Here is a 144179-nt window from a genome sequence, read left to right on the forward strand (position 1 = left end):
CAGCAGGCTCTTTTCAGGGAAGATACACGAAATATACAAGTAAATAGTTACTAGAGGAGCTATTTTAGTTTGACTTGTGAAGGAAAGCCTTCTGAGGAGGAGACTTTGAATGACTTTCCAGGAGTCAGTTATGTGAGAATGTGGGAAAATGGCATTCCCAGCAGGGGAATAATTCACTTAAAGGCTGTTAGGCAGAAACAAGATTGGTGAGTTTGAAGAATAGAATAAAGGGCAGTGTAGTCAAGTTGAATGAGCAGCTGAGAGACTAGACTATCTTGAGGTTAGGTGGTAAGTCATGGACCATATTGTATCAGGCCTTTTAGGCCCTGGTTGGAATTTTGGATTTAATTTAGTTATAATGGGAAGGTCTTGGAGGATTATAATCAGTTAAGTTATATGATTTTAAATATATTTTAATATTTAAAATATTTAAATTTAAAAATATTTTAAAGTTATATGTTTTAAATATATCATTTTACTGCTCTGTGAATGACAGATTGTGTGGGAAGTAGGAAGATTGTGTAGGAAGTAGGAAGTGTATTGAAATGGTCCAGAATATAAATTATTGTAGTAAAAATAGTAAATGCTTATAAAATGCTTACAATATGCCAAGCACTATTCTGAGCATTTTAAATATGGTAACTCACTGAATTCTTTATCATGATTTCATATTATAGATGAAATAACTGAGGCACATGAAGCTTGAATGGCTTGTAGTTAAGTAGCAGAGCTGGAATTCAAGTACAGGCAGTCTAGCTGCAGAATCTGTGCTCTCAACCACTCCTGAGTTATGGCAGAAGCAGCGGAGATCAAGAAACATGAATGGTGTATCAGTGCTCTATTGCTGCGGTAACAAATTATCATAAACTTAGTGGCTTACATATGCAGGAATTACAAGGTGATCATCTTACAGTTCTGTAGGTCAGAAGTTTTGCTGGATTCAAATCAAGATCTTGGCAGTCATTTATTCCATCTGGAGGCTCTAAGGGGGAATTCATTTCTTTGCATTTTCCAGCTTTTAGAAATCAATCTCATTTCTTGGCTCATGGTGCTACATCACAGAGCCTTTTATCCTTCTTCTATCTTAATGTTTATCACACTTCTCTCTCTTTCTTTCTGTTTCTCTCTCTCTGATCTAACTCTGATTTTCCTGCCTCCCTCTTATGAGGACCTTTGTGATTACATCAGTCCTACTTGGGTAATCCAGAATGATCTTCCCATCTCCAGATCCTTAATTTTTATTTATTTTTTATTTTTTATTAAATAATAGCTGTGTACATTAATACAATCATGGGGTACCAGGTTCTGGTTTTATATACAATTTGAAATATTTTCATCACACTGGTTAACATAGCCTTTCTGGCTTTTTTTTTAGTTATTGTGTTAAAACATTTATATTCTACATTTATTAAGTTTCACATGTACCCTTGTAAGATGCACCATAGGTGTGATCCCACCAATTACCCTCCCTTCATCCACCATCCCCCCTCCCCTCATATGAAAGCTGGGTACATTGGATACTTTTCCTTCCATTCTTGAGATACTTTGCTAAGAAGAATATGTTCCAGCTCTATTGATGTAAACATGAAAGAGGTAAAGTCTCCATCTTTCTTTAAGGCTGCATAGTATTCCATGGTGTATATATACCACAATTTATTAATCCATTCGTGGGTCAATGGGCACTTGGGCTTCTTCCATGATTTAGCAATTATGAATTGGGTGGCAATAAACAATCTGGTACAAATATCTTTGTTATAATGTGATTTTTGGTGTTCTGGGTATATACATAGTAGAGAAATTATAGGATCAAATGGCAGGTCTATTTTAGGTCTCTACGTGTTCTCCAAACATCTTTCCAAAAGGAAAGTATTAGTTTGCATTCCTTTATATACCAACAGTGTTGAGGTGTTCCCTTTTCTCCACATCCATGCCAACATCTCTGGTCTTGGGATTTTATGATGTGGGCTAATCTTACTGGAGTTAGAAGATATCTCAAAGTAGTTTTACTTGCATTTTTCTGATGATTAAGGATGATGAGCATTTTTTCATATGTCTGTAGGCCGTGTGACTGTCTTCTTCAGAGAAGTTTCTATTCAAGTTCTTTGCCCAGCCTGAGATGGGATCACTTACTCTTTTCTTTGTAATACGTTTGGATTCTGGTTATTAAACCTTTGCAGAAGACATAACCTGCAAATATCTTCTCGGATTTCACTTTACTTACTGTGTTCTTGGCTGTGCAGAAGCTTTTTAGTTTGATCAGGTCCCAGCAGTGTACTTTTGATGCTGCTTCAATTGCCCAGGGGTCCTCCTCATAAAATATTCGCCCAGGCGATTTCTTTAAGAGTTTTCCCTGTACTTTCTTCTAGTATTTTTATAGTGTCATGTCTTAAGTTTAAATCTTTAATCCAGTGAGAGTCTATCTTAGTTAAAGGTGAAAGGTGCAGGTCTAGTTTCAGTTTTCTACAGGTCGCCAGCCAGTTTACCCAGCATGATTTGTTAAATAGGAAATCTTTTCCCCATTGAATGTTTTTAATTGGCTTGTGAAATATCAAATAATGGTAAGTAGCTGGATTCATTTGTTGGTTCTCTATTCTGTTCCATATATCTACCTCTCTGTTTTCGTGCCAGTACCATGCTGTTTTGTTCACTCTTGATTTATAGTATAGTCTGAAGTCTGGTAGCGTGATTCCTCCTGCTTTGTTTTTATTTCTGAGTAATGTCTTGGCTATTTGAGGTTTGTTCTGATTCCATATGAAATGAAGTATTATTTTTTCGAGACCTTTACAGTATGACAGTGGAGCTTGAATAGGGATTGCATTAAAATTGTATATTGCTTTGGGTAGTGTGGACATTTTAACTGTGTTGATTCTTTCCAGCTATGAGCATGATATGTGTTGGGCCCTGCCATGTGCCTGAGGCCTAGTGCAACTTCCTGATCTTGACTAGAAGTAGATCCATCGAGCTACTTCCGCATAGCAATGACTCAGCAAGGCCCAGCCTGAAACTGCCTCTACCTAGATACAGCCAATGTGGCATCATGCCATTGGTCCAACCCTGTTACCACCCATCACACCACCTCAGTCCCTACCTCCTTTCCCTGCCTCTTCCACACACCCTATATAAGCGGCTCCTTGACGCAATAAAGTTGAGTTCCTGCTTCGACAGACTCCTGGCTCTATGTGTTCCTGTTCGGGCTGTCAACGCTCACCATCCCGCTCAGCCCCTGGGATGAGATCGGGCTGGCCCCGATCTTCCCTCAACTATGACTGCCGAGGACCTGGCAGATTGGTGCCCCATGCGAGGAACTTGGCTCCCCACATGAAGATCGCTGATGGGCCAATCGGTCTGCAGGTGAGTGTACCCCCATAAATTATGAGGAAGTCCAATTCCAAATTTGACCCTGCTTTGGAATCCCTTAAAATCTTACTCAAAAGCAGAGGACTAGACCTCTCGGATAGTCAGACCCTTCAAGCCTGGGAATGTTTACTTAAGGTCGCACCCTGGCTTCCAGAGAGCAACCTCTTTGACTGGGACACCTGGGATAGGGTTGAAAGATTAATCAGAAGAGCACATATAAAAAGGGGGGAGATTCCCCTGCTTGGGACACTCTCTATTGTATCTGCCTTAAAGGGCTGTTTCTCCCCCCATCCCCCCAAGGAAACAGAGGGAGCATTGACCCTGAGAGAAGCAGAGAATAAAAGTCCCAAAGCAGAACCAAGCCCAGATCAGAGCCCTGAATCAGCGGACCTCACTGGCCCGCTGAGTCAACCCAAACCTCTCTATTCTTCCCTTGACCCTTTTGGGAATCCTCCAACTAATCCTTTCCGGGCCCCATCTGCACCTCCTCCATATGGTGGAGAAAGCGGTACTGAGGGCGGAGCTACCAACCTTTTTCGGGTTAATATTAATCCTGGAGGTAATCGCCCCATGGCCTGGTACCCCTGGGAGGCTCAAGATCTCAAAGATCTAAAAAGGCAGTTTCTGAAGATGGCCCTAACTCACCCTGGGCAGAAACTATACTTGAAGGGCTAGTGCACCGAGCATGCATAGCCCGAGACTGGAAAGAACTAGCCAAAGTGGTACTCCTGGGCTCCACATTCCTTAAGTGGATGGCCTGCTTCCAGGAGGAGTGCCGTGTTCAGGGAGAATGTAATCAGAGCGCCCAACCTCCCATACCCATAACTTATGGCATGCTTTATGGTATGGCTGATCAATTTTCCACTGGTCTCCAGCAGGCAGCTATTCCTGTTCCTTACCAAGGTCAGGTCAGGGCCAGTGGGCTAGCTGCATGGAAGAAATTAGACGAGGGCCTCACTGAATCCCCCATAGTGGGAATCAATCAGAAACACACAGAGGACCTCTCCACCTTTATAGACAGAGTCCAAAAAAGCCTAAAAAGAAAGTTCCCTGCCGGAGAGTTACTGGACCGATTTGCCCTTAGTCTGGGATGGCATGACCACTGATTGTAAGCTTGCCCGCACCGGGTTAAGAAACCAGGCGATGGAGAGGTAGATCATAGCTACTCGAGATGTTGGTTCCATGTCTCATCAAGCAAGGGCAATGGTTTTGGCACTTCAGGCAGACCTCCAGGAAGAACTCCAAACACTTATTAATGCCCTTCAATTAGCCCCTACTGCAGGCAAGTGGACATGTTTCGGGTGTGGTAAAGAGGGCCACTTCAAGCGGGAATGTCCTAACCAAACCAAATGCCCCCCTGACCCACCAGGGAGGAATGGCCCCCGCACCCCCTGCCCTCGCTGTAAAAAAGGCTTTCATTGGCCCCGCAATTGCAAATCCAAATTCAATCTCAAAGGTGAGCCTTTAAACTCCCTGTGGGGCTATCCCCAGCCCCATTAAAAAAGGGGAGCAGACCAGTAAAAACTCATTGGACCATTCCCCTAGTTGTGGGCGTGAGACCAAAAATAACCCTTACAATTGGAGATAAAGCCTTCAAATTCCTCATCGACACTGGGGCAGACCTCACAGTTATCAGGAAAGAGGAAGTACCCCAATCTTGGTGACTAATACTTGGACCACCCCTGTTAGGCGTGGGTGGCCGATCTACCTCCTGGGAAACTAGTGCCTGGCTCCCCTGGGTGGACCCTAGTGGAAACTATGGGGCGGTGTGCCCACTTGTGGTCCGGGCCTAACCACCAATCTCCTGGGTCAAGACATTTTAGGTGAGGCGGAGGCATTTATCCCCACCGACCATAACAACTCTCAGGATGATCACCCCTAAGATAAACTGGAAAAGCAACTTCAACAAAAACAGAGAGGGCAGTACTATTATCCAGATGACCCATACCTCGAACCACTCAATCAAGAACACTCCCGGGTTCACCCTCAATTCTAAAGGCCACTGCTCATCCCCCCATATTCCAAATTCGATGGACACCCGAGGACCCTGTATGGGTAGAGCAGTGGCCTCTCCCTTCAAATAAACTCCAACATCTACATTTGTTAGTCAACCAACAATTAGACCAAGGGCATTTAAGACCATCCACTAGCCCTTGGAACTCTCCAGTATTCATAATCAAGAAGCCCAATGGCTCTTGGAGACTCCTACAAGACCTCAGAAAAATATATGACAGGATGACCCCTCTCGGAACCCCCCAGAGAGGTCTCCCCTGGATTCCCGCAATTCCCACAGCTTACTACCTCACAGTCGTAGACATTAAAGATTGTTTTTTTTTTCTATTCCCCTCCATCCAAACGATATGGAAAGGTTTGCCTTTTCCATACCTTCAACCAATTTCTGAGGGCCAGATTTAAGATTTGAGTGGACAGTCCTACCCCAAGGAATGGCTAATAGCCCCCCTATCTGTCAATATTATTTGACACACATCTTCACTTCATTACTAACGTGACCGAACATACTATTCTACATTTATATGGATGATATAATCTTAGGAAGCCACAATTCAGATAACCTCCAAGAACTCACCACTGAATGCCTTGCTATCCTCTGCCAGAATAATTTTCGAATAGCTCCTGAAAAGATACAAACCATCCCCCCATTTAAAATCTTGGGGTCTGTCCTCTCCCTAGATACTGTTTCCCCTATTAAGCCCCAGCTGGTCCTTCAAGAAACTTATAGTTTGCCCCAGCTGCAGAAATTACTTGGGGAAATTAATTGGTTAAGACCTTGAATCCCTATTTCCACTGAGGAGATAATTCCCCTGTTTAATCTTCTAAAAGGCCTAGATTTAACCTCTCAAATAACATTACCACCTCATTGTCCACACATACTGACTAAAATTCAACAATCCATAAACCAAGCTTCTTTAAAAAGATTCAATCCCCACATACCCCTTATCCTCTACCTCTTTCCCAGAGAAACTTTATGTACCGCCCTCTTAGCCCAAAATGGGGAGCCTATCCAGTGGATTCATCTCTCGGTGGGAGGAGTCCCTAGAGTCTATTCCATAAACAATCAGATTGCCAACTGCATAGTTAAAGGAAGGGACATAGCAGTCAGATTGTTTGGCATTGAACGCTATTCCATCATCACCCCATATAAACTCTCAGATTTTTCCTGGCTTCAGAGAAATAATGATAGAATTGAAGGATTCAATTGGCGCTTGAAGGATTCTCAGGCCCAATTGATTGTCACTATGGTCCTTACAAATGGATGAACTCCTTTGCCAAACTAACTTGGAAACCACCACAACTTTTTCTCCTGCATCCTAATCCCACTTTCCTCACCTTCTTTACAGATGGAGGGTGCCCAGGGGCTTCCATTATTATTTATCCTCCCCCAGTGCAAGATCAAAAACCCACCCCCTTAAAATCCATCCTACATGAGCTTGAAGGATCGGCTCAATTCAAAGAACCTTTTGCTGTTGTCATGGCCCTTAATTCCATACCTGAACCCTTTAACCTATTTTCAGATAGCCTTTATGTAGTTAACCTACTACCCAATTTAATAGAGGCTCATATTAAATTAGATTCCAATCCCATATCCCTATTAATGATCCAGGTTAGAACTCTACTCAAACAAAGAACCAATCCAATTTACTTACAACACCTTAGAGGACATCAAAACATACCAGGATTTTTAGCTACAGGCAATAAATTAGCAGATCAGCTAGCCTCCATGCCACAATGCAATATAGTAACAGAAGCAACACAATTTCACCAACTAACTCATATCAATTGGAGAGGGCTTAAACACAAGTATCCCCACATACCTGTTAAGGATCTGAAAAAAATTGTTCGTACTTGTCAGTCATGCCAGCCTTTCCTTCAAGTTCCCCCTCTGCAGACCTCGGGCACCAATCCCCGAGGCCTTCGACCCAATCATCTATGGCAAATAGATGTTACTCACTATGCCCCTTTTGGGAAACTTAAATACATTTTCGTGTCCATTGACACCTTCTCCCATGCCTGTTGGGTGTCAGCAGGGATGGGAGAAAAAACTAAACATGCCATTAGCCATATGCTCCAATGTTTCGCTACCCTTGGTCAACCTGATCAAATTAAAACTGACAATGGCCCTTACTTTACAAGCAAATCCTTTACAAATTTCCTACAAACATGGAAAATTTCACACTCCACTGGCATACCACACAACCCCCAGGGTCAAGTTATCATTGAAAGATTCAATCAAACCCTTAAGGGTCAATTACAAAAACAAAAGGGGGAGTCTATACCCCCTCATGATCAATTGAAAAAGGCTCTATTCACATTAAATATCTTAAATTTTTCCAAAGAAGACCCACACTTATCTCCCTTTCAAAAGCATTGGTCTTCATCAGTGACCTATAGCTCCATCTGGGTCTGATGGCGAGATCCGCCTACGGGAGGGTGGAGAGGACAAGACCCACTCCTTACAGCAGGGAGAGGTTTCGGATGTGTTTTCCTTCAAAACAAGAAAAAAACCCATTTGGGTTCCAGCAAGAGACCTTAAATACTTGCCCCAACAAGAAGGGGATAACCTTAATTTATCCAGGGGGTCTATCCAGCCAGAAAGAACCCCCAATGAGGAAGCAACTGCTTCCACTGCTGATGATGCTAATGATGTTCATCCCCCCCAGTGACAAGGGAATGGACGACCCCAACACTATCCGGAGTCTCATAGCATCTAGGGAGGCATCTGTTTATTTTTGCAGGAGAAGTGCTGCTTTTATGCCAACAGATCTGGGATCATGCAAAACAAGATCAAAACACTCCAAGAAGATCTAGAAAAGAGAAGAAAAGAAAGGACGGGCCTACATGGTTTTTTACCCTACCTTCTTCCCCTGACCCTTACTTACCCTTATGTTAGTTATCACCTTTGGACCCTGTTAAAAAGGTTAGAGGCAATAAAAATCAGGTCAAGGTCCGATATCACCAGCTCATTAACCACGAATCTAACTATTATTCTTAACCACGCTCCATAGCACCGATGATGGGTAAGATCCCCAAAATGGGACAACCTAAGACAGGATATGGAGAGGCTGCATGGTGGATTACATTCATAGTACCCAAAGATGGGTAAGATCACTCTGTGTTCAGTCAACCTAAGACAGAGACCAAACCTTTGATGTTTGTATCCCCATGACGGGTAAGACTGAAACTGCAAGAGTAGGCAACCTAAGACAGGGACTATGTTTTTCCGCCATACAAAAAACAAAAGGAGGAATTGTTGGGCCCTGCCATGTGCCTGAGGCCTAGTGCAACTTCCCGATCTTGACTAGAAGTAGATCCATCGAGCTACTTCCACGTAGCAATGACTCAGCAAGACCCGGCCTGAAACTGCCTCTACCTAGATACAGCCAACGTGGCATCATGCCATTGGTCCAACCCTGTTACCACCCCTCACACCACCTCAGTCCCCGCCTCCTTTCCCTGCCCCTTCCACATGCCCTATATAAGCAGCTCCTTGATGCAATAAAGTTGAGTTCTTGCTTCGACAGACTCCCGACTCCATGTGTTCCTGTTGGGGCCATTGACGCTCACCATCCCGCTCAGCCCCTGGGACGAGATTTGGCTGGCCCCAATCTTCCCTCAACTGCAACTGCCGGAGGACCCGGCAAGTATGTTTTTCCATTTGTTAATATTTTTGGCTATTTCTTTTTTTAGAGTTTCATAGTTCTCTTTATAGAGACTTTCATGTCCTTCGTTAGATAAACTCCCAAATTTTCATCTTCTTTGGCACTCTGGTGAACGAAATAGAGTCCGTGACTATTTTTTCAGCTTGACTATTGTTGGTATATATAAAGGCTACCAATTCATGAATGTTGATTTTGTAACCTGGGACACAGTATTCCTTGATCACTTCTAAGAGTTTTACAGTAGAATCCCTGGTGTTTTCCAGATATACAATCCAGATATACAATCATACCACCTGTGAAGAGTGAAAGTTTGATCTCTTCTGACCTTATATAAATACCCTTGATCACCTTTTCTTCCCTAATTGCGGTGTCTAAAACTTCCATTACAATGTTAATGGAAGGGGAGCAGGAGAGACAATGGGCAACCTTGCCTGGTTCCTGATCTGAGTGGAAATGATTTCAATTTAACTCATTCAATAAGATATTGACTGTGGGTTTGTTGTAGATGGCCTCTATCAGTTTTAGAAATGTCCCTTCTATACCAATTTTATTAAGTGTTCTGATCATGAAGGGATGCTGGATATTATCAAAAGATTTTTCTGCATCTATTGAGAGAATCATATGGTCTTTGTTTTTTAATTTGTTTATGTGCTGGATTATACTTATAGATTTACGTATATTGAACCAGCCTTGAGACCCTGGGATGAAAACGACTTGGTCATGATGTATAATTTGTTTGATGTGTTGCTGGATTCTGTTTGTTAGGATCTTGTTGACTATTTTTTCATCAATATTCATTAGTGTTATTGGTCTATAATTTTCTTTTCTTGTTGGGTCTTTTCCTGGTTTGGGGATCAGGGTGATGTTTGTTTCATAGAATGTGTTGGGTAGTCTTCCTTCTTTTTCTATATTTTGGAACAGGTTGAGTAATATAGGTACTAGTTTCTCTTTAAAGGTTTGGTAGAATTCTGACATGAAGTCATCTGGTCCTGGGCTTTTCTTTTTAGGGAGATTTTGTATGGTTGATGCTATTTCAGAACTTGATATAGGCCTGTTCAACATTTCCACTTGATTCTGGCTAAGACTTGGAAGGTGACGTGCCTCCAAGTATTGGTCAATTACCTTCAGATTTTCATATTTCTGAGAATAAAGTTTCTTATAATATTTATTAATTTTTTTTGAATTTCTGAGGATCTGTTTTTATTTCGTCTTTGTCATCTACGATTGATAAAATTAGAGATTTTACTCTTTTTTCCTGATTAGGTTAGCCAAAGGTTTATCTATTTTATTGACCTTTTCAAAAAACCAACTTTTTGATTTATTGATCTGTTGTACAATTCTTTTGTTTTCAATTTTCATTTAATTCTGTTCTAATTTTGGTTATTTCTTTTCTTCTACTTGGTTTGGGGTTGGAATGTTCTTCCTTTTCCAGTTGCTGGAGATGTCCCATTAAGTTGTTAGCTTCTTCTCTTTTCGTTCTCTTGAGGAAGGCTTGCAGTGCTATAAATTTCCCTCTTAGGACTGCCTTTGCAGTATCCAAGAGGTTCTGATAATTCATGTCTTCATTGTCGTTTTGTTCCAAAAATTTGGTAATTTCCTTCTTAATCTTGTCTACGACCCAGCTATCATTCAGCATAAGGTTATTTAACTTCCATGTTTTTGTATGAGTATGCAGATTCCTATCGTTAGTGAGTTCAACTTTTATTCCATGGTGGTCCAAGAAGATGCAAGGAATAATTTCTAATCCTTTAAATTTACTGAGTTTAGACTTGTGACCTAAGATGTGATTGGTTTGGAGTATGTTCCATGGGCTGATGAGAGGAATGTGTATTCATTTTTGTTGGGATGAAATGTTCTTTGGATGTCTGTTATATCCAAATGTTGAATGGTTAAGTTTAAATCTAAAATTTCTTTGCTCAGCTTCTTATTGGAGGATCTATTAACACTGCCAAAGGAGTGTTAAAATCTCTGACTCCTATGGAGCTGGAGAAAATCAAGTTGCTCATGTGTGTTAAAGTTTCTCTTGTAAATTGAGGTGAATTCTGATTGGGTGCATAAATATTAATAATTGAAATCTCATCATATTGAGTTTTACCCTTAACAAATATGAAGTGAACATTCTTATCCTTTCTTACTTTTATTGGTTTAAAGCCTATTGTATCTGTAAATAGAATTGTAACACCTGCTTTTTTCCTGATTTCCATTTACCTGAAATATAGACAACCATCCCTTCACCCTGAGTCTATATTTATCTTTTAAGGTAATATGAGATTCTTTTATGCAGCAGATATCTTGTGTGAGTTTTTGTATCCAGTCAGCCAACCTGTAACTCTTTAGTGGACAATTTAAGCCATTCACATTAATGGAGAATATTGATAAGTCTGGTAAAATGTTGGGTATTGAGTTTTTTGAAAGTCGGTGACATTTTTAATCCTTTCACCACTGTATAAGTTGGAGTTTGATCAAAAGTTTCTGAGTGAGTTTACTTTTGTGGTAGAGGATTGGGCTGGTCATTATGGAGGATTATCTGATAATATCCTGAATAGCTGGTTTGGTTATGGCAAATTTCTTCAACATGTGAATGTCATTAAAGTATTTAATTTGTCCATCATAAATGAAACTCAGTTTAGCTGAATACAGGATCTGGAGTTGATAGTTATTTTGCTTTAGGAGATTAAAAGTCAATGACCACCCTCTTCTGGCTTGAAAATTTCAGCAGAGAGATCTGCAGTCATTCTAATATTCTTCCCTTTGTAGGTTATGGTTTTCTTACATCTGTCCACTTGCAGAATTTTCTCCTTCATACTAACTTTAGTGAAGTTAATTATGATGTGCCTGAGGGATGTTTTATTCAGGTTGCATCATGCTGGGGTTCTGAATTTCAGAATCTCTTGGCATGCCTGAAAAATTCTCTTTCATAATTTCATAGAGAAGAGCTTCTGTGCCTTGCAAAGCCACTTCATCACTTTCAGGGATTCCTATGAGGCAAATATTAGCTTTCTTTGAATTATCCCAGAGCTCTCTGAGAGAATGACCCATTTTTGCTCTCCATTTCTCTTCCTCTTTGAGAGTTTGGGAGTGTTCAATAGCTTTGTATTCAATGTCAGAAATCCTTTCTTCTGCTTGCTTCACTGTGTTACTGAGGGATTCTACTGTATTTTTCAGATCTTTGAGGGCTGCAAATTTTTGTCTCAATGTGTCAAAATCTTTGGTGTTTTTGTCTTTAAATTCGTTGAATTCATGAGACAATTTTTGAGTTGCTCCTCTAATTTCTAATTCCAACTTTTCCTCCATTCTATGAATCTTGTTTGGAATCCAAATTCTGAATTCGATTTCTGACATCTTGGCCACTTATTTATGAATGGGCTCTTCAGTGCATCTGCTGTATCTTTCCTTGGTGGGGGTTGATCTACTCTGGTTATTCATGTTACTGGAGTTTTTCCCGTAATTATTTTACACCATTTGACTAGATGAGTAGATAAAGAGAAGTTGGGTTGGGGGTTCCAGGAGTAGTGATTAACCAGCCTTTTGCCCAAAAGCTGGGACTGGTGTCTGTACCATTTTCCCTGGAGCTTTGCCAAGGAGCTATACAGTGCTACTGCCTGAGAAACTGGGAACTTACTTGGTGTCATGGGACTAAGTGGCCTGTTTTGTTTTCAGCTGGTCTCTGTCCTACCCTAGTGAATTAGTTATTCTGGGTTATAGTCTCAGTTGTGGAGAAATACCAGCAATTAAGTCATCCTGCCCACCACAGGCAACAATTGGAAAGGGAAAATCAAACCTTCTCACAACAACACACCCAGGTTACCACTTGGATAGTCCTCAGGCGATTGGCCTAGTTTAAGAGGTCCAAATCAATTGTCTCAGTCAGCACCTGTCTCAGGTGGGAGAGTTCAAAAGGTCTTTGGCAACTAGATCACAGGGTTTGCTGACAACTCAAATATGACTCGCTCTGGTGCTCTGAGAAGGCAGGAGCACCCACCCAACAAATAGATTAGTCTGGGATGGTTGATGCCTCCTTCCCCATCTTGCACCTCTGTCACATCCAGTCACTGATAACCACACAGGGCTGTGACCCAGTTGCCTCCAATGAACAGATACTCCAGCAGTTTGCACCTACCTGAATCACAGGGAGATCTATGTCTCCTCAGCCCAGCCGCTGCTCTCTGCCACTATCCAGCAGGGGGAGGTGAGGCCTGAGATCCTCAGGTGCTTAATGGAGGCTGGGGGTGTTCACTCAGTTCTAGCCCTGCCCCTGATTGATGTTACTGACAGAACAGAACAACTTTGCAGAACTTGTTTCTGTCCTGGCTATATTCCCGGGGCCTGTGTTTCCATCCCAGATCTGTTCCATGCCAACAAGACTTTGCTGGATAATTGCACGTGGGAATGAGAGAATGATTTGCAAATCATATTATTTTGGTTAGGCAACTGGATGGACAACATTATGATTTGTTGGGATGGACAAAGTACTGGGGAGAATCAGTTTTGTGGGGTTAAAATAGTTTAGTTTTGTTGATGACGAGTTTGAATTGCCAAGTTGTGATGTAAAATATTTTGTTGCATAATGGCCATTGTATGTCGAAATTTTGAATGTAGTGAAAGGGTTAAGGCTAGCAAAAGGAATTTATGAATTGGCATTTTTAAATTACTAAAAAACATAGATTAGGTTGAGATAATCAGGAAAGAAAGTGATGCTGGAGAACTCTAGAGAACAGGAATCAGCCTCATCCCTGCAGCACTGATCCCTAAAAAATATTTATAGGTTAAGTAGAAAGAAATGGTCAACAAGGTGAGAGGGAAACCAAATAGATAATCTAAGAGAATATGGTGGAGACTGAGTGTCCACTAAAGTCTATTCTGTCATTCTACCTTAAGTTAGGGTAATAGCCGGGGAAGTGGCCAGTCATTTAAAATTATATTTCTGAGCCTCCACTGTACCAAGATTTGAACATGTGACTAAATCCTTGAATTAATTGTAAATTCATTCTCCTAACAGAAGCAAACATACTTACTGTAGTACTGTACACTTCTGTTAGTCTTTACTCTTTCAGTGTCCAATCAAAATACTGTTTTCCAAAGTAGCTCAGATTGCTTCTTGTCTTCCCAACCCCTTTTAGCAGGTGTATGCTATTCATTTTTTATGAGTTAGGCTCATTGGTTAAGTTTGTGTTCTATTATGGGTTCCCCTCAACATCTTAGTCAGTTTATAAAAAATTCACATATGGTAAACTTTGTGCTTTGTGGTCTACAGCTGTTCAGGTCTAACAAATATGTAGTATGTAGTTGCATGTTCACTTCCATAATCATAATACAAAACAGTATCATTAACCCAAGAGTTATCCTTGCTGCTGCCTTCTAATCAACTCCTCTCCAGATCTCCTACCCTGAAAACCACTGACTTATTTTCTGTTCCTAGAGTTTTGCCTTATCCAGAAAGTTATATTAATAGAATCATATAGCATTTTCTATGTAGAATTTTCTATGTATAATCTGGCTTTCTTCACATAGAAATGCACATTTTAAGATTTATCTGTGAGGCTGTTGGTATCAATAGTTTGTTCCTCTTTGTTGATAAATAGTGTTCCATGGTATACGTGCACCATGATTTATCAACTCCTCATTTGAAGGATGTTAGGATTATTTGCAGTTTGGGGTAGTTATGAGTAAAGAAACTTAGACAGGTGCATAAATACAAGTATTTTCATTTCTTTTGAGTTATTTTTTTTGTCTATATGGCAAATGTATGCTAATTTTATAAGAAATTGCCAAAATGGTTCATTGAAAGTACTATTTTACCATATCAGCAATGTATGAAAATTTCAGTTGTTCCAAACTCTTGCCAGTATTGGGTATTGTCAGGTTTTTCTTTTTAATTAGTCATCTGACAGGCACATGGTTATATTTAGTATGTGGTTTTAATTTGCATTTTCATAATGATTAATAATACTTATTTGCTATCAATATCTCTTTTTTTATTAAATATATGTTAATATCTCTTGTCCACTTTTAATTGAGTTGTTTTCTTGTTGAGAAGTTCTTTGTATATTCTGGAAATAAATCCTTTGTCAGAAAAGTGACTTTCAAATATTTCTCTCATTCTGTGACTTATCTTTTCTTTCTCTTAACTTTGTGTCCATAATGTAAAAGTTTTTAATTTTGAAATAGCCAAATCATTGTTATTAATTTAATTTGTGCTTTTGATGTCATATATGAAAATGCATTGCAAGGTCAAAAAGATTTTCTCTTCCTTTGGTAATTTAATGTATTACATTTACTTCTATGATCCATTTTGAGTTAATTTTTGTATAAGGTTTATAGTATAGCTTGGGTTTCTTTCTTTCACACATAGATTATATGGAAAGCAGAATTCTACCATAGCTCCCTCAAAATTTTCTAACCTGATTCCTGGAACTAATAAATATACTGAAATAATGAACCTGGATTATGTTATTTTACAGGGTATAAAAAATTATGTATATGTCCTTATGGTTACAAATATGGTTTGTGCATGTATCTTTATGGTTTATGATTATGTTGGCTTTCAGGTTTATCAACAGAGAGGTTAGCTGGATGGAAATAATATAATTTACTAACCTGAGTAGAGTATTTGCATGCAGTTCTTTTCTTTTGCCTTATAGCATGCAGGAAAAAGTACTATTTTCCAAAGCCCTTTAAAAGTAGAGTATTTTCTCCGCTGGTAGCAAAAAAGGAAGTCCAAAACATTCAAAGAATGAAAAAAATTTGAAATGCTGTTGCTTGCTTAAAGATGAAGAAGCCCATGTGATAAGGATTGTACCTGGCCTGTAGAAGCCAGAAAGAAAAGGAAAACTCAGTTTTACAACAGTCAGGAGCTGTATTCTACCAGCAACCACATGAATTTGGAAGCACATTTTTCCTAGAATTTTTGGGTAGAATCCCACCTTGATTTCAACATTATGAGATGCTGTGCAGTGTGTATCTTAACCTATTTTATTTATTAGATGTTTAGCTTACATCCCTGGGATAAATACTAGTTGATTATGATATAGTAATGTTTTTTATATATTGCTAGGCTTGATTTCCTAATATTTTGTTGATAATTTTATGTCTATGCTCATATGAGGGATGTTGGCCTGTGATAAGTCATATAGCAAGACTTGAAATGGAGTAGAATCCATTAATTTTGTTCTTTTTCAAAAGTGTTTATTTTTGCTATTATAGGTTCTTTGCATTTCTGAATGCCTTTTAGAACAATAGCCAAAAAAAAAAAAAGGCTGTTAAAATTTTGCTGAATCAATAGATGAATTTGGAGAGAATTAGATAGCTTAGTAATATTAGAGTCTTCTAATTTCTCTCTCAACAAGGTAGAAGTTATGTCCCTCTATTTACTAAGATATGATTTGATTTCTATAATCAGTGTTTTGTACTTTTTAGATCTTGCTCATTTTTCATGGATTTATATCTAAAAATTTTGGGTTTTGGGTGCTGTTGTACATAGTATTTTTACTTTAAATTTTTACTGTTAGTAAATAGAAATACAATTGATTTTCATGTATTGACTTTGTTTTCTAAAACCTTGGTAAACTCATTTGCTAGTTCTGTTATCCTTTTTTTGGTTTGTGTAAATTCTTTGGGATTCTCTATGTTCACAATCATGCCTGTGAATAGAGATAGTTTTCCTATTTTCTAATCTGTATACATTTTATTCCTTTTCATTGCATGATTGCATTTATTAGGACATTCAGTATGATGGTAAATAGTTTTAGGGAGAGAGGACATCTGCATTCTCACCAGGAAGTTTGGTATAAGTGGTAAGGTTGTGTGTGCACACGTGTGCATGAGTGCTCGCTTTCGTGATTGCCCTTTATCCAGTTAAGAATGTTGGTTTTTTCCCTGGTTTGCTGAGATTTTAAAATCATTAATGTGTTTAATTTTGTAAAATACTTTTTTCTATATATATTAGGATGATTATATAATTTTCTTATTTAGTTTGTTAATGCACTGAGTTATACTGATTGATTTTTAAATGTTGGACCAGTCTTATATTCTTGCTGTAAACACATTCGGTCCTGGCACTTAACTGTTTTATATACTACTGGACTTTACTTGCTGGTGTTTTCTTGGGGTAGATCTTTGCCTATGTTTATGAGGGATGGTGGCCTATATTTTTTTCTTGTAATGTCTTTGTTTGCCTTTGGTATTAGGCTAATAATGGCCTCAGAAATGAGCTGGAAAGTGTTTCTTCCTATTCTATGTCCCAATATAGATAGTTTAGAATGGGTGGTATTTCTTCCTTATATGTTGAGTTAACCCATGTAATTGCCCTAGCGTGGAGCTTTTTGTTTTTCTGTAAAATTTTTTAACTGCAAATTCAATTTCTATAATAGAGAATTATTTGGGTTATTTATTTATTCTTGAATACAACTGAATACAAATTGTTGAATTCAGAGGCATAGAATTATAGTATTCTCTTATTATTCTCTTAATGTCCGAGTGGTGAGAAGGGATATCTATTCTTTTATTCCTTATGTTGGTACATTGTAATCACTATGTTAGTTGCATTCAACCAATTTTGTAACATTATATTTTAATTATTTTTCAGCTTAAAGTATTGTTAAATTTCCACAGGACCTCTTTGAATCATGGGTGGTTTAGAAGTGTGGTCTTTAATGTCAAAATATTTATGGGACTTTTCACATATTTTTCTGTTATTAATGTCTATCTTAATTTTTTATAATCAGAAAACATGCTTTGTATGATTTCCATTCTTTTGAAGAATTTTCTATTCTTTCAAATGTTTTGTCATGGCCCAGAATATAGTCTATCATGCTAATTGTTCTGTGTGCAATTGAAAAAAATGAATCTTTTACTGTTGTTGTGATAATTCTGTATAACTGAGTTTTACACAGTTTCAAATTGAAAGTCTGTCTACTGTATATGTGGCTCAGCATTTTGATATCAAAATCTATAAAGACAGAAATATATGCCTTTTGGTTAAGGTCACAGTTAGTGGAAGGCACAAGCACAGCTAATGAAGGAATACCATAATGTAGGGAAAAAGAAAAATGCTTCTCTCAAAACAGGGTTCTCTAGTAGTTTTAATGTGACTCTTATGATTTGCCTACTATTCTACCTCTGTTTTTTCCCATAACCAGGAATACTCAACCTCAACCTGACACTGAGTATTTATAGGGCTTTGGGACCAATTCTGACCTACGATGATGGCAGAATTTAAACAACTTTATCTGCCCCTGATTCCGAGTACCAGGTTTTCTTTCCTGTAGTCAGCCAGTGCTTCCAAGAACCTGAGTGTCTGGTAGAGGTCCGCTTTTCTGAGAGTCCATGATCACAGCATGCTGTAGGAGGACAAGTGAATCTGAATGAAGTATCTATTACAGAGGGTAGACTCTGCACCCAGAAATCATAGTTACTCAAGTCAGGTAATTAACTTGCCAAAGCCTCCTCTGCTGTAAATACTAGCAACATCTCTGAACAGCAGACTGCATCTTAAAGCAATACATCTGGAGAGTTCCAGGCACAAAAATATATCTGTTTTCATTGTTATAGAAAGATAAACAGGACCAGACTCAAGACACTGTGGGAAAAACGTACTTGAGTTAATCTGCTTACTGTTTACAGCCTTTCTGGAGGAAGAAATGTCACAGATGTGTCAAACAGTGAGGACAAACTGGTACACTGTGCAGTCATCTCAAATATTTCCTGTGCAGAATAAAAACGAGACTACATCCACATGACAGAAGAATACTCAGCTGATTATTTATTTTTTGTCCACATTATATCAAATTCGGAAACATCAAAAGAGTCATGTTTTTCTTTGCTTTCTGACTCTTTGAGCCATTTTGTACAAAATGTGGTAGTTTTTCTTCTTCTTTTTTTGCTGTTAGTCTGGTTATGGATGTTTTCAAGATATGCTGACTTTTCCATGCTAAAGTAACAACAGATTTATATAATGCTTTCTTAGAGGTTTTGATAGTTTTAACCCATACAATGGCTTGAAAATAATTTGCTGCTTTTTTAGAGAAGTAGTTACTTTTACTTCCCTGAAAACGATGGGCCTGACTGGTTTTTGACTGAATTAAGTGCAAGGTTTGGTATGTTGATAAAGTTGGAAGCAGCCAAACAATCTAGAAGAGCATCATTATTTTTTTCTTATGGGATCAAATTATGAGCTTCTAGTCTCCAAGTGATCTTTCAGATTTTTTCAGCAAGGAGTTGTTAGATAAATGGAGATCCTGGTCACATTGGACACTGTTGGAAGAGAGTGAATATTCCTCACTGTTAACTCTGCTGGCCGTACAGTGGCCAACTACAGACTGAAGACCTATTAGTCACGTCTGACAGCAAAGCACACACACCTCTATCGTTGGCCTTCAGGTAATGTCTGGGTATCTGATGTGCTATTTATTTCCCCTGACAATTCCCAGCACCTATTTTCCACCCAGTATCAAATAATCATGAATCTATGAATAGGGAAGGAAGGGCTGTGATTCAAGCTGTCGATTTATATTAAACCTGGAGATCAGTGGGACCTAATGAATCAGCCCCTGGAGGCATGTCTCAGTTAGAGACTGAGCTGCTGGTCACCAATAAAACCACGTACTTTCCCCCTTGCCTGAGGAGCAGGGTTTTGAGCAAATGCCTTATAAAACTCAGGGAAACTAGACCAGGAGACTTACGTGTGTGCTTAAAGGCCCTCTGGATTATTTTTCCCCCTTTTAAACTCTGTTCAGCATTTTGACCCCCTGCTTCTTCTGGCCATAGATTTAGAAGAGATGAAAGCCAGTATTTTTTTTTTTTTTCCCCAGCAGGGTAAATAAGAAAGGACTCAGTTTAGGTAAAGAACAATCTCTCTTAGGCTTTCCTGCATGGCTGCTGGGCATTCAGCATTAAATTGCAAGCGAGTACAAACCATCCAGAAAATGTGATCAAGGTCACCCTCGGCAAGCAGGGCTTCCTGGAAATGCATGGAAAGGTTTGCATGAAAGATTTCGCTCGGAGGGAAACACTTCTCAAATAGACTCAAATTGTCTGTCCTAGGTCCCTGAATCTTTTTTATGTACATCCATATGTTTATTTATTTGTGGGGAATGGTAAAACCACAGGATTCCTGTTTGCTCTATTTCTTAGGGATAAAGTTATTCTGTGGTCAGAGACACCTAAGACCATTAGGCACGCACACGGCAGATCTAAAGAAGGGCTATTAACCTGAGCTTCCAGGAAAAATATTGACAAGGCAGTAAAAATACTTTTCTTGATTACTCAGCCTAGTATTTTCAACCTAAAATTACAGGAACTTTTCTCTTTTAGTCATTTATTTTTAGCTTCCCTATTTTTCCACCTTTTTGGGTTTTTTGGGCTCACCTTTTAAAAAATGGTCTATTTATACTGACTGCAAATCGAGGAATAGCAAGGCCTTTAAAACATTGTCACTATTTCCCTCTCACTAGTTTTCAAGCTATGTGGGGGACAAATGAATCTCAGCTTCTGGGATAAATGAGAAAAGGAAAGCTTATTATAGGGATAAAAAGAACTTCAAAAAATTCTCTGGCACTGGTTTTCGGGAAAGTTACCACTTTAGCCATTTTTTACATATTTCCTTCCCTTTGACTAAAGGTCAGAATTAGTGACAAGTCTTAGTGAGAGAAGTTGAGTTTAACTTTATCAATTTCCTACAGACAGTTCTCACCTGACTCCATCTTGATCCAGATTTGGTCTCCCTGACCACCTGCTAACCTACAACAAGATCCCCCACCCCTTTCCCTCCACCCTGAATTCTGTTTCATTTTTATTCATTGCACAATCTGAAATTGGACTATACATTTGTTTGATTACTGATTTAGTATTTGTTTTTTTCCATTGGATTATAAACTGCAGGAAGCAGGCGACTTCTCACTGTGTCTGCCACGTGTAGAAGAGGGTGAACATAGAAGAAGTGGTCAAAGACGCTTTTGTCATTGAATGAATAAGTCAGACTTTTGTTAGTTGACTGGAATTTTTTATTAATCTACTTATTAGGTTCACAATAGTCAATACTTATTTCTTTTGAATTTCCTATTTACAAGGGCTCCTCTTCTTTCCATGAATGCAGGCAGTCAGATAGGAGTTGTCATAGTTTGAGAGACTTGCTCATGGAAACCGTAGATGATGCTGGGTCCTGCCTTTGAATCCATCTTGAAAATACCATTTGATTTTCAAAATGAATGCAGGAATCATGACTGTAGATCAAAAGGTCAGCTTTTGCTGAGTCCTCTCAAGGGTCAGATAATGTTTTTTAACACTTCTGCCCTGATTGTACTTTTGTTGTTTCAACCTTACAGTTTGCATTTCATATATTATGGCATCACGTTTTCCTACTTTACATCTTGCCATAAAAATACACACACTTCTGGCTAAGGAGCTATCCAGAACACGCAGAGGACTTAGACTAAGAGAAAAGAACATTTGGGTCAGCCAGCAATGAAACACAGTGGCCTGTATCTGGAATGGGCAACTGATGCTGAAGAGAGAAAGATGGTTAGCTGGGTTAGGAGGAAAAGTGTTGATACGGAGCTTTAGAAACCCCAAGGAAAAACTTGCATTAAATGAGTTAGAGTCTCATTAGATATTGGCAATTCAGGCATATTGTGGATTACTCACCTGAAACTTATTCCCTAAACCACAGATTCTTTTATTTGGAAAAGGTCAGAGATGCTGGACCACCTTCTTAACATTCAGGATATTGTTGGGTCTTTTCCCCTCACTGAGCTGGATATGCTTGGAAAGTGCCAAGCCTGGGCAACACTGTTAGGAAAGAAAATATGCTGCTCCAAGAATTGAATGAAAGCTTATAAATTCCTTCTGATGAGAGGTAGGTACCTGTGCCATAATCACGGCCGGGGATATGTATCCAGGTGCCTTATGCATAGTGAGCATGGTAAAGAGTTGACAATTGTTAAATAATGAGGAGGAACATTTATGATGCATTGACTATGTGACACATGATGTTCAAAATGCTCCAAAGACTCTTCTTCCTCCTTACCGCAGTCTCTGCTTATTTATAACAGAAGAAACACAAGTTCTGAGAAGTCAATTTTGCTGTGGTCACCAAGATTTGAAACCCAAGAGTTGACTTACTTCAGAGCTAGCCTAAGGATGTTTCCAGTCCTGACAATAACTGATAAGTTGTTTGTAAGGCCTGCAAAGTACCTTACCAACATGACTCATTCTCATTCAGCTTCTAAGATTTGGCCACTTCTCTATTTTAGAATCCACAAATGTTATAATTTCCACGAGAAACCTCAAAGGTCCCATTTATGGCTCAGTACAGGGTTAACACACCCCACCTAAGTCTCCCAGTACTGGGCTTCATTCATTTTCCAAAAAAATAGCATGTTCTGTTTATTAGTCTGCTCCACGTTGTTAGAGGACACCCACACACCAACAGTCAGCTGAACCCCAGCCAAGTGGTATTGCAGTGAGCTTGACCTCATTGCCCCCTGGAGATCTTGGACTTGATCAATTCCCAGAAACTAAAGTTCTGTAGTAGAGGCTTCTGACTAAAACAAATGCGGGTGTTTCAGTGACCTGCTTCCACAAGAAATCAAATGTTATCTTCTAATATGTCTCTTGACATCCATTCGCCAAGCATTGGAAAGAAGGAAGGAGGAAAAAAAGTTTCCAGAATAAAAATGAGTGGAGCTTTTTGAATAGTCAAATGTATTTGACATGCAGATAAAAACTGCATACATCCTGTGACTTGGAGAGTGCTGGGGCAGGCACGGAGGACTTTGCCTCAACCCAATGCCTCTCCCTTATGCCTCCACCTGCTGCCATGAAAGCTTCATCCCTTTAGGATCATTTGCTCCTGCCCTGAAAATCAAAATGCAAATGTATTTTGGAGACATAGCATGGAGGCTACTGTCAATTTCTAACATCTTTTTGTGATGAATGTGATTTAGTTGATACTCTGAGGAATTGGGTTACAGAATCAGTACAGTTTGGTCTGGAGAGAGAAGGGGAGAAAGAAAAGGTACATTCAGCTGCTGGTGGAAGAGACATAGCAAATTTGGCTGGTGGAGAGTCAGGACAGTTTGCATGTTCAAGGAGGACACTGCACACCTAATGAAGGGAGTCTTACTGCACTGGTTTTGGACGCTCCTTGGTGATAAGCCTTCTCCTCTCTCCTAGTACCAACTTTCTTCAGGGTTAAGACTATGTGACTTACGACTTCTGGCATATGACAATAGGATGGTGGGCCTGAAACTTTCTTAAACTTAAAGAGAAGGTAGATTTCAAGAAGGTGTTCCAGGTGGCACCTGTGGCTCAAAGGAGTATGGCACCGGCCCCATATGCCGGAGGTGGCAGGTTCAAGCCCAGCTCCAGCCAAAAACTGCCAAAAAAAAAAAAAAAAGTGTTCCCCTACACTGGGAATAGAAGTGCTTGTGATGTAGCAAATAGCAAGCACTTATTTTAATAACACAGATAGACGATCATAATGGAATGATTGATGGAATAAGAATGAACTCTGTTCCTCCCCCAAAGATCCTGCCTTCGTTTGCATGGACATCTGTTTGTCTATATTGATGCACTCTGTTTCTTAGTCTTCTTTGAAAAGATAAAAGATTAAAATCTAGCTGAGAGAATACAAGAAAGTCCCTCTTAGAGCCAGAAGAAAGGGCAGATGACCTCCAATTTTTCTAATATTCCTAAAATCTAGACAAATGGGAACTCTTCTCATATGACTTAATGATGGCATGGTTGACCTAGCTGAGCCTGCAGCTCCAGACAGCAGGCAGCTGCCTGAGCCTTGTGTTAGGGGATTTTTATTGGGCAAATCTAGCACACAACATGCCTGCACCGGGAAGATTTCTAATACTCGTTATTTGAATAAATGTGTAGCATGAACAGATAAATCCCTCATTTTGAAGTCTACATTTTTGGTGCTGACTGACTTTAAACTTAGTTATTTATAACAGATGGAACAAATGAATTGTGGAGTGCAGTAGATTATTGGTAAATAAGTGTACGTCCACCAAAAGTTCTTCCCGTCCTTCAGCATGAAGGGCTCGGTGCCCATCAAGAGGTGGAGTCTGACTTCCCACCTCTTGAACCAGGGCTTGGCTCATGACTTGCTCTGACCAAACAATGCAGTGGAAGTGATTTTCTGGCACTGCTGGGGCCATTCCTTGGGAAGACTTGCAACTTCTGTTTTCATCCTTTTGGTATCTAAATGTCACTGAAGGAAGCTTGGGATGGACTACTCCACGTGGGAAGAGAGGAGTCCAGCCAGCTCCCAGCCACTCCAGCTGATGTGCCAAATATGTGAGTGTACAATCTCATGTGTTCCGCCCCAGCTCAGCTCCTAGCTGAATGCAGCCACATGGGTGACCCCAGCTGACACCATGTAGAGAACTGTGTCCAGCCAACACACAGAATCCTGAGAAAGAAACAATAAGTTATTGCTGTCTTAAGCCCAGGGTTTTGAGGTAGTTTATTAAGTGGCAATAAATAACTGAAACATGTATACCAGTAAGCCAGACTTACCAAGCTCGGAAACAATTGCTTCCCCACAGGGGAAGGAGTCTTTAGCTGTATGTCTGCTGGTGTGTATACTTCATCTCTGTTGTGGTTTCTGTCTCCCTTGCAGATCAAATATCTGCAAGTGACACCAGGGGTTGGAAGAACTTTCACAGCCTTATCACTGAGGATTTTGATAACTGGATTCCTACAATGGGAGAAGCAGAGAGAGGACACGCCCAAAGGAACAGGAGTGATGTATAGCAGTACAGTCTGACTAGTGTTTAGCTATATTCATATCCTGACTTCACTAAGCAAACTAACACAAACACAATTAAATGGAATAGAAATCTTAGATCTTAGAAATCTTCCATGTATATAAATATGTAGAGGGTGGCAAAAAATGTATAGATACATTTTAAGAAAGGAAAAACCTGCATTAAATTTGTTTAAACTCTTTGTTTACAATGTGCTTTGATGTGCCCTGCATTGTTTGATGCTCACTTAAAACCTCTGAGAAAAATAAATTTTTTAAATAAATTCAACTTTTATCAAGGTATAATTTATATAAAATAAAATACTCATGTTTTAAGCATATGGATTAAGGACTTTTTTTTTTTTTGAGACAGAGTCTTACTTTGCCATCCTTGGTAGAGTGCTGTGGCATCTTAGCTCACAGCAATCTCAAACTCTTGGGCTCAAGTGATTCTCTTGTCTCAGTCTCTTAAGTAGCTAGGACTACTATGTACCTGTCACAACATCTGGCTATTTTTTTAGAGATGAGGACTCACTCTTGCTTAGGCTGGTCTTGAACTTGTGAGCTCAAGCAGTCCACCTGCCTCCACCTCCCAAAGTGCTAGGATTACAGGCGTGAGCCACTGTGCCCAGCCCTGGATCAAAGACTTTTGATAAATATATGCACACTCATGTAACCTCACCTGCATCAAAATATAGAACATTTTTATTTTCCCAGAAAGATAACTTATGCCTTTTTCATTCAACACTCTCTACCATGGAAACTCTAGGAAACCACTGATTGGGTTTCTATGACTATAAGTCAGTTTTGTCTATTTTAGAATTTTGTAACATGGAATGATACAATATGTCCTCTTTCTCTTCTAGTTTCTTTCATTCAGACTGTAAGATTCATGTGTGTGGTTACATCAGTTAGCATTTCTTTTGAGAAAGGATGTCTTTTTCCTGTTTTATAGAGGTGGGTGATTTAGCTAAAGATCTCAGGTCACAGATAGCCCAGCCCAGATTGATTTTATGCATCTTAGATTACTTACCATGATGGTGCTCTTGTGCTGAACTGAAAGGAAAAGAACACTCCCTCTTCTTTTGCCAAACATGAATGATATGATGAAGGTATAACAAGCACGAGGAAAGAACATACTCTGATAGTCTGATGCAAAGGTCACTTGTTGGCTTGCAAAATGAACATCTATTATAGTCAACCACAGAACTCTTTGCCTGGATTTTGGAACTAGGGATAAAGAATAGTGTAAAACTTTTTCTGTTATTAAAAGGTGTTCAATATGACCAGAGGCCATGCTTCCCGACTTGTGGAGGAAATTTAAAATAAGAGAGAAAGAAGTCAATATATAGAGAAAAACAAGGATGGCTGTTGCAAACTCTGGTACCACTTGTTTTTAAGAGATAGCCACATTTTTGTCCTTCTAGTGAATTGGTTATTTAACATTTTGTTCAATAACTTCAGATGCTTCTGTATCTATGAATAAATTTCCTCTAAGATAATTTGAGTTGGGTCTATCAAGAGAACCCTGAGTAACACATTTGACTTACAAGGATTTAACTGGAATGAATCATTTGCATGATGTTGCCACATTTTGTGAAAGATCCCCGTTTTCTTAGCAAATCTAGTTGGATATACTGCATCTGTATTGTACTGGAAGAATGACAGTACTGTATTTACCTTTTCAAACAATCTTTGTTTCCATTTGGCATATAAAGAGGTTGAGAATATTAACAGTGCATCCCAGGAGAAAACCTAGCTCCATAAGGTCTGTGGGTGATAAAACATATTATATAAATACTCCGTGTTCAAGATCAGCACATTCTATACATTTTTTTTCCCTGCTGGGAACTACTCATTTTTATGGAAAATGACCTGGCCCACTATAATAAATGTGAGTAAAACTGCTGGGGGATACTCCATTTAATTCTTCTCATATTGAATGCAGGGAATGAATAATGTCTTATGTATTTTAGGATCCCATTTTCAGAAGTAGAATACTCACATGTGGGAAACACAGGCGTTCACCTCCATTTAAGTAGAATGTATGCCACCAGCAGAAATAAGTCCTTATTCCATGCAAGTAAAGGCCCAGCTGTTGAGGACTAGTCCCTAGTCAGGCTATCGGGAGCCCCAGGAGAACGACGGGAGCCATAGAAATTGACCCTTGGATGAGTTTCTCTGGCTTGCCTTCCTGACTCTGCTCCTCTTCTGAGTTTTGGTCTATCATTTGTCTTTGCCATGCTGCTTTTTTCTTCTTCTGTTGTTTTCCTTTCTCTTCCTCCTCATGTCCCCAGGGCTACTAGGGTGAGTGTCAGATCCTCCTTTCCTCTTCAGCATGCCCATTTGTGAACCAGGGGCGTATCCTTGCTACTTATCTACAAACACAGCATGAATCTAATAGTTTCCATTTTGGATTCCCATGTTCCAGCATGTTGGGATGCTCTGAGTGTAAATGTATAAGAAACAGAGCATAATTAAATTACATGTTTCTATTGTGTTCAAGATGTTAGCTGTTGCACACATGTAGCAATTCTTGATTGCTTAAGAGGTCCCTGGTGTGTTTTGGCAAGTGAAGACCTTTACATGTGCCTGGCTATGGTCCAAGTGACATGCAAAGTTCTGGGATTGCTTAACTACTCATCTGCCTGTGTTCTTTTCCAATTCCTTAGAAAGAAAATTGAAAACAAAGATTAAGAAAGAACAAGGGTGTTAACCTTGGTGACCGAACTAATTCCTTTTAGATAAATTCCAAGATAAACTTCAAGATGGGAAACATAAGACACTCCTCAATGGAGTACTTGCAGAAAATAAGAACCAAAACATCCTTTCAATGATGAGATTAAAATGAAGGGGGGGGGGGAAGACTTAACCCTTGGAAACATGCATGTCTGTTTATGTAGATGTAAGCTTGATTTCATTTTATTGGCTTAATCCTGATCTTCAATGACATTCAAATCTGCTTAGGATGAGAAACTAAGCAAAAAATAATCCAGAATGAGGCTGCTTTAACTGTATTGTACACTGATCCAATTAAGAAGGTATTTGTGAGATAAGGGATGAAAAAACAGCTACTGAAAAAAATTTAAATCTTAAAAATCACTTAACAATTTTTATATGCAAATTTACCTTGCTGAGTTTTAATCACATACAGCCAAGACAAGAATTTGGAATTCCAAATGGAGAGAGGAAAGAAAGGAGAACAGAACATACCTGGAGGATCTGGGAAGTCACATGGATCTGTATCCTGGGGGACTGAGCTCTACTCTCTTTTTCAACAGAAATCATTCCTGCCTTTCATTTTCTGAGGGTCTCCAAGGCACAGGTGCATCTCCTCTTGGGTGCTGGAAAGCAGAACAGGTATTCTGCTCACCTGGCTTAGGGCATGCTGCTTAGTTTGCTCTATAGAAAGAGTGGTTCCCTCTCCCTGTGCCAGAGGATCACATATCAAACACAGCAACCTGCAGGCCAAACTCTAAATAGAAATGGGGCAATCCACTAATGGAAGTTGGTGGTGGTTGAAAAGGGGATAGAAGATGAGAAAAAAGACTCTTCTTTCCTCTCCCTAGCTGAGACCAGGTTACCCTATCATGTGGTGCATGCTCAGGGTATAGTCTTAGAATGAGAGAATATTTTCCCATAGATATTCCCATAGATGGTTAACAATCTAAAAAGTGCATAAAGAAGAAAGAGGGGGTGCAGAAGAGGAATCTGAAGTCACTTATCACTTTGTGTAAACTAGTTTAATTAATATATTTTTTCCTTTACACCTAGCTAATTGACAATGAAAAAATGGAAGCTTTTGCTCATGGAGCGTTTTGCTTATGGAACCCATCAAGAGTACATACTGTTAAGCATGTAGTGAAAGGTTCAGATAATGGCTTTGGCTCTCTGATAGATCAGGGAAGAGAAGAGGCCATAGAGGTTATAGAAAAAGTGTGTGTGTGTGTGTGTGTGTGTGTATAAACTTAAAGAAAGGCAAGCAGGGGAGAAGCACAGCCACAGAGGTAAATGAGTACTTATTAAAATCTTCTTGTGTAGCTCAAGGTTACTGTGAACTATAGATGGGGTGAGACCCTGTCTCTAAAAATAAATAAATAAAAGTAAAAAATAAAAAAATATTTTCATATGGCTCTCCTGCTAGGTACTATAGAATTGTTCTGTTTCTTCACATAGATTCATTTTTTGTTAAAAATCTGTGCTATGACGCTGAACACTTGAAGTTGGGTGTAGGCCTTTTGTGTTCTGTTATTACCTCTCTCAGTCCAGTGCCAGGAGCAAAATAAGTACCCAATAAATACCTATTTATTCAAGGCTTAACTAGAGATAGCTGGAGGACTAAGTAAGCTTTAAAGTAGGAAAAGCTGGGAAGTGCCAAAGTGATACAGTTTAGAGAAACCACTGTTTCTCCTTTACCCTATCTTTCAAGGGAATTTTTCTTTAGTGACAATTTGCTATTGAAGATGTTTAAAAAAGAGAGAAAAAGAGGTAAAAGTCATTCTTCCTAGTCCTCTGAGGCTCCAGAATTTATTGTCAGCACAGCAAAAAACCCATTAGCTCCTTAGGTAAAAAGATTTCTCAGAGCCACCTTGGCCCTCCCACTTGCTTTTGAACTCTGCTTGTTTCTTGAACCTTCGCCATTGACAAAGTCATAAGCTCACGACAGAACAAGGTGCCCATTGGACTGAGAATGAAACTCTGCCAAAAGGGACACATCAGGCATGGGGCACGTGGGGCCACTATTTACTCCACTCATGATGTTTAATAGGCCACATTATGCTGGTCTGAACTGTGGTGAAAAAGAAGGGCTCGTTCAATGCGATAAGGTTCTGAAAGCTTCACTTCTGACAAATGGTGAACATTAACTTTGACACTTGGAAGAATACTGAAGCACCAGATCTGGACAAATAAAGAACAGTGGAAGCTGACCCTCCACCTGATAGTTATGTGAGACTTTCTCATCAGCCACCGAGAAGTTTATGGAGCAGCCAACTTTCCTGGTGGTGGGGGCGACAGACTGGAGGGCACCACGGACAGGTTTATGGGAGCCATAGAGAAAAATGGTGTTGGAATTTTTTCTTTCTCCCTTTATTCTCTCCACCACCCCTTTTTGTTTAGCTTAGCTAGTTCTGAAGTCTTCTATGGAAAAGGCCTTGATTATCAAATGTAATATTCACGTAAGATTTTGCTGTTCAGCCTCACATTGGGGAGTATACAGGGCTTCAGTGTTCCTTAATAAATTACCTCTTCGTGTAGCAATTAACCCCCTTCTGTGAAGGTTCAGTGTTTCCTTGGTCCCATGCCAGTGCTAACAGCTATGGCTTAGCATTCTTTTTAATGGACCACATTTACTGCTGAGAGCAGGGAAACATAAAATATTAACACTTAAGCATCTTTTACACTTCTTTGAACGTGAGATTACGTTGAAAATATAACTGACTTTTCATTCTTAAACCTGATATTTGCTTAGAATTCCACTGGACCCATGAAAATGTTTCGGTAAGTGGTTTCTGTTGATTTATTAACTCCCATGAAAGCCTAATGGAAATCCCTTGCCACCAAATATTTAATATGTTTTATGCAGGCTTACAAAAGTCTTGTTTACTCTTTCAATGGCTTCCCCACATTTTAAAGATGATAAATGATTTGGAGCACAGCATGATGTGCTCCGATTTCTCTCTGTCTGTGTCATCTGTTGGGGAAGAAGAGGGCTCAGACCCTCTGATAGGCACAGGTAAAGCTGAATTGGTCTCTCCATAACAAATGTACTCATTTTTGTTTTCACTAAAGTTTTTTTCTTTGTATTGCCTTTTGAGATGAAGATTTAATGAGAGAAATGTTGTGGAAATGCTGGTCATCAACACATTACTTAATATCATATTCTCTATTCTGTATATATAGGCAAACATACAATATAGTCAACCCTCCATATCCGCAGATTCAACCAACTGCAGACAGAAAATAATGTGAAAAAAAAAGAGTATAACAAAAAAGGACCAATTAAAAATGTAACTATTTACATAGCACTTATACTGTATTAAGTATTATAGGAAATCTAAAGACTTAAGGTATACAGGAAGATGTTTGTTGGTTACGTGCAAATACTATGACATTTTATTTAAGAGATTGGAGCACCAGTGGATTTTGGCATCCACTGGAGTACTGGAACAGAGATGATTATATAAGTATATATAGGCATAAACTATATGTACCAGCATATATGTGTATATAAACCCTAAATATATTATATACAGTATGTCTGTGTATATAAACCCTACGTATATTATATAAGCACATGTGTACATGTGCATTACATATGTAGTGTATGTATACACAGAATATACACACTATTATACAGAGACTAACAAATAATAAATAACATACATATATGTATATGTGTCTGTGTATACATGCCTACACACACATACACACACATATAGAGTTATTTTGGTGTCTGCTTCACAAAACTGCAGTAATAGAAGTATAACTAAGTTAAAGAAGTTTACACGCATTCATTCTAAGATTTCAAATGCTTAAAAATCTTAATCAATGAAGATTTATCTATTTTCTTCTGGAAATGGCTACTGTATAGAAATAATTTAAATAATCACATGATAATTTCTCATAAACCAAGTAATTTAATTCTTGAATATTTGTTTCTTTTATTTCACTTTCTTTTTTTTTTTTTTGAAATAAATCTTTTTACTTTTACCTATCAGGGTAATAGGGTTTTTTCTCTTTTTTTTTATTAAGTCTTTTGTACATAGGTCATAAATACATTTATGCCAATATCAGTGTATTGATTATTTGTACAAATTGGAGTGCTTGCATCATACTAATCAACATAGCGTTTACCTCATTTACCCAATTATAGCATTAGGACATTTGTGTTCTACACATGATAGATCCAACTTGTACTTGCAATGTGCTTCATAGTTGTGGTCCCCCTGCTGTCCCCTACTATCCTCCTATCCCCTTCCCATCCCCCTCCCTTCCATTCCCTCCTTCATCCTAGGCTAAAGTTGTGTTTCATTTTTCATATGCAAGTGTGAGTTACTATAAATTGGTTTCACAGTAGTATTGAGTATATTTGATACATTTTTTTCCATTCCTGAGATACTTTACTAAGAAGAATATTTTCCAGCTCCATCCATGTAAACATAAAAGAGGTAAAGTCTCCATTTTTTTGCTGCTGCATAATATTCCATGGTATACATATACCACAATCCATTAATCCATTCATGGGTCGATGGGCACTTGGGCTTCTTCCATGACTTGGCTATTATGAATTGAGCTGCAGTGACCAATCTGGTGCAAATAGCTTTATTGTCAAATGATTTTTAGTCCTTTGGATATATACCTAGAAGATGAATGGCAGGATCAAACGGTAGGTCTACACTTAGATCCCTGAGTGTTCTCCAAACTTCCTTCCAAGAGGAATGTACTAGCTTGCATTCCCACAAGCAGTGCAGAAGTGTTCCTTTTCTCCACATCCACGCCAACATCTGTTGTTTTGGGATTTTGTGATGCGGGCTACTCTTACTGGAGTTAGATGGTATCTCAGAGTAGTTTTGGTTTGCATTTCTTTGATGATTAAAGATGATGAGCATTTTTTCATGTGTCTGTAGGCCATGTGCCTGTCTTCTTCAGAGAAGCTTCTGTTCATGTCTCTTACCCACAATGAAATGGGATCACTTGTTTTTTGCTTAGTAATAAGTTTGAGTTCTCTGAGTCTATGTTTATCCTTTAAGGTAAGGTGAGATTCTTGAATGCAGCAGATGTCTGGCCTGAGTTTTTGTATCTAGTCAGCCAACCTGTGTCTCTTTAGAGGGCAATTTAAGCCATTCACATTAATTGAGAGTAATGATAAGCCAGACAGAGTTTTTCAAAAGTCCACTGGAAATTTTTATCCTTTCACCACTATGGAATTTAGAATTTGATCAAAAGTTTCTGAGTGAGTTTATTTTGGTGGTGGAGGATTGTGTTGTTCATTAAGGAGGATAGGTCTGAGAATATCCTAAAGACTGGTTTGGTTATGGCAAATTTCTTCAACATGTGAATGTCATTAAAGTATTTAATTTCTCCATCATAAACGAAACTCAGTTTAGCTGGGTAGAGGATCCTGGGTTGAAAGTTATGTTGTTTAAGGAGATTAAAGGGTGATTACTACCCTCTTCTAGCTTGAACGGTTTCAGCAGAGAGATCTGCAGTCATTCTAATGTTCTTCCCCTTGTACATTATGGTTTTCTTACGTCTTACAGCTTTCAGAATTTTCTCCTTCATATTAACTTTAGTGAAGTTAATTATAATGTGTGTATGAGAATTTTTGTTTGGATCGAGTTGTGCCAGTGTTCTAAAACTTTCTGCTATCTGAATTTTAGAATCTCTGGGCATTTAAAAATCTCTGAATTTTAGAATGTCTGGAAAATTCTCTTTGATTATTTCATGAACCAAAGCATCTGGATCCTTTGCAGCAACCTCATCACTTTCAGGTATTCCTATAGGGCAAATATTGGACCTCTTCGAATTATCCCAGAGCTCTCTGAGAGAATGATCTGTTTTTGTTCTCCACTTTTTTCCTCATTGAGTGTTTAGAAGCATTCAAAAGTTTTGTCTTCAATATCAGAGATCCTTTCTTCTGCCTGCTCCATTCTGTTATTGAGGGATTCTACTGTATTTTGTAGATCTTTGAGGGATGCAAATTCTTGCTTCAATGTGTCAAAATCTTTAGTCATTTTTGTCTTTAAATTTGTTGAATTCTTGAGACATCTTTTGAATTTCTGCTTTGAATTCTAATGTCATCATTTCCTCCATTTTGTTTATCTTATTTGCTATCCAAACTCTGAACTTGATTTCTGACATCTCAGCCACTTGTTTTTGAATGGGATCTTGTGCTGTGTCTGCATTATTGTTTTTGGGGGAAGTTGATATGCTCTGATTTTTCATGTTGCCAGAGTTTTTCTGCTGATTCTGCCTCATGATTGTTTTTCACTGTTGGCTAGGTGGTCAGGTAAGGTGAGGTTGGATTGGGGTTTCCTGGAGTTGTGGTTAACCATCCCTTTGTTAAGGATCTGAGACTGATGACTGCAGCTTTTTCCCCTTTAGCTTTGCAAAGGACCTGTACAGTATTATAGTCTGAGGCTAGGGAAAACTGCTTGGTGTGGTGGGGTTAGGTGGCTCAGTCTGGTTCATTCAACTGGTGGTGGCTCATTCAACTGGTTCTTGTCTGATCCTGGTGGAGCATTGACTCTGGCTAAGTCTTAGCTGTGAAGAAATACAAGAAATTAAGAAACCCCACCTCCCCAGACAACAACTGGAATGGGAAAATTGACCCTTCCTATTACTACACAACCAGGGTATCACCCGAGAGCGTCCTTGGGTGGTAGTCCCAAGTTAGGGGTTCTGAACCAATTGACCCAGTCAGTATGGACTCTCAAGAGGAAGAGTTTGAAAGGTCTACTGGCTGCTCAGATTTGGCTCTCTCTGGTGCTCTACGGAGTCAGAAAGGCCTGCCTGGTAGCAAAGTAGGACCAGGGAGCTGAGTCTCTTTCTCCACTTTGTTCCTTTTTCACGCCCAATCACTGGTGATTTTGCAGGGCTGCAGTCCTGCTTCCACCAATAATGTGAAGTGCCAGGGCTTAGAGCCTGTCAGAGTCAAAGGAAGGTCAATGCCCCTGAGGCCCGGCCACTGCCCTCAGCCACCAGCCAGCTGGGGGAACTGAAGCCTGCCTGCCTCAGGTGTTCAATAGCCACTGGCGAGTATTCCACTTGGGCTCAGTCTAGTCCTGGGGGTACCAGGCCAGCAAATGCTTTTCTCCCTCAGCCACCGTGCCTTTGCCCCTGCCGCTTTGCAGCACTAGTATCCCTATAGAGTGAGTTCTGGTTTCCTCTTGCAGTGCACAAAGTTTGGGGGGTGTTTCTCTAAGATTAGACCCTGGTGTGATCACTCTATTGTTGCTGGATCTTTGTGGAAAGTGCCCCTATGCAGCTCCTCTGCCACTGCCAAAGCCAGAGAATTCTGACTGTTGGAGCAGCTCCAGGAGCATGCTGCACACTGATCTGGCAGCAGGGTGCTGAACACGATTCTGGCAGTGTCCAATGCCCGGTGACTTCAGCTGGGAGGACACTACTCCACTGGTGATTCTGGTCTGGCAAGGGCCTGGTGCGGAGGTGGGGTAGGTGCGGGCACGCGGCTTTAGCTGTCTCCGGCCGGGCTGCACATGGCACACAGCCTCAGTGATCTCTGGCTGGGTGGGGTGTGGCGCTCGGCCTCAGTGGTCTCTGGTTGGGCAGGTGTGGTGCAGAGGCAGGGAGGGCACGGGGGCAGGGCTTGGGACCCACAGGGTGGCTTGGAGACGGGGAGGGTATGGGGGACCAGCTGGGCAGGGGGTGGGGCACTCAGTCAGGTAGTCTGGTGGCAGCGCTGCTCATGAGCCTCCTCCCTTAGTCTCTGCAGGTGTAAGGAATCTGGTTTATCTGGTGAGGGGAGAAGGGGTGGACTGGAAGGAAGTTCAGAATGGCAGGGAAAATGTTAGTTCAATTTATCTGCCTGGTAAGAGAATGTTCAGAGTCACCACACAATTGCTCTGGAGGAAGTAGCCCCACTTCCTACTGCTCTCACCCGTGGGTTGAGACAAGAGACCCTCAGTTCACTACTTGCCTATAGAAAACCCACAGGAGAAAACAGAGTGAAGGGAAAAGGAAAAAAAGAACCTGCAGCTTTCTTGGGGAAGGGGTCGGGCACTTTTCCTTTCTGTTGAGTTTTGTACCTGCAGATTGTTGTCTTGGAATCACGGCTTGCCTCTGCAGCGGTGACCTGCAGTTATCTCACTTCTCTCTCAGCTGGGCTCCCTGTCCTCAGCTTAATTGGATACTTTCTGGATGTTATCTTTCTCTCTGGACAGGAGCTTCTGTTGGAGGCTGCTTCCAGTTGGCCATCTTGCCCTGATCTCCTCGCTTCCTTTTTTTTAATGCTTGTATTTATCCAATAGGACTTGTATCCTGGGTGGTCATTGAATATGTGTAGAATGATGTAGAATGACTTATACTGAGCTTTGCTCTGGGTCTTCTAAACAACAGTTAGTGTGCTAATCTTGCCTCTCAAGTGTCTCCTAATATAATCTGAAGTTTTAGACATTCTTCCTTACTTATTGCTTTTATCATTTAATGTAAGTTCCTTACCTCTTAATCACTATTTGTAGCAGTACAGCTGAAAGTGAAGATAAAAACTGTGTTCTCTCTCTTTATAAAAACAAGATTCAAGTATTGTTTAAAATTTATATATACTTATTTTTTCCTTGCTTGCAATAATAGTACTGTTTTAGAACTTTTCACTAAAATGGGATTATGTTTGTCCTTTAACACCAGGGAGTGCAAACTTTGGATCATGGTCCACGTTCATTGTTGCCTGTTTTATGAGTAAAATTTCACTGGAACACAACCATGCTCTGTCATGTGTGTACATACAAAAGCAGCCTGTAGTGGCGAGTGGAAAAATTGTGACAGAAGCTCTATGATCTACAAAGCTAAAATAGTTACTGTCTGCTCTTTACGGGAAAGGTCTGCATATAGATGGATGTTTAGAGCATTAATTATGTTGCTATGAAAACAAGCATTCATATACCGTATTGTTAGCTGTGTTCATCAATGCATCCAACAACACTCAACTTTTCAAGGTTCATTTGAATATTTCCTATCATGCATGTTTACATTTAAATAATTGCATATTTCCCAGGTAATTCTCTCTAGACTGGGACTCTGCCAACATTTTCTCAAAATCAGAGTTCTGTTGTCTTTTCTTTGGATTATAGAATTATAAAGTTTACATGATAGTTGAAAACATGATTTTGGGGGGGTCTGGGTAAGTCAGGCTTCAAAGCAAGACCTGCCATTTAATGGCTGTGAGTGACTGCTAAGCACCCAGAAAATAACATACATAAGCTCAGGCAGGTCACTTGAATGCACCAATCCTTATTTTATTCATTTATAAAGTAGAAGTAATAAGAGAGAGTAGCTCTCTCACAGGCATAATATGAGAATCAAATTTTTAAAAAGTCATATAAAATGTGTTCATAGATTATGGCCAGAGCACAAGGTTATACCTCATAAATAGTGTTTTTTTCTATGATAAACAAAGTAAATAGATAATAAAAAATAATCATAATAACATTGCAGTTACTTCAGTTCTTCACTTGATGTAGTGTGTGTTACGTATCTCCCTTATTCTTATTCCTACATCAGTGGCCTGGGCTGCTTCTTTGACTCATAATAAAGCTCAGCGCTTCATTCCGAGCCATAATGATATGATGTGAGGTAAAGCAGAACTCCAAGTTTATCTATGTTTCTTAATTAGTCTCCCTCATTGAGTTTCTGTGTCTCCAAGTGCAATTAATATGCTATGTGTTTCTCCAACACACTAAACAATTCTCTGTCCCCAACCACACTAGAATCCCAAACTGATGAAATGATGATGGGAGGGGGAATTCCCTGAGGTGCCCAATAGTGACTTCTAAGCCTAAGGGATTATCAAGAATGCTCACATTCATATGGTACATGGGGAATTTTTATTTTTATTTTTTTTTGAGACAGAGTCTCTGTGCCCTCGGTAAAGTTCTGTGGCGTCACAGCTCACAACAACCTCAAACTCTTGGGCTCAAGTGATCCTCTTGCCTCAGCCTCCCGAGTAGCTGGGACTATAGACACTCACCACAACACCTGGCTATTTTTAGAGATCCAGTCTTGCTCTAGCTCAGGCTGCTCTGGAACTCCTGAGCTCAGGCAATACACCCAACCTTGGGCTCTCAGAGTGCTAGGATTACAGGTGTGAGCTACCGTGCCCGGCCTACACGGGGAATTCTAATGCACCTATCCACATTCGGACAATGCTGCAAAACTTAAACAGGGCAGGTTTAGGTTTTTCTACTAAGCTGGGTCTTTTTGTTTCGTATATATAGTTGCCAAACTATCTGAAGCTTTACCATTGGAGAGCCATTTATTTGAGGATTCTCTTTCTACTCACTGCAAAATAGGCAAATACTTTTTTCTGTAGCAAAACTTTTTCTCTACTAAAAAAGTTTCTCCTTCCACTAAAGTTGTTACATTTTACTTGCTACGTGGTAGTATGTGTCACATGCTCCCTTATAGTTGTTTATTTGTTATTGTAAATCACTTCCTCCTCTGTTCTCTAAAGCCCTGGGCGTGTGCCGTACATTCCCAGCTTTCTGTACATCCCAGGCAGGTACCTGCACATGGGCATTTCTCAGTAACTGTTACCAGAACAAAAACTGTTTCTTTGCTTTCCAAAAGACTCCATCTTTGAAAAAAAAATGTATGCTTTAGACAAGTTCTATTACCAGTTAATAAATGCTGTAGTGTATTGATCAAATAATATCTTCTACTATGAATTGAATGTTGTTTCTCCTCCAAATTACCATCCATCAGTGTGCAAGTGTTTGGAGGGGGGCCTTGGGAGGTAATTAGGATTGGACAAAGTCATGAGAGTGGGGCTTTCACAGTAGAATTAATGATGTTATAAAAGAGGAAGAAAGGTGAGCTCTTTCTTTCTCTGCCAGGTGAGGACATAGCAAGAAGGCACCCCTGTGAAACGGGGAAGCAGACCCTCACCAGCAGCCAAATTGGTACCTTAATGTTGGACTTCTCAGTCTCCAGACAGTGAGAAATACATTTTTGTTGTGTAAGCCACCCCTTCTATGGTATTTTTGTTATAATATCCTAAGTAGACTAAATTGCCTTCTTCCCAATATATACTTTTTGCAGATATTTTTGGGTGTCTAACCCTATGCCCATTCGCAAACACCTTCTTCTTCATCTTCTTAGATTAATGAACCTGCCAAAATTATTGCTTGCTTTCATATCTTCCTTCACAGGTAGGCATAGCCATGCAACACAGATCTGGGCAGTAGACTACAGGAGAAGTCTTCTGGGACTTCTGAGAAAGGTTTCAATTTCCTAACAAAAAGGATAGATGTCACTGGCTCCAGCCTTTCACGATCCTTTCTACACCATCCTTTCTGATGCCTGGAGCTCTGGCAGATGGCACTGCTTCATGTTAAGAATGGAGGGGGGTGGGACCTTGGTGTGTGTCACATTTTATGGGAGCAAGACATGATTGCAAGAGGGAGTTTACCTAACAATTGCAATCAGTGTAACCTGGCTTATTGTACCCTCAATGAATCCCCAACAATAAAAATAAATAAATAAATTGCTTTGAAAAAAAAAAAAAAAAGAATGGTGGTGAATGGACAGAAAAAGCATGGCTCCTTGATAACATTATTGAGCTACTGAACCACTTCAGCAGACAGATACTCCAACTTTCATGTTATATCAGATAAAGAACCTCCCCCAATTTGTTTAGATCATTTACATTGTATTTAGTGATGCTTGAAACCAAACAGTCCTAACTATGAAATAGTTGATAATAAATTCACCAAAATCCTTTTAAAACATTTATATTAGGAGATATGAGTAGAAATTGTGCTGTCATTTAACCAGTATACATAAAGAGTAAGCAAAACAGGCAGATTGGTGTTTAGGAACAAGTGTTTAATTTTCAGCCTCAGCCCACCACCCACTAGTTCACTTAAACAAGTTATTGTCCCTTTATAAAGCTTGGTTTCTGTGTTTGTAAATTGGAGAGCATTATGTAATAAAAGACCATAAGAATCAAATGAGAAAAATGCATAGAAAGCACTTATTTGGCACATAGTAAGCACTCAATAAATATTTCTTTGTTATTTGTAATTTTACAGTATGAAGTCATGCTAAAGAACTTAATTTATGAAATCTGTTACCAATTCACAACAGTTAAAACTTTTGGATTTTTTACTGTCCTGCTTTGATTTGATGTCCATAAATAAATTCAATTCTATTTACTATTTCTTCCCAAAGGGATAGGAAAGCAGCACATCACACAAATGTTGGAAGACATTATTCCTGTGTCATTTATCATGCTCTTGTTATTGTACATCTAGCATAATTCCAATCTGTCACAATTCAATTAGCTCAAAACAAGAGATTTACTTGAGTGAGCTTTATTGGAATTAATTGCCATTATTATTAATGTCCATTGCCAATGTGAATTTGAATCTATTGTGAACTGTCCATTCAAAGAGTGTTGTTATTTCTCTTGCCTGTTGAGTGTTCTGAGTTTTTATTTATCTAGTTTTAGACTAAGAATGAACCTTTAACAAGATTGTTTTTTCTCCTCAGTTTGGGAGTGGTCTTCTGCCTGGTCCATCGCTAAAACAGGAGATACCAAATGGAAGAAACGTATGATTTATATGAGAAAGAATGAAAATAAAAATCACACCCCACTTAGAGGAAGAGACTGGGACCTAGTCAAAATAGCCAAAGATGAAAGCTTAGCAACTTTATACATTTTAAGCACTGCCTGGAATTCTGACTGATGGGAGATTCTGGAAGAAGGCTTAAGCAAATAAGTATGCTAAGAGAAACACTGGAGTTGTTTCATTCTGTGGCTGTTTTAATCTCTGGGCATGAACTAGTAATTATTTTCATAGCGAGTGGGAGTGGAAGTAACCAGGGGATTTCTGAGGCCTATAATGGACTTCGGTGGTGCGATCTGAGAATCAAATGTTATACCACACGATTACAAGGCTCTCCATCTCTTCTGACCAGGGCAAATTTTAATCCACACTCCAGCCCTCAACGTATCCTTGCAGCATAAGTTTGCTGAGGGGCCTTTGTCTTGCTTCCTGGGCTTCAGAAGAAGTAAAATGGCATTAGCTGTTGTCACAGAGGCAAACTGTGAAGGACTGAACGAATCCATGGCTCTCAGGAAGGGACACATACGATGCTTCTATGGCTTCAAGTCTATTTCTTTACAGGTAACTGTGTGGAATTAATTATCCACAATAGATTAAAAATGACAGGGTCTCTGCCCCTGAGAAGAAATGATAAAGCATCCAGGAGAAGATTAAACATAGCAAACTTCACCCAGTTACATTTTTCATGTACTGATTATTTACTTTTAGTAACTCAACTCAACCTTTCTGAGTTTGTTCCCTGGTATATACAAAATTCTTTGAGAAACTTCTTGAAGTTTAAACCACTGTGATTTTACTTGGCTCCTAGCATCTTATGCCTAGGATGATATTGAAAATGTCTATAATGGAAAATGAAGAGAGAGAAAAAGTTCAAGTTGCTGGAAAGGCCCTTATTATCCCATTACATTATTCTTTAATTTCAAACACTGTGTCTATTTTTTTTAATTCCTAAAGCTATATATGGCCTAAATATTGTCTCATTTCTCTGTATCTCCTCATTGCAGGTACAAGAAATTAGAAAAAATGTCATCCCAAGGTTTACTGTTTTCAAAGAGGACATTTTTTTTTGTGGCTCGCATGACTGGTGGGCACTAGAAGAATGTCCTCTAGGTTAGGCTCTGTCCCTTGACATAGTATTTTTCTTACATACCGAAGCTAGATTAAGTTTCCTAGGCATGGGCCGTGCCTGTGGCTCAAAGGAGTAGGGCATTGGCCCCATATGTCGGAGGTAGTGGGTTCAAATCCAGCCCCGGCCAAAAACTGCAAAAAAAAAAGTTTCCTAGGCATTACTTCTGCTGTGTTGAAATGAGGCCTGGTTTCTGCTGTCTGTGGCACGGTTCTTTCTGAAATCTGGCCAGCCCTAGGTTTCAAGTCTCATCTCTTGTCATTCCTTTACTTGAACTTGACTACTAAGGTCTGGACAAATTTGGTTACTAGTTATCCTTCCAAAATATACTGTGTAATTTCCATGTGTGATTTTTTGGTTGTATTTCACTTTGTAGTGCCCTGTCATCTGCCTCCCTGTCAATCTGGTTTACGTATCCTGGTTTAAATTAAAAGCCCTTTCCTCCAAGAGGTCTGTTGTGGCCTTGTCGGGTCTGATACTTTCCTCTTTTAGACTCCTGCAGTTTTCTACTTGTGCAAATATTAGTTCCCTTTTTACTTGTTGCCCTTTATTAAGCTAGTTGCAAACTTACCTTCATTAATTCAATGTATATTTATTAACCACCCTCTCTGCTGTCATAACTGTTCTAAGAACAGGAGATATATATTCATGAATTCAATAGGATTTCTCTCCTATTAAATTGTGAACTCCTTGAAGACACACATAATATCCATTTTGATTTTATATTTCCAGTTGGACAATGCTTTGGATATGGAAAGCAATTAGCAAATTGTATGAAATAAAGAAAGCAGTGGCTTTTAACTCCATAGGACTCTATGCTGCCTTTAGCCAACATTTTGTAAAGCCCGTTTTACCAGGCTGAAGGAAACATGACAAATAGTATAATTTGTCTATATACATCATTTCATAAGTATTAATAAAATATCTGTACATAAATATAACACCCTGAAAAAGGATAAATATAATAAAAGAAAAAATTTATCAGAATCTAACACACATTTTATTACATAAATCATTATACAGGACTACTTAGAAAATATGGTTAAGTAGTCAGATATTTGCCCCAACTTACAATGAATACATTTTGGGTTTCCAACAAATAAGAAAGCAAGAAACCATTTCTTATATGAAAAGAAGGAAAATAAAATACTAGAGTTGTGAATGACACTATTTTCTATTTTAGTTTTCTCTTTTTCTGGAATCCTAATTTACACATTCACTGAACCTTTTACACTATTGCAAGGGTAACTGAGAATCTGATTTTTCTTTTACTATTTTTATGTCTGTGCTTCAGGGTGTCACATAAAGACAAGGTAGTGTTTGGGTAGGCCATACCCACCTGGACTCATTTGTGTATGATGAAGGAAGGATAGAAATAACCTTAACTGAAGTTGGAAAAATTGCAAAACAACGAAGAGGGGAAATACAGAAGTCTGGCAGTCTAACAAATGAACTGCGTCTTACCTGTAAATGGAGGGCCAAAATATTATAATTCATATGAAATGACCCAGGGCAGAGTAATGACAGAGCAGCACAGAAAACATATCTTGTATTTTAAAATCTTGCCATGTGTCGGGGGATACTTTCAGTTTCTGGTATTTATTAAGATTTTGAAGGCCAAATATTTTGGCAGGTGGCAGGAAGCAGAGGGTGGATTAAGAAAAAAAGAGTGATACATAGAGGAGGCTGTTAAAAACTGTTTTATGAGATGTTTCTGGAGGCAGTATGAGAGAAAAATTAAAATTAATAGGCAATTCACTTCTGCTGTTAGTCACAACTGAGAAACTAGTATTGGAAGAGCCTTACTGTGGTAAACAACACGTATCTGTAAAAAAGATGTTCAGATATTGGACACGATCCAGCACAAGATTGAGACAAGGAAAACCAGTAAGGTGTGTCAGAGGATCGTTTTGGTTTTCTGTCTGGAGGTGCGTATTGGGACCATAGCACAGGGGTAGGAACCTACCTGTCACAGCTATCTTGCTAAGCTGACAGAGAGATACCAGAGCCTGGAACACTCAGGGAACTAGAAGTGCAGGGCAGAGAACAGAGAGAAAGGAGGAATGAAGAGAAAGATCCAGAAATCTGCATCAACCACCCTTTGACTCCAGAGCATGCCCAGGGCTGAGAACATCCAGAAGTTACATGCTGAGCAACTCCGGAGCATGCACAGGGCTGAGAAGTGTTTGCACTCAGTCTAGTCACAGCAGAAAGACCTCAGTAAACACCTGGGGCATTCAGTGCGGACCCCATCAAATCCTTGCCTCAGGAGTCATGCCAGCCTAGTTACTCAAGGCTGGATTTCCTAAAGCTTAAAAACATGACTCAAAAGAATCAAACTGATACATAAGTACTGTAATTACTCCTGGAATAATGAGTCAATATTCTTTAAAGGAAGACAACAGAATCAAGAAAATCAACAATCTAATCAAATTAATCAAAATATGCTTGTCACATAAAGACACAGAAAAATATGACCTGTAATTAGGAGAAAAAATGATGAATAGAAACAGACTCAGAAATGATAGAAATGTTGGAATTAATAAGCATTTATATGTAAATATAAATGTAAAAAAGAAATGAAAACTAAAAAAGGAAACAAATGGAATTTCTAGAGGTGAAAAACATAGTATCTGAAAGAAAAAAAAATGCTGGATGAGTTTAACAGCAGAATAGACACTGCAGGAAAAAGATCAATTAGCATGAACACATTATCATTGAAGCTTTTCACACCAAAGCACAGACAGAAAAAAGAATAAAAGAAAAAGCAGATTCTCAGTTACCCTCGCAATAAGGTAAAAGGTTTAGTGAATATGTAAATTAGGGTTCCAGAAAAAGAGAAAACTAGAATAGAAAAATATTTGAAAAAGTAATGCTCAAAAAAAGTCCTAACTCGATGAAAACTATAAATAGGTACAAGAAACCTAATGAACACATATACACACACATACGTGTACATACATGCACACACTCACATGCATATATACATATGCACCCAGGCCCACACACATGCACACACACATACACACATGGATGCACGAACACATACACACACACACATACACTGTAAGGAGGCCTATCAGAATGAAATTCCTGAAAACAGGTGAGAAAGAGAAAAATCTCAAAAGCATCCAGATGACAAAAGACACATTATGTGCCAGGAACAGAGGTAACAATGATCACTGACTTCATCAGAAACAAAGCAATCCAGGAGACAAGGAATGACATTTTTCAAATACTGAAAGAAAAACAAATCAACCTTTGTTAATCAAGAATTGTAAATAATAAGAGGGACTTTACCTAACAAATGCAATCAGTATAATCTGGTTTCTTGTACCCTCAATGAACCCCCAACAATAAAAAAAAAATAAAAAGAATTGTAAATAAGCAAAAACATCCCGGAAAAATGAAATAAAGACATTTTTACACAATGACAAGCTGAGAGAATTGTTCACCAGGTGTTAGAAGAAACGTTAGAAGATGTTCCTTAGTCTAAAAGTGAGGGATACTACTTAGAAACGAGATCAGCATGATAGAATGAAGAGCATCAGAAATGGCAAATATGAAACTAACGTTAAAGACCTTTTTGTCATTTCTCAATTCTTCAAATATTAGTGACCATATAAGCCAAAGTACATAACAGTGTAAGGTGGAGCTTATGACATGTAGAAAAGAAAAATAAATGACAATCATATTACAAAGGACAGGAGGAGAAAATGAAAAAAATTACTTCTGTAAGCTTCTTATATTATTTATAAAATGGTTGTAACTTTTTTTTTATTGTTGGTAATTCATTGAAGGTATAAGAAACCAGGTTACACTGATTGCATTTGCTAGGTAACGTCCCTCTTACAATTGTGTCTTGCCCCCAAAAGGAGTGTCACACACCAAGATCCCACCCCCTCCCTCCTTCCCTCTCTCTGCTCTTCCTTTCCCCAACCCTGGTTGTAATATTTTTGAAGTTGACCATGATAAGTTGAAGATACCCATTTTCTATAAAACATAAACTACTTATGATTCTAACTTTTTAAGAAAATGCCCGGCTCCATAAATATTTTATTTAAGAAAAAAATAGGCAATTCAAACAAAATAAATTTGCATTTTTTGCAGTAGAAATTTCTTATCATTGAGCTATGGTGTGTGTGTGTGTGTATATATATACACATACACGTATATATATGTATACATATATGTCTATATATACTGCACAGATAGAAGATCAACAATATGAAATACTTTTAAAATATCCTTAAAAACATAATTTTATTTGTTTCATGTAACTCTAGTAATTTGATGTTTGGTTTGGATTTTGTTTAAAAGTTTATATCATTGTTGCTACATGTTTTTAAGCTTCCTTACAGTGACCATTGTAATATCTCTAATAGTAACTTTATATTATAGAACTGTCATACAGCACTGAAACTCTTTCTCCCTAAATGCAAATTTGGAAATGTTCTAATATAGTAATTTAGGTTCTTTTTTTTTTTTTAAGAACTGCGTTTGAAATTCATACCTTTGCAATTAGTGCACCTTTCTTTTCTTCCTCCCTCGGGGAACTCTCTGTAAATGTTTATTGACATGCCTTTTTTCTGTTTTAAAGGAATGGATTGTGAACTAATCACTAATTAATTAGTTAGTTCTCAGTTTTTGGTAGCATCCATATAATAATCAATATTACACATAACCTTATCCATGAGTTGGAAAGAAAGAACAATGAAAATGTTCAGTGACGGAGGTTATTTTAAAATAAATCTAAGTTTCTTTTTAAAAATTTTAAAAGTTTTTATTGAGAATTTTTTTATTACCTGTAGGACTGTGCTTAATAAAATTTCCTTGATGTTACCATGAAAATTTATTTTATGTTAATATGATGTCATTTTCTTGAATTTTAAAGATCACCTTACTTAACTCCACAAATATCTCTAAAATAAATACATCATTTTTCAAGATTTTAATTTTGGCATTGTACTTGTCACTAACTAATTAGTGACAGTAATTAAATGAAATAATTCTACAACAGTATCAAATCATGAACATAAGATTTATAAGCAGTTTTCTCTGCAGGGACATCTTATGAAGTCAGAAAAGATTACTTATGTTGGATAAAATATTTATTATCTATTTCATTTCATAGGTGTCTAAATAATATTCCATTCAAAGGATTAGTCTTAATTTTATTAATGTAAGACTGAAAAAATATTTATTGATATCTGAAATGTTTTACCAAGAGTCTTGCCCACTAATTATTGATTAAAAATAGAATGAACTTTCTGGGGTCCCACCCCAGGGGCAGGGTCCATTAAGAGTTGTGTATCTGGTGGGGGTGGACTGAAGCAATGTGAAATTAGAAACAGTGTGATAAGACACACAGAATCAAATTTTCAAGTGGGACCACTGCCCATTTGTGGACTTCTGGCAGGTGGCCCTGATTGTCAGTTCCACTCAGCTGTTATTGAAAGCTATTTGCTCATTAGCCCAGAGAGTAAGCTGAGGAAGGGAACAAAGATGTCAGCAGTTTCTCAGCAAGCATATCTGCTCCTATTGTTTCCATAATCATTAACTTTAAGGGTCTGAGCAGCCTTGAGGAATCTGGAATCTGAGCCTTGTGTAGGGGCAGTCTCCTGTGTGTGGTCACACACACAGATTCCTGGGGGAGGGTGTTCATACCTGCTAGTTCACTGTGGAATAAAACACCACTGGTGTCAATCTCCTCTGAAGAATCAGTGGGAAAGAAGAATTTTCCTCTCATCACCACCACAGAGGCACCTTCCTCTGTGATAAGTGATATAAGCCCTCCTACCCATATTTCAGGGCTTGAGTTGTTCCCTTGATCTCTGCTCCAGCCATAATATTAATATCCACAATGGGTATTTGCTTTGGCTATTGACTGGGCAGGAGATGGCCTAGTTAATGCTTCTTGCTAGGCCTTGCACAAAGCTCCCTCTGTGGCCATTATTTCTTCAGAGTGTTCACAAACCCAGCACCAATGATTGTAAGCTGTATCCCCTATAGGCTGGCATCTAGGAAAAGCAGGAAACTTGCTCAGATAAGAAATTTAGCAGCCTGGTGTAGTGGCTCATGCCTGTAAACCTAGTATTCTGGAGTCTGAGGCAGTGGATTGCCTGAGCTCATGGTTTTGAGATCAGCCTGAGCAAGACCAAGACCTTGCTTCTAACAAGTAGCCAGGTGTTGTGGCAAAAGCCTGTAGTCTCAGCTACTTGGGAGGCTGAGGCAAGAGGATCACTTGAGCCCAAGAGGTTGCTGTGAGCTAAGATACCATGGCACGGTACCCAAGGGGACAGAGTAAGACTCTGTCTCAAAAAAAAAAAAAAAATTTGCAGTGGTTTGTTTAAGGGTAAACTAGCTTACTTTCCTTTGTTCCAACTTGCTCAGCTTATTTTTTTATTTTCCTCTTTTTCTGGGAGTATTTTCCCTTGCCAGGAATGGGGTCTTTAGTCCCCATTCTGCCTGCAGAACTCCTAAAAACATTATAATACTTTAAGTTGCTTACACAACCTTACTGTTGATGAATCATAGCTGGTCCCATTATGTATGATACAAACAATGATACTGGAAATGAAAATTTTTTCTAATTAATATTTAAAAAATTCCAAATATTGACATCCTTTTTGTACTTTATCAATACTTTTGAAAATATTAGTTTCTCTACAACTTTTTCTTTGCACATCTTCTGTATGTGAGCAGTAAATCTTGATTATCACACATAATACTGTCATTTACTTGTCATAAAAATTTGCTGGTTTCAGTTCATTACATAGCTAATTTTTCAACACCATTTGCTATCTCATCAACTCTTCTTGAAACAGCAACATAACCCAATGGCCAAAAAATTATTTGCATTTTTTAAATCATCGTTCTGTTAATAATAAATTCCTGCACAGCTAGTAAAATTAGCTTTCCTCCAATATTGTGTAGCTTACCACATTTTGTAGTCATTTGTACTGCTCCCTAAAATTTTGTCCTTTTTTGATTAAAAAACTTTGTAATCAGTCCAGGGAAAAGATTCCTTGGAAATGTAACAACATATCTTTGACATTTTTTAGAAATATTGTAAAATTTTTCTTTAATCATTGTAATATATATATATTTTACTTCATTAGAAAAAAAACACATTGGGAGAGAAGGCATTTTGTTAATTTCTCTTTCATGGGCAAAGCTATATAACCCAATTTGTAACTGTTAGGTAACTGTTAGTCATTATCCCTTATATTTGATATTTTGATATAAGATCTATGATCAATGAGCATAAATGGAACAACTATGAGTATAGACTAATATGAGTATCTTATATTAGAAATGAAGCTTCTGTGACCTGAGTTTCTTTTGGCAGCACAGTTTTCCAAAATGTTGAATTGAGCAACCTTTGTATGATAACAAAATACAGTCTTCTCTTTATATAGTAGGTGCAGTTTTGGTAAATTTAATATATAAAAGTTATTAAGTAAATTATTTAATTTATATGTAAAGAAATCAGGGTCAAGCTTCAGATAATTGTACCACTTAAATCATTTTAAATATCATTTTTTAATCTGGATTATATGAAATGATTCTTTTTAGTTTCATATTTCCCTGAGCATCATAAATTGTCTAGCATAACCTGGTATCTTCTTACTAAATTCTAGAAACCTCCCAAACGTTGTTGATGAAACACTGTGGTAGATTTCTAAAATGTTTCCTAGAGATTTTCCATTGGATGACATTGGGTAAAAGAGTAATTGTGAATTTAATATGGGCAACCCTTTAGGGCTACATGCTGAGAGTTGCTTATTGCAAACCCTGCCTATAAATACCAGATAAGAAAGTGAGGTGGGGCTGAACTCCAGCCTGAGCTTAATCCTGCCTGGAGGAAGAAGTAAGCACATTTATCTTTCTTACAAAAGTATCTTCATCTTGCCAAACACTAATTGAGATAAGTCACTTTTTTATTTTGTATAAAGGTGCTATAAAATCAAATTATGTATAAAATGATCAAGCAGAATGCTCCCACCTCCAGTTAAATGTATATAGATAAGAAGTAAGTCAGCAAGCAAAAGAGAAAAAAAACTCAAAACAAAAACAAAATTTGTCTAAAATAATTTATTTATTTTAATATCTTCATAATTGTGAATGTGCATTATAGCTTCCTACTGGTCATTTCAGAGGCATGGCAGTTAGAGGGTGAATGTGGTTACATTTAATCATCTTTACATTGACTGCAAACTTCATTCCTATATCACAGCTGGATTTCTAGTGAAAACTCATTATTTTTAAATTGGTAGTAGTTTGTTACAGTGGCCAGGCACAGTGGCTTACACCTATAGTCCCAGAACTCTGGGAAACTGAGGTGGGACGATCCCTTGAGCTCAGGAATTCAAGACCAGCCTGAATTCAAGACCACTTCTTACCTGGCCCAAAAGCAAGACCCTGTCTATAGTAAAAACAGAAAAATTAGCTGGGTGTTGTGATGGGTGCCCATAGTCCAAGCTACTCGGGAGGCTAGGACAGGAAGATTGCTTGAACCTTGGAGTTTGAGGTTGCTATGAAGTAGGCTTACATCGTGGCACTCTAACGTGGGCAAAAGAATGAGACTATGTTTCAAAAAATAAATAAATAAATTGTTACAGGTTGGGGATATGCATAGAGATTGATCCTACCCAAATAAGTGCATGGGTCATATTTTGTATTAATTCTCTTCTGAGGACACTTGATGTATTTTCTTTTTTACCATGACATTCAGGCTGATCATAGTCCCCACATAATCCTAACCTGCAGCTGGGTTTGGGGACCTGTTAGTTAGAGTGATGGGACTGAAGTTCTAGCCTGGAATAGAGAATGGCATGTGTCTACTGTGTCTTCCAAAGGACAGGTATGGAGACTGTAGAACGCTGCAAAGGGTATGAATCCAGCTCAGAAGACGATGCATCACAACACAAGGACACTTGACGGAACAGATTGAGGTGATAAAAAAATATTTTTAAAGATTGTTTTCTGAGTCATTACTGCCACTGAAAAATAATGATAACAAGCCACAGGAAAAGTTATATTTGGCTGGAGTCCCCACCAGAGCCCAGCACTGATGCTTCCAGACATTCTTTGTAACTTGGCAATAAAATATCATTTATTATGGAAAGGCAGTGTTCTTGAATACATATTAACTCCTCTCCATGGTGTCTGGGGCTGGTCGCCACACAAGACCTTTGCAGCCTATACTGTGCCCCACTTTCTACCTGGCCCAGTTCCTCTGCCTTGGCACTTTCTCTCGCCCCTCTCACCTGTGGACAGCAAGGTACCTCTTTCCTGAAGAACCCGCTTACTTCCTCTGCTCCAGATCTCTTCGGATACTGTCTCTGAGTCATACATGCATGTCTTTCAGCCGAAAAAGTTCACTAGGGCTGGTCTGGGGAAAATCGGTGGTGATTCTAAGTTGCAATCAGGGAAGGCAAGGGGGAGGGGACTCTTTATCCTACAGTTTCCCTGCTTTTTGGAGCTGTGAGTCAGAACTTCTGGGTCTGTTATGTATTACTAGCATGGGAAAAGTATCAGGAAGGACTTAAGAGTGGGCAGATTCTAAAATCAGATAGATTTTAATTTGAATATTGGCTCTTCTACTGCCTTTGTCAATAATTTAAACTTATTCAAATTATTGCAGCCAGTGTGAATTTAATTTGAATCTTAGCTCTTCCACTACCTGTGTGACTAAATCTCCCTAAACGCTGTCCTGTTCAATGAGGATGATACTACATTCACTCCCAGTCACTCCTTTCGAAGGTGCCTTCACCCAAATGTATAGATTCTGATTCAAAAACACCCCAGATGTAGTTCACTGTTGACCACCTGGGCCTTAATGAGGCCTCTTCCAGGCAACCTGGTGTCCTTAAGACAAGCTAGGTTGGAACTGGACTGAAGGCTACCTATTGTACAAAACAAATAAAAACATTACAGAATTTTCAGGAACTAACTTGATAGCTCAAACTCAGGCAATTCTAGTTTTCCTGGACTAGAGAACAGAAAGAAAGATGCCCGCACAACTGCAGGATGGAGGCTTTCAAGTAGAATGAACACACCTTTGGTCATTATTCCTCCGTGGGTTTAAATTTACTAGTATTTCTTTTTATTTTATACTTTTGGAGGGGTGGGTCTGGGTGTGAGGAGGAGGATGGTATCCTCTGCCACAGTGCCTCTTTTTAGAAGCATGCTTCCATCTCGTCTGAGCGAGCATGCACAAGTACAAAGACCCTGATCAACACATTCATTTTTAAGACAATAACTTAACTGCCATGGGTCTCCTTACTAGAAAAAGGTAGGTTATTTTGCTAATTGTCTGGCACCCTGGAATCATCTGACATAGGACACCTAGCAGTTCTCAGCTGCCAGTTAAAGTGACCGAGGGGAGAGTTGGCTTGGCTCTCTCCTTCCCACGGCCCCCATGCTTTTGTGTGGTTTGGGGCTGCTTTTATGAGACAGAGAGATTTTCTTTCAGGAAAATATGGTGAACTGAAAAGTCCTTTGTATCTTCCATAACCTGGGGAGAAGGGTTTCAGCTCTCCTTCGTCTGGAAGGCAGGGTGGCTGAAACCTAACAAAGGAAGCCATTTTAAGCTTGATGAGCTGAGAGAAGGGTGACTATTTGAAGCTTTGGAAAAATCCCAGAAGGTGGCTTTTCTCCCTTTTAATATAAATGTGTGACTAGACTCTAAGAGCTGACTTGATCTGTGTGCGCCTGGTGGGCACAGGCCTTGAAGGCTGCTACTGTTAGCCGCTAAGTGGCACGTGCACCCTCTCTTGAAACTGAGCCAGGGATGTGGCCTATGCTGGACAGGTTTATGCATGTGCTAGAATAACCTTTAGAATCACCTAATTAAACATATTATAATGTCAGCTCATGGTCCAAACACGTTCTCTTAGAAAAATATAATACTTATTCTGGAATGGGACAAGAATTTTTATTTTTGCGTTTAATATCAACGATTTACAAAGCTTTAACATTTTATTAAAAATTCTACCATTTGTGTTTTCCCAAGGTTCTTGATTAATTTTTCAAAGTGTGGAAAGAAATCTTGGGCTTCTCTCCTCCTGCCACCAGCTTCCTGCTTCTTTCTTCTCTGTAGAGAAATCATGCAACTCTGGCACTTGGAGAGGAGCAGTGCTCTTTGAATCACTGCTGAGGCCCTGGGGGTGGAGTTGATTATTTTTGCACAGGGGTATTAAAATGCCAGACATCACTTTTTTTTTTTTTTTTGTCTCCTGGTGAAGATATCTGTACATTGAAAAAAGGCATACTTCAGCCCTTTTCAAAGAAATTTTGCATGTGCAAATTATGAGAACTCAAGAGAATTAGCTATATTTCTTTAAATAAATCCCCTCAAGGTCCATCTGAAGATGGTTGTGGTTCTCTAAGAAGCAGTAAATTCTGCCTGGGGGGAATGTTGCACCAATAGCCCTCCCCGCCCACATTCTCTAGCAAGTATCCAGTGGATGGGGTGGGGCCGCTGCAGGATGGCACATATTAGGTAATACCACCCCCACCCCCCCTACCGTTGTTAGACTGCAGATGTGTGAACTAGTTTAAGACTTTTATTAGGGTTTTTATTAGACTCCACTGCAGTCCCCGCCTCTTTACAGTTGCCAACTTAGCCAGTTGCTCACAAGTTATAACAAATTAGGAATACCTAATGCCTAAGCTATTCTTACACTTTGGGGGCAAAATCCCAAACAAATCATAGTCTTCCTTGTGAATCCAGTCTCCCTCTTAGAAACTGCACTTACAGGCAGAATGGCACTTGAGCCAGGGTTTTGTTATGGCTTTGTAATAATAGCATGGTTCGATTCTCTCAAGCACGTAAAACCCAGAATCCTTTATCATTTTCTGCCTGGTCACGGCACCCTCTCTCACATCTTTGATGGTCTTCAAGTCATTTTTTCTCTTCTTTTTATTGCACAAACGTTTAAGTGACCTTAATCCTTCTGTGAGGGCCAGATTGGCATCTCTGAAGGGTGACATTGGGTTATGATCCCCAGAAGAGGTACTTATGAAGTAGAAGATTCCCATTCTCTCTCTTTAGTTGGGGGCAGAGCTCAGGAAGACAAGGACACTTTTCTTACATAGGGTGAAATGGCAGCCTGGTCCTTGGTCAGTTTTCTATCACATGCCAGTGATGCAAGCTTACTGGGCTTTCTAGCTCCATTATCAGAGAAAGACGTTAATCTCTCCCTCTTTAGACGGAATGAACACAAAGCAGAAGGCGCCTTTCTCTCCATGTTAATGGTGTGCGCTGAAAAGTATCAATTCACCCTCAAACATTTTCCCTTAAAGTTTCAGTCCAGGCACCCAAATGAGATTGTTATGCACTAATAGTTGACCTGAAAAGTAAGTATTTTGGACAAATGAAATGATAGGGCATCATAACCTTTTTGAAAATGAAAACTATTTGTTGAATCACTGTCATAGTTGAACATATTTATCTTTAATGCCATACACAAGACAGATGCACAAACATTGCCTGCCCTGTCCATAGCCCAATAGTGAAAGAGATTAACTGAATTAAGTATACCTCATAGTTTTTGTCGTTTGCTGCTTTATTTCTTGCCACAATAGTCACTTTCTGTGGTTATGGTTACAAACCAAGGAGTAGCTTAAGAATTCCAAGAAAAATGATGTGGGTGTTACATCATGTACACTTACTCCACTTGTTTGATAGATAAAATTGAGCCCAGAAAAGAAGTGAAATATTTTACCAGAAAAACCTATGTACAAATTCTGACTCTGCTGTATCCTATATGTTGGGCCTTGGGCAAGTTGTTTAACTTTTGTTACCTCAACGGTGTACAGGAGGCAATGTTAACTGTCTGGTCATTACCTGATTAAATATGAAGTGTCTGGCACAGAACAGGTGCTCAGTAGACCACTAGTTGCCTTCCTCTTTCCTAAAGTCTCCAAAGAGATGTCAAAGGCATATCTGGGACCAGAACCCAATATTCTCAGCTCTTGGTCCTTTGTTCTTCCCATTACACCAAGCTGCTTCCTGTGGAGGTTTATGGGGGAAATTACCTGGTCAAATAGCTGCTGCTTCTCACTAAGGAATGTACTGGGGAGGTGGTGTGCATGAGAAGTAGACATGTGTTGCAGCCGTGACCACCACAGCGGAGACTGCTGGAGGGTTGTGAAAGAGCTGTTGGTGGCAGAACCATGATTTTAGGATCCACAGCTGCTAGTCCTTCTGAAGTTAGACAAGTATACAGCTGTAAGGATGTGACAGTCCATCGTCCCTATTCAGTGTGCTTCTAGGTTGGGGTGGCTGCTTGCCTTTCCTAAATAGGTGCTCTGTGGACCTATGTCTGAATGCATTCATTATGCACATGGAAATTGACAGTGACTTGACCAAAGTTTGAATTCTCCTGGAAAGTTATCCTGAAGTCATTCAGTCACCCATCATTCATTTCTTCCTCAAAAATGTTCTGAGCCCTATTGTAGGCTTCAGATTTGCAGTGCACAGAGAAAAATATAAAGAAGTAGGACCCGCAGGCTTTCAAGTATCTTACAGGTTTGGGGTTTGTTAATGTACCTGGAAACTTCATCAAGAAAGCATAGACTACAGAAGTAATTCATTCAATTTATATTTATAGACACTCCTGGATTATGAATGAGAGAGGTTCTATAGGTTTCTTCTTAGGCTGAATTTGTATGTAAGTTGGAACAGGTCTTTTTACCTATTACCTGTACCTATTACCCATTCCTAAGTGTGCTTCCTACGTCAGTGGGATGTCTTGTAACTTGGGGACCTACTGTAATAGCCCATTCGTAAGTAAGTGCTAGAAGTAAGTGTGTCAGTCAGCTGTTTGTAAGTCGGGGACTGCCTATATTTAGAAAGAATGCTGACCATCTGTCAGACTTTGGGCTAGGTAAAAATGTAACATAGAAAGATGAATAAGATTTGTGTCTGGGCAACATGCAGATACACAAGGAAAGGACATGAGAGTGTTGATGATAATAACCTTTATCACCTAGTAGATAAGACATACTGGGTGCATTATGCAAATTATGGTGAAAAGTCAAATAAGAGAAATTTTGCATTTGGCAAAGACTCCATAATTTAATCTGTGGATCTTAATCCCTAAGGTTATTAGGTCCTGTCCATTCTGCCTCTCCAGTAACTACTTGCTTCATTCATTCTCTTTTCCTCTCTTGGTTCTTCTGTACTTGATCCTTACTGTCTTGGTGCAGTGAGTGAGAGATGTGGTCTCTGTAGGAATGGTATTTGGGGGCTGAGGGAGAATTGACCAGATAAAGTGAGGAGGGTACTTTAAGAGTTAGAAACCTATGTGCAAAGGTCTGGAGGAAGGCGGGATCATAGTGCATATGAGTGAGTCCAGGCACAGGCTGGGGCCAGATGGGGTACGTTGGGTGAGATCATGAATGTCTTATGGGTCATAGGAAAGAGTTTTGATTCTATTTTAAGAGCTCTGGAGATTATATTAAAGCATCACAGATTATCATAGTCTTAAACTAGAAGGAACCTTGACTTTTTCGAGTCCAAATCTTGACTTTATTTCTGTCACTGTATTTCTATGGAGTGAACTTCTGGCCTATACCAAAATGGGCAACTTTAGAGCTGGGGAACTCAGAAATCCCAAGACTGCTGACTTTACTTTTTAAATTATTTTTCCCCTTCTACTTCTAAGTTAACTGCCATACTGGACTTAGTCCATTCACAGTGTTGTGCAACCACCGCTGTTGAGTTCCAAAACATTTCCATCTCTCCAAAATAAAGCCCTTTACCCTTTAAGTAATGTCTCCCATTCCCTCTTTCCTGAAGCCCCTGGTGGCACCCACTGTGTTCTGTCCTCTTGGGTTTATCTGTCCCAGACATTTCCTATGAATGGAATCCTACAGCATGTGGTCTTTGGCTTCCTTCGGTTAGCAGCTAACTTGTGTTTGCCATTTCTCTGTACTTTATTCCTTTTCATGGCTGAGCAATTTTACGTACACATTCCTTTTTTAAATAACGCTGATAAAAACATTTTTTCTTATATGAATTTTAAATGTGACTTCTTGTACCTTCCACTCTTTGGCTTAGTTTCTTTACACTGTCAGAGGAAGTCAAAGAAAAGTATTTGTATAGAAAGAGTGAAAGCCAGGTAGTCACCACTTCAGAAGAAATTTATATGCCTGTGAGTCCCTGTTGGTCATCACAGCAAGGAATAAAGTAGTTTTTAAGTTATAATAACTTATGGTTACACAATTCCACCATGTCTGATAATTTTTGCAATATTTCAGTGTTTCATATCTGGTATCTTTAAGTTTCTAAACTTATTGTTAGGCTCTTATATCTATTTTCATTAAATATTCCTTAGACTGTATGTTCTTTCTGAACCATGTTTAAAAATATGTAAGTCAATTGTTATGAAAAGTAAATCCTTTATACCTGCTGCTTTGGCAAGGCAGTGACTAGAGCTTTTCCACCTCTCATAAATCTCTTTCTAGAGTTAGAAGTGACCAAAGACTCCCTCCTGCAGTGCCTTGTGGTCAGCAATAACACACTTGGTATGTTTTGGATGCAAGGAGGAAGAGCATCTTTGCTTGTTTAGTTCTGGTTTTCACTTTCTCAGATTGTTGACTGACAGAATTTCTGTCATTTTTGAAGGTGGAGCCTTAAAATCCACTCATTTTATTTTCTACTCTTTTGGTTATTTGGTTTTGTGGGACTTTAAGAAGATTTTGCAAATAAACATTTGTTTTTCCTTGAAGAAAATTAACATTGGCTAACATTAGACACCTCTGTGCAGACTGAACTGGGGTGTGAAGCTCTGATTGCAGTTCTAGGGCCTACAAAGGGAGAAAGCAAGAGAAGGTAACCGCGTCGGACCTGTCACCCAAACAGCCTCTGCTACAGTGGGAAGCTCTTTCTCAACGGGATGACTGACTCTGTTTGCCTAAATTGTATAGTAAGTGACCCCACCCCATAATGCCTAGGTGGCTTATAACCAAGGGTTTTCTATCTACACAGACTTTTTCAGTCCAAACACCGGCAGTCAACAAATCTTTGTGGGTTCTTGATTGAGTTGAGCCATGTCAGCCACTCCCAGGTTGAGTTGTATAGCTGTACACGTACAACCTTAGAGATACTATTTGTGGTCCATTATATAGTTTGACACTGAATGTCAGAGTTCTTCAGTTTTGTTAATTTTTTTTTTTTTTTTTTTTTTTTTTGTAGAGACAGAGTCTCACGTTATGGCCCTCGGTAGAGTGCCGTGGCCTCACCCAGCTCACAGCAACCTCCAACTCCCGGGCCTAAGCAATTCTCTTGCCTCAGCCTCCCGAGCAGCCGGGACTACAGGCACCCGCCACAACGCCCGGCTATTTTTTGGTTGCAGTTTGGCCGGGGCCGGGTCTGAACCCGCCACCCTCGGTATATGGGGCCGGCGCCCCACCGACTGAGCCACAGGCGCCGCCCAATTTTTTTTTTTTTTTTTTTTTTGTATAAATGGACCATCTTTTTATTTGACTCTTACAATGGAACCCCTATATAATAGGATATGGTCTGGGAATTTTCCTATTATTTAAAGTTTTGCTTGAAGTCCCAAAACTGAAAGCAGCAAATTAGAAGTATGCACATTCTAGACACAGCTTTTTAAGATTTACCATGAGATAACAAAGCCAGTTCTGAGACCCACATCCCTTAGCTAATTCCAGTTTATAGAATGGAAGACAGAGATTTATTAGGAGAGATTGTCTCTGGAGGTAATTCACAGAAGAGGAGAATGTTACTGTTGCTCTTTCCACCAAGTAAAGTCAGAAAGGGCCCTGAGAGCAACCTCTGGTTTCATAAATCAGAGATTATGTGGTGTGGGAGTGAAGCAAGAGAGACATCACCCAAGAACACTGGATGTGATTTCATTCAAGTCTGTGGATTTTTGAGAATAAGAGGGACCAATACCTGCCTTTACCTGGAAAATTCTGAACACAGAGGCTGGTTAAAGTTGCCTGTGATGACAGAGAAGGAAAGAAGGGTGATAGACCAGTGCATCAGGTACAGATATGACACTTCAATCTGTATCATTTTCTTACATGTAGACCAGGGTTTCTCAACCTTGGCATTATTGTCATTTGGGGCTTAATAATTCTTTGTTGTGAGAGGTTGTCCTGTGATTTGTAGGATGTTTAGAAGCATCCATGGTTTCTACCCATGGTATCTAGTATACCAGTAATAGTGCCCAACTATAACAACCAAACATTTCCCCAGATGTTGAAAAAAGTCAGGTATCTGAGGGGCAGATTTGACTATGGTTGGGAATTGTTAGTCTACATAGTCAACAACATCCTGATTTGTAGTATTTACAAATTTCTGTGGTGTAAATACTCCCACCTTGGCTGATTTCAAGCTATTGATATGATGTAACTAAAGGCAAAGGTGGAAAGAGAGGTGCACATAGTGTTTCCATCATACTCACATAATAGTAACAATTAGAAGTGTTGAGTTTTAAAAATGTATTACCTATGTTTTTAATATAATTTATTTATTTGAATGTTTATATACTTTAATTTTTAATAATGCCTGTGTTTAACAACTGGCTTATACAATTTCTGAAAGCATAGCAATCTGTTCTCATGTGCCAATGTGACCTGTCTTCAGCATACCACATTTACAGCAAGGTAAGAAGGTAGAGAGGTGAAAAAAGTTTTGCCCCTGACAGCTTACACTATAGACTCAAATTAGCCCCGTTTGTGAGCTCAGAAATTATATGTCATCTGTGTCCCAAGCATTGCCAATCTCCAAGGGAGGCTTTCCTCTACATATTTAGAAAACGGGGCATTTGTCTTAGTCCTTTCTCACGTTTATCCATCATGTAGCTGACTCTCCATATTCTATATTCTTCATAACCAGACCCAGCATCATGGTGGGCTACCACCTGCTTTGCTGTTGTCCCACTCCTAGAACTCTGGGACTCTTGTCTTTGCTGATGTGCCTCAGCAGCAGGGAGGTCCTTAGAGCAGAGCAATCAGTAAAGGCTACAGTTTCGTGTCTAAGTCATACCTGTCAGCTTTGCCCCTCTCTCCTGATGCTTTTACTTTCAATCTTAAGAAATCCTATCCTCGGAAACTTTCTCAATATTAATTTCTTCATCCTCTTTCCATGGGAGAAAATCCCACTTCTGCATTTGTTCTTGTCTTAGAATCTTGTTTCCTCTCCAGAAATCCACAGGACTCCCAGGGGAATGTGTATGGAGTCTGAGATATATGTGTTATTTTAGAATAACACCAGCAATGGGTAGGAATCCATATGCATGAATTACACATGTTTATTTATGTGTCTTTTGCATTATATACATGCTCACATATTCTCTTTGTACAGGCATAGAATACCTGTATTCTACAGGTGTAGCTATAGTTACTAACAGTAGTTACTTCTACAGATGGGTGAGGCTGGGGGGTTGAGATGGAGGAAAGCTTATGTGTTCTAGTCTAATATTTCACAAATTTGTGTTAACTAGTTAAGTGAATCAAGTTTCTACCAGGCTAAGTTTCTCTCGTCTTCTCTGAGACCAAACCCAGAAGGTATTTTAGCCTCTATTATATTGAGTCTAAGTGAAGGAGAGTGTTTGTTGTGGATGTGCCCTTGGTTTGGGGCTCCTTTTTCTCCGATAAGACTTTGTTGGTTCAGTCAACACACTCTTCAATTTGCTATCATGATCTTCCTCTAATTTATTCTCTTAGAACACTGGTGATTGTCGCACAGATGTCTTAGTGATGGTTATCATGTTAAAGTAACATGTTAATGTAATGTTTGCATTGTCATCTTCAGTAAATGAGCTGTGATACCTAGTGGAACTCTAAGAACATAGTCCTCAGAGGGTAAGAAGAGGGAGGGATGAGCAGACTCTTGGTCACAGGTGATCACGGGGGTCCCAAGACTTGATGTGACAATACTGTGGGACGAGAAGGAGGTAATAATGCAAGTTGACTTCTAGTTAGGAGGTTACTAAAGTTTAATTTTATCTACTTTTGAGTTAGGTGTGTAAGGGTATGTGTGTGTAAATATTTAAAAATATAAAAGTTATTTAGAGTTTGTTTAATCATAGAAAAAGTATAGAAAATTAGCTCATTTTTAGTGGAAAAAAACAAAGTTGTCAGTGAAAGGCTGGTTATTCCATCTAGATTTTCCGAGCTTTAAACATAATGAAAGAAAAACAGACCAACTAATACTACGTTTATTTGGATAGGTGAGCTCAGTGATCAGATGTCAGCTCTCAAAAGTTATCATTCAGCCTAGAAACCCAATTTAATTATTTGCAATTTATTCTCCTACTATATTTGGGGAAAGGATGACTATATCAGGTTTACTTATAGCCTCCTTTGAAAATGTAAATTTTCCTCCTGTTGGTGATTCAAAAATCACTTTCTACCATAATTAATGTCTTTTTTGAGTTTTTAAATACGGATATGCAAAATGTCAAAGACATAATTAAAAAAATTAGAAATTACAAGAGTCAAAAAATATATATATATATATTTTCAACCTTAATTTAAACCCAACTTTGAGGACCAAATTGATGTTTTGGAAAAAAACCCAAATCCTTTAGGAGAAACCTATAAAGTGGTGTAATGTATATAATATAAAGTAAAAAAGAAAAAATGGATCTCTAAAATAATATTAGTTTTTATGTCAGTTTTTCTTTACCATCAACGTCTTTTTGACCATTTTATTGAAAATTCTACAGACAGTAGCTTATTTTTCCACCAACATAAGCACCTGAGACTTTTGGCTGATGGCTATAAGACCAGTAAAAATGCCTATAAAATGTAACTTTATATTATAACTTACACAATGTTTATAGAATATTTTCCAACATTTGCTTTTTTTCTAAAATCTAACTTCTCAGTGTATGTTTATTATATTACGATGGAAAACAATATTCATAGTTTTGAATAATGGTAACACTTGCTTTGTAGTCCCATGATTAGAGGGTTTTAAGTCTAAAAGGAAGAACACTGATCTCACTTAGTATATAATTTTTCTGAGCCTAACATGAGGGAAATAGAGTAATGTTTTATTAGGACATGTTTTATTGGCTTGGTTTTCAAATGCTATGGTGAAATCGTGTTCCCAGCTCCCCATACAGCCTAAGTTATATGGTCAAACCAGCATGGTCGTTATTATCTCACAGCCACATACCTCAGGGTCTTTGCTTGGAGTATTATCCCTTCAGTTATCTATTTGGCTTGCTATTTTTTTTTTAATTTCAGCATATTAGGGGGTACATATGCTTTGTGTACATACTTTGTTTTTGTACAGATGAAGTTAAAGTTATGTGTGCCCTTCACCAAGACAGTGTGCACCATACCAAAAAGTGTGAATTGGAGGCGGAGCAAGATGGCAGCCGAGTAACAGCTTCCTTGCATCTGGGCACCGTGAGTCTGGGGAGATAGGACTCCAGGCATCTCTGGCTGGTGTGAACAGCCTAGCATCACTCCTATGAGGATACAGAGAGTCAGCGAGAGACTTCTGGACCCCAAGAGGAGGACTAAAACAGTGGAAAACCGGCAAGTGGTTGCGTGTGTTCAATCCGTCTAAACCCACCCACAACTTCCACAGGCACAAGAACTTAAAGAGCAAGAGGAAGTGAAAGGAAAATTAGGGCAAGGAAACAGATAAAAGAAATCACACATGAGGAAGAATCAGCAGAAAACTCCAGGCAACATGAAGAACCAGTCCAGAACAACCCCGCCAAGGGACCATGAGGTAGCTACTGCAGAGGATTCCACCTATACAGAAATGTTAGGAATGACAGAAAGGGAATTTAGAATACACATGTTGAAAACAATGAAAGAAATGATGGAAACAATGAAGGAAACTGCTAATAAAGTGGAAAATAACCAAAAGGAAATCCAAAAACAGAATCAAATAAGAGATGAACGATATGAAGAATACAAAAAGGATATAGCAGAGCTGAAGGAAATGAAACAGTCAATCAGGGAACTTAAAGATGCAATGGAAAGTATCAGCAACAGGTTAGACCATGCAGAAGAAAGAATTTCAGAGGTAGAAGACAAAGTTTTTGAGATAACTCAGATAGTAAAAGAGGCAGAAAAGAAGAGAGAGAAAGCAGAACGTTCACTGTCAGAATTATGGGACTTTATGAAGCGTTCCAACATACGAGTTATAGGAATTCCAGAAGGGGAAGAAGAATGCCCCAGAGGAATGGAAGCCATACTAGAGAATATTATAAAAGAAAATTTCCCAAACATCACCAAAGATTCTGACACACGGCTTTCAGAGGGATATCGGACCCCAGGTCGCCTCAACTCTAACCGAGCTTCTCCAAGACACATTGTGATGAACCTGTCCAAAGTCAAGACAAAAGAAAAGATTCTGCAAGCTGCCAGGAGTAAGCGCCAATTGACCTACAGGGGCAAATCCATCAGAGTGACCGCAGACTTCTCTAATGAAACTTTCCAAGCAAGAAGACAATGGTCATCTACCTTTAATCTACTTAAACAGAACAATTTTCAGCCCAGAATTCTGTACCCTGCTAAGCTAAGCTTCAAAATTGACGGAGAAATCAAATCATTTACGGATATACAAACATTGAGGAAATTCGCCACAACAAGACCGGCTCTACAGGAAATACTTCAATCTGTTCTGCACACTGACCACCACAATGGATCAGCAGCAAAGTAAGAACTCAGAAATTGAAGGACAGAACCTAACCTCCACACTGATGCAAAAAATAAAACTAAGCAATGGACTCTCACCAAATAAGACGAATAGAATACTACCACACTTATCAATTATCTCCATAAATGTTAATGGCTTGAATTCCCCACTGAAGAGACATAGATTGGCTGACTGGATTAAAAAACACAAGCCATCCATTTGCTGTCTTCAGGAAACACACCTGGCTTCAAAAGACAAATTAAAGCTCCGAGTCAAGGGTTGGAAGACAATTTTTCAGGCAAATGGAATTCAGAAGAAAAGAGGAGTTGCAATCTTATTTTCAGATACATGTGGATTTAAAGCAACTAAAGTCAAAAAAGACAAAGATTGTCACTTTATATTGGTCAAGGGAAAACTACAACAAGAAGACATTTCAATTCTAAATATTTATGCACCCAATTTAAATGCTCCCAGATTCCTGAAGCAGACCTTACTCAGTCTGAGCAATATGATATCTGATAATACCATCATAACAGGGGACTTTAACACACCTCTTACAGAGCTGGACAGATCCTCTAAACAGAAATTAAACAAAGATATAAGAGATTTAAATGAGACCCTAGAACAACTGTGCTTGATAGACGCATATAGAACACTCCATCCCAAAGATAGAGAGTATACATTCTTCTCATCACCCCATGGAACATTCTCCAAAATTGATCATATCCTGGGACACAAAACAAATATCAACAGAATCAAAAGAATTGAAATTTTACCTTGTATCTTTTCAGACCATAAGGCACTAAAGGTGGAACTCAACTCTAACAAAAATGCTCAACCCCACCCAAAGGCATGGAAATTTAACAATCTTCTGTTGAATAACAGATGGGTGCAGGAAGAAATAAAACAGGAAATCATTAACTTCCTTGAGCATAACAACAATGAAGACACAAGCTACCGAAACCTGTGGGATACTGCAAAAGCAGTTTTGAGAGGAAAATTCATCGCTTTAGATCCCTACATTCAAAAAACAGAAAGAGAGCACATCAACAATCTCACAAGAGATCTTATGGAATTGGAAAAAGAAGAACAATCGAAGCCTAAACTCAGTAGAAGAAAAGAAATATCCAAAATCAAATCAGAGATCAATGAAATTGAAAACAAATGAATCATTCAGAAAATTAATGAAACAAGGAGTTGGTTTTTTGAAAAAATAAATAAAATAGATAAACCATTGGCCAGACTAACTAGAAATAGAAAAGTAAAATCTCTAGTAACCTCAATCAGAAACAATAAAGGGGAAATAACAACTGATCCCACAGAGATACAAGAGATCATCTCTGAATAATACCAGAAACTCTATGCCCAGAAATTTGACAGTGTGAAGGAAATGGATCAATATTTGGAATCACACCCTCTCCCTAGACTTAGCCAGGAAGAAATAGACCTCCTGAACAGACCAATTTCAAGCACTGAGATCAAAGAAACAATAAAAAAGCTTCCAACTAAAAAATGCCCTGGTCCAGATGGCTTCACTCCAGAATTCTATCAAACCTTCAAGGAAGAGCTTATTCCTGTACTGCAGAAATTATTCCAAAAAACTGAGGAAGAAGGAATCTTCCCCAACACATTCTATGAAGCAAACATCACCCTGATACCAAAACCAGGAAAAGATCCAAACAAAAAGGAGAATTTCAGACCAATCTCACTCATGAATATAGACGGAAAAATTCTCAACAAAATCCTAGCCAATAGATTACAGCTTATCATCAAAAAAGTCATCCATCATGATCAAGTAGGCTTCATCGCAGGGATGCATGGCTGGTTTAACATACGCAAGTCCATAAAAGTTATCCACCATATTAACAGAGGCAAAAATAAAGATCACATGATCCTCTCAATAGATGCAGAAAAAGCATTTGATAAAATCCAGCATCCTTTTCTAATTAGAACACTGAAGAGTATAGGCATAGGTGGCACATTTCTAAAACTGATTGAAGCTATCTATGACAAACCCACAGGCAATATTTTACTGAATGGAGTAAAACTCAAAGCTTTTCCTCTTAGAACTGGAACGAGACAAGGTTGTCCTCTGTCACCTTTACTATTCAACATAGTGCTGGAAGTTCTAGCCAATACAATTAGGCAAGACAAGAAAATAAAGGGAATCCAAATGGGAGCAGAGGAGGTCAAACTCTCCCTCTTTGCTGATGACATGATCTTATACTTAGAGAACCCCAAAGACTCAACCACAAGACTCCTAGAAGTCATCAAAAAATACAGTAATGTTTCAGGATATAAAATCAATGTCCACAAGTCAGTAGCCTTTGTATACACCAATAACAGTCAAGATGAGAAGCTAATTAAGGACACAACTCCCTTCACCATAGTTTCAAAGAAAATGAAATACTTAGGAATATACCTAACGAAGGAGGTGAAGGACCTCTATAAAGAAAAGTATGAAATCCTCAGAAAGGAAATAGCAGAGGATATTAACAAATGGAAGAACATACCATGCTCATGGATGGGAAGAATCAACATTGTTAAAATGTCTGTACTTCCCAATGCAATCTACCTATTTAATGCCATTCCTATCAAAGTACCTACATCGTACTTTCAAGATTTGGAAAAAATGATTCTGCGTTTTGTATGGAACCGGAAAAAACCCCGTATAGCTAAGGCAGTTCTCTGTAACAAAAATAAAGCTGGGGGCCTCAGCATACCAGATTTTAGTCTGTACTACAAAGCCATAGTTTTCAAGACAGCATGGTACTGGCACAAAAACAGAGACATAGACACTTGGAATCGAATTGAACACCAAGAAATGAAACTAACATCTTACAACCACCTAATCTTCGATAAACCAAACAAGAACTTACCTTGGGGGAAAGACACCCTATTCAATAAATGGTGTTGGGAGAACTGGATGTCTACATGTAAAAGACTGAAACTGGACCCACACCTTTCCCCACTCACAAAAATTGACTCAAGATGGATAAAGGACTTAAATTTAAGGCATGAAACAATAAAAATCCTCAAAGAAAGCATAGGAAAAACACTGGAAAATATTGGCCTGGGGGAAGACTTCACGAAGAAGACTGCCATGGCAATTGCAACAACAACAAAAATAAACAAATGGGACTTCATTAAACTGAAAAGCTTCTGTACAGCTAAGGAGACAATAACCAAAGCAAAGAGACAACCCACACAATGGGAAAGGATATTTGCATATTTTCAATCAGACAAAAGCTTGATAACTAGGATCTATAGAGAACTCAAATTAATCCACATGAAAAAAGCCAACAATCCCTTATATCAATGGGCAAGAGACATGAATAGAACTTTCTCTAAAGACGACAGACGAATGGCTAACAAACACATGAAAAAATGTTCATCATCTCTATATATTAGAGAAATGCAAATCAAAACATCCCTGAGATATCATCTAACCCCAGTGAGAATGGCCCACATCACAAAATCAGAAAACTGCAGATGCTGGCGTGGATGTGGAGAGAAGGGAACACTTTTACACTGCTGGTGGGACTGCAAACTAGTACAACCCTTCTGGAAGGAAGTATGGAGAAACATCAAAGCACTCAACCTAGACCTCCCATTCGATCCTGCAATCCCATTACTGGGCATCTACCCAGAAGGAAAAAAATCCTTTTATCATAAGGACACTTGTACTAGACTGTTTATTGCAGCTCAATTTACAATCGCCAAAATGTGGAAAGAGCCTAAATACCCACCCACCCAGGAATGGATTAACAAGCTGTGGTATATGTATACCATGGAATACTATTCAGCCATTAAAAAAAATGGAGACTTTACATCCTTCGTATTAACCTGGATGGAAGTGGAAGACATTATTCTTAGTAAAGCATCACAAGAATGGAGAAGCATGAATCCTATGTACTCAATCTTGATATGAGGACAATTAATGACAATTAAGGTTATGGGGGGGGAAGCAGAAAGAGGGATGGAGGGAGGGGGGTGGGGCCTCAGTGTGTGTCACACTTTATGGGGGCAAGACATGATTGCAAGAGGGACTTTACCTAACAATTGTAATCAGTGTAACTGGCTTATTGTACCCTCAATGAATCCCCAACAATAAAAAAAAAAATAATAATAAAAATAAAATAAAAATAAAATACAAAAAAAAAAAAAAAGTGTGAGTTACCCATCCCTACTTCTGCCCACTCTGGCTTGATTTTCAATGAGATTTACTGCTACACTTGCACTTAAGTGTTGATCAACTTGTTCCAATTTGGTATAGAGTACTTGTGTATGTTTCTCCATTCTTACGATGTTTCACTTAGAAGAATGGTTTCCAGTTCCATCCAGATTGTCACAAAATATACTAGATCTTATGTGGCTCTCTTATGGCTGAGTAGTATTCCATAGTATGCATATGGAACATTTTATTAATCCATTCATATATTGGTGGGCACTTGGGTTGTTTCCACATCTTTGTGAATGTGAGGTGTGCTGCCAGAAACATTGTGGTGCAGGTGTCCTTTTTATAAAATGACCTTTCTGGCTTTTACTCAATAGCACATTCTCAGAGGCCCATGACCATTCTATTTAAAAACTACACTGTTGTCATCCAGCACCTCCCAACTCTTTGATCCTCAGTATTTTTCTCTGAGATATTACATAGTCCAATTGTTTATTTTTTATCTTTGCCTCTCTCCTCACAGAATGTTGTAAAATTCATGATGGAGAGGATTTGGTTTTTTAAATTTTTCTTTTTTTTTCTTTTTTTTTGTATGCCTACTGTATTCTCATTAGGCATACATTACTAGTTACATGGTAGGAGCTAAATAAATAATGTTATATAAATGAATAAATGAATGAAAGGAGGTAGGTTACTTTTTCCAGACATTTAATATATTTATTAGTTAAAATTTTAAAGGTTTTTAAAAAGAAATTTCAGCATTTCATAAAAATAAAAGAACTACTATAACAATGAACATTGTGATAATTTTGACAAAACTCCCAAAGAAACGGAGCCAGTAATAGAGCATGGAAAATGTGCTGAAGATCACAGAATTCTTTTCAACAAAAAAGTGGTGTTATTTTGCTAAAATGCCAGAGGTAAAAAATTACAAGTATTTGACTTATCCAGCAAAAGAAAATTTATGGAATACTTAAAAAAAAGACTTGATAAAGATGTGACTTGTTACTTATCTTCTAGTATCACTCAGTGAGATGTCTCAAGCCCTGAAGTTTCTAGGTCACACACTGAAATGTGTTTAAGCCCTGGTCTCTTTCTAATACAACAGAAAGCAGGTAGAAAGCACAGCAGTTTCACACAATGGATCTGCAAGTGCTCAGAGACTTGGAGGAGAAAATGATCTGTGGGCCAGCAAAAGAGAGGAATAGGAGCCATGCTTGCCTCTCTTCTCTTTCCTTCCTCCACGCCTCTTTCTACCTCTACCAAACTCTGCTTATACCATGGCTCTTCTTCATATTTGAGTCTAAAAAGGAAGCATAATGTGGTTTTTGTAGTTTAACAAAGAGTGGGTTTTTTTATTTGCTGAAGATGGATATTTCTTGAGGAGGAAAAACTGAAATAAAAAAATATTACTCATGGTGAGAAGAAATAAGCAATGGAAAAGATGGCTAAAGATGGGAGGAGAAGACATTAGACATGTGGAGATATTAGATCTCACCTGCTGAACCCTGAACCTCTGGCTTATGTAAATCCACCTCCTCACATCCGAGTCTCAAATTAGCATATGGAATACATTCATGAGGAAAAAAAATCACTGCAATCTTATCACTAAAATGTGCCAAATGTTACATATATTGTGATCCCCTCTAGCATTTTCTCCACCAGAATAAAGCTGTACCATAAAAAGTGGTGTTTAGTATGTTCAAACAGTTTTTACATTTGACCAATTATCAGCAACCAAAGATACTATGAAAGACATTTAAAAGAGGCTTATGTACTAGCTTTCATTGGAATAATATTATAATTATAATATTTAATTATAATATAAGGCACTATTCATGCTCCCCCCCCCTTAGGTTTTTGGTTGTCCACAGATTGATGTAGCTTTTCTTTCTTCCAGAATCTCCTCTAACCAGGAAGAACTCCACCATGTCCCATAAAACAAAACATACTAAGCAATGAATCTAATTTGATTTGACACAAGTTTTAAATGTATTTGTTAATTTCCTTAATAATAAATTGACGCTATTACACATACACAAGAGTATGATATAAGTCATCTCACAGTAATAACTTTGAACTTTGGTGTATGCACAGTGAATCTCATAAGAAACCAGAAAGAGATGGACAGGTAACCCTAAGAATTAAGTCTCTCTCTCTGTATATATTTTTATAAACACACACATACACATATTTAATTATCTAATTTGTATAAGATCTGTATGAGGTAATTTTACATATATTACCTCATTTTACCCTTTTCTACATTAACAAAATTGTTTTTTGTTATTATTAATAATTTCCTTTCATAGTGTAGAAAATAGAATTAGAGAAGCTAAGTAATTTTCCCAGAGTCATATAGCTCATATGTGGTAGAGATGGAATTCAAATGCAAGTCTGTCTGACTTCAAGGTCAATGTTCATTCAGAAAAGAGAGCTTTTGTATGACATGGATTTCTGATAAGCAAGGCCATTTTCATCTTAGTGAACGAGGGCAAGGGAAAAGACTTTCTGGTATTTGTTTTTAGAACTTCAAATTTCACCCCTTTCGCTGACATGGTGAATCCTGTATAACTAGCCTGCCAAATGATACCAGCTCAAATGACATTTCTTCCTTTTTTATTTCCTCTTTCTACATTTCTACTTTGTAGATTTTATTGTGCTTTGTATGAAAGTCACTTGCTTAAGACAGCTTCGTCTTCAAGACATGGTGTGTGCATTGAGGGAAACGACTTTTTTTTTGAGACAGAGTCTCACTATGTCACCCTTGGTAGAGAGCCGTGGCGTCACAGCTCACAGTAATCGCAAACTCTTGGGCTCAAGGGATTCTCTTGCCTCTGCCCCCCGAGTAGCTGGAACTAGGGCTACAGATGCCCTCCACAATGTCCAGCTATTTTTTGTTGTGGTTATTTAGCTGTTGTTTAACTGGCCTGCGCTGGGTTTGAACCTGGCACCCTCGGTGTATGTGGCTGGCACAGTAACCACTGTGCTACGGCACCAAGCCCATTGAGGGAAAAGATTTTATCTTACTAATTTCTCATTGCCTGAGGACAAAGCCTGGTTTGGTGCACATAGTAGGTGCTCAATAAATGTTCACTACAGAACAGTAGCTCTTCATGAGGGGAAGAGCCAGGGCTGTAGCATCTCTTGTGATAGCTGCATTAACATGAAAGATAGAAGAGGCAATTTTATTGGCATTACATTCAGTCTTCTCCAGCCAAACATAGAAAGCTGTCATGTGAATATTTTTGAACCTCAAAAACAATTTTGGTTTAAGTCTGGGTGGGGAAGGAGGGAGATGGTGGCTCTTATTTCTCCCACACCAGTCCACCCATCTCATATTAGAACATGTAATTCAAACAGTGCTGACTGTCATAAAATTTGTGAACAGAGTGTCCTCTGAACACTGTTTGGTACACACATTGCCTCCTTAAGAAGTTTTCTTGTAGCTCATAATTAAATTAAAGGACTAAGGGCTGATGAAAGAAGTACAGCCCTGAGGCCATGTTTAGGAGTTTCTCAGGCAAGAGGTAGTCATGTCAGCACTACTATTGTTATGAGTCTGGATGTTTCCAATGAAGCCTTTGCACGAATCATTTGCCTAGTACTAGCATTTATTCATGCCACTTGATTCCAGCTTACTATTTCCTAATGCAACTGGCAAAAACAACCCTACAAAGGAAAACATTTTATAAGAAAAGTCAGAGGCTTCAGCTTCTGACACCATGGATGATCTGGATTCTATGACTCACTCGTGGGGTTGCTGCCTCTGGTTCTAGTGTAGAGGGAAGACCACAGCAAACACTTGGGCTTATGAGAGCAGAAACTCTGCCTCCTCTTTGCTTTGTTTCTTTAAGAGAGTATTTTAATACAAAGTAAGTAGGGGAATGTCCTGGTATTAGCACTGAAAATTTCATGTCATGAGAGTTCCTCAGTCTTGGCCAACCTGGGACAGTTGATCACCTCAGAACTCAGAGCCATCTCAGTGCTGTAAACCAAGAGACTGGCATTCTTGTATCAGTTTATGATCTGGAAGGTGGTGAACCATGATACCCAAGTCACACAATAGTGGTCAAATCCCAGTGGATTTCTGTGAAAAGAAGGCATGGAATCTCCAAAGGTTTCTTAACTATCCTTTACGTTAGAGCTTCCAAACTGGTGTGCCAGAGGTAAGTGTTGAGATACTGATTCCTCAGCCCTTGTTTTGACTGGACAGAATCCCTCAGTCACTTTCCCCTGAATAAATAAGAGATTCATCGTCTCTTTAGCCCAATGAATGCTACAAAATAATAATTAATACTAATACTAATAAAATAACCCATTAATTTATGGGCAAAACATGACAATTTCTATTAAATATAGGCTTTTATGAAGCTGAGGCAAAACTTCATCAACTGTCTACAGCAGGCGTCCTCCAACTTTTTAAACAGGGGGCCAGTTCACTGTCCCTCAGCCTATTGGAGGGCTGGATTACAGTTTAAAAAAAAAAAAAAAAACTATGAACAAATTCCTATGCACACTGCACATATCTTATTTTGAAGTAAAAAAACAAAATGGGAACAAATACAATCACACCGCCACATGTGGCCTACGGGCCACAGTTTGAGGACCTCTGGGTGGCTTAGATCCCTGCTTGGGAAGGCTGATGAATTGGGCAATGAGTGGCAGGTTACAACATTCAGAAAGCTAACTAGGCATTGAAGGCACATGGCTGGCTAATTGAGACGAACAAATAGTAGATAGATAGTATCTAGATAGTATCAATAAAAATTCCTACATTGCTTTACTTTTCTACATTTTTGGTCAATGTAATAATGGTATTTAAGTCTGAATTACCTTTGATTTCAAGTTAACCTATCTGATGTTTCATTTCCACTCTCAACTTTGTACATATGCAAAGTTATAATTTCAAAAATTGAGATATCCAGAAATATAGCCAGATAAATGAGAATCATACCCTTAAAAAATCTAAGTTTCCATGACAAATAAGCATTTGTACCTTTCCTTAATTATTCTGTAAAGTTTTGTTCAAGTTCAAAATGAAAGACAACATGCAGATAACAGTCTACAGCCTCAAAGGTACTAGAGCTCCAGATTTCTGGTACCCATGCTGTTCCTCATAGGCAGTGAGTGGAGAAGGGACAGATTCTGTGTCTCTGAAGTTGGTCCTTTATGAATGAGAAGTTTACATTGTGCCAAACTTGAAGCCTGCCCAACTTCTGGCTCTTTGATTGCTTAATACATTAGTGGATTCATTCCAGTTCCCAGTGGTCAGAGCTCCACATCACACAGTCCCTGTCTCATCTGGTGCTAATTGGCACCCTTGTTGGTAGTTTCCAAAAGCAGAACAGGAAAAATAAAAGGGACTATCTTTCTATCCTTGGAAGCTAAAAGCTTAGTACAGGCAGTCCTCAATTTAAAATGAGCTGTGTACTAAAATATTGTATGTAAATCAGCTGTTTAGAACCCAGAGCAAATTTTTTTCCAGTGAAACAAAGTCATGTCTGATGGTTAGTTCCCTAGGTCAATCCAGTTCACAAAAGTCTGTTAAGCCCATAATGTACCCAATAAATAGTTTCCATGTTAATAGCATAGAACCATTCTGAGTGAACTCAGAGGCAGGAGGAAGTGGAGATACCAACATTGATCTTTGGAGGGAGAAGGCCAGGCTGCCCTTTCACCAACTGTATGACCAACCATGGACAATTCCCAGAACACTTTTTATCCCTAAGTTTCTTTAAATAAAACTTTTTTTTTTATTATCTGGGGCCAGATAATGCAAAGTTCCTTTTAGTCTTTGCTGGGTTATTGTTGCAAGGATCTGATAAGATGAATGTGTATAAAACAGATTACAAATGACTTTTGCCTTCCTCTGAAGTATCAGAATGGCAGGGTCCGTCTGTTTCTTTCCCAAACCTTGTCAGGAGGGGGACCAGGACTGCCCCTTCTCAAGTTCCTCTTTGTGAGTCCCATCTTGGAGGAGGAGGTAGGAGGCTGAGAGGCAGTGAAGTTGTAGAAACAGATTACTGAGTGTATGTGTGGTGGGGAGGGAGTGGGGGGGGTTCTGAGGTTGGGAAGACATTTAATCACATGTAAATCCTCAAAGAGTATTTCTTGGTACAAAGCTGTCCTTTGTCACCCCCTGGGACCCTAAGCACTGGCCTGTGGTTTGCCTTCTCAGCCCCTGTTGCTTATGAACAGCACATCTTTCTTCCCAGTTTGAGGACTCAGAATCTTTTTTGAGATTTCATAATAAATTTGTTTATTTGATTATAAAAGAAGGGAAATGCAAAGTCAAAAAGCTCACTCCCTGTATTCATTTAAACTATATATATATATCTATTTTTTCATACAATATAGATGAAAAATAAGACCATACATACAATGCTAACTGTATATTTTTGTAATCTAAGGACAATTATGTGTTATTTACAATTAAAAGGAGGATAAAATATTAGCAAGCTATACATCCAATAAAGAGCTTATAACACTACAAAGAACTTTAAAAATCAGCAAAAATATCCCGAACATCCTAGCACTCTAGAAGGCCAAGGTGGGTGGATTGCCCTGAGCTCACAGGTTCAAGACCAGCCTGAGCCAGAGCGAGACCTTGTCTCTAAAAATAGCTGGGCATTTAGGTGCCTGTAGTCCCAGCTATTTGGGAGGCTGAGACAAGAGAATTGCTTGAGCCCAAGAGTTTGAGGTTGCTGTGAGCTATGATGCCACAGCACTCTACTGAGGGCAACATAGTGAGACTCTGTCTCAAACAAAACAAAACAAAACAAAAACACACACACACAAATTCCCAACAATCCCACTAAAAGGTGAGTAAAAGACACAAACAGAAACTTCTCAAAAGGAGAAAAACAGTTGTCCAATAAACATATGAAAAATGTTCATCATCATTAATCATCAGGGAAATGCAAAATTAAAAACACAATGACATATCATCTTACCCTTCTTAGAATGGCTTTTATTAAAAAGTCCAAAAACAGTTCATGTAGGTATGGATGCAGAGAAAAAAAAAAAGAAACACTTATATATTGTTGATAGGACTGCAAATTAGTACAACTTCTATGAAAAGCAATATGGAGATTCCTCAAAGAACTAAAAGCAGACTTACCACATCTACTACTGGGTATCTACCCAAAGGAAAGTCATTTTATCAAAAAGACACCCACACTTACATGTCTATTGCAGTACAATTTCGCAATTGCAAAGATGTCAGATCAACCCAGGTGTCTATCAGTTCATGAGTGGATTAATAAAATGTGATATACGGAGCCATGGGGTACTATTCAGCCATAAAAACGATGAACTAATGCCGTTTGCAAAGATTTTGATGGAACCGGAGACCGTTCTCCAAAGTGAAGTATCTCAAGATTGAAAAAACAATCACCACATGTACTCCATGTACTCATTATTAAATTGAACTAACCAACAAGCACATATGTGTACAGAGGGAAGTAAAACTCAAAATCAAGGCACATTTATAGCCCTGACTCAAGTATTACAAAAGTCAAGCCATCCATGTAATCAAAAACATTCGTATCCCCTTAATATTTTGAAATTAAAAAAAAGAAAAAATATATATGGAAACAAAGAGAGGAGGAGACTCAGGGAATTTCATCTCAGATCCTGGAGCTTGGAGAGAAGAACAGGATCATCATTCCACAGCATGAGTGGTGACAAAGCACAAGGCATTGCTGTTCTGTCTTCATCTGAGTGGTCCTCCCTGTGAGCACTTCTTTGTAGTGGAAACAACTTCTATCCTTCTCCATGATAAGATGAACAAATCTTGTCTCCTCCTCTTTCTGTCTCTATGTTCTTTTCAACTACCAAGAACCTCTCCCATCTCTTCTCCCTACCTCTACCTCAGGCCTTTCTGATTAGCCTTCTGCCAGTTTGATTTAATTTAATATTTATTACTCCACTGGAAATATGAAGATGGTTAAAGCATAGGTCTTGTCATCAGGGAGCTGACACATTTGTAAGTGCCATCAGCATGGTATGCAGCAGGGAATACAGAATTCAGCTGCTAAGGATACAGAGGAGGGAAAGATAATTCCAAAAATGTGGCTTTTCAGGTGGAGTGTGTGGAGGGGACCAAGGAGGACACCTTGAAGCCAGTGACAGCTAAGCTGGGCCTTGAAAGGGGTAGATGAAAGTTCAAGGGGAGAAAATCTTCTAAGTAAAGGGAAGACGCCCATAAGAAACTTTCCAACTTGATTCATGTGCCACGAAGAACCCCAGACTTACAGTAAGCTGCTACCAGGTATCATGAATATGTTCATTATTTTTTTCCTAGGACAAGTGAAAGAGAATCTTTTAGCTTTCCTCTGTGGAGACTTCAGGCTTCACATGAAAAGCTCCAACTACAGAGCAGTGAGGGTGCGGTGGCAGAGACAGCTGAGTCAAGTAGAAGTAGTCATGGCTTTCTTTCCTTCTTCAGAATATAGACTCAGGCCTCTAGGAGAAAGCCACGAAACAGAACTCATGAGGAAAACAGCACATCGAGAGTGCACCTCAGCAACCAGAGCTGCCCTGCAGTCAAGGACACTGGCTCACACCAATAAAGCCTCCGCTAACAACCCCCAGTGGAAAGGTTGCAATCATGTGGTTCTATTTAATGCAAGTATAAACAGAGGCCATCCCATTCTAATTTAGAAGAGGGGAAAAGTTAGACTCTGGGGTTCTCAGGGCAGTGACTCAGACTTCTGAGCCATTGACTCAAGAGAGCCTGTGTTAACATGCACAAGGCGGGTTGTCTGTTTCCACTTGACTGGTCAAGGAAACAGGCAGGTTAGGTTAAAAAAAAGAAAACAACAGCCAGGACAGTCAAGAAACAAAGTGATTGTTTGACAGATGATTATTATTTCCGTTTCGGGCTGTCACTTATGTCAAGTAAATCACACCAGTTGAAACAGATGTACTTCACATTCAATATACTCTCTGGGGAGCTCTACCCACCAAGCTCATTCACCAGCAGACTCCAGTTTAGCTCTTTCTCCTCTGCCAGCTAACTGTCTTATTTAATTCCTTACTCTCTTTCTTGTTTTTGTTTGCCTGCCTTCCTTCTTCATTTCCCACCGTGTTTTCTTCATCTTTTCCTAAGAGAAAACAAAAAATTGTGCAAATGCTTTCTGTTCTGAATCTGATTCTAATGATATTTCTAATTTTAAGAAGTTATATCAGAAATCAATTTAGGAATGTACACTTCCAAACTAACAGAACACACACACACACATTCACATTCAATGAGAGAGCATTTTGACAATTCTTATACAAATCCTCAGCTTTGTTTATATTTGTACAGAATGACTAAAGATAAGTTATTTGCTGAGGCTGTCTAGGCTCAAAAGCCAAGGTATGTCTTTTTTGTTTTTGCAGTTTTTGGCCAGGGCTGAGGTTTGAACCCACCACCTCCAGCATATGGGGCTGGCGCCTACTCCTTTGAGCCACAAGCGCTGCCCAAGCCAAGGTGTATCATTTCTCATTTGGTCTCCTGAATCTTCATGGTGTATATCAGGATTCTGGACTAGAGGTCAGAAGATTTATTTTACTGCCTGTCCAGCTTTCTTATCTCTGCTGGTTCGAACATCAGAAGGTTTGTCTACTTGATTTCTATCATTGTAACATCCTAATACTGTGACTTTCTAAGGCTCCTATAGAATCGATCATCTACGTGGAGCATTTAGACACTATTTCTTTACACTTCTAGCTTTGCCTAACATCTAATAGTGAGCACCATGGCTAATGGCAGTCTTTCCTAACTGGAAAACAACTAATTATATAGGCTAGATTTCTCAAGTTCTCTTTTCCCTGTGTTTGTCTGAGATGTATGCTAATATTAAAGACTCAAATGTCACTATCTTCTGCTCTTCTTTTTTTTTTTTTTTTGCAGTTTCTTGCCAGGGCTGGGTTTGAATCCGCCACCTCTGGCATATGGGGCTGGCCCCCTACTCCTTTGAGCCACAAGTGCCACCCTATCTTATGCTCTTTTATGCTGACATAAGACCTCTGGAAGTTCTTTTTCTGTGGGAGATCTTGCCTTGCAGTCTTACATGGCCACAAATAAGTTGGATCTCACATTGCTGGGCACAGCTGTCTGTTACTGCTCTACTAGCCATGGCAGGTAGGTTTCTGTTGTGCTAGACTTGACATTATATTGGGTCTAATTCAGCAGCCTCCTACTGGCAGGTGCTAATGCTGAGCTGGGCATAAAAGCCTGTCCCTGATGCCACCTTTATTCCACTTCTGGGTACTTTGAGTCCATCACTGATTCCCAAGTCATGGCATGGCATCCTGACTGACCCTCAGATGATTGGCAAGGCATTGTGGACACAGTGCCAGCTCTGCCAGGCACCATGCTGATGACTTCAGGGTGCCAAGGATGCATGATGACTTATACTCTGTGAAAAGGTGGTGGGGACAGACTCTGTTTCTGTTACGTTCTGCTAGGGATTTCAAAGCAAAATAACTTATGCCACAAAGTAAAACAACTATTTCAGCATTTACTTAGAACTCCTCAATTTCCATAATACTCAGACTAAGCTGAATTGAGGTTACTATAGGAATAAATCTTACGCTGGCTATATTCAGAATCTTCTTCCTCATCCTATGACTAAGGCATTTTTACTAAGCCAACCTAATCATTCCTGGATCTGACCTCTCTTGGGACCAGTTGTCTCCTAGAAATCTCAGTCCTCATGCAAACACGTGTCTGGAAGCTGACACTGCCTTTTTACCAGATATCCCCAGACAAGCTGGAGCCTTTATCATAGTTGCATTAAAAGCTGGGTATAAGTTCAAATTTCCAACTGTAGATTCTGATTGCCTTGAGCACTTACACTCTACCATCCCACAGAGTGTGCTCACAGATGAAGATTTTTCTTAGTACAAAAATATGCAAGAATATCATTGGTGCTTTTGAAATAGTAAATTAATTTAAAATAAAAGGTAAGAATTCTGAAAGATAATGAAAAGGACAATGTACTTCCTTGAACCATAATAACTCAGTGAGCACTGGACTCTAGGATGTGTTTCCTGCCAGATTCCCAAAGAGCCTTACCTTGTAGTGTTACTTAAAGTACAGAAGGAAGGTGGGTTTTCTTCTTTAACTTTGAATCAATCTAGGCTATATTTATTTCAACACTTTTTGAATGATATTTATTAAAAATGCCCGTAGCAAAGTCTCATGGAGTAAATAGAGCTGTGTCTTTCTTTGAGGTTTCAGGATTTTAAGAGGCTTCTGGTCAATACTGCAAATGCAAATTTTCTTTCTTTTCTTTTTTTGTAGAGACAGAGTCTTACTGTACCGCCCTCGGTAAAGTGCCGTGGCGTCACACGGCTCACAGCAACCTCTAACTCTTGGGCTTACGCGATTCTCTTGCCTCAGCCTCCCGAGCAGCTGGGACTACAGGCGCCCGCCACAACGCCCGGCTATTTCTTTTTTGTTGCAGTTTGGCCGGGGCTGGGTTTGAGCCCGCCACCCTCGGCATATGGGGCTGGCGCCCTACTCACTGAGCCACAGGCGCCGCCTGCAAATGCAAATTTTCATTTGAGTGTTGGAGGACAAGATGGTGCAGAAAATTGGTCTTTGCCTGAACTAGCCACTATATGTTTCTTAGACATTGGTTTGGAATCGAACACTTGATCTCATGTTGATGTTTTATAGTTGTTTCTCCTTCATCATCTCACTTTCAAAATTAAGTTTATAATATTTTTATGATTAAAAATTATGCATATAGGAAATTTGAAAACTATAAGAAAATATCACCCCAAATTATTCCCTTCACTCATACAAACCATTTTAACATATTTAGTTTTTTGGTTTGCTTTGTTGCTATGTGTCCAATGATTTTTTTTCCTTATATACCACGATTTTAAACTAGTTTAATCCTCAACATACAAAACAATGTCTGTACATGATGAGAACACTGAAGCTTCACTGAAAAGTCAAAAATATATAGTTAAAAAAATGAGTATATTTCTCTGCATACGTCTTCAGACCCTATGGCTCAAGGTAATAATTTTTTTTTTTAACAGATTCTATTCCTGTTTTTGTGTTGTTTGAGATGTTGACTTTCCCATATTAATGTAGGTCTTTAGTTAATAATGGTAGATTGAATATAGTTCTTTAGTTCTAATCCCCTCTAGCAACTCTCTAAATTGACTATAAAAGAGATTTAATATGAACATCATAAACTCCCTAGGTCAAGTGAAATGATAGTAACTAAAGTTTAGTAGGTAGAATTAGTGGTTTCAATTTGTATTAAATACTAAATCTTGGTATTTTGGTTAACTTTAGACCTGTACTATATATTATACATTGTTCTCAAATTTTACTCTATTTGTAAGCTAACAAGTGAGGCTGATGTGATTTCAAGAACTCTTGTGGAAGACACAAATCTCCTGGGTTAGAGACAAAAGACTTTATCACACATAGTGCAGAAGACGGCAGAGCTTCCTATCTGATTTTCCTTGTCCCAGAAGTCTCACTGAGAGATGCAGAGCAGTCCAGGTGGATACTGTATGCTCCAAGGTTAGCACCACAGCTAAGGGATAGAGTGTAGGAGATCCCGATAGTTTGTGATAGGTGACTAGCACATATTCCCAACCTTTGGCAATAGGAATTCCCTTTATTATCTCAGACAGCAAACAAACCTGTTCATTGCTCCAGAAAAAGACACCTTCTATTTTCTAAGTCTCTTTACACACATTCTTGAAAATATAATCCTGAAAAAAATCTTACCAGGCAAGATGTACAAAAACACTAGAGATCTATCTAATATTTCCCCCATCAGTGATATAGTTTAGTAATAATTTAAAAAAATATATGATTTTCAATTTTAAGAAGTTGAAATTTATAGTTTGATAATATATTATGCAAAAAAAAGAATCAAGTTTCTGGCTCAAGATAGCAGACTTGCATTCCCCTTTGGTTCTTCCTACGAGCCTAATAAAAAAACATTACATATATGGATATATATGTACACACATACACAATAAAGACATATATGAAACTTGCATATCATATATATTTCTCATATGTTCAATTTTACACATATAAAACATGCATATAATATATGTACATATATGTATTTATGTGGGTATTTATGCAAACACATACTTGTATTTATATAAGAATAAACAAGCCCAGGTTCAGTGGCTCATGCCTGTAATCCTAGCACTCTGGGAGACCGAAGTGGGTGCATTGCTTGAGCTCATGAGTTCGAGACCAGCCTGAGCAAAAGTGAGACCCTTTCTCTACTAAAAAATAAAAAAAATGAGGCAAGAGGATCACTTGAGCCCAAGTTGGAGGTTGCAATAAGCTATGATGCCACGGCACTCTACCCAGGGTGACAGCTTGAGATTCTGTCTCAAAAAAAAAAAAAAAGAATAAACACAAAAAGACAGTACCTTGGAGAGCCACTGCTCAGAAGCTCAGAGCTTCAAAGAAGTGACAACACATATGGTTGTAGGATCAAATGTAAGCAAGGAAGAAAAATAAGGGGATTCATTGAAAGAGTGATTCATGAGGAATAGTTGTCTCCTACCTGGCATGGGCAACCAGGCTGTCATTTCTTATCCAGACATGCAGGCTTCCTCTATCACGAAATGGAACAAGCCATTTGAAAATGTGTCTTGAGTAGGTGCCTCATCACAGGTTTAATTCTTCTTATTACATCTTATAGGACAAGAAGCAACAGTCAAAGAGTTAGCTTTCTTTACTTGCCTGAAAGAAAGCTGATCAACTGACATGCTCTGTTCTAGATTCTGCTGGCAGCCAGGCATATTCTCATTCAAGAAAGAGACTGAGGGGAAAAGAGACATGGCAACAGAGGAGATTCTTACTAGCTAAGTAGTTATTTCTTAAATATAAATGAACAAGTAAAGATTACTAGATACAGAAGAAAAACGTCATTAAAGAGAAAGGTTATTAAAAAATCAAAACAGAAAACCTAGTCATAGAAAAGAAAATTCTGAAAACAAAAACAACATAAAAATAATGTAACTTGAGAAATCTGAAATGTTATTGCATCCATAAGTGTAAAATGTTCTAAAACAGAAAAATAATAGAGTCTTGAAGTTAAAAACTAAAGCTGAAAGCTCATGGAAAATAAAGCTAAGGAAATCAGAATAAGCAAGAAAGGCAGAAAAAAAGAAAAAAAACATTAGAGAAAATAGAAGGAAACAAAAAAATTGTTATTCATAGATGAAGTAATTGGGTATGTACATATGAAATTAAAAGAAACTGGAAAAAATACCTATTTGGAATAATAAGTGATGCTAGCCAGAACATTGTGTCAGGGTCCAGCCCTGAGAGCAGCATTTGCTGAGACCTGTGATCCACTGAAGAAATATAAAGTTATAAATATAAATATAAAGTTTGCTTCTTAGAAGCAAAGATAAAGAAAGACAAGAGACATAGAGTAGAATTAGAAGTGGGAACTCAGGGGTCCATTGCCCATTGTGGGAATCCAGCAACGGCCCAGAGGGTTTGCTCCATTCTGATTTTATTGAAGTCTATTTGCCCAGAGGGTAAGATGAGGGAGGGAACAAAGACATCAGCAGTTTCTCGGATCTATCACATTAGCTCCTATTGTTATTATTATTAACCTTAAGGGTAGCCTTCAATCTGAAATCTGAGCCTTGTATTGGGAGAGCCTCCTGCTTGAGGTCACACACACAGATTTCTAGGGAGACATTAAGCTCCACTAGTTCTCTGTGGAGTAAAATGCAACCAGCATTAATCTCCTCTGAGGGATCAGTGGGAGGGAGGCATTTTCCTCCCATCACCACCACAGAGGATTTTCCTCTGCAATAAGAGATATAAGCTCTTCTGCCCATATCTCAGAGCTTGAGCTACTCCCTTGGTCTCTGCCTCAGGCAAATGCAAATCTCCACAATGGGTATATGCTTTTGCCTGTTTAATGGGCAGGAAACACCCTAGAACAGTGGTTCTCAACCTGTGGATCAGGTCATGACCCCTTTGTAACAATGAAAATACATCCTGCATACCAGATATTTACATTACAATTCGTAACAGTAGTAAAATTACAGTCATGAAGTAGCAACAAAAATAATTTTATGGCTGGGGGTCACCAAAACATGAGGAACTGTATTAAAGGGTTGCAGCATTAGGAAGGTTGAGAACCACTGCCCTAGAAGATGTATCTTTTCTTAAGATTTGTCGTGGCCAGGGCTGTGCCTGTGGCTCAAAGAAGTAGGGCACCGGCTCCATATGCTGGACATGGCAAGTTCAAACCTAGCCCCAGCCAAAAACTGCAAAAAAAAAAAAAGTTTATGGGCAGCGCCTGTGGCTCAAAGGGGTAGGGTACAGGCTCCATATGCCAGAGGTGGCGGGATCAAACCCAGCTCCAGGCAAAAAAATAAATAAATAAATAAAACAAGACTTGTCATAGCCTTTCTATGACCATTATTCTTCTCAGAGCGCTCACAGGGTTTTTGTAAGTTGTATCCCCAACAGGCTAGAAATCAGAAAAGGCAAGAAGCTTGCTAGCAATAGCTAGCTTAAATGTAAACTAGCTAACTTTTCTTAGTTCTGACTCATTCAGCTTACTTTTTAGTTTTCCTCTTTTACTGGGGGTGCTTTCTTTTGCCAAGAATGGGGTCTTTGATCCCCATTCTCCCAGCACATTGGCTACAAGGTCAAATATGAAATTTGAGTATTTTATATACTTGAGGTAAATAAATCAGAAAAATAAAATTTTAAATACCATTTACAAAAGCAGAAAAATATCAAATACCTAGGAAGAAATTTAGTGAAAATTTTGCAAGACTTAAAAGTACAGACATTTGTAAGAAAAAAACGAATGCATCTAAAATAGTTGAAGATAAAGAGAGGGACATACCATATTTATGGATATGGATTGGTAATTCAGTTTTCTTCAGATCTCAAGTCTACACAACTTGAACTGTAGAATCAATGCACTCTCTATCAATTAGTACCAAGATTTTTTTGTAGAAATTGACAAGTTGTTTCCAAAATGTATATAGAAATGTAAAAGACCTAGTTGCCAAAATAATTCTGAAAAAAAAGGACAAAATCGCAACTCTTAATCTTATTTTAAGATTCACAGCATATGGCCAGGTGCCGTGGCTCACATCTAGGACTCTGGGAGGTCAAGGTGGGCGGATTGCTTGAGATTAGCCTAAACAACAGTAAGAACCTTGTCTCTACTAAAAATAGAATTACCCTAGTGTGGTTGTGGATGCCTGTAGTCCCAGCTACTCAGGAGGATTGCCTGAGCCCAGGAGTTTGAAGTTGCTGTAAGCTAAGCTGAGGCAATGGCACTCTGGCTCAGACAATAGAGTGAGACTTTGTCTTAAAAAAAAATCATAGTATAAACTGTAATTATGGCAGTGTGGTATTGGTATAAGGCTAGAGAAGTAGATAAAATGGAATAGAATATAGAGTCCAAGAAAAGACAACAAATACAGAGTCAGTTGATTCAGTGGAGAGAATAGACTTTTCAATAAAAGTGATACTGTTGTCTCTTGTCCTATATCAGAATTAAAAATTTGCAATGGATTGTAAACATAAATAGAGAAAGTAAAACAAAGCTTTTAGATGAAAATATAGGAGAATAGCTTTATAAACTTGGGAGTAGAGAAATATTTTTTAAATAGGCACTTATCATAAATGATTAAATGATCATAAATGAAAAGACTGAAAATACGGATTTATTTACATTTAAATACTTGTGTTCATGTAAAAACACAATGAAGAAAGTAAAGAGGCAAGCTATAGTATGCAACAAGACAGTCATAACACATATGTCTGAAAACAACTTCTGTCCAGAATATATAAAACCTCCTACAAATGAAAGAAAAAATGCATATAAATCAATTTTTTTTTACATATACTACAGTTTATTAATCTATTCATGTGTTGATGGGCACTTGGATGAAACACTGGAAAATTGAAACTTGAGGAAAAATTTTATTAAAAAGAATATCCAAAGGGCCACATACACATGACAAAATGCTCAACATCATTATTCATCACAAAATGCAAATAAAACCCATAATGAAATATCATTTACACTCACCAAAATGGCTAAAATTAAAAATGACTGACAGTAACGCACATTGGTGAGGTTGTGGGATAACTGGAATTCTCATACATTTTCACAGTGGGAGTGTACATTGGTATAGCTACTTTGAAAAAGAGTTTTATGGTTTCTTATAAGGTTAAACATAGTGACCAGATGAATGTGCACGATGTTGATGATGCCAAAGTCAAAATACATTTGACAGAGGAAGTAAAAGGAGTGGGTTGGAGGAGGGGAAAAGATGGCTAAATTTTTTCATAGAAGAAAGTTGAAATACTAATTAAAATAAATAAGAAAAGAAGCATAAGTATATATGTAAAGTTACAAAGGTAAACAATAAAATATTTTAAAGTAACATTACCACCAAAATTTGAAAGGAGTGAAAATTTGTATAAAGCTGATTTCATGAAGAAATGAGGTATTGCTCATCTAGAGTTAGGACAGCTGTCACAGGAGAACCCAATGCAGATGGAGTTAAAACATTTTCCTACAGTAGTTAAGAGTTTTGCTGAGGCTATTCGTGTTGGGGAGAGTGGCTATTGCTTTTTCACTGTAAATTCTTCAGTGTTACTTAATCTGTGACCATATGCATGTATTATTTTGTTAAAAAATTAAAATGAAAATGTAATTACCATTTACTATGGGTGCCCCCACCCCCGGGATTTATTCTCTACTTCCTTTTAGTAATAGAAACCAGATTTTCAATCCTCTGCACACACTTTAGAGCAGTGATTTTTCAACTGGTGTGTGGCTGGTGCAAGTGAGGTGATCTTAGATGTGCCCTGAAAGTTTTTAAAGAGCATTCATTTAAATTATTTGTGAAAGAAGTTCAAAGCACAGTAAATACATTCTGTTTTTTGCTTCTGTTTTAGATCAACATAATTTAAGTGTGCCCCGGAAGTTCAACTTAGGTTCAAGTGTGCTGCGAAATAAAAAAAAAGGTTGAAAAGCACTGCTAGAGGAAGGAGGTCCACCCTCAGGTCCCATCCTGTCTGCCCAGTGGTTAGATGAGGACCCAGCACATGCCCCACTGAGACCCATGAGTCATGAAACAGAATTTTACCCTTGGATGGACGCCCAGGGAAGAAGCTTCCTCTCTCTTCTCCAGGGGCCACCTGGAAGGAGCTAGATGTGACTGGATGTGAACCGTGCCAGGTACAGCCTGAGAAATTGCTGACAGCCACGTTGTGACCATAGGCCTTGAAATGAAGGTGAAACTATAGGAATCAATGAGGAGAGATGGGAAAAAAATATCTCTTTGGCATCTTTGTAGAATCACTGTTTAAAGCCTCACCTATGGCAGACCCTACTGCCAGAATATTTAAGTTATTTGGGCTATAACATTTTATTTTATTTATTTATTTTTTAAATTTTATTTTTAAAGCCAGGTAAGAATAAAAAATTTCTAAAAGACAAAAAAAAAAAAAAAAAAAGAAGAAGAAGAAAACTGAAAACATTTATGAAAAACTAAAATACAATATTTTGTAGAATTTTATGTTACAAAATACTTGTGCAGATTTCCTTTTAATCACCACAACATTCTTATGAGGTAAGAATTGTTAATCTGCGCGTTATGAATGAGAAAAGTGAACAGAAATATCAGGTAGCCAACTCCAGGTCCCTTGGTTATGAGTAACCATTTCTTTGACAGTAAGTACTGTGTGGAGAAAAGGGAACACTTCTACACTGCTGGTGGGAATGCAAATTAATACATTCCTTTTGGAAAGATGTTTGGAGAACACTTAGAGATCTAAAAATAGATCTGCCATTCAATCCTATAATTCCTCTACTAGGTGTATACCCAGAAGACCAAACATAACATCATAACAAAGATATTTGTACCAGAATGTTTATTGCAGCCCTATTCATAATTGCTAAGTCATGGAAAAAGCCCAAGTGCCCATCGATCCACGAATGGATTAATAAATTGTGGTATATGTACACACCATGGAATATTATGCAGCCTTAAAGAAAGATGGAGACTTTACCTCCTTCATGTTTACATGGATGGAGCTGGAACATGTTCTTCTTAGTAAAGTATCTCAAGAATGGAAGAAAAAGTATCCAATGTACTTAGCCCTACTATGAAACTAATTTATGGCTTTCACATGAAAGCTGTAACCCAGTTATAACCTAAGAATAGGGGGAAGGGGGAGAGGGAAGGGAGGGAGGAAGGAGGATGGTTGGAGGGAGGGTGATTGGTGGGAATACACCTGTAGTGCATCTTACAAGGGTACATGTGAAACTTAGTAAATATAAAATATAAATGTCTTAACACAATAACTAAGAAAATGCCAGGAAGGCTATATTAACCAGTGTGATGAAAATGTGTCAAACGGTCTATAAAACCAATGTATGGTGCCCCATGATCGCATTAATGTACACAGCTATGATTTAATAATAATAAAAAAAAATCACACTGTAGGTGTAGACAATGAACCAATGGAATAGAACAGAAGGCCCAGAAATACGTCTATGTATATGTGGAACTTTAATGAGGGCAGAGGTGGCCTGGCATTTCTGTGGAGAAAAGAGGGATTATTTAATAAAAGGAACTGGAAAAATTGGTCATCCATTTGAAAAAAAAAAAAAAAATGAATTGGATCCCACCCTTACACCATACCCAGAAATCAACTCCAGATGGATTAGGGACTTGAATGTCAAAAGCAAACTTTAAAATACTTAGTAGAAAAATATAGGTGGCTATCTTTTCCAATATTGGGGTGAGGAAGGATTTCTTAACCAGGCACAAAAGTACAGACCATAAAAGAAAAGATTTATGATTTTGACTTTTTAAAATTAAGAAATTCTATTCATCAGAATAATTCTTAAAGAAGGTGAAAAAGGAAGCCACCACCTGAGCAAAATTTATTTGCATTTTGTAACTAATAAAAGTTTAGTATCAAGGGTATGTAAACACTTCTATAAAATACTAAGGAATAGTCAAACAGCTCCATAGACAGACATACAAACAGACCCAAATGCAGCAATCGATATTTTACAGAAGGAGAAACATACACAGCTAAAACCATATGGAAGGATGTTGAGTTTTATAGCAGTATATATTAAACACTAGCAAATCATGACTGTAATGAATATCACTTTATTGACAAGAAGTAAGAATTTAAACTATATAAAAATTGTTAATTTAAACTGATTAACCGATTGGAAATCTACTTGACATTATCTTTTAAAGAAGGGGGAGAGGGAAGGGAGGGAGGAAGGAGGATGGGCGGAGGGAGGGTGATTGGTGGGATTACACCTGTGGTGCATCTTACAAGGGTACATGTGAAACTTAGTAAATATAGACCCTACAATTTTCCTGGTGCACATACAAAGGAAATTCTTACCTTTGTGCACCTGGAGAAACATATAAGCATGCTCATAATAGCACTTTTTGTAATAACAAGAGCAGATAGCAAATGCCCATCAACAGGGAAACAGATACATAAATTGCAGTATATCTGGAATGTGTTATAGCAATGAAAATAAATGAGCTTCAGTTATAGGCAACTCTATGATACCGAGTGATGACCAGTTCTCAGATGACTACGTGATGTTCTTCACAGTGTTCAAAGATTACTAAAACTGAGCCAGAACACTTTTTAAAAAACATACATATGTGGTAAAATTATTTTTAAAAACAAGCAAGGAAAGAATATAACACAAAATTCAGCGTGTCAGGGTGATGCAGCAGCATGGTGGGACTGGGAGAATAGTAAAGCTAGATACAAGTATTATGCATCTTCTAATTCTTAAGTTGGGAGGTTGGCTTTTATTACTAACAAATTAATAAGTCAAGGGACACAAATAGGTCAAAGAAGAAATAAAATAGAGTCACGCATAGACCAATGATGACAGGATATTATAAATCAAGTCTTCTCATCTGTAAAATGGGATTAATAACAGTACTTGCCCCCTAGGGTTGTTAGGAGAGTTAATTCTTAGAAAATTACCAGGTAGTTTTATAAGTTTTATATTAGTATTTGTGAAAGATAAATATATATATATATGTAGAGAGAGAGCAATAAGAAGAGGGGGGAGGGAGGAAGAGGAAAGGAATAAAGGAATAAAAGAAGTAAGGAAAAAAAGAAAGAATTATGAATGATCCAATTCTGTTCACTTGAAGTTCATTATTAAAATGTTAGCCTAATACAAAGAGGGACCAAATGAGGGTGAGCCTAATCAAGGCAAATCCACAAGTGGGATTAAAATTTGAAAGAATTTTTCTTAAATGTAAAAAAGTGTTGCCAAATTATAAATATACCAGAGGATTGCTTTACTAGTTCATGGGTTAAGGTTCCAGCTTCTATTTTCAGAGTGGAACTTAGTTGCCATGATAATAGAGGTGACATTTGTTTGATTTTCCTCTCTTGGGTTGTGGAAGAAACCTATAAACTCCTCTATAAATAGCCAAGTAGAGGCCGAAAGGTTTCCTGTAACTTATAGCCTAAAGCTAGTAACCTCTGATGGCAGTCTGAGTGGTGGTTGAATCAGCAGTGTGGCAGCATTTGCTGGGGGAATTCCGCCTCCTCCAAGAGGCTGGATTGGGCATCAGTGTCTTTCTTATATTTTGTTTACCTCAGTCCTCAATAGTAGTACCTTAAAAGCCAATAAAGATGAAACATTCCACTTGGAGTCCTTGAGCTTAGTTCCTCTGGCCAAGGAAAACAGTGTCCAGTTGTTCAAGAAGAATATATTGGGTTAACAGAGCAGCACAATCAAATTCTCAGCTATGATCAATGAACAAGACCACACCTTCTTCTGAGCAAAGTATAGACTTTAATGAATTCAAATGCCTTTGCGAAATGCACAGTAACCTTTCCATCTTATTCAGTTTAAAGTGGGATGGGGAGGGAGGATACCTGTGGCGCAGGCATGAGTTAAATTGGTAATAAGGTTTGGGCTACGTACAAAAACGGATCACTCAGATCACAAGATAAAATAAGTAGAAATTTTCAGCTACCAGTTATCTTTCATTTATCTTCCAACTTCACATTATTACTCCCCGTTGTCCCAATACTTCTTGGTTAGCCATGGGGTAGAAATAAAAAGGATTGAATGTCAGAATGGGTGGGTGACTCTTTGCCCACCTCTTGGTTAATTTGTTATTTACATTACAGTCCTGTTCAGCAGACCATAAAGGCTGTCCATTGCTTACCAAAACCAAAACATAACAAAACATTATCTTAAGGCTTTATCCTGCAATAAACGAAGTTCCAAGTCTCAATAGAAAACAAACACCCAAATAATTTACTTTTACCTTTTTTCTCCAACAATTACAGTCCACTTATTTTTATACATAAGGAACACCAAGAAAAATACACAGAATCTAGTTCCTTTGTGCAGGCAATGAGAACTGACAACGCTTACCCGAGTTTGAGCCCCTCCACAGGCACCAGTTCCATTTGATCCAGGAATACTCTTTCTCATCTTGGTCCTTTCCAGCAACCCAATTTCTTGTGGAAAGACCAACTAATGGTTACAAATGGAAACTTGTTATTAAAAAAAAAATCTAGTACAGGGTCAGGATTTCCCAAGAATCAAAAATAAAGTAGAACATGAGTCAGGGATAAAGTCATTTCAAATTCATGTACAAAACTGAAAGTCCTTGATTTACTTTTTAATTGCAGGAGTTTTTTGTTTGTTCTGTTTTTCCTTTTCAGGACATGGTCAAAGAAGCATATTATGATTTGTATAAGAAGCATGTTCCCATCTGGACCTTTAACAAATTCAGATTGTTTTGTAAGTTAATTTTAGTTTGCCCATTATCAAAAACCAGTTTAAAAAAAAGTCAGCAAGTGGATAATCCTGACTGCATTTTCTACTGTGTTTGGGATTCCAATTTTTAAGAGAGTGAAATTTTGGAGGAAAGGTTGGGACCACTCCAGGGGCTCAGTTTAGCATCATCAAATCTTCTTCTGCTCCCTGCTTGCACATTACATATCTGCTTTACCAATCAGAGGGAAATTCATCAAGTAGGATTTAGGGGAGATATTTATGGCGGCTGTAAGCACAAGGATTTTGCCTGGTGAGATGTCAGCTATTCTCTTTAGGAGATTAAAGGCCGCAGCTGGTGAGATAATAGAACAGGAACCGTTTTAGAATTCCAAAACAGAAGACCTTGTTGAAGAAGAGGGATTTTAAAGAGCATTTGCTTTCATTTTTGTCTTTCTATGGTGAACAGGTGTGGGAGTCAATTTGAGAAGGCTGCTTAGATGATTGTGGGACAAGGGCATAGAGGTAAATATTTTTAATGGTTGGGGACAGATTGAGATTTTCAAACTTCAAACCAGTGTGCAGTGTGAGCCCTTTCTATGTGCTCACACAAAGGAAATAGGAAACAGGTCAAGGCAAAACAGGCTGTGGCTGTGTGGATTTTTAAGTTTTTTTTTTTTTCTTATTAAATCATAACTGTGTATGTTACTGCATTTATGGGGTATAATGTGCTGACTTTATATATAATTTGGAATGCTTACACCAAACTGGTTAACATAGCCTTCGCCTCACTTACTTGTTGTGTGCGGATTTTTAATTTATGACATCCTTCCGGCTACACAAAATAGAAAGCAGGTATGGGCCCCATGTCTGAAATAAGCATGCAAATGCAGTTTTAAATTCATTGTACCTAATGGTAAAAGGTCTCTGGGACAGGCATGGGGTTAATGTCATTTCATTGTAATGATGATGAAAAAATGGATTCCTGGCTAAGATCATCACCTGTGTGGAGTTTGCACTTTGTACCCAAGTTTAGTTTCCTCCCACATCCCAGAGCTGGCCCCCTCAGGTTCATTAGCAATCTGCATAGGCCCATCAAGAGCTGGTATGAGCGAGTGTGAGAGCACCCCATGATCCGATGGCTCCCCTCCAAGGCTAGCTGCTGTCTCGGCCCCAGGCTGCCAGGAGAGGCTTCCTGGACACCGCCACCCTGAAATGGAATAAACGGGCAAATAATTCTCTGGCTTCTTTTTATTAACCTTTCTGAAGTGTATGTATATACTACCTTTATTCAATGTTCAATGTTAAAAGCAATAGGGTCTTTATTTAGAAGTTTGATGATGTTTTTGAGATCAGAAATATGCTCATTATACATTGTTTTGTTTAAAATCACAATTTCTAAGAACTTATCATCCATAAGTAAGGGCTTTCTGTATTTCTGGACTAAGTATCCTATATTGTAATATCTACTGGAAGATAAGATAAAGTAAGGTGGTAAAATGATTTTGAAAAAATTAGAGTCATCATGCTGGGTTATAAGAATTATTAAACTGAGAACATGTTAATGCATTATAAAAAGTAAAGCTTAGTAGGTGTTTTAGAAGAACAGTAAGGGATAGTAGGGGGACCACACCTAGGGAGCACATTGCAAGTTCAAGTTGGATCTATCATGTGTAGAACACAAATGTCCTAATGCTATAATTGGGTAAATGAGGTGAAAGCTATGTTGATTAGTATGATGTAAGCACTCTAATTTGTAAAAATAATCAACACATTGAAAATGGCATAAATGTATTTATGATCTATGTACAAAAGACAATAAAAAAAGAAATCTATTTAAAATAAATAAAGAAGTTACTATTAGCATTGTTATCATCGTTACCATTAAAATCCTTAAGTACTGAGGCCTTTTCTTTTTACCCTAGTAATCTTGTGACCCTGTATAATATCTTACACATAGAAAACCCTCAAATAATATTTGTTAAATTGATGAATAAAAAGCAGGTAGAGTTTTTTAAGTGGCTGCAAAATGCCTGATCCATAAGAGAAAAAAAAAAAATAAGAGAATAATCCTGCTTCAGGAATAAAGTATTGATCATGTAGGCGTTAAATTTTCTGTTTGTTCAGTTTTTCAGAGCAGACTCTTAGGGAAATTGCCTAGCATTATTTTAAAGAATTCTCCTCAGGCCCCATTAAGCAGGCTTTTCTGCAGACAGGATAGAAATCTTTTACAGCTGGTTGGTGTTTAGTTCTCTAAATTCCTGACCAAAGGAAGAAAATGACTAGGATGTAGGATATCTGACTTATAGATTGCTCATTCTCTGCATGAGTCAATCTTTGAAGTCCAGAGATAAAATCACCATTAATCATAATACTTTCCTATAGTCAGATATCCCAAGGCTCTTCCAAAATTACCATGTAGACTGGCAATGGGAGAGATGGGCCCAGCTGTGGTTGCCTTTATGACACAGAGCTCCTTCCCTCTGGCTCATGGTATGAATGGGAAGAAAGGAAAACAGAAATAAAAGTCAGCTAACTGTGGTTGAGTCAAGCCAGCCCACAGCACTCAAATATTGAGCAGCATCTGACTCTGATGAAGCTTCTGGAAATGCAGGGTTGTTTTATCCCGGGATGCATTTTCACTAAGAGAAGTACTGACGTGAACGAAACAAAGAATCTGGACAATGAACATTCTCATCATACTGATCAAAGGTTGGGGATTTGGTCCATATGAGTATGAGAACGCATTAATATCTCACCTGTGGCTGAGGCACATGTATATTTCCCAATGCTAAATTCTTTTCCTGCAAAGTCAGGTGTATAAGGAGAACTAAGGGGGAAAGAAGCTTTTGTTTTTCCCCTGTGCAAATAAGGATCTAAATTGATTCAATTCAGTTTCAAAAACATTATTTACTTTGTGTCTCTTAAGTAAACAGAATATTATTCTGAAAAAGTGAAGAAGGTAGGAACTGAAGTAACATAGGAAGTTAGGAAGGAAGGGAGGGAAGAAGGAAAGGGAAGTGACCTGTTTAATGTGCACATTATTACTTTCAGCTCTTCACAGCAGTCTTGGGAGACACATGTTGTTTTATCCCTTTACAGATGAGGAAACTAAAACTCGGGAATGTTATTACTTGTAAACTGAGGAAAATATTGTTTATTTAATTTAGGTTTTTCATGCCTGAATTCTTCCCTGTATTTTTGGAATCCCTTTCTTTTTGATTCTTAGCAATAAGAATGAGATAGGTAAAACTCTTGGGATTAAAACAGAAAATGCTTGCTCGCTTACCCCAGCCTCCCTGAAGCTATGGCAAAGGCTCTAATAACAACAAGGTTCTGCCCAAGATTTTTTCTCAGAAGTTCTCCGAGTGGAGAGTTATGCTTATCCTCTCTGGCAGTGGCCCTTGTCTCTCTGTCTCTGTCTCTCCCTTGCAGGGGTCCTCAAACTACGGCCTGTGGGCCACATGCGGCGGTGTGATTGTATTTGTTCCCATTTTGTTTTTTTTACTTCAAAATAAGATATGTGCAGTGTGCATAGGAATTTGTTCATAGTTTTTTTTTTTTTAACTATAGTCGGACCCTCCAACGGTCTGAGGGACAGTGAACTGGCCCCTGTTTAAAAAGTTTGAGGACCCCTATCTGTCACTTAATTTTAGGCTGTTCCTGGAAGTTGGATTTTTATGCTTTGATTCCCCAGCCCTTCTAATTCTTTGTTAGCTATTCAATATATTTTTCGAAAAAGCTCTTTTATGGACCATTTTAACACATGCAAAAATATAGAGAATAGTGTAATATAGTGTAATACTCCCCTATGTATCAATTACCTTTGAAATAGCTATTACCCCAAAGACAGTCTTGCTTCATCTGCACTCCTATCCATTTCTACCCTCACTTGGATTATCTCAAACAAATTGCAGACCTCATATATTTTATCTGTAAAATACTCATTCTTTATCTCTAAAATATAAATATTCTTTTTATCAATGAGCACAATATCATTCTTAATAGTAATAATTCCTTAATATCATCAAATATCTATATTAAAATTTTACTGTCTTGTAATTTTGAAAAGTTTTTTTAACGTGTTCAAATCAGAATTGAAATAAGTTTCATAAATTGAAATTAGTTTATATATATATATATTTGTTTGTTTGTTTTTTCTTTGACATGGAGTCTGGACTTTTTTGCCCAGGCTAGAGTGCTATGGCATCAGCCTAGCTCACAGCAACCTCAAACTCCTGGACTCAAGTGATCCTCCTGTTCCAGCCCCCTGAGTAGCTGACATTACAGGAACCTGCCACAAAGCCTGGCTAATTTTTTTTACTATTTTTAGTAGAGATGGGGATGCATTTTTGCTCAAGCTGGTCTGGAACTCCTGAGCTCAAGGGATCCTCCTACCTACGTTAGCCTCCCAGAGTGCTAGGATGACAGATGTGAGCCACCACACCCAGCCTGGTTGATTTGCTGTTTAAATCTCTTTAAAGGTATAGATTCAATTTCTGTCTTACTTTTCTTTCTTTTTTTTTTTTCTTTGCAGTGTAGTCACAGAAATCCAGTTGTTTCTTGTAGCATTTCCCACAGTCGAGACTTGCTGACTGGGTCCTGGTGGTATCTTGTGTCATGTTCTTTGTAAGTTATTATCAGTTACATCTAGCAGCTCTCTCAGATTCACTTCTGGTGTATTTGGCAAGTCTACTTCATCGATGGTGCTGTGAACTTCTATTAAGGCATATAAGTAGAATTGTCTCTACTTTTGTGATGTCTGCAGCAATTGATGGTCGTTATTTTAGATACAGTAGAACCTTCATAGTTGAACACCTCCCTACACTGACCGCCTCCAATTTTTACAGACTGCACATGCACCACATGCACAGATCAGTACAGTAGGCCTAGTTCTTCATGTTGACCACCTCCATTGACAGCTGTTACAGTCCCTTAGGTGGTCAGCTTAAGAGGTTCTACTGTATATTAGTTCATTAGGAGTAGTAAAAATCCATATTATAATTCTATCATTCCATTTAAATTAATTTCCTGGAATCCTTCTACAAAAAGGAAATTCTTATAAATTATTTGGGTGTCTTGAGGTACCTGTCATATAGAATAGTTAGAATAAATGCTTAATCCTTTCCCTTTATTTAATAGTTTTTAAAATAAAGAACTCCCTGGTCAAAAGTGGCCAATTTTTTTTTTCTATTTCTATAGTGAAAAAAAATTATTTCTATATTTCTATATGAACTAGAAAATTTAAATACATTTGATGTATGATTTCAATCTATTGAATTTTTCTTTACTGATATTTAAGTTGACTCATTTGTGGACAGCAGATGTGTTGGCGCAGGACCGCTCTGTGGTCTTAAATGGTGTCTTTCCTCTGTAGTATTGCTAGGTCTGTCTGGACGTTCCCTGGTCCCCAGTTCTCAGTGTCAAGAATGAGTAGTAGTACAAAGTGTATCCCTGACTGAGTGATCACAGGTACAGAGCAATCTCACAGAAACAGTTTGTTACAGGAAAAAGAAAGAAGCTATATGAAACGAAAGTGAAAAGGAAGCTACGCAAAATAACACCAAGTGAAAATACATGCCAGAGAGAGAGGACTGGGTCAGTCTCCATGAGTGGAGAAAGACTTTGCAGTCTTTTATGTGCTGCTTTTTATGTGCTCACTTGTTTGCACCACCTTTCTCCTGCAGGTTGATTGTCATTTCCTGCCTTTGGGGTGATTGACAGGTTAGGGTTATATAACAGATTACATAACAAGTTACATAACAGGTTGGCTGCATGACAGTTTCCCTTTCTAGGCATATGTCCTTCCCAGAATCCTTCAGGAAGCTCCACCCAGGCTATGCTAATGAAATGGTAATGAGGGTGGCACCTGTGGCTCAGTGGGTAGGGCGCCGGCCCCATATACCAAGGGTGGTGGGTTCGAACCCGACCCGGCCAAACTGCAATAAAAATAGCCTGGCACTGCAGCAGGCGCCTGTAGACCCAGCTACTCAGGAGGCTGAGGCAAGAGAATTGCCTAAGCCCAGGAGTTGGAGGTTACTGTGATCTGTGATGTCACAGCACTCTCCTGAGGGCGATAAAGTGAGACTCTGTCTGTAAAAAAAAAAAAAAAAAATTAAATGGTAATGAACTCTAGGTCAGTTAAAGGTTACTAGGAACTTCTCACTATGTATGCTCCCACCAGATAACAGTTCCCACTTGGAATTTGGTTCCTAGTTACAATTTGGTTTTTCTCTTTGTGCTCTTAGACACTTCCTTTCCATCTGTTTATTCTCTGCCAGACCTAACAGGACAATAAGGTGTACATTTGTTTTCCCAGATCTGGTATTAGTCATTTCTTCATGGTATTTAGAGAATACTCATTGATTCTTAGTTGCCTTGTGATTTTAGACATTTTCGGTGGGCAGAGATAGTAAATATGTTTTTAAATGATAGAATTATCATGAAGTCATACTAATACTTCCAAATCAAATTTAGAATTATAGCATTTTTCCTTACTCTAATCTATATTACATATGTTTTTCCTTTTTCCTATGCTGAAAATTCTCAATTCCCAGTGGATGTATCTTAGAATAATACTACTAACAGCACTACCAATAATTTGATTACTAGAACGAGTTTGTATGTGTATGTGTTTGAAATTCTTTGTATCCTTAGGGAAAATCCCACTAAGGACATACATAGTCAGTTTTGGCTTTTAAAGACTAGTTTTTCTATGTGTGGTTATGCAAAAAACAAATACCTAGTTGGGCTTACCTGTTTTAGTTTTCTTTTGTTCTCAGGGATTGCTTTCTCAAAATTTGATTTTGTTATATAATTATGAAAAATATTTGATGATTCCATAAGAGCCACAGGGCCCTGAGATATAATAGGAATGCTTCTCCCAACAGCAAGGAAGGCTCATACTACCGGAGCCTGCTGTTCCTTCTGTCACGTTAATTTCTTTAAGTGAACAAGTTATTTACTAAATAGCCACTATTTAGTAGTGTCTAAATCTAGGAGTATCCACTGTTCTGACCATTGTGATCTATCCAACACAATGGTCAAAAAACAATGATAGTGCATTGAATATTTCCTTAAAAAGTGTTGTTCACAAAACAATATAAACTAAGTACTATGTTTGGTAGTTAGGTATGGAAGGTAATTTGTTGTAGGAGAGTAGGAATATAAGGAAGCATTCTGTCTGCTGAGGTTGAGAAGAAGTAGAAATTGAAACAGAGTGATTTGTTCATTTAGGAGGTTTTGAACACCTGCACACTGGTTATAAAAAGAAGAACGCTCTTGTGAACTGGTGGGAGGTTGACCTCAGTCCCATGTTAGCTGTGCTCTGTTGGAGATATGTGCAAGGTATAAAGAAGGCGCCCACATTTATATCCATGTTTAATATTAGAAGTGTTTTGTTCCTTTTTTAGAAGTTTAGGGATACAAATTCCCAGTAGGTAAACCTCAAGGAAGTCAAAAGAGTACTCAGAGTGCCACTAATGTCCAGTCTGAGTCTTGAAGGAGTGGGAGTTTATCAAGTGGGTGTGCAGGATGGGGTGGGACTGGATAGGGATGGGGTGAAGAACAGAAATGAGTGTGAAGGTAAAATAGAGTTTGAAGGAGTTTGAGAACAAAAAGAAATAAAACTGGAGGGGTGCAAGGTGAGGGATCTTCATGCCAGGTATGCAAGGGAGAATATGAAAAAAAAATAGGTTGCATGGGGCTTAGCCTTCTGTGTAAAGGAATAAAAATTGCAAAATATAAATTAAATAATAACCCCTGACATACTAATGTCCTACATCATTATTATTTAATTTTTGATGAATATGTAATCGACAGTGGCTTAAAACACTTCCCTTTTTAGTTTCTTCGTCTCTTAGTTACTCAATAACCTGGAAACAGCACTTGACTTGAGTAAATGCCATTAAAAATGATCCTCATGATTTTCTGGTGTTGTGAACAATCCTTTTTGTAGTGTGAATAACTTCACCCTGTAAGTTTTTTATTTGCAAATAAGACATTTCGATGAAAGGTCAGAAATCTGCTCGTAATTGTTATGTGAGAATTCTGGGAAAATTCCTAAATAGGTCCTGATGGTAACCTGGTAAGGCTATGTGACCATGTTTCCTCTTTAATACAGAACAACTGAGAGTAATGCATTTTTTAGTCCTTCATGTTAGTTATTTGCATGTTAAATAAGAGAAATAAAAATATACACAGGCACTTAAAAGATATATTCCTTTTTAATGGGTAAAGATTGTGAGTCCCATCCCTTTCCCAAAACCCTGTCTTGAGAAAAATAATGAGAAGAGTCAGATACTCCTTCAGTTTGGTAGAATGACAGTCTGGGAATTCTCAAAGACACCTAGCTGAGGCGTGGTTCCCACTGGGTGTCTGCTATGGGGGTGTGACCACCAAAGTCTCAAATCTTCAGATGAGAACTGAACATTGCTGATGGATAATATTGTTTGTCATGGTATTTCATAAAAAAGAAAGGGTAAATAAAATCTGATAAGCCTTTGCTTCTTGCTATCATAGGGCTCTGTCATTTCTGTTTTTTTCTTACTACAGTGAAAAGAACCAAAATGTCTTCTGGCCTAGGAAGAGAAGTGACTCTTCAAGTATTGCACACCCTGAAAACAATCAGGTAAACAATTGTACTAACAGGAGCACCGGGAAGTACATACCTAACATCTACAAAACATTTGCCCAAACTCTTTTTTTAGGAGAGATACCTGGCAACAACAAATAAAAATTTCTATTTAATATTTCTTCTATTGCCATTTGGTACGGCAATGCAAGGAGAGGTGGCATCAGATTTAGGGAATCTACAATTGGGTCTATTGCAAGAGACAGTGTAAGCCTTAATTGGGATGGATATTGGCTTTGGAGATAAGGGTGAGGTGACAGTTTAAGAACCATTTAAGAGGGATGGAGTGGGGTGGAAACAGAGAAGGAAGAGAAGATATCCTGGCTAATAAACCTCTAGGGCAGGATTATGAGGAAGATATAGAAAGATGCTGTGAGGAGGAGAGAACCCCAGAAGCTAAAGGTGACATTCTCACTGGTAGCTCATCTAGGCCTGGCTGGAGTTTTTCTAACCAGAGTGTTGACACTTCTAATCTCTTCCCAGAGAGAGAAGTACTTAGCAATTCAGAGCATGTGAATGGGAGGATGAGAAGCAAATACAATTAGTGGGGAGGACAACGCGAAATGCCCAGCCCACACTGCGTGAAGTGGTCAGAGAGATGGCTCACAGCACTCCACACCTGCCTGACTTTCCCCCTGGATGCCTCAGTTAATTCTGTATATCTAATTTCTCAAGAAAATAGTGGAGCAAATTTCCCAATTGCAAACTAATCCCTGATTTTTTTTTTTTGAAGTACCAATTGAAGGATGCTAGAAAAACTATTCTTTAAAAGTTGCAAGCTGTTGTTTTGACTCCTTAGATGTCATTTCATTTTTCAGGAATGGCTGTTCTTTTATGGAGGAAGAGCCACAAATGGGATACAAAAATCAGAATGAATTCAATCCTCTTTATAATAATAAAATGCACTGTTCATCTGAATGTATGTGGTTTAATATGAAATTATAACACCCTTAGACAGCAAATCTGGTCCTGAACTTAGCTCTGCTCTGCCCATGCCTCTCTCAATGGGCCAGTGATTTTCTAGACCAAGTGAATGTGTCCACTTAGTGTATACCTTCCTTGCTTCTTCTAGACTAAGCTCTGGGCAGGCAGACATACCCATTAGGTACAAAAGGCACAGGGCCCTAGACCCATAGTACTGTAAGACCACAAAAAAATTATAAGTTCTTTTAAAATTAGAAGGCAAAAAATGAACTTTTTGGTTGAAAATATATTCTATATAATATTAATATATTTGTCTCTGTACTAATATAGTTGTAATATATAACTCCTAGCATTTTTTTGTGGCATAGGGGGCCCAGAATGACAAGAGTGCCTACAAGTCATTTAAAACAATGTTGCTCTGTCTTTAGGAATCTGTATGGCCCCAGTGTGCTTCTGAGTACTTGAACAGTCTGTGAGATAATAGACATTCCAGTGCCTTAAATGAATGTGAGAAGTGTCCCTGAGCCTTCATTATCATTATCATTAAGAAGATTGCATGAAAGAAAGGTGAGTTAAATGAAGGCTATAAAGGCTATAACAGTTTTTCAGCAGATAATTCAATATTGAATTTGATCTAACAGCTGCTGTTAATTTTCTTGCAGAGAAGAAAATGTCTTTGTTTAGAGGAACATCTCAAAAAGCCATTGAAGTAGAAAGTTCCAAGGTGCTGAGGATGCAGAGTGAGAAGGTGGAAAGTTCCTGGGCCCTTAATGACATTTCAGCAATTGGACTACTCTTAAAAATCATGTATCTTCGCTTTTAAATATCCTTACTGTTTAAGACATGTTTCATTAGAATTTTTATCTCTGGAATCAAAGAAGATACTTCAGGATTTGCAATTTTATGCTTATTTATTTCTTTTCTTTGTAGTCTTCTCCACTCCACTTGGTTGTAATCATCATGACGACAATGACTAGGCATCTTTCATTCACCCAGGAATATCTAGTGCCTACTACACAGAGTGTGGCACATGGTAGGTGCTCACTAAATATCTGTGGAAGGAAGAAGGAATGAATATTTCTCCTAAGACAAGGAGTCATGGGATCCAGACAAGCCATACTATTATATCAGGCCCAGCATTCTGATACATTACTTTTTCCAGAACCACACAACATCCCATGGCAAAGGGGGCTCTGCTACAACATTACTGATTATTTCATGATTATAGAAAGGGCTTACAAATCGTCTACTCTCCTTAAGGCAAGTCAGCCCTCCTCTCATCACTCAACACGGATCCATCACAGAAATGTCTGGATTAGCCAAGATAGCACTGATCATTCAGACTTAAGAGTTGAAAACCACAGCATTGATAAAGGAGAGGGCATTGATTTAAGCAGAGAGGCATAAGCCCTTACCATAAGCTTCAGTTAAAAGAAGACAATTTCACAGAATTGCATTAGCTTGGGAAGTATAATTGCTCTTCTTGCCAAAAGAAATTCAAAGGAGAGCTCTTTGTCTGCTCACTCACTCCAACATGTAAGAGCCAAGCCTTGCCACTGAATGCCCAGGCTGATGTTTACTGTCCAAGCTCTGCGATTAGCCAGTAAAGCTCAAGGCCTTTTATGGGAGTCAAAAGAATAAATAGCATTTTAAATACACATTCTCAAAGGTCAAGCCTTTGACCCAAATCTGAAAATTGAAGGAATTGCTTACTGTAATAATTCTGCTAATTTTCCAACTTCATATAAACCATTTATTTTACAGTATAAAACTTGAACATTCTTTTCTCACCTGCAGTTTTGTGGTTATTTAGAAAATATAGCAGTATTTTCCATTTTAATTGGAACTGAGTGACAGGAATAAGGCACTTTATGAGTTCTCTAGATAATGGTGGTAAGATTTCATAAAAAGAAAAGAAAAAGCCACTTCTCTTTCCAAGAGGTATTTTATAGTGAATTTTTTTCATTTTTATTGCATTTTAGAATTCTAATGAAGGCATTTCTGGGAAACATTTTCTTCCTTGTTAATGAATCATCCTCTCTGGGAATCAACAGGTGATTTCAGGAGCCCAGGTGTGAGTAACAGGTTTTAGGTGGATCTTTTGGGTGGAGCTAACATTTATTCAGTGCATTCATCTGACAAACATTTGATGTGCACCAAATCAGAGTTCTGTTTTGGATAACAGAAACCAATTGAACTAATTTCATCAGAAACTTTAGTAGGGATTAGGTGCTTACAAAACAGGAGGGCCAGAAGCCCATGCTAGGCCAGGCGTCCTCAAACTTTTTAAACAGGGGGCCAATTCACTGTCCCTCAGACCGTTGGAGGGCCAGACTATAGTTTAAACAAAAAAACTATGAACAAATTCTTATGCACACTGCACATACCTTATTTTGAAGTAAAAAACAAAACGGGAACAAATACAATTTACACCGCTTCATGTGGCCTGCGGGCCGCAGTTTGAGGACGCCTGCTCTAGGCTGATACCTAGTGTAGCTGGACTCTGGAAACAGACTTTAGCTGCTATAGAAAAGCCAACTATTTTTGATAGGCTTATCAAAGATCAAATAATGATAAGTGGCTGACCTATCAAAAACATATATTGGGGAAAGATTCACTATTTAAATTGGGGGTGAATTGGCTGGCGACTTGTGGAAGACCGAAACTGGTTTAATACAAAATGAAGAATTAATTTTTCCAAGTCTTGAAAGTATGACTTTGGTATTTTAATAGGAATAGCATTGAATTTATAGATTGCTTTGGGAAGTATAGATATTTTAACAATGTTGATTCTTCCCAGCCATGAGCATGATATGTTCTTCCATTTGTTAATATCTTCTGCTATTTCTTTTTTTTAGGGGTTAGTAGTTTTCTTTATAAAGGTCATAACCCAGGAAATTTTTAGTAATAAAAACAAAGCCGGGGGCATCAGCCTACCAGAATTTAGGCTGTACTATAAGGCCATAGGGATCAAACAGCATGGTATTGGCACAAAAATAGAGACATAGACATTTGGAACCAAATAGAAAACCAGGAGATGAAACAAACATCTTATAGCTACTAATCTTTGATAAATCAAACAAGAACATACACTGGGGGAAAGAATCCCTAATCAATGAATGGTGCTGGGAGAACTGGATATCTACATGTAAAAGACTGAAAATGGACCCGCACCTTTCACCATTAACAAAAATTGATTCTCACTGGATAAAAGATTTAAACTTAAGATACGAAACTATAAAAATACTATAAGAGAATGCAGGGAAAAAACCTGGAGAAATAGGCCTGGGAGAATATTTTATGAGGAGGACCTGCAGGGCAATTGAAGCAACACCAAAAATATATTACTGGGATATGATCACCCACACTTTCATATGAATGATAAAACACAACTATAGCCCAGGGGAAGAGGAGGGTGAGGGGAGAGGAAGGGCGAGGGGAGGGGGAAGGCTGGCTGGAGGCAGGGTAATTGGTGGGACCTCACCTATTATGTATAATGCAAAGGCACATGTCAAATCTATTAAGAATAGAGTATTAATGTCTTAACACAACAATTAAGTAAGAGAAGTGAAGGCAATGTTAACCAGTTTGATGTAAGCATTCCAAATTGTATATAAAATCAACACATTGTACCCCATAAATGCATTAACGTACATAGTTATGATTTAATAAAAAAATAAATAAAGTAAAATAAAAATTCCTTCCCTCCCATGAAAGAATAAAAATTCTTAAAAAAGAAAAGCCAAGTGCCTTCATGCCTCAGCTCGCATGTCAGCAAGAGCATGGCTCTGCCTCACGGTACTGTGTTTTTCACATATCACTTGGGTGAGTCTACTAGGTGGAAGCTGGCTCAAGCATGTGGCTTTACCCCAAGGGAGTCTGTGTAACAGCTCTGATATTGTCAGCTTCCTAGCCACTGGCATAGAGTAAGGTTTTCTGCAAGAAGGATTTGATGAAAGGAGATTAAAGATGGCGGCCGAGTAACAGGTTCCCTGCAACTGGGAACAGCGAGTCTGGGGAGACAAGACTCCAGGCATCTCTGGCTGGTGGGATCTGCCTATAATCATCCCTTTGAGGATATAGGGAGCCAGCAAGGGACTTCTGGACCCCAAGAGGAGGACAAAAACAGTGGAAAACTGGCAAGTGATTGCATGTGTTCGATTGACCTAATCATGCCGGCAACTGTAAGTACAAGCAGCAGTGAGACTGCAAACCGGAAAGGCCTTACCTGTGAATGGTTTCGGTGTTCTTGGACTTGGCACTCAGTTGAACTGCCTTGGGGACAGCTTGAGCAGGAGTGTGGAGAACTTTGGGCATTGTCTGGGGCCGTGGACGGAGCCACTGAGCTGGGCACAGGAAGCCATTGTGAAAGAACTGCCCAGCAAGCTCCGCCCTCAGGGTCTCAGAGCAAGAACTGGGAGGGTCAAAGTAACCTACTGACTGAGAAGCCTAAAGGCGGGGACTGAGCTGCCTTACAGCCTTAATCCTTAGGGGCAGAGTGAGATGGTTTTGGCACACTGGAGCCTTGGGCTGTTGCCCTGGGTAGAGTGCCGTGACGTCACAGCTCATAGCAACCTCAAACTCTTGGGCTTGGCGCCACCCAGACCTCCATAAGAGCTGTGCAGCAACCCCCGACCGGTGACCTGCAGCCACCTGGCCTCTGCATTCCCTGACCAGGAACTGTGGGAGCCACGCAACCCTGCGTCCTCCCTCCTGTGTCCTCCCAGCTTCCACACTAGCCCGTTCATCTGGACAGGGACTCTGGGAGCTGCGTGCCCTTTGGAGCCCTCCCTGCCTCTGCGCAGAGCTCTACTCCTGGCCGGAGACTACTGGAGCTTTGGGTTCTCTGTGCCAAAGTCACTGGGCACCTGGCACTCCCAGAACCATTCGCACCACCCCCAGCCCTGTTGCTGGATCCGGGTGTGTCACAAACCGGAGCTGCTTCCACAACCAGAACTCCCTAGCTAGAGCAGCCCCAGAGGAACTACACAGGATCACTCCCTACAAAGATCCAGCAACAATAGAGTGATCCCGCTGGGGTCTAATCTTGGAGAGACACCACCCTAACTCTGAGGACAGCCAGAGGCAATGGTGAAAAACAATCATGAGGCGAAATCAACAGAAAAACTCTGGCAATATGAATAATCAGAGTAGATCAACTCCCCCAAGGATCAATGGGGCAGAAACAGCACAAGACCCCATGCACAAACAAATAGCTGAGATGTCAGAAATTGAGTTCAGGATCTGGATAGCAAATAAGTTTGAATTAGAATTCCAAAAGTTATCTCAAGAATTCAATGGATTCACAGACCAAATGACCAAAGATTTCGACACATTGAGATAAGAAGTTGCATCCCTCAAAGATCTGAGAAACACAGTAGAATCCCTCAGTAACAGAATGGAGCAAGCAGAAGAAAGGATTTCTGACATTGAAGACAAAGCTTTCGAATGCTCCCAAACCCTCAAAGAAGAAGAGAAATGGAGAGCAAAAACAGACCACTCTCTCAAAGAGCTCTCAGAAAATTTGAAGAAAACCAATATTTGTCTTATAGGGATCCCCAAAAGGGACGAAGTGGCTTCACAAGGCACAGAGTCTCTTCTCCATGAGATTATGAAGGAGAACTTTCCAGACATGCCAAGAGATTCTGAAATTCAGATAGCAGACAGTTTCAGAACTCCAGCACGACTCAACCCAAATAAGAGATCCCCCAGACACATCATAATCAATTTCACTAAAGTTAACATGAAGGAGAAAATTCTGAAAGCAGCCAGACAAAAGAAAACCAGTACCTACAAGGGGAAGAATATCAGAATAACTGCAGATCTCTCTGCTGAAACCTTTTAAGCTGGAAGAGGATGGTCATCGACTTTTAATCTCCTAAAACAAAATAACTTTCAACCCAGGATCCTGTACCCAGCTAAACTGAGCTTCATTTATGACGGAGAAATTAAATACTTCAACGACATTCACATGTTGAAGAAATTTGCCACAACTAAACCAGCTCTCCAGGACATTCTTAGACCTACCCTCCATAAAGACCAGTGTAATTCTCCACCACAAAAGTAAACCCATCCCCAAAATTTTTGATCAAATTCCAACTTCCACAGTCGCAAAAGGATTAAAAATGTCCACTGGTCTCTTGAAAGGCTTATCAATACTCTCAATTAATGTGAATGGTTTAAATTGTCCTCTAAAGAGGCATAGGTTGGCAGACTGGATACAAAAACTCAAGCCAGATATCTGTTGCATCCAAGAATCGCATCTTACATTAAAAGAAAGATATAGACTCAAGGTGAAGGGATGGTCATCTATATTCCAGGCAAATGGAAAGCAGAAAAAAGCAGGTGTTGCAATCCTGTTCGCAGACGCAATAGGCTTTAAACCAACCAAAATAATTAAGGATAAGGATGGACACTTCATATTTGTTAAAGGTAATACTCAATATGATGAGATCTCAATTATTAATATTTATGCACCCAACAACAATGCACCTCAATTTATAAGAGAAACTCTAACAGACATGAGCAAGTTGATTTCCTCCAGTTCCATAGTAGTTGGAGATTTTAACACCCCTTTAGCAGTCCTGGATAGATCCTCCAAAAAGAAGCTAAGCAAAGAAATTTTAGATTTAAACTCAACCATTCAACATCTGGACTTAACAGGCATCTACAGAACATTTCATCCCCCCAAAACTGAATACACATTGTTCTCATCAGCCCACGGAACATATTCCAAAATATTGTTCTCATCAGCCCACGGAACATATTCCAAAATCGACCACATCCTAGGCCACAAATCTAACCTCAGCAAATTTAAAAAAATAGAAATTATTCGTTGCATCTTCTCAGACCATCATGGAATAAAAGTTGAACTCAATAACAACAGGAACCTGCATACCCATAGAAAAACATCGAAGCTAAACAACCTTATGCTGAAGGATACATGGGTTATAGACAAGATTAAGAAGGAAATCACCATATTTTTGGAACAAAACAACAATCAAGACACGAATTACCAGAACCTCTGGGATACTGCAAAGGCAGTCCTAAGAGGGAAATTTATAGCACTGCAAGCCTTCCTCAAGAAAACGGAAAGAGAGGAAGTTAATAACTTAATGGAACATCTCAAGCAATTAGAGAAAGAAGAACACTTCAACCCCAAATGCAGCAGAAGAAAGCAATAACCAAAATCAGAGCAGAATTAAATGAAATTGAAAACAAAAGAATTATACAACAGATCAATAAATCCAAAAGCTGGTTTTTTGAAAAGATCAATAAAATAGATAAACCTTTGGCCATCCTAACTAGGAAAAAAAAGAGTAAAATCTCTAATTTCATCAATCAGAAATGGTAATGATGAAATAACAACAGACCTCTCAGAAATTCAAAAAATCCTTAATGAATACTAGAAGAAACTCTACTCTCACAAATACGAAAATCTGAAAGAAATCGACCAATACCTGGCAGCACACCACCTACCAAGACTTAGCCAGAACGAAGTGGAAATGTTGAACAGGCCTATATCAAGTTCTGAAATAGCATCAACTATACAAAATCTCCCTAAAAAGAAAAGCCCAGGACCAGATGGCTTTACGTCAGAATTCTACCAAACATTTAAAGAAGAACTAGTACCTACACTACTAAACCTCTTCCAAAATATAGAAAAAGAAGGAATATTACCCAAAACGTTCTACGAAGCAAACATCATCTTGATCCCCAAACCAGGGAAAGACACAACAAGAAAAGAAAATTATAGACCAGTATCACTAATGAATATAGATGCTAAAATACTCAATAAGATCCTAACAAACAGAATCCAACAATACATCAAAAAAATTATACACCATGACCAAGTTGGATTTATCCCAGGGTCTCAAGGCTGGTTCAATATACGTAAATCTATACATGTAATTCAACACATAAACAAAGTTAAAAATAAAGACCATATGATTCTCTCAATTGATGCAGAAAAAGCTTTTGATAATATCCAGCATCCTTCATGATCAGAGCACTTAAGAAAATTGGTATAGAAGGTAGATATCTTAAACTAATAGAGGCCATCTACAGCAAACCCGCAGCCAATATCGTATTGAATGGAGTTAAATTGAAATCATTTCCACTTAGATCAGGAACCAGGCAAGGTTGCCCATTGTCTCCATTGCTCTTTAACATTGTAATGGAAGTTTTAGCCATTGCAATTAGGGAAGAAAAGGTAATCAAGGGTATCCACATAGGGTCAGAAGAGATCAAACTTTCACTCTTTGCAGATGATATGATCGTATATGTGGAAAACATTAGGGATTCTACTACAAAACTTTTAGAAGTGATCAAGGAATATAGCAATGTCTCAGGCTACAAAATCAACACCCATAAATCTGTAGCCTTTATATATACCAACAATAAGCAAGCCGAACAAACAGTCAAGGACTCTATTCCTTTCACAGTAGTGCCAAAGAAGATGAAATATTTGGGAGTATACCTAACAAAGGACGTGAAAGAGCTCTACAAAGAGAACTATGAAACTCTAAGAAAAGAAATAGCCAAAGATGTTAACAGACGGAAAAACATACCATGCTCATGGCTGGGAAGAATCAACATTGTTAAAATGTCCATACTGCCCAAAGCAATATATAATTTTAATGCAATTCCTATTAAAGCTCCATTGTCATATTTTAAAGATCTTGAAAAAATAATACTTCGTTTTATATGGAATCAGAAAAAACCTTGACTAGCCAAAACATTACTGAGCAATAAAAACAAAGCAGGAGGAATCACACTATCAGACCTGAGACTGTACTATAAATCCATAGTGATCAAAACAGCATGGTACTGACACTAAAGCAGAGAAGTAGATGTCTGGAACAGAATAGAGAACCAAGAGATGGATCAAGCTACCGTTATTTGATCTTTGACAAGCCAATTAAAAACATTCAGTGGGGAAAAGATTCCCTATTTAACAAATGGTGCTGGGTAAACTGGCTGGCAACCTGTAGAAGATTGAAACTGGACCCACACCTTTCACCATTAACTATGATAGACTCTCACTGGATAAAAGATTTAAACTTAAGACATGAAACTATAAAAATACTTGAAGAAAGTGCAGGGAAAACTCTTGAAGGAATCGGCCTGGGTGAATATTTTATGAGGAGGACTCCCCAGGCAATTGAAGCAGTATCAAAAATACACTACTGGGACCTGATCAAACTAAAAAGCTTCGGCACAGCCAAGAACATAGTGAGTAAAGCAAGCAGACAGCCCTCAGAATGGGAGAAAATATTTGCAGGTTATACCTCTGATAAAGGTCTAATAACCAGAATCCACAGAGAACTCAAATTTATTAGCAAGAAAAGAACACGTGACCCCATTTCAGGGTGGGCAAGGGACTTGAAGAGAAACTTCTCTAAAGAAGACCAATGCAAAATCTACAAACACATGAAAAAAAGCTCATCATCCTTAATCATCAGAGAAATGCAAATCAAAACTACTCTGAGATATCACCTAACCCCAGTAAGAGTAGCCCACATAACAAAATCCCCAAACCAGAAATGTTAGCATGGATGTGGAGGAAAGGGCACACTTCTACACTGCTGGTGGGAATGCACACTAATACGTTCCTTCTGGAAGGATGTTTGGAGAATACTTAGAGACCTAAAAATAGACCTGCCATTCGATCCTATAATTCCTTTACTAGGTTTATACCCAGAAGACCAAAAGTCACAATATAACAAAGACATCTGTACCAGAATGTTTATTGCAGCCCAATTCATAATTGCTAAGTCATGGAAGAAGCCCAAGTGCCCATTGACCCACGAATGGACTAGCAAATTGTGGTACATGTATACCATGGAATACTATGCAGCCTTAAAGAAAGATGGAGACTTTACCTCTTTCGTGTTTACATGGATGGAAATGGAACATATTCTTCTTAGCAAAGTATCTCAGGAATGGAAGAAAAAGTATCCAATGTACTCAGCCCTACTATGAAGCTAAATTATAGCTTTCACATGAAGACTATAACCCAACTGTAGCACAAGACTATGGGGAAAGGGCCAAGGAAGGGGAAGGGAGGGGGGAGGTTTTGGTGAACGGAGGGTAATGGATGGGGCCACATCTATGGTGCATCTTAGAATGGGTACAGGCAATTGCACTAATGTACACAGCTATGATTTAACAATAAAAAAAAGAAGGATTTGATGCAGTTAAGGACGGCTACACTCAGTGCCTGATGCATATTTCTACCCTGTTTGAAATACAAAATGAGATAAGAGTCAGCTCTTGTCTGAAAGTGGGATATAGTTTAGAAAGAAGACAGACTCCTAAACAAGCAGTCTACTTCCAGTTTGCCAGTATAGTGTAACAAACAGGTATTAAGAGGGCCACCAGTGAGTGGTATCTTGCATCTGGGTGCAGGCCAATTCTCCAGGTGCCCTTGGACTAACACTGTCCTCTTCCCCTTTTGCATCTGGAATTCTCAAGAATAACTGTAGAATGTGCTGAGCATACAACATCCTGAGATCAGGCCTGGGCTCTGTTCCAGCCCCCCCACTAGAAACAGGACGTCCTTCAAGGTGCTAACTCAGCAGCTGTGCTTTCCTTGGGGTCTGCTTTCCAGGTCCTTCAGCTGCTGCACAGGTGGGGCACAAGCAGACAGACACCCTCCGACCTGGGCAGCTTTCCTGAGCCTTGAAGGACGGCTCACCATGAATCCTAGGCTTTGCCATTGCTCGCTGCGGCTTTGTAGAGCCTGTTGTATGTGTACAACCCGACTTGAGTAGTAAAAGTGCAGCTCAGGATACAGTGGGCTGAAGTATCCAGTGTGCAGTGGACCTGCTCTGCATTGGGTTTTGATTATTAAATTTGAAAATGCAATCTTAGACGTGCTTAACTTTAAAAGGGAAAATATTCTGCTATGATATTAACAAAAACTCCCTAAAACCACAAAGGAGATTAAGGGAAAACTAAAAGTGATGACTCCTTCCATTCCTGCTTTTCCAAGGAGACCCTTTGATTCCTGGGTGGTCCTTCCTCTGCCCCTACAGGAGGCTCACAGCACTATCATCCCAATTATTCAGGCAAAGGAGCTGGGTGGGTTTCTTCCCTGGGGTTAGTCATCAGGCCACTAGCAGAGCAGACCTGCACGGGGAAATCTTGAGGCTGAGTTCACCTTAGCCCTCTGAGTCATGGCGCACCCCCACCTCCTCCCACCCGAAGTCTGAACCTGGATCTTATTCAGAGATGTTTTTCACTCTCTTTGACTTACCTTCTGAATTCATTTTGGAGGAATGTACCAAGATCTTTTATATCCTACAGGAATGTTGAACTCAGTGAAAAGTGATGTGGTTAAGAAAGCAAATAATATGCTGAAAGATGTTCATTGGAAGTGGCTAGGGACATCAAAGAGATTGATGAATCTGCATTTCAAAAAGCCAGCAGGGGGTAACATTTCAACTTACCTCCTGTAATCATCCTGCTTCTTAAATCAGCTATTCACTCCCAGTGATGTTTCTTACTTCACATCAGGGCAAAATATTAATATAGCTATAGCCCCGGGAGAGAGATGTCTGGAAATGGTATTATTTTCTTAAATCAAAGCAGCTCAAAACAATTTGTCTCCTTTATTAACAAGAGAATATAGGTGCTAATATTCAACGAACGAGCATCTACTATGGGTCAGGTGCTGTACTTAAGCACTCCACACACGTTATACCAATCAATGCTCATTAACATTGGTGTGACAGATAATACATTGGCCCTATTGACAGTTTGAGAAAAGGAGTTACATAGGTTAAGAAAATTACCCCCTTTGAATGTGCTGGAGCAAGATTTAAACTCCGTTGATCCTATTTGGCACTATATGTGTTCTCTTAATGCATTTAAACCCTGCTAGGTTGGGGTGAAATGGGGGGACATATACACGTATAACACAAAATATTTGGTGAAATGACTTTTCCAGGACAAGCAAGAGAGGAGAGACGCTTCAATAAACTGCTGAAGTTCAGTTTCCATTGATAGTTATGGATTGCTAAGCAATTGGCAATAGAGGTATGTGTCAAGGGAGAAATAGAGATAAGCTACACAGGCAAGGCATTGCAACAAGTCCATGACAGAGCCACAGCAGTCATCTTCATTAGAACCCAAGGTTTGGAGGAGCTGTGGCACCTGTGGCTCAGTGAGTAGGGTGCTGGCCCCATATACTGAGGGTGGTGGGTTCAAACCCAGCCCCAGCCAAACTGCAACAAAAAAATAGTCAGGCATTGTGGCGGGTGCCTGTAATCCCAGCTACTTGGGAGGCTGAGGCAAGAGAATTGCCTAAACCCAAGAGCTGAAGGTTGCTGTGAGCTGTGATGCCACAGCACTCTACCAAGGATGACAAAGTGAGACTCTGTCTCAAAAAAAGAAAAAAAAAAAAAGAATGTCTGTCACAGCAAAAAGAGGTTTCCAGATGTCCAGACCTAGCTCTGACTTCTCCTGCAGGAGGGCATGCTCCACCTTAACAGACAGCCTGCAACATTTTCAAATAATTCCAACTGAAAAAAAAAGTACTTTTCCCATGTCCTTGTAGCATTCACAAGTACATTGTTAGTTCTATCCTCGGACAACATATACATGTAAAATATATTTAACCCCTTTTCCATGACAGCCTTTCAGATATTTAACAACCCTGGCCATGCTACACTAATTCCTTTAACCATCCTTCTTACAGCATGGGTTTGAACCATTCCCCATTCTCATCTCTGTCTTTTAGGCACATTTTAGTGTCTGTTCTGTTTGGGGGAAAGTTTCTTGTTAGGTGAAGTATAAAAAACTGAATAAGACATGTTTAGAGTCTTTAAGGATCTCTTAAAAAACAATTGCATAAGACTGACTATTGTCAAAAGCTCCCTTAAAAATTATACTAGGTTTGGGCCGTTAGAAGAGGTTAGAGTGGACTATGACCTCCCCAAGTTTGGACAAAACACCTCCTATAAGGAGACCTATGTTTACATTCACATTTTGAGTTGTATTGAGTCAACTAGTCTCTAAATGTTTTTGACACTGATGGATGCTAAGCCACAAACCAAAGGGCCAACACTACGGAGGTAGGGAATAGGAAGGAACGTGGGTTTTCAAGGCTTTTTTACTCATTTAGCAATTCATGTTAGTGCTACCTATTCATTCATTGATTTACTTACTGGTTCATCCCACAAGTACTTACTGAATACTAAAATTTGTCTAGTTACACATAACATACTTGGGTGGGCTGGATGGGAAAGAAATATGACACAATATTCCCTGCCTTTAAGAAACCCATAATTTAGCTAGGGAGGGGGAAAAAAGAACTACATGTCAAAATAAGCTCTCAAAATGCCACATAATAAAGAAACATGAAATTGAATTAGGAGCTCTGAATTTTAGAGTTTGGACTGAAGCTTGCCCCATTACCTATCTAGATCTCAATTTTCTCATTTAAATAATGATACCCTTGGACTTTTTAAGTTCTTTCTAGTTATAAGTATATATACTTCCAAGTACAAGATGACTGTATGCTTTTTGAGGGCAGGGGTTACATTTTGTGTATAAATGAATTTTCCATTAAGCAATGTTATATGTTAACATAATCACTCAATATGTATTTATTGAATGGGCTCAATCAAATATGTACAGGGTTCTTTACTTGCTTGGAGAGCAAAACCATACCCCAGGGCAACATGAAAATAGGCGTAGGAATTGTTACCCCAACTGTCACTGGATGACATTCTGATATGATGGTTCAACGAGAGACAGATGCAGTCTAGATGCTCAGGTAGAGAGATGACTAATATATTCTCATACATGTCATGATTAATGGGTGAGTTCCAAGTATAAGCTGGGCATACACTGCCTTCTTTTTTTCTTCAAGGTTCCTGTCCCCTCCCTCTTTAGGTCTTTACATCCCTAAGAAGCCTATCTTCCTCCATTCTCTTACCAATGTGTTTTGTGATCCATAATGAAAAACTTGATGGATGATTTAGAAATGTTCCACTTAGCAACCCAAGAAATACTGATCCACCTTCTCTCAAAGTTAAGGTAGGCATAACTCTTAGCAAATGTAGCCCTGATAAGGCCAGATTTTCAATTATGGAAACAAATACATATACCCAGATAAAGATGTGCACACACAAATTTTAGACAGTGGTAGACACTTTACCCAGCTAGGGATAAAAAGGAAGGCTACTATAAAAGTATTGGCAGGATTTTGGATGAGAAATTAATATGTACTACCAAGAGAAGGGGAAGAAGATGGCAGGTGGATGAAATAAAAATGAATGTAAGGCTTAAAAGATGAATTTGAAAAAATTACTTGTGTGTGGAAGGGGGTGGGGATTAGTTGTTTGGAAGATGTTGAATGTTAATGACAATAGATTCTAATTCGATACAGGAGAATAGAATAGATCGCCTCTGTAGAATTTTTAGCTACGGTGAGAGTGTGCCACACACTGCAGCTCTTTGTGCTCATGTCCAATGTCCTCATTGGATTGTAAACTCCTTAAGGTCAGCAGCTGCGTTTTGCAGATTGCGATGGAAAAACACAGAAAGTTGGAAGAGTGGCAAGAGCCAGTTCTATTGCTTCTGGTGGGTGTTAAAGGCCAGTTCTACAACACTTTTTAATGATGAGGTATGCTGTTGGTGAAAATAAAGACTGTTATCAGTGGTAATTAAAGTAGCTACTTGAAATTTACCAAGTGTTGATTTTGAAAATAACTTAAGACTTTGAGAATAGTGTTTCCCTGGCAAAACTTAACTCCCACCAGAATCCATTGGAGGGGCTGAGAACTAACTTTGGAAACACTTATGCAAATGGCATTTTGATGAAATAACTGTAAGTAGATCAGGAACACATGGATTAAATCTTCCACAGAGTACCCACTAGTTTCAAGAGTAAAGGTCCAGTGTGGTTGACATCATGGAGTTTGAGTTTTGCTGAACTCCCTATCTTTGGAGAATCAGTGTGAGACTGTCATAAGATGTATGCAGCCGTGGGTTTTCCTCTGATCTGCTTTATGGTTTTATGGCTTTCAGAGTAAAGCCAAAAGCCTTCCAACAGTCATGGTAAGATGAAAGTCTGGAAATCTTTGAAAGCATATTCCCAGGCAAACCCATCATGGTTATTCCTTTTATAGTTGGTACCTGCCTAGGGGCCAGAGTTATAAGAAAAACTAATTAGGAAGTTTGTGTTTAGAGTCTTCTCTGGCTTACAAACTTTGCCGGGATTTCTTAAATGGAAATATTGGCCATTTCTGGTTTTCCTACAAACTTAAACTGTGATTTAAATGGAAAATAAAACTCTCAAAAATTTCTGAGCTCATGAACACAAATAGCCATTGTCATGCTGTCTTTCATCTCAGAAGAGATGTGATCATGGAAAACGATGAAGAAGGAGTTGGAGGAGAAAGAGATTCCCCCTCCAGGCATGCCTCCATAGCATGGGCAGGTCAGCAATGGCAACCAGAGTCACTGTCATCCTTTTATAGAGAGGCTGTGGGGTGAAGGAGAGGCTGGGAAACTTCTAACTTTCATATTGTTAAATTGCACAAATTGGTAAAATTAGTACATTTCACATTACGGAAAAGCAATTGGTAAAAATAGTACATTTCACATTACGGAAAAGCAATGCTCAGTTTGCCTGCACAGGAGGGCTGCATATACAATATCCATTTGGGTAATGTGTCTGCATATAAAATTCAAAAGCTCATACACAAAACAACCTGATATTTTTCATGTTGATGAACTTAGATCAACTCCTTTATTCCACATTTCAAATCTGACAGTACCTGATATCTATAAACAAAGACATTTTTCAATCTGGAAAAATTTTTACCCTGTGATAACTGTATGTGTATACACTCACTCACATTAGGAAATTTTGTTTAGTTTACAAAAATGAGATTATGCTATGTACGTTTTTCTGTAACACCTGATTTGCATTTTTCTTTTTTTTTTTAAATTTCAGGTTAGTATGCGGGCACAAAGGATTAGGTTACATCATTTGCATTTGTTAGGCAAGGTTCAAGTTGTAGCTGAGCCCTTCTGGGGGGCGGGGGTTGTGCTGTATACCCTTCTCTTGTGCCCATAGTGAGATTGAGCAATGAGGTGGCACTTTTTAATTTATTTATTTATTTTTTTATTTTTTAATTATTAAATCATAGCTGTGTACATTAATGAGATCATGGGGCACCATACACTGGTTTTATAGACCGTTTGACACAATTTCATCACACTGGTTAACATAGCATTCTGGCATTTTCTTAGTTATTGTGTTAAGACATTTATATTCTACATTTACTAAGTTTCACATGTACGCTTGTAAGATGCACCACAGGTGTAATCCCACCAATAACCCTCCCTCCACCCATCCTCCCCACTCCCTCCTCTCCCTCTCCCTCTCCCACTTCCCCCTATTCTTAGATTACAACTGGGTTATAGGTTTCATGTGAAAGCCATAAATTAGTTTCATAGTAGGGCTGAGTACCTTGGATACCTTTCTTCTATTCTTGAGATACTTTACTAAGAAGAATATGTTCCAGCTCCATCCATGTAAACATGAAAGAGGTAAAGTCTCCATCTCTCTTGAAGGCGCATAATATTCCATGGTGTACATACAACACAATTTATTAATCCATTCGTGGATCGATGGGCACTTGGACTTTTTCCATGACTTAGCAATTATAAAATGGGCTACAATAAACATTCTGGCATAAATATCTTTGTTATTATGTGATTTTTGGTCTTCTGGGTATATACCTAGTAGAGGAATTATAGGATTGAATGGCAGATCTATTTTTAGATCTCTAAGTATTCTCCAAACATCTTTCCAAAAGGAATGCATTAATTTGCATTCCCACCAGCAGTGTAGAAGTGTTCCCGGTTCTCCACATCCACGCCAATATCTCTGGCCTGGGATTTTGTGGTATGGGCTAATCTTACTGGAGTTAGATTATATCTCAATGTAGTTTTGATTTGCATTTCTCTGATGATTAAAGATGATGAGCATTTTTTCATATGTCTGTAGGCTGTGCGCCTGTCTTCTTCAGAGAAGTTTCTCTTCAACTCCCTTGCCCAGACTGAGATGGGATCACTTGTTCTTTTCTTGCTTATACGTTTAGGTTCTCTGTGGATTCTGGTTATTAAACCTTTGTCAGAGACATAAGCTACAAATATCTTCTCCCATTCTGAGGGCTGTTTGCTTGCTTTACTTACTGTGTTCTTGGCTGTGCAGAAGCTTTTCAGTTTGATCAGGTCCCAGTAGTGTATTTTTGAAGCTGCTTCAATTGCCTGGGGGGTCCTCCTCATAAAATACTCGCCCAGACCGATTTCTTCAAGGGTTTTCCCTGCACTCTTTTCTACTCTTTTTATAGTTTCATGTCTTAAGTTTAAATCTTTAATCCAGTGAGAGTCTATCTTAGTTAATGGTAAAAGGTGTGGGTCCATTTTCAGTCTTCTACAGTTCACCCAGCACCATTTGTTAAATAGGGAATCTTTTGCCCACTAAATGTTTTTAATCGGCTTGTCAAAGATCAAATAACAATAAGTAGCTGGATTCCTCTCTTGGTTTTTTATTCTGTTCCAGACATCTACTTCTCTGTTTTTGTGCCAGTACCATGCTGTTTTGATCACTATTGAAAAATTGGTATAGAAGGGACATTTCTTAAACTGATAGAGGCCATCTACAGAAAACCCACAGCCAATATTGTATTGAATGGAGTTAAATTGAAATTATTTCCACTCAGATCAGGAGCCAGACAAGGCTGCCTATTGTCCCCACTGCTCTTTGACATTGTACTGGAAGTTTTAGACATTGAGGAAAAGGAGATCAAGGGTATCCATACAGGGTCAGAAAGAGATCAAACTTTTGCTCTTTGCAGATGATATGATTGTATATCTGAAAAACACAAGGGATTCTACTACAAAACTCTTAGAAGTGATCAAGGAATACAGCAACGTCTCAGGTTACAAAATCAACATTCATAAATCGGTAGCCTTTATATATACCAAAAATAGTCAAGCTGAAAAAACACTTAAGGACTCTATTCCATTCACAGTAGTGCCAAAGAAGATGAAATACTTGGGAGTTTATCTAACAAAGGACATGAAAGATCTCTATAAAGACAACTATGAAACTTTAAGAAAAGAAATAGCTGAAAATGTTAACAAATGGAAAAACATGCCATGCTCATGGCTGGAAAGAATCAACATTGTTAAAATGTCCATACTACTCAAAGCAATATACAATTTTAATGCAATCCCTACTGTCATACTTTAAAGATCTTGAAAAAATAATACTTCATTTTGTATGGAATCAGAAAAAACCTCGAATAGCCAAGACATTACTCAGAAATAAAAACAAAGCAGGAGGAATCATGCTACCAGAGCTCAGAATATACTATAAATCGATAGTGATCAAAACAGCTTGGTACTGGCACAAAAACAGAGAAGTAGATGTCTGGAATAGAGAACCAAGAGATGAATCCAGCTACTTACTGTTATTTGATCTTTGACAAGCCAATTAAAAACATTAAATGGGGAAAAGATTCCCTATTTAACAAATGGTGCTGGGTGAACTGGCTGGCAACCTGTAGAAGACTGAAACTGGACCCACACCTTTTACCATTAACTAAGATAGACTCTCACTGGATTAAAGATTTAAACTTAAGACATGAAACTATAAAAATAGTAGAAGAGAGTGCAGGGAAAACCCTTGAAGAAATCGGTCTGAGCGAGTATTTTATGAGGAGGACCCCTCAAGCAATTGAAGCAACTTCAAAAATACACTACTGGGACCTGATCAAACTGAAAAGCTTCTGCACAGCCAAGAACATAGTAAGTAAAGCAAGCAAACAGCCCTCAGAATGGGAGAAGATATTTGTAGCTTATGTCTCTGACAAAGGTTTAATAACCAGAATCCACAGAGAGCTCAAATGTATAAGCAAGAAAAGAATAAGTGATCCCATCTCAGTCTGGGCAAGGGAGTTGAAGAGAAACTTCTCTGAAGAAGACAGGCGCACGGCCTACAGACATATGAAAAAATGCTCATCATCTTTAATCATCAGAGAAATGCAAATCAAAACTACCTGGAGATATCATCTAACTATAGTAAGTTTAACCCATGCCACAAAATCCCAAGACCAGAGATATTGGCATGGATGTGGAGAAACGGGAACACTTCTACACTGCTGGTGGGAATGCAAATTAATGCATTCCTTTTGGAAAGATGTTTGGAGAATACTTAGAGATCTAAAAATAGATCTGCCATTCAATCCTATAATTCCTCTACTAAGTATATACCCAGAAGACCAAAAATCACATAATAACAAAGATAATTATACCAGAATGTTTATTGCAGCCCAATTCATAATTGTTAAGTCATGGAAAAAGTCCAAGTGCCCATCGATCCACGAATGGATTAATAAATTGTGTTGTATGTACACCATGGGATATTATGCACCTTCAAGAAAGATGGAGACTTTACCTCTTTCATGTTTACATGGATGGAGCTGGAACATATTATTCTTAGTAAAGTATCTCTAAGAATGGAGGAAAAAGTATCCAATGTACTCAGCCCTACTATGAAACTAATTTATGGCTTTCATATGAAAGCTATTACCCAGTTATTACCTAAGAATATGGGGAAGTGGGAGAGGGAGGGGAGGGAGGGGGAAAGATGGGTGGAGGGAGGGTGATTGGTGGGATTACACCTATGGTGCATCTTACAAGGGTACATGTGAAACTTAGTAAATGTAGAATACAAATGTCTTAACACAATAACTAAGAAAATGCCAGGAATGCTATGTTAACCAGTGTGATGAAAATGTGTCAAACGGTCTATAAAACCAGTATATGGTGCCCCATAATTGCATTAATGTACACAGCTATGATTTAATAATAATGAAAAAAAGAAATACCATTCCAAGGATTTTTTTAAAGGAAGCCAATAAAATGAACAACAACAACAACAACAGCAACAACAAAAAAGCAATATTATATGAACAATGACATTCATTATAGTATTATTATCCACAATGGTCTCAAACTGGAAATATCCTGTCAAACAAAATTAAAGTGAATTTGTGGTTTGTATTTGTAGTATAGACTACTGTCCGTATAAAAAATGATAATTATAAAGATTACATAGAAATATAAATAATGTTGACCCTGTAATTTTAGGTGATATCAAAACTATTTCTTTTTATCCAAAATGCTATAAAATCCTGGGCCCCAGAGGATAACAAGCAAAAGTAAAAAATACATGAAGTCAGACAGTTAGGTTCAGGAATTTATTCTGGAAAAAGTGCTACACCTCATTGCTGAATATCACTAGGGTCACCTTGAAATCAGTACCCTTGGTCACCTGGTAACCACAGTGATATTCAGCAATGAGGTACATAGCATTTTTTCTAGAACGAGTTCACCAACTTCATTGTCAGATCTCATACAACATTTCTAATGGTCATTTCAGATAAAGAGTTCCCAATTTGCTTTGAAGGGTGGACTAGGTGGTGGCATCGGTATATTTTTTCACTTGGGGAGTGTTTTGAAGGTGACCATAGTGATACTGAGCAATGACATATGCAGTGCTTTTTCTAGAATGAATTTGTGAGCCTGATCATCTGACCTTCTACACATATAAAGAATCAGAGAGGATCAATGATGTGGGTGGTCGTATAGTGTTGCTTTAGTACCAATTACAATAATAAGTCTAAATAAACAACAAATAAAATAAAATAAAATGTCCATATTACCCAAAGCAATATACAATTTTAATGCAATCCCTATTAAAGCTCCACTGTCATACTTTAAAGCTCTTGAAAAAATAATACTTCATTTTATGTGGAATCAGAAAAAACCTTGAATAGCCAAGACATTACTCAGAAATAAAAACAAAGCAGGAGGAATCATGCTACCAGACCTCAGACTATACTATAAATTGATAGTGATTAAAACGGCACTTTTTCTGAGATGAGTTCAAGAGCTTTATTGTCCAACTTTGTATGTTTGTATGAACATACAGGTAACACTGCTTCTATCTCAGGGGGTGTAAAAATGGAAAGGGGAAATGATTAACTTGTCCTTTATACACATTGAAATCCTTTTACTTGTCAAAAACATGAACAAATAAAAGAATAAATTTTAAATGTTAAAAAAAGGCAAAAACTAAGCAGACTTTTTTTCCTGTAAAACTTCTCTAACGCAATAATGCATTTCTGAGGGACAGAACTGAAAGCTCTTAGTACTGGGAGGACAAAGTAAGAGGAATGATTTTCTGTAAAAAAAAACAAACAAACAAAAAAAGCTAATAAACTGCTAGATGGCAGAACCCTTTCTAACTTTTCTTTTTGGACAGATCTGCCAGGTGGGTTCAGTTGAACATAGATATACGTAGATGGACATCATCATATTTCATCTTTTACCTCAGCTTCTTTGAAAACAGACCTAATTATTTATGACTCCCCAAAACATATAAACAAACCTCATTTATGAGACTTAGTAGTCAGTTCTGTTAACTTCATTTTCTAATATGCAACTCCGAAAGCTTCTTGTGACGTTTCTACCGTATGGATCTTACCACTACACAGAACTAGAAGAACAATTTTTAGTTATTATTTAGAGTGACCGAACAGTAGGAAGAAAAAAGTATTCAACCACAGAAGCAGATCTCAGAAGCCACCGCATTATCTTGAAATGGTAAGAACTTTCTTTAAGTTAAAAACTTTTTTGTTCTCTTAAGCTACCTGAATGTAAAAAAAAAAAAAAGTTCAAGTGCTCAAGTGTAATGACATATCTGTAGAGGACATAGTACCTTTTTATGGTATGACTAAATTAGTAGAGGAATCAACAGTAGGTTAATAAATGCATTTGATCACTAAAAGTATGAATTTCAAGAGCTACCTTAAATTCAGCACTCCCTGTGGCCAAGCCCTATGCTATACCCTTCACATGTATGCTTCCTTCGTGAATCCTACAGACAATTCAGTGAGGCAGGGCAGGGGCTATTATTATTGTCTCCATTTTACAAGCAGGAGTTTAGGATTAACAAGGATGGGTAACTTAAGTCTAGCAAAGGAGTCAGATATGAGACTGAAAATCACACAGATAAATATATGATTTTAAATTCTATTAATTTTATAATTAGAGCTAGGATAGAGTTAAAGAAGAAGACTTTGGTGCCTCACTACTTATATTTGAATTCTAGTTCTGTCACTAATTAGCTATAAACTTAGGCCAATCACTTATACTGTGCCTCAATTTCCTCATCTATAAAATTAAATAGATACTAATGGTGTTGTAGTTCAAGTGTTTAGGTCTCTCGCAAATTCTTATGTTGAAATCCCAAGGTGAGTCCTTTGGGAGGTGAGTCCTTTGTCTCTTGAGAGATGATTACATCCTAAGAGATTGGTATCCTTCTGAAAAGAGCCCCTTGCCCCTTCCACCATAGGAAACAAGACCTTGCTGGACATCTAATCTGCCAGCACCTTGGTCTTGGATTTCCCAGCCTCAGAACTGTGAGAAACAAATTTATGTTGTTTATAAATTACCCAGTCTATAGTGTTTTTTTATTGCATCTTGAATAAACTAAGCCAGACAGTAACAGTTCTTGTGTGGTTAAATTAGTTAATATATTTTGAGTGCTAAGAAGAAGATCTGACCCATAAAACCACTCAGTATATCTATATCATAAGTATACATGAAAAAACAAGGGGAGAGAGGTCAAATAATTTTGCCAAGGTCACATAGCTAATATGGGTAAAGGGGGCACTTGAATGTGACTGAGTCAGATTTCAAGACCTTCTATCTTTTGTTATGCTCTTCCTTAAATGCCAGTTCTTACCCAGGGGAGAGGTGCTCCTTCTGGACCAAGCAGGAGGGGCAATGATGAGATGGAGAAGAATGCTGTGGCCTTTGTTACTATGAATGGAGGGAGTGATAGTATCATTATGTGGTTGTCACCAGGATATGTTTTATTTCTGGATGGAGAAGTAGGCAAAGATATCCTCCTTTGACTCTTCATTATCCTCTGACAACTCTTTTGCCATCCCATGCCCAGCTCCATCAATTGAAATAGTCCAGGGTACAAAATGTACCCAGTTCTCTATGATTGCTAACAGTTGATATGACAGCCATGGCTAACGTGATGTGCTCTTCCATCCCCCAACTTGGGCTCACTAATTGTCTTAGATATTAAATGACTGTACTTTCTTGACCAATTTCAGATTACCTTAAGTTAACTGAGAATTTATTTCAGTAAGTGTCATATCAGAATTTAGTTGAATGTATTTGAATTTTCTCTCAGAATAATGTGATAATTAATGTAAATTCTTGATGCAAAGTTTATAGTTTTATTTAATTAAATGAGGCAGTAAGCTAAAATTATCTGGAATAAAATTCTTCTGCATGAGTCTTCCTTCCCCCATAAATTTTCATAAATAAAATATTCCTCCATGAAATTTCTTCTAATAAATCTAATGCCATCATATGTAGTAATCTTAATTATCTTCAGTGTAAATATAATATAACTTATAGTATATTTTATGATATATAGCAAATTATATTCTATATGTAGTATATAGTAATATCTATTATATACTATGTTGGTAATATAGCATATAAGAAAGAGTGATATCTATTTATAATAAAATAGATTGCCTTGGATAAGATTTATTTGTCTTCTACTTAAAAGTTTGTAAAATCTCTAAGGGAGGAAGAGAGGGAGTGAGAGAGTAAGAGAGAGAAAATATTTCTATTTTCCATAACACCTGAAATTTATTTTCCACTATGTACTAAGTGTAGTGTCTAGATGATGCCACTTAAACTCTCTAAGCTTCAGATTTTCATCTGTCATATGTTTTCAGGTTGTTCAGGATTATTTTGAGAATCTAATTAAATAATATCCAAGAAATTTCTCCATAAACTCTATATAATTCTGTAAAACTACTATTATTAATATGTACTTAGTAAATAAACAAATATACAATGGAATATAGTTGGACAATTAGGATCCAGCCTTCGTTTTGGAAAATGGACATGCTGCCTTGAAGTGATATGTTATTGCAATTTTACATATCCCACTCAGAAATCCATTTATGCCCTTAATATTTGCTTGTGTTCAATCTACTGCCTAAAGCACAGTGACCCACAATAGCAAAATGATATGCATCTACCTTCTTCAAAGAGCTTATTAGAAGAGCATGGACATACCTAACCACAGCACAAAATAGAATGCAAAAAATCCCATAAGATGATGGGGTCAAGTTCAGTTCTGTGTATATTTTGGGTGGGGATGGGGCCAGCATTTACTTCCAGTTGGTAAGAGCCCAAAGTAAAAAAATCCAGGAATGTTTTATGAAGAAGGACAGCTTGCTAGGGCCTTGACTAATGGTGTGGTATATGTGTGGCTGCCAAAGGTGAGGAGTGAGGAGCAGAGAAGGCATTCTAGACAAAATAAACTCTGAACAAAGACATCAAGGTGAGAAAATTTTAGACTGCTCTTTCTCAAAGTATGGTCAGGGGATTTCATGATTTGTGAACTGATTAATAATTGCATGCTCCTTTGTGGGTTTTGTAGGTAGGAGGGATATGCAAGTTCATGGATTTCCATTTTCATAATGACTAAAAACAGATGATTACCAACTGAGTAAGTGAATGACTAAAGATGACTAATTTTGCATTTATATACACCAAACTACTATAATTTCCTTAAATCTATAATTTCATGTCCTACTAAGAAGTCTGAATGGGATTTTTTAAATTCTATTTTGTGCTGTGGTTACGTATGTCCACGCTCTTCTAATAAGCTCTTTGAAGAAGCTAGATGCATATCATTTTGCTAAGACCAAGTTTTTGGTGTCTCCATATAGTCCCAGATAGTTGGAAGCACCTCCCTGCCAATTTTTTCCAGAAGTAAAATAGTCATTCGTACATTTTAGCTGTTAGCCTAAGTTGATCCAGGCTTTCGGCTTTTGTTCTATTATTAATCATTTTCATATCTTATCACCAACTTCTTTTTTTCTGGACAAAATGAATAGGTGGTATAATGACACTATGTATCCTTTGTCCTGCCATTATATTTCTCTCTTGTCCTGTGCCTATGCATGGCATTTGTTTTAATACCTAGGCATGTCTTCTTATCTTTCAGGAAGGAAGCTTATGGAAAAATACAAAGTTCCTGGTTCCCTAGACCAGAGAGTAGCTAATTAAGACCCGTGGGCCAAATCTGGCCTGCAAACTGTTTTTACAGATGAAGTTTTATTGGAATACAGCTATGCCCATTCATTTACATATGATCTGCAGTTACTGTTGCACTATGATGGTAGATGGTAGTTACAGCAAACTTTCAGAAACCTTAGTAATTTACTAATTGTCCTTTTATATAAAACGTCTTCTGGCTCCTGTTCTAGACCATGACATTGATAACTGTTTCCCAAATGGAAATGTGATGCTCCTTAGGGAAAAAACGATATGTGGTGTTTCTAAGACATTAACCAGAACAGGTTGTGTTAACTCACTGAGTGATTTCCTTCACAGCTCACAGTGAACTGACTACTTTAGGAAAGACTGTATTATGAACCCTTGTGTCCCAAAGGGCACAGTCAGATCTTTGTGGTGAAAGAGGAAAATGCAAAACAAAAATGATTACCTGATGAATAATAATAGAATACCCCCATAAAATTAGCAATCCTTTACCTTTTCAAAGGTTTGTTCTTTCTATAGTCTTCCCTTATATTATTTTGAGTCACTCTCTAAATCTATCTCTTTTTGTCAGGAAATTAGCTCATCTAGAATTCCCCTCACCCTCCTGCCCTCCTCCTCTTCCTTTTAGTCCTCCTCATCTTCCCCCGCTTTTTTTATTGTTGGGGATTCATTGAGGGTACAATAAGCTCATCTTTCCTTTTGTCATGCATATATCTCATGGCAGTGATACTCACATGTCTTCCAGGACAATAGAATCTCTAGATGGTTCTCCATGACTTTGAGAATGAATAAACACTTTCAGAGTAGGCCCCAATTCTGAGTTTCATCAGTAGAATATTACATAATAAGTCTGGCATAAGCATTGTTCACATCCAATAGCAAAAATATCTTAAACCCAATAACCTTGTAGAGAATCTGTCTGAGATTTGAAAAAGTTGAGTAGCTACCTCAAATGCTTGTAAATGGTAAAAAACTGGCTGTGAACACAGCTTCAGCTGTTTATCAAAGTTGTGAAATATTTCACATCATATTGGGAGATATTTCTAGTTCATCGGCTAAGTCAAGTGGCCAAACAAATTGTTTATTTCTTATTTAAATTTTTATTTAAAAATCCAAATTTCACAACTAGTCTAGAATTCCCAAAGGTATTTGCTTCAAGTAGATTCCATTTAGAGATAGTTGATATTATTTCTAAATTAAAAGAAGTAAGTTGTAAGAGTCAAAATTTCAGAATAGATTTAAATTACTCTGCCTGTTTGGAACAAAGCATGCTATATCTATTTATACAAAATCCACCATTATAACTAATTCCTGAAGCTTAGGAACCCACGATTTATAATAATTCGGTTTGGTAGTTAGAAAGGAAATTTTTTTTTTTATTTATTTTTTTTTTTGTAGAGACAGAGTCTCAATGTACTGCCCTCAGGTAGAGTGCCCTGGCATCACACGGCTCACAACAACCTCTAACTCTTAGGCTTACGCGATTCTCTTGCCTCAGCCTCCCGAGCAGCTGGGACTACAGGCGCCCGCCACAACGCCCAGCTATTTTTTTTTTTTTTTGGTGTTGTTGCAGTTTGGCCGGGGCTGGGTTTGAACCCGCCACCCTTGGCATATGGGGCCGGCGCCCTACTCACTGAGCCACAGGCGCCGCCCTAGAAAGGAAATTTTTTTAAAGATGCCATAATAAGGCAAATACATGGTTCAATTTAGTATATTTCATTTTGCTCCTGAGATGTATTTTTCCATGATATTTTGATATTTCTTTTGTAGGTGGTCAGCAATTTTTTAACAATTGAAAAACCCATTCATACACAAGTGACATTACCAAATTATAAAAAAACAAGCCATTAGGTGGCACCTGTGGCTCAAAGGAGTATGGTGCCAGCCCCACATGCTGGAGGTGGAGGGTTCAAACCCAGCCCTGGCCAGAAACTGCAAAACAAACAAACAAACAAACAAACAAAAAACCCAAGCCATTGAAGAAGAAGGAAAAAAACAAAAACTAGGCTATGAGTAGGCTACTCATGGGATTTGCAAAATCATGGATGTTTAAACTGCTCTGAACTAAACTATAAATTACAGTATTAAGGGAAATGAGTGGGCAATTTCTACTTTCTAAGAACAGCTTCCAACACTAGTTGAGGAGCATATAGAAATTGGGAATACTCTTGATTTTGCCATACAACTGTTTTCTTTTCTCAGGATTATTAAAAAATAGAGGACTTAATCAAAGTGTGCAAATTATTAGGGTAAATATTTAACGTACAACCTTGGTTCATGCAGCAGTACGTCCTCAAACATTTTATTTGGTGACATTAAATCTTGAACACCATAATTCCAAATTTTCTGAATTTTAACAAGACTTTTCTGAGGGCTTTGGGGGTAGCAAATGGAAATTTAACACTGTGAGTGACTCAACCACTACTTAGCATGACTATTGATGGAGTTCACGGGTCAGTTTCTTTTCACAGGGTTTTTTTGGCCCAGGTCTTCCTGCTTGGATCTCAGGTCCTCTTCCTGCTGAAAGTGACTTTCTTTGAATTTTGCCCCACTACTGTAGGCAATAAGAGATGAGAAAGAAGTGAAGATTACCAGTTCCTTTCCCAAGCAAGGAGACCTGATCGCTGCTGTTTTGGCACCAGTTTCATGCCTATCAGGTAGGACTCACTAGGACTTAGCAATCCTAAGCCCTGACTTTTTATACTTTAGGAAGCTGGCTATGTACATATTTTCCTTCCAGAGACTGAGGCAAGAAACTGTGTGTCCCTTAACTGGCTATTGATGTGGTGGTTTGGGGTACCTGGCAGAAGGTGGACCTCCTTTTCCACAACACCCATACCCACACATTACTAGAGAGAACACCACCCAGCCTCAGAGAAGAGACCTCTTAAACAAGCTCTTGGTTCAGTTAATTTGTAAGTTAATGAAGTAGAAGCTGGAGCATGCTTTTTTTTTTGTGTGTGTGTGTGTGTGTGTTTGGAGTGGGCCTCAGAAACCCAGTGTGGACTACTCTGATCTAGGAGAATAGGCACAGTCATTAGCATTCCTTTTCACGATTATCAGAAAGGGGAGATATCAAAGCCAGAATTCTCAACTCACAAGATAGTTACCCAAATATTTACTCTTTATAGTCCTGAGAATGAACTCCTCATCTCTGGGCCAGGGATTCTGAGGATGAAAAGACATGGTTGGAGATTTGCTTAGGGACCAGCTGGACCTTTTGTCAATTTTCAAATCCTCAAACAATTGGAAGGCAGGCTTGATCATTTCTTACAAAATTAAACATACTCTTACCACGCAATCTGGCAACTGCAATCATGTTTCTTGGCATTTACCCAAAGGAGTTGAAAGCTTATGTCCACACAGGGACCTGCATACAAATCTTTATAGCAGTTTGAATCATAATTGCCAAAAACTTGGAAGCAACCTAAATGCCCTTCATGAAGTGAATAGATACATAATTGTGGTATATCCAGACAATGGAATATTATTCAATGCTCAACAGAAAAGAACTATTAATCCAAGAAAAGACATGGAAGAACCATAAATGCATTTTACTAAGTGATTCCAACTGCAGTAGACCCTCCATAGTTGAGACATTCCATAGTTGACCACTTCCCTACATTGACCACCTTCTTCCGTTAACCTAATTTTCATGGACTGGACATGCAAAACATGTACTCAGTGAAGTTCCTGATGCTGACAACTTCGTTATGTTGACCAGTTTGTTACAGTCCCTTGAGTCATCAACTTACAGAGGTCTCACTATACATGACTATCTGGAAAGGTCATACTACAGAAACAGTAAAAAGATAAGTGGTTGCCGGGGATTAGAAAAGATGGATAGGGGGATGAACAGACAGAACTCAGAAGATGTTTTAGGCAGTGAAACTACTTGACATATATTATAATGGTGAACACGTGTCATTTCACGTTTGTCTAAATCGATAGCATGTACAACAACAGGAGAGAACACTAACAAATATTAAGCCATGGACTCTGAGTGATAGTGACATGTCAAAGTAGGCTCATTGTATGAAATGAGGCACTCTGGTGGGGCGTGCTTGTCGTAGGGGAGCTGTGCATGTGCTGGCGAAGGAGGAACATGGAAATTCTCTGTACTTCCTGCTCAGTTTTGCTGCAAACATAAATCTACTGTAGAAAACAAAGTCTATTTTTTAACAAATCTTTGGTCTTTAAACAAACTCTTAGGCAAAACATTAGGATGGACCAGAGCCAGAGCTGGGAGGGGTAGGAATGTTCTCACTGGGCCTAGAGAACCTAAGGGAAACAGACAGAAGATAGGGTAGCGTTGTGTGTGGGAATCACTCTCCTTTATCTTTTATTTTCAAATGGGAGTTGCTCAACACTGGACAGAGACCCAGGGTCCATCCCCTCAGTGGGAGATATTGAAATGGAAGATACACAGGCTTGGCTCAAACAGAAAAAATTGTAAGCAAAGAAAGTAGCAGAAATAACATTTTATTTTCTTGAGATTTTAATTCATGGCTTGGTATTGTTGTCTTTTTATTTATTCTGTTCCAAATAAGTAGCCAGGCATTTTAGATTTCTATGCCCCATGAGTTTTTGCAGGGAAGAATGCAGAAGGTAATAAAGTAGGGATTTTATTTGTTTTGTAAACTGTAATTTCTTAATTAAACATAATAAGTATCTTGGGCAGATGGGAAGTTAGGGGAAAGCATCCAAGAGTCAGTTGAAATGGGGCTTCCTGATATGGGGAAAGAAGCAAAGTTTGGGACAACTCCTCAGTGAGAGCATCCAGAGCCACTAAGCTACGTCCCATGGTAGGACCCAGGGGGCAAGGCAGGGCCCAGAGGGATAACTGCATGATGTGCCTTGGAAGGCTGCACTTTGGCATACAATCCTTTCATTTGGAGTATGGGATTGAGGTAGTACAGCCACTGGTTATGAAATGCCCATGCAGGATGGCACAAAGAATTTACATTACTGCTATGCATGGAGCATGTTTAGGACTCTAAGATGTTTGTCAGACTTGATAATAACAGAATGAATTGATTCAGAATCAGATTCACATTAATTTATAAAAAACTTTATAGCACCCTAGAGGTTTATAGCACCCTAGAGGTTCTGATCACAGATTTTTACCTGTAACATCTACCCATATTATGGAAAACCTTTTATAGAATGTAACACGAGGGTGGCACCTGTGGCTCAATGGAGTAGGGCGCTGGCCCCATATGCTGGAGGTGGCAGGTTCAAACCCAGCCCCAGCCAAAAACTGCAAAAAAAAAGAATGTAACACGAAGCAGTTCTTTACAGCTACAGCCTTCAAATATCTTCATTTCAAATGATGCTGTTTGTTACATGTGTGTAACAAATAGGCCCATTGCAATGAAAATAAAAAGTGTTTGCAGCTTTAACATAGATTGGTTTTAAAGTTTCCATTTGATCCATCAAAGTTCTTAAATTGTAGAGTATTGATGATGTTGGCAGTTACTGTGGTTATTCTAATAAGGTCCCTTCAGACACACAAATACAAAAATAATGGAAGAGAATGGGCGATTCTTCCATACAGAAGAATTCCAAATAATATATACAGACACTCTGCCCTCAAGGAGTAGAGAATAACTCTCCACTACTTAAGCGTGGGCTGTGTGTAGTAACATTATTTCAAAGAGCACAGTTTGGAGACAGGGTAACAGAGTAAACTTTGTTCAGAAACCTGACAACATTACCTCAGCCATGTGTGTAATGTTAAAACATGATTGGCAGATCATGTTAGCGTCAGTGCCTTTGCTATGATGTGATGAAAATGGCACCTAGCCTCTGTCATCTTCCTCCTAAAAAACATAAGCCCAGTCTTGTCATGAGGAAAACATCAGACAAATCCAAATTGAGGGATATTCTACAAAATCCCACACCAGTACTCCTCAAAACTGTCAAAATTGTAAAAAACAAGGACGGTATAAGAAACTGTCACAGCCAAGAGGAGCCTGAGGAGAGATGACGGCTCAGTTTAACGTCGTGCCCTGGACCAGCCCTGAAATAGAGGTAAACAAAACTAAGGTAATATGAGGTAAACAAAACTAAGAAATATGAACGAAATATAAACTTTAGTTAATAATAATTTATTAATATGGTTTATTAATTGTAACAAATGTACCATACTAATACAAAGAATTTACATTACTGCTATCCATGGAGAGCCTAATAATTGGGGCAACTGCGTGTGGAATATATAGGAATTCTCTTCACTATCTTCTCAAATTTTATGTAAATCTAAAACTATTCCAAAATTTTAATTAAAAAATAGCAGAATTAGAGCAAAATTCAGTAGTCAAATGGAGTCCAATTGACTGGATTCAAGTGTCCTTAAAAGAAGAGATAAACGGCATGTGAAGGCAGAGATACGAAGGGAGAAGACCAGGTGATAACAGAGGAAGAGATAGAACCTTGTAGGTGCCAACCAAGACACCAAGGATTACTGGTTACTACAGAAAACTAAGATGACACAAGTAGACAGTCAGTTTAGAGTTTTAAAAGGAGCACAGCCCTTTTGACATCTTGATTTTGGACTGTAAGACCTTGAAACTATGAGACAATAAATTTCTATTGTTTCAAGTCACCTGGTTTATGGTATTTTGCTTTGGTACCCTAGGACACTATTATTAATACAAATACTTAGCTTATCATGACAACGTGAACCTTTGTTTACTGCACAACTCATAGTGACTCTATGATAATGATGGACAATATTTTCACATACATAAATTTCATACATGTTCTTTTCTGAATGTATGTACCCCCACATGATCTATTTCTTCTTTTTTTTTTATTAAATCATAGCTGTGTACATTAATGTGATCATGGGGCATCATACACTATTTCATAGACAGTTTGACACATTTTCATCACTGGTTAACATAGCGTACCTGGCATTTTCTTAGTTATTGTGCTAAGACATTTACATTCCACATTTACTAAGTTTCACATATACCCTTTTAAGATGCACCACAGGTGTAATCACACCAATCACCTTCCCTCTGCCCACCTCCCCACTCCCTCCCCTCCCTTTCCCACATCCCCCTACTCTTAGGTTGTAACTGGGTTATAGCTTTCATGTGAAAGCCATAAATTAGTTTCATAGTAGGGCTGAGTATATTGGATACTTTTTCTTCCATTATTGAGATACTTTACTAAGAAGAATATGTTCCAGCTCCATCCATGTAAACATGAAAGAGGTAAAGTCTCCATCTTTCTTTAAGGCTGCATAATATTCCATGGTGTACATATACCACAATTTATTAATCCATTCGTGGATCGATGGGCACTTGGGCTTCTTCCAGGACTTAGCAATTATGAATAGGGCTGCAATAAACATTCTGGTACAAATACCTTTATTATTATGTGATTTTTGGTCTTCTGGGTATATGCCTAGTAGAGGACTTATAGGATTGAATGGCAGATCTATTTTTAGATCTCTAAGTGTTCTCCATATATCTTTCCAAAAGGAATATATTAATTTGCATTCCCACCAGCAGTGTGGAAGTGTTCCCTTTTCTCCACATCTACACCAACATCTCTGGTCTTGGGATTTTGTGATATAGGCTAATCTTACTGGAGTTAGATGATATCTCAAAGTAGTTTTGATTTGCATTTCTCTGATGATTAAAGATGATGAGCATTTTTTCATATGTCCGTAGGCTGTGCGTCTGTCTTCTTCAGAGAAGTTTCTCTTCAAATCCCTTGCCCAGCCTGTGATGGGATCACTTGTTCTTTTCTTGCTTATACGTTTGAGTTCTCTGTGGACTCTGGTTATTAAACCTTTGTCAGAGACATAGCTGCAAATATCTTCTCCCATTCTGAGGGCTGTTTGCTTGCTTTACTTACTGTGTTCATGGCTGTGCAGAAGCTTTTTAGTTTGATCAGGTCCCAGTAGTGTATTTTTGAAGCTGCTTCAATTGCCCGGGGGGTCCTCCTCATAAAATACTCGCCCAGACCGATTTCCTCAAGGGTTTCCCCTGCACTCTCCTCTAGTATTTTTATAGTTTCATGTCTTAAGTTTAAATATTTGATCCAGTGAGAGTCTATCTTAGTTAATGGTGAAAGGTGTGGGTCCAGTTTCAGTCTTCTACAGGTTGCCAGCCAGTTCACCCAGCACCATTTGTTAAATAGGGAATCTTTTCCCCACTGAATGTTTTTAATTGGCTTGCCAAAGATCAAATAATGGTAAGTAGCTGGATCCATCTCTTGGTTCTCTATTCTGTTCCAGACATCTACTTCTCTGTTTTTGTGCCAGTACCATGCTTTTTTGATCACTATTGATTTGTAGTATAGTCTGAGATCTGGTAACGTGATTCCCCCGGCTTTGTTTTTATTTCTGAGTAATGTCTTGGCTATTCGAGGTTTTTTCTGATTCCATATAAAAGGAAGTATTGTTTTTTCAAGATCTTTAAAGTATGACAGTGGAGCTTTAATAGGGATTGCATTAAAATTATATATTGCTTTGGGTAGTATGGACATTTTAACAATGTTGATTCTTCCCATCCATGAGCCTGGTATGTTTTTCCATTTGTTAATATTTTCAGCTATTTCTTTTCTTAGAGTTTCATAGTTCTCTTTATAGGGATCTTTCACGTCTTTTGTTAGATAAGCTCCCAAATATTTCATCTACTTTGGCACTACTGTGAATGGAATAGAGTCCTTAACTGTTTTTTCAACTTGACTATTGTTGGTATATATAAAGGCTACCGATTTATGAATGTTGATTTTGTAACCTGAGACGCTGCTGTATTCCTTGATCACTTCTAAGAGTTTTGTAGTAGAATCTCTAGTGTTTTCCAGATATACAATCATATCATCTGTGAAGAGTGAAAGATTGATCTTTCTGACCCTGTATGGATACCCTTGATCGCCTTTTCTTCGCTAATTGCAGTGGCTAAAACTTCCATTACAATGTTAAAAAGCAATGGAGACAATGGGCCTTGTCTGGTTCCTGATCTGAGTGGAAATGATTTTGATTTAACTCCATTCAATATGATGTTGGCTGTGGGTTTGCTGTAGATGGCCTCTATTAGTTTGAGAAATGTCCCTTCTAAACCGATTTTCTTGAGTGTTCTGATCATGAAGGGATGCTGGATATTATCAAAAGCTTTTTCTGCATCAATTCAGAGAATCATATGGTCTTTGTTTTTTAATTTGTTTATGTGCTGAATTATACTTATAGATTTATGGATATTGAACCAGCCTTGAGTCCCTGGGATAAAACTGACTTGGTCATGATGTATAATTGGTTTGATGTGTTGCTGGATTCTTTTTGTTAGGATCTTGTTGAATATTTTTGCATCTATATTCATTAGTGATATTGGTCTATAATTTTCTTTTTTTTGTTGGGGTTTTTCCTGGTTTGGGGATCAGGGTGATGTTTGCTTCATAGAACGTGTTGGGTAGTCTTCCTTCTTTTTCTACCTTTTGGAATAGGTTGAGTTGTATAGGTACTAATTCCTCTTTAAAGGTTTGGTAGAATTCTGACGTGAAACCATCTGGTCCCGGGCTTTTCTTTTTGGGGAGGTTTTGTATGGTTGATACTATTTCAGAACTTGATATGGGCCTGTTCAACATTTCCAATTAATTCTGGCTAAGTCTTAGAAGGTGACGTGCTTCCAAGTATTGGTCAATTTCCTTCAGATTTTCATATTTCTGAGAGAAAAGTTTCTTGTAGTATTCATTGAGGATTTTTTGAATTTCTAAGGGGTCTGTTGTTATTTCATCTTTGTTGTTTCTGATTGATGAGATTAGAGATTTTACTCTTTTTTTCCTGGTTAGGTTGGCCAATGGTTTATCTATTTTATTGACCATTTCAAAAAACCAACTTTTTGATTTATTGATCTCTTGTATAATTCTTTTGTTTTCAATTTCATTTAATTCTGCTCTAATTTTGGTTATTTCTTTTCTTCTACTTGGTTTGGGGTTGGAATGTTCTTCCTTTTCCAGTTGCTTGAGATGTCTCATTAAATTGTTAACTTCCTCTCTTTCCGTTCTCTTGAGGAAGGCATAAAGTGCTATAAATTACCCTCTTTGCAGTATCCCAGAGGTTCTGGTAGTTCGTGTCTTCGTTGTCATTTTGTCCAAAAGTTTGGCAATTTCCTTCTTAATCTCATCTCTGACCCAGCTATCATTCAGCATAAGGTTATTTAACTTCCATGTTTTTGTATGAGTATGCATATTCCTGTTTTTACTGAGCTCAACTTTTATTCCACGGTGGTCCGAGAAGATGCATAGAATAATTTCTATTCCTTTAAATTTACTGAGGTTAGACTTGTGACCTAGTATGTGATCGATTTTGGAGTATGTTCCGTAGGCTGATGAGAAGTATGTGTATTCAGTTTTGTTGGGATGACATGTTCTGTAATGTTCAATTTGGTGTTCCTATGTAGGGAAGACAATTGATGGAGGGTCCATTCAGGCCATTTTGCTCCACCTCCACACTATATGTCCTGTTTTTATTCTCTTACCTTTAACACCTTCCTATTATTCCCAGTTTACTGTAGTATTGTGATGGTGTTCCTTGTTGTTGTTGTTGTTGTTGCTTTTCCCATTCATGTGTTGCATACTTCAAGGGTTCTTTCGGGTAGAGATGAGTGTCCTTCAATGCTGGGTCTCACTGGTTTCTTATGCTGCTAATATTCATGAACTCTTGTTGATGAACAGGGTTGAACTCTTATCCACTATATCCTCTTTGCCTAGCACAGAACCTTCAATATACTCAGGATTCAATTAAATAATTGTTGAATGAAGAAAGAAACCAGGGAAAGAAGTATTGAAGTGGTCTTTGAACTGGTCCTTCTTGTATCTGTAAAAGTTTTGATGCTGACAAGTATACAAAAATAGCATAGTCTATGCTTAGAAAAAGTTACCAAGTTAGAATCTGTGTTACAATAATGGGAGGAGTGTAGGGGGGAGTCATATAAACATAGGTAGGGTAGTTCCAAAGAAAAAGAGAAAAATTTACTTCCACTAGAATGGAGAATAGTTGAATTACAGATCACCTTCTTTGAAAATGGGCATCATTATCCCATGTTAGTTGATGACGTTAGGGCTCAGAATGTTCAAATAACAACTAGGAAATGTCAGAGTTGGGATTTGAGTCCAGGTGTTTTTGTCAGCTAATTTATTTAATTCATACTTATGGAGGCTCCATTCAGTGCCAATCCGTGTGCCAAGGCTATTTTAACTCCCAACCACATGCGTTTTCCTCTATCCTTGTTGCTACCAAGCACTAGCAATGGGAAATTATACAGCTTAGCTACCTAAAATAATATAGTACTAGGTACCCATAAAGAGACAAAACTAAAATTTAATGTAGTCATTTATTGAAAAACTTAAGAGAGATAATAAAACTGTAATGCATTGATAGTGGCAAATATAGAAAGGGGTGATGGAGAAGTCTGGCCTTTGTTAACTACACCTGGGTCTTAGCCAAAATCTGCTGCTATTCATCCTTTCCCCTCATCCATCCATCCTTTCCTCTGCATTCAACAATGCACTCCACACTGTCTGGGAACATAAGTAAAAAAAAATACTTAAAGAAATAGAAATTGTATAAATATTTTAACTCCAAATTTCCCTAGTTTAATTTCCCATAGAAGTTGCCACCTGTTTTATAGGTCATAATTTATATTACATTGTAAGCTGATTTTGCAAAACACACATTGGAAAATATTCTTTAAGCAAAGATTTGACTAATGTGACCTAGCTGTAAGCTTGTAGGAGCAAGAACTGTGCTTCTACTGGCCAGCACATGCCCTGAGCACAATCAATGGCCAGTAACTAGTGAATGAATGAATGAATAAATGAATGAATAGGAGAATTGTGAGCACCTTGGCAGAACTGGTGGATATAAGTGTGCTTTGTTTGTGTTTGTCTTCTTATTTTAAAGGGTAGGGAGCTCTCACAGAGCCCTCTAAATGAAAAATATTAGGTACTTGCTTACTCTTCCTAGTGCTGGTACTCAGGGATAATGAGATTAAATACTCCTTTGTTTGGTAACTTTTCTCTCAGGCCTCAGAGATGATTTCAGTTACCAAAATAAATAGGGGTTTCTCTTTCCCTACCCAAAGACATTATGGGTTATCTGATTCTTAAAACACTGCCTTTAGAAGTAGCTTTCCCAAATGGATTGAATTTGGAAGGTGTTTTGTTTATCTGGTACATGGATCAGTGGCAGTCAGCAAAACCCACATAAAAGAATGTGAGGATCCCTTATCTGAATGGAATTTAATTAAAAATAAACAAGATGACTACTATTTTAGGATAGCATAGTCTCTTAGTACAATTTAATTTCCTTTTGAGAAAAGATAATATAAAACCTTTTTAAATTCCAATGTATTAAGGCATATTCTACATCACATTATTATTCCCATGGGTGTTTCTCCCACCCCCTTGACGTTCAATTCTTTTTTACTCAAGTAATTTTTCTTCAACACATGAGTTCCATTAGCCAATTCAGTTACATCCTGCCCACTATCTTTATGTAGTTAATTTTGACAACACCAAGAGCTGGAACTCTAAATCAACAACTCCAAAAATAGTTCCTTTGAAAACAAAGATGCAATCACAAATAGATTGGATTGAAAATTCTCTGGATAATGTCTTGTAGGGTTCCTTTTTAAAAAAGCAAATGTAATGAGCCAACTCATCATACCAGAGGTCTCAAGAAGTAAACCACAAAAATGCATTTATCTCTTTTGTTGTACTTAATGTACATTCTTAGCATGGAGACTTCAATCGGGTTTGTCTTTGTTGTACATCTTGCCTGTCTTTATGACATTGGACTTACATGACCAGCTCCCAAAGGACACTTTTCTCATTTCATATCATCATATGAGTGATAAGTTAACAGCATTGTTTGAGGTGGACTTTTCAATTAGAGGAGGTTTTATATGAATCTGAGAAAAGATACAGATTCTTTGTGGCCATGGGGCTTTTTGAGACACTCTTTGTTCATTCCTTCTGAGCAACAATAGCAGATATTTATACATTTCTGGAGCTTTGCTATGTGACAGGTACCATGCTATGCATTCAACTTATAGTATATCATTAGTCTTGGTTATAATCCTATGAAGTGTGCTATTGTTTTTACTATTTAAAAAATATAGAAATGAAATGAAATATAGCAGGGTTATTGCTCAAAGTCATGAGGTTAGGAGAGAGAGTGCCAGTGCCAACATTAAACCAAGAATGAAAACTATCAGATAACACAGAAAGTTTGAGTCCAGAATTCGTATCCCTAACAGTACATACAATGCTGCTTGTAGACAAAGTGCATCTTAAACATTCTTCTAAATCTCATCCTGAGTATTTTTGGGAAAATCTTTTGCCTCATTCCCTCCAATTTTTCCTTTTCGATCCACATCCTTCCTTATCCATAACCTCTTTCATCACTCAATAAGAGATTCTTCAATATCCAACCCCCCCCAAAAGAAAAGCCAGACTATAAAAAACATATTCTTCATATATAGTCTCTAATTTTATTATAAACCCTGCAGTAAATGCCATTGGTTGCTTACATAATAACTATTTTCTCACCCAATTTTTCCTTATTCATGGAACCCCACATTTGTTCATAGAGAAAATGTGCCCAAATCCAGATCACCATTTCCCTGAGCCATCTTAAGACTTAATCATTTTCTGGCTTTCTTAGCCTCCCTTCTGGCCAGAGATGGCTGTGTAACATAGTACTGGCTGAGAAGACAAGAGTAGATATCTGTTCAGTATTTCTGGAAAAGGTTTTGATTTGTTGATGAAATGGAGTGGACACGTTTGTTGCCTCCTCTTTCCATTTTAGTTGCCTTAGATAGGCTGTGACATCCGAAACTATATTCACTATTTTGCGATGTGAGATCAAAATAACTTCAGAGATTTCATCTATCATGTCCTTAATCATTTATCTCCAGACTCAATTATATTTGAGGCAATCATTTATCTCCAGACTCGATTATATTTGAGGCAATTGTTTAAATTAAGATTATTCATATTTTATATTATTTGCAGCTGAACACACTCTCCACTGATTCATCTTATAAAATAAATGTCCTTTCACTGAAGGGAAAACAGTGGGTCAGAGAATTTTTTTTTTTTCATTTAGGATATAAACTTGTGCATCTTCTATGTTCTTGACATTGTACTAGTTGCTAGGTACAAATAAGACCTAATCCCTATAGATGTGTATTACAAATTCTAGGTTTAGCACAGGGTTTTATCATAAATAAAAAATTATTTTAAATTTCTTTTTCTTTTTTCTTTGCATCGTATAAATCTAAAAAATATTGGAATAGTCATTTTAGCTCAATTTTAGAAGAGCATAATCTCTGAATAAAAGGAAATTTTAAGTATAGGTAGAGCTCAGTCAGAAAACAAAGTGATGCAAGTGTGTTTTTGTAAGTTTAATAATCTGATTAGTAACACATAGTTTAACCAGAATTAATGAGAGCAGTGGAGGTCTTTGACTTCAGTGGGTACATACCTGAACCGCAGAGATAAATTTGCTGCAATCCCGTGCAATATGTTTGTCCTAGCATTTGTGTCAAGAATGATAGCTTACATTTCAGTCTCAGTTTCAAAGCTTCCCCTTTCCTGAATAGGAGGAAAACTGTCACATTAATTTTTAGCAAATTAAAACCAGTTAAGAGCTCTTGGCCCCAGTGCAGAGAAAATGGTTTGCATAACAACAACCTATTTTCCTTTTAAAAAGGTAGATTTCTTGAATGCTTCTATAACCTTTAAAGAAAATAGAGTTTTCAAATCTGGAGCATATTGGGTTGCAGCTGACACTTGAAGCTGGAGGCTCTCAGAGCTGGCTAATATTAACAGCCACCCGACTGTCAGGAAAAAAAAAAAAAAAGAAAACAGGGTGAAGGGACACTGTTTCATTATAAGCAACCTTGCAAGGCATTCCAACTTACAGCTGCTCAACTCAGTGGACCAAACACCTCTGACTACCTGAAATGTGGCCTTGCTGAATGCTTCCACATTTAGGGGTTATTAGAAAGGATTGGAGCAAGTGACCTATAACGGAGAAGGAATCAGGGCAGGCTCTGAACCTCCTCAGAGGTCCTGTAATGAACTGGTCTAGGAAGGTCTTTGATGCTGCCTTTGCATACTATATATGAGCTTTCTGCTCAGTCATTTCCTCTGCACTTTGGTAGCACAGCATGAAGCCTGCTATTAGAAAAAAAGGTTTATTGCTACCTTGCAAACATTTATTGGGTAATATCTAAAACATGGTGTCAAGTTATAGTAATGTGGTGTTCCGGGAACCTTTTTGAGAATTTTAGTGTTCCAGAAAATGGTCCTTTGAGAATTCTTCTGTTTCAGAAACGAAAAGTAGTAGATATGTATATATATGTGTGTGTGTGTGTGTGTGTGTGTGTGTGTGTGTGTGTGAGTAATAAGTTCATGTATCCTCACATTACTTGCTAGAGACGTACAATTTTTCTTTGTCTATTCCTAACATAGCTCTTTCTTGAAATTTTCAAGGAGTGTGCCTCAGAGAACAAATATTCAGATTTACCATCTGCCCGTAGATATTATTTGCCTGTGTTTATGCTAGGTCACTGACACCACACACATTTTAATCCCCAAAGGAATTTATTTGGTGCTGCTATCTATTCAACCAAGCTCAAGTTTCTCTAGTTCAGAAGAAAATAGTCCAATATGAACTCCATGCAGACTTCTTTTTGTTAATGTGGCTAAAAGGGAAGAAAGAAAGGTTACTTTAAAGTATTACGATGGAAATGCATACAGTGACACCTAACTATGCCTGTACAAGTTCTCTTGCCTTCCTCCTCTGCATCTGGAGAATACCCTACATAGAGAGGCACTCAGGAAATGTTTGTTGATGGAATAGGTGATGATTAAACAAATCAATAAAAGGTGAAAATTACCATCTATGAACTTTTTTTGTTTGATATTCAAAGACTTTACCAATGGACAAGGACCTCTCTTTCCATAAATAATTTGTAAAGCACTGTCCTAAATGAAGTGATAAAAATGATGCAATGTCAACTAAATCTTAATTGAATTCAGTAAAAGATGAACACACAAATAAAGTGAATGGCATCCAGATCCCTTTTGGATCTGCTGGCCCCTCCTTGACCTTCTATTTAGATCACTCAGAGCTTCTTTACACCTTTCACCATTAACTAAGATAGACTCTCACTGGATCAAAGATTTTTTTTTTTTTTTTTTTTTTTTTTTTGTAGAGACAGAGTCTCACTTTATGGCCCTCGGTAGAGTGCCGTGGCCTCACACAGCTCACAGCAACCTCCAACTCCTGGGCTTAAGCAATTCTCTTGCCTCAGCCTCCCGAGTAGCTGGGACTACAGGCGCCCGCCACAACACCCGGCTATTTTTTTTGGTTGCAGTTTGGCCGGGGCCGGGTGTGAACCAGCCACCCTCGGTATATGGGGCCGGTGCCTTACCGACTGAGCCACAGGCGCCGCCCCTGGATCAAAGATTTAAACTTAAGACATGAAACTATAAAGATACTAGAGGAGAGTGCAGGGAAAACCCTTGAAGAAATAGGTCTGGGAGAGTATTTTATGAGGAGGACCCCCAGGGCAATTGAAGCAGCTTCAAAAACGCACTACTGGGACTTGATCAAACTAAAAAGCTTCTGCACAGCCAAGAACACAGTAAGTAAAGCAAGCAAACAGCCCTCAGAATGGGAGAAGATATTTGCAGGTTATGTCTCCGACAAAGGTTTAATAACCAGAATCCACAGAGAACTCAAACGCATTAGCAAGAATAGAACAAGGGATCCCATTGCAGGCTGGGCAAGGAATTTGAAGAGAAACTTCTCTGAAGAAGACAGGCACGCGGCCTTCAGACATATGAAAAAATGCTCATCATCTTTAATCATCAGAGAAATGCAAATCAAAACTACTTTGAGATACCATCTAACTCCAGTGAGACTAGTCTATATCACAAAATCCCAAGACCAGAGATGTTGGCGCGGATGTGGAGAAAAGGGAACACTTCTACACTGCTGGTGGGAATGCAAATTAATACATTCCTTTTGGAAAGAGATATGGAGAACACTTAGAGATCTAAAAATAGATCTGCCATTCAATCCTGTAATCCCTCTACTGGGCATATACCCAGAAGACCAAAAATCACATCATAACAGAGATATTTGTACCAGAATGTTTATTGCAGCCCTATTCATAATTGCTAAGTCATGGAAGAAGCCCAAGTGCCCATCGATCCACGAATGGATTAATAAATTGTGGTATATGTACACCATGGAATATTATGCAGCCTTAAAGAAAGATGGAGACTTTAACCTCTTTCATGTTTACATGGATGGAGCTGGAACATATTCTTCTTAGTAAAGTATCTCAAGAATGGAAGAAAAAGTACCCAATGTACTCAGCCCTACTATGAAACTAATTTAGGGTTTTCACATGAAAACTATAACCCAGTTACAACCTAAGAATAGGAGGAAGGGGAAAGGGAGGGGAGGGAGAGGGGAGGTGGGTAGAGGGAAGGGGATTGGTGGGATTACACCAGTGGTGCATCTTACAAGGGTATATGTGAAACTTGGTCAACGGTCTGTGAAGCTAGTGAATGATGCCCCATGATTATATCAATGTACACAACTATGATTTAATAAAAAAATAAAATAAAATAAAAATAAACAGCTTAAAAAAAAAAGCAAAGAAACCACTTCCCAGTTCTACTCTTTCAGCTCATCCATAGTTTCTGCATCCTCTCTCTCACCCTCACACTACACGTAGCCCCACCTTCCTGCTCTTTGCTTCCTTTTGTCCTCTTCCGCTTTACCGTCTTAATTCTAGATTCTCAATTTTCCTTCATTAATACATGATTATACACATTTGTGAGGTATATGTGACATTTTGATACATGCATAGTGTATGTAATGATCAAATCAGGGTGACAGGGATATTCATTGCCTCAAGCTGTTATCATTTCTTTGTGTTGGGAGCAGTCCAAATTTTCTCTTACAGCTATTTTGAAATATATAATAAATTATCATTAACTATATTCACTCTACTGTACTATGAAATACCAGAACTTATTCCTTTTATTTAACTGTATTTTTGTACCCATTAACCAACCTCCCCTCAACCCTCAACCCTGGCTTTGATGTTTCTTTTTTGTGTGTTTCTAAGTGTCCTTAACGTACCTTTATTCAGGATCAATATATTGCAAAACTGCAGAGGAGTTTGTTATTATGCACATTATTATTCTATATTCTTTTATCATAAAAAATAAGTGGTTCTTCTAGCACCAAAATATTTAAAGATGATTAGGAATAAGGCAATGGATAAAATAACATAGTCAAAAGACTTAGATTACTTGCACACACACCCCCACCCCCGCCATAAAAATTATTTGTTTGGGCAATAGTTATGTAATTCATGTCACAACTAAAATGCTATGCACTGAATTGTGTCCCTCCCCCACCTCCCCACATTCACATGTTGAAGCCTGGCCCTTCAATGAGAAAGTATTTGGGGATGGGCAGGTTTAGATGAGGTTATGGTGATGGGGCTTTTATGATGGGATTAGTATTTTTATAAAAAGAGATACCAGGGATCTTTCTGTCTTTCTTTCTTTCTGTCTGTCTCTTTTCCCCATATGAAGACACAGCCAGAGAGAAGGCAGCTGTTTGCAAGCCAGAAAGAAAGCTCTTACCAGAAACCAACAATACCAGCACCTGGATGTGGACTTCTATACTCTAGAACAGTGAGAGTATACATTTCTATTGTTTTAAGCCTACACATTCATCTAAACAAACCCATTAAAAGTAATTCTTTCTTGGCAGAAAAGTGTGCTTACATGGGTCACTGAAAGCTCTAATTTCATGGGTGAGGAATCCTAGATTGAGGTTCTTAAATTTCAGAAAATAGAAATAAAGGAATTATTAACAATTCAACAGTTTTCGAACATCGTTATGCTTCCAATCTTGCTCCCTTCAACTATTCTCTGTACTCTGCACCTGGAGGTGATTGTTTGAAAGGGAAATTTGAATTATGTGTCTTATTTTTATATTCAAAACCCCTCTCTGGCACTACATTGCCCTAAGGCCTAGACTGCTATTGTAATAACTTCATCTGCAATAATGTCTCTTCCCACTGGGCTTTTGCATAGATTGTTTATCCCTCTTGTAATCCCAATTGTCTTCTGCTCTCTCTCCTCCACACTTTTTAATAACTAAATTGTACTCAGCATTCAAAATTCACTAAGGTTATCACATCTTCTTTGGAAAGCCTTCCCTGCTTTCTCAAAGCTAGAAATGTGTCTGTCTTCTGTGATCCTGTGACTTTCTGGACATCTCCGTTAGGTCCCTCTGTGTAAGTGGCTGCTTTCTTGCCTGTCTCTGGCACTCTGTTATAAAATCTTAGAAGGCAAGGACTGTTTCCTGTTTTCATTGTATACCTAGAACTTAACCCAGTAACTGCATGTGTGAGCACTCAAGTTCTCACTAAGATGATAATTGCATGAATAGTTTACTTTCTTTTTTTATTTTTATTATTTTTTTATTAAATCATAGCTGTGTACATT

General features: G+C 38.3%; 1 long non-coding RNA gene across 3 annotated transcripts; it reads left to right on the top strand.

The window, feature by feature from the left end:
* Nucleotides 1–7973: 7973 nt before the first annotated feature.
* On the top strand, nucleotides 7974–103092 carry LOC128597644 (uncharacterized). 3 transcript variants are annotated; one of them, XR_008383306.1, is made up of 7 exons: nucleotides 7974–9017; nucleotides 40018–40077; nucleotides 85003–85285; nucleotides 89797–89875; nucleotides 98402–98477; nucleotides 99833–99971; nucleotides 100067–103092. It is a non-coding gene; the product is annotated as an uncharacterized LOC128597644 (long non-coding RNA). The 3 variants fall into 3 exon arrangements; XR_008383307.1 differs by lacking the exon at nucleotides 89797–89875; XR_008383308.1 differs by lacking the exons at nucleotides 85003–85285; nucleotides 89797–89875.
* Nucleotides 103093–144179: the final 41087 nt, after the last annotated feature.

Source organism: Nycticebus coucang, chromosome 10 (assembly GCF_027406575.1).
Source record: "Nycticebus coucang isolate mNycCou1 chromosome 10, mNycCou1.pri, whole genome shotgun sequence".
NCBI classification, from domain to species: domain Eukaryota; kingdom Metazoa; phylum Chordata; class Mammalia; order Primates; family Lorisidae; genus Nycticebus; species Nycticebus coucang.